General features: G+C 40.2%; 5 protein-coding genes across 6 annotated transcripts; 1 reads left to right on the forward strand and 4 right to left on the reverse strand.

Annotated features, from left to right (window-relative positions):
* Positions 1 to 62,616: 62,616 nt before the first annotated feature.
* Positions 62,617 to 64,395, reverse strand: lnc.lemp (lncRNA encoded micropeptide). The gene is made up of 2 exons (XM_086167086.1): positions 64,153 to 64,395; positions 62,617 to 62,924 (listed from the first exon to the last, which is right to left on the reverse strand). The coding sequence occupies exon 1, from the start codon at positions 64,324 to 64,326 to the stop codon at positions 64,156 to 64,158; it is 171 nt and encodes a 56-aa protein (XP_086023212.1). The 5' UTR covers positions 64,327 to 64,395; the 3' UTR covers positions 62,617 to 62,924; positions 64,153 to 64,155.
* Positions 64,396 to 64,828: 433 nt separating this feature from the next.
* On the reverse strand, positions 64,829 to 79,226 carry scml4 (Scm polycomb group protein like 4). The gene is made up of 7 exons (XM_086166914.1): positions 79,139 to 79,226; positions 75,856 to 76,132; positions 70,500 to 70,699; positions 69,828 to 69,951; positions 68,462 to 68,689; positions 66,867 to 67,006; positions 64,829 to 66,426 (listed from the first exon to the last, which is right to left on the reverse strand). The coding sequence occupies exons 2-7, from the start codon at positions 76,091 to 76,093 to the stop codon at positions 66,304 to 66,306; spliced, it is 1,053 nt and encodes a 350-aa protein (XP_086023040.1). The 5' UTR covers positions 76,094 to 76,132; positions 79,139 to 79,226; the 3' UTR covers positions 64,829 to 66,303.
* Positions 79,227 to 81,508: 2,282 nt separating this feature from the next.
* sec63 (SEC63 homolog, protein translocation regulator) lies at positions 81,509 to 95,127 on the reverse strand. Its single transcript, XM_086167476.1, has 20 exons — positions 94,847 to 95,127; positions 93,935 to 94,034; positions 92,187 to 92,301; positions 91,965 to 92,077; positions 91,790 to 91,851; positions 90,955 to 91,013; positions 90,209 to 90,259; positions 89,976 to 90,084; positions 89,660 to 89,754; positions 89,365 to 89,497; positions 88,075 to 88,167; positions 87,586 to 87,731; positions 87,315 to 87,462; positions 86,727 to 86,809; positions 86,500 to 86,568; positions 86,205 to 86,360; positions 85,934 to 86,101; positions 85,218 to 85,418; positions 84,312 to 84,416; positions 81,509 to 82,412 (listed from the first exon to the last, which is right to left on the reverse strand). The coding sequence occupies exons 1-20, from the start codon at positions 94,968 to 94,970 to the stop codon at positions 82,275 to 82,277; spliced, it is 2,268 nt and encodes a 755-aa protein (XP_086023602.1). The 5' UTR covers positions 94,971 to 95,127; the 3' UTR covers positions 81,509 to 82,274.
* A 486-nt stretch (positions 95,128 to 95,613) lies between these two features.
* On the reverse strand, positions 95,614 to 99,410 carry iyd (iodotyrosine deiodinase). 2 transcript variants are annotated; one of them, XM_086167479.1, is made up of 5 exons: positions 99,086 to 99,410; positions 97,203 to 97,400; positions 96,804 to 96,963; positions 96,135 to 96,291; positions 95,614 to 96,043 (listed from the first exon to the last, which is right to left on the reverse strand). In XM_086167479.1, exons 1-5 carry the CDS (start codon positions 99,276 to 99,278, stop codon positions 95,861 to 95,863), a joined length of 891 nt encoding a protein of 296 aa, XP_086023605.1. In that variant the 5' UTR covers positions 99,279 to 99,410; the 3' UTR covers positions 95,614 to 95,860. The 2 variants fall into 2 exon arrangements, with proteins under 2 accessions (XP_086023605.1, XP_086023604.1); XM_086167478.1 differs by having other exon boundaries at positions 97,203 to 97,403.
* A 782-nt stretch (positions 99,411 to 100,192) lies between these two features.
* ppp1r14c (protein phosphatase 1, regulatory (inhibitor) subunit 14C) lies at positions 100,193 to 121,221 on the forward strand. The gene is made up of 4 exons (XM_086167480.1): positions 100,193 to 100,598; positions 115,699 to 115,782; positions 116,966 to 116,998; positions 118,811 to 121,221. The coding sequence occupies exons 1-4, from the start codon at positions 100,365 to 100,367 to the stop codon at positions 118,883 to 118,885; spliced, it is 426 nt and encodes a 141-aa protein (XP_086023606.1). The 5' UTR covers positions 100,193 to 100,364; the 3' UTR covers positions 118,886 to 121,221.
* Positions 121,222 to 121,896: the final 675 nt, after the last annotated feature.

Raw genomic sequence — 121,896 nt, forward strand, 5'->3', positions numbered from 1 at the left:
TGTGTGTTTTAAGAAGGGATTCCCAACTTGTGGAAAAGGTTTCTTGGGTGATCGCAACACAGTCATGGAAGGTCACCATATCCAGTTATTAGAAATGAGATAAGATATAAAATAAGGAAACGTTTGCAGCAGGCATAAGATATACAAGTAGGAGCTTAAAGTTGTAGTTGCCAAATGAAAATATATTGACATCATTTTTGTCACCTCGAAAAATTAAACTGCCCTTTTCCAAAATCAAAAATATGCCCTAAAGGTCAACGGGAAAATTTGTTAATAGTAAATGGTTAAAAAGAAACTCAGGAAATATAAGCAATTATTGCATTCTGATCAGGAAGAATTCACTCAATGATAACTGAGAAAAAATCTGAATAAACCTGACATAGAGGACATTTCGCTTCTAATTCTCAGGTCAGGATGCGGGATAAAAAGATCATTCATGAGAAAATGAACAAAACCCTTCAAATAAACTTGTGCATTTTCTATTGCAGATTGAACTTTTTTTTTTATTAAGAATTTAAAACATATCCCTGGATTTGATTATAACTGAGCTGCTCCTCAAATGGAATTTGAGGCTGACGGAGAAATGAACATAGAGTACCATAAGAATTAGCTCCACTGGGTCCACAATCCTCACAGGTCCAATGGCACATATTTATTCAGGATGACTTTTGTGAAAAAATGACAATCATAGTGTCTAATATTTGCTCGCAGGTTTCAAATAATACGCCACCTTTCAGATCAGTGAATGAAAAACAAGCGTTTGTCTCTGCACTCTGGAAATGATCCCCCTCTCCATGACATGTTACTATCTAATAACCGCAGAGACCAGCCATGCAAATGATTCCTTTCTTCTTTCTTTTCTTCGTCTTCTTTTTTTTTTTTTCCCCACCCTGCTGCCTGAACTAGCATTATCAAAGGGTGACACCTTTCAATCCTTATCCTTTTATACACGGCTGAGTGATAAAACATTTTCCAGTGAAGTAACTATACTAAATTCAGGGGGTATCTGGTTGACACGTGGGACTTCACGCCTGGTTTTCTCTTTCAAGAAGGCAGCGAGAGATACTCCCCTTACGATGCAAGAGCCGCTGATTAATCTTTTATAATGGTTACTTTTTAAATCTGACTCTACCCGGTTGGCTCTGGGCCACGTTGGCGATGTGCGCGCTAATGTTTTCATCAGATTCCCCACCAATGGCTATGACTTAATAACATCTTGTTCGGTGCTCTGTCCAGGGCTTTTCACTTTTTCTATTAAAGAGCTTTAATTAGCTTTAACTTGAAGCCCTTTTCCGCCCTCACCCCTTCTCCATTTCTTACTGCCAGACTGAAATGACCGACTCTCTCCTTCCCTCACCTCTAACCCTCCAGTCCAGGGTGGTCAAACGCACGGCCGGCGGGCCACTATCGGCCCGCCAGGGGGGTCCAATCCGGCCCGTGAAATAAAGCTACAATTTGAAAAAATACATCCAAATCACAAACTACTTTTTTAAAATAAAAATGTCCGCTAGGGGTGTACTGTTTTAGTCAGAGTGAGCAACATGGCAAACACCATGTGACTCAGAACTTACAGCAGATGGCAGCAATGCGGCTTCCGGGTCTATAAATAGCATTTTTACTTATCGTTAGAAATGTACCCCCTTTTCCGTTGGCCAGGACAACCTCATCAGCAAGATGTCGTCAAAAAAGAGAAAAGTTGACATTGAGTGTAGGGTTTTCTGAGAAAAATTGACCACTTCTTATTTGTTTGTTGAGGTTAATAAGAAACCTGCATGCTTGGTGTGGATGCAGCAAGTTTCGGTGCCACGGCGAAAAAAACAACAAAATGCACGGAGAACTTGGAAGACAGAACTGAGGCACAGTGATGTTGAAATTCCATTTCAAAAGTAAAGTTCCCGAAAAAGGTCAGAACTGAGGGGTCCCTGCCCACCTTTAGCCGTGAGCTGAAAATATACCTCTTTACCAACCACTACCCTACTAATAGCACTTAGCCCCCAACCCCCCTGCAAAAAATAAAGATAAAATAAAAAAAAATTAAAAAGAGGATGAAATAAATGTATGTATGTACGTATATGGTTCTGAGATGGCTAGTTGGTTGAGTGGTCACTTCTGACTTCTGCCTACTGGTACTTCGGATCTTCGGTGACTGAAATGCACTTCTTGCAAGTTGCTTCGGATAAAAGCATCTGCCAAATGACTGTAATGTAATGTAATGTTATGTAATGTAATGTAACTGTTTTTTTAATGAATCTCAGGTTGTTTGTCATGTATTTTTAAAGGAACAGTTCATTACATCAAGATTTTTATAATTTACCTGTCCTTCTTAACACTAAAACAAAAGAATAATTTGTACTCCGTGTTACTTCCAGGTAATTACGCTATGATTTAACTAGTTTGGCCCCTAGGTCCCCATAATCCTTCAACAAAAATGAAGGATTATGCCGGATCTTTAAGTTTTCATTTGTTCCTTTTCATACATGTAACATTTGTGACACACATTTTACTAATTTACTGTTAATACCTGGGTAATGTGATTTTCTAATATCCCAGGTCATTTGAAACGCTTTTTTTTTTCAGGTACAGCAAAAATTTCATAGGTCATCTGAAATTTTCAAAGAAGTTTTAGGGAATTAAGAATGAATTTTAAATAATATATAACATGTTTTTTCAGCATTTTAAATGCATAGGTATAATACTCAAACACTCAGGTGGTTCACATAAATCACGTGACTTTTTCCCTTCGATGGCAGATGATTGAGACCCATTTAAAAGGCATTTAAAAGATTCTATTAGCATTTGAATGCAGTTTGCACTGTTTCAGATAAATGATGTGGTGCAGACATGGTGCATTATCACACTCAACAGGTTGGTGCAAAGCAATGCATCGGGGCGGACCCGAACAGAAACGTTACCCCTTAAAAATTTTGCATAGTGCATAGGTTTGCGTCGGGCCCCGTCCCATCGGCGAAGGTGGTTGCAACATTTTGTTATTTTTGTGGCGTGGGCAAGAGCAACCGCATGCGTTTTTCAGAATATGAGTGAGCGACACACCCATGAGTCTGCACTACAGAGGCTTATATACAGATGCGAAGCATCTGCCATGTGTCCAATAACCCTGTCGACTCCACCGCTGCAGTAATGAAAGGGGATATCAAAGCGTCCAATGTCCCGGGCCACTATGCTATGGGGTGATTAGGACAATTGTGGAATAAAAAACGAACAGCGTGGGCCCATGATCCTGCGCAAACAGAGTGATTACATCTGCTGAAAAACAATTACTCCCTATAGCCCACCCACTTCTTTCCGCCAAAGGAAGAATAGAGGAAAATTACCAGTCAGAGGGTGCATTCTGTAATCTTTCATTGCGGTAGATGTTTTTGTTCTCAATTGAAAGAATAGTGATTTAAAATGAGTCTTGCGGACACCATTTATTCCATTGGATTGTTGTGCCTAAAAAGACACTAATCAGGATCCAAGTGGGTTTTCTTTTGTTGGGATTTTTTTCCATTCATTTATTTGTGTTTGTTTTTTATTGTCCAGAACTGACTTGCAAAGATATTTAAACCCATAGAATAGACTCACTAATATTTTTAAAATCTGGTGTTTTAGGACCTGAGACTGAAGAAAATACAACACCGCCAGGGGGAGGGAAGGAAATGTGTGTGTGTCTGTGTGTGTGTTGGTACTCCTCATTCTTTAAATGACTATTAAAGGGCATGGACTTCTAATCACATAAAGTATTATTCAAAAAAAAAAGAAAAAAAAAAGAAAAAAAACAACCTTCATGAGCATAAATAACAAACTGCAGGTTTTGACATTCGTAGCATCTTTGCAAAACCATATCTTGCAGGGAAAATGGTTTTTTTACTTTACATTTCTCCTGCATGATGTTTTAAGGTGCTATATGCTATATGTCCGGTATTATTATCAACGCTCGGCGGAGCAGAAACTTTAAGTAAAGAAACCTTTTAGCATCTGTGTGGAGAAGAACAGACAGCTGCAAAAAAAAAAAAAAAAAAACATTTGCCCGGTTAATGGATGGAATTAATCTTGTTTTCTCTCACTGCAATGCCAGAGCCGACTGGGAGTAGATCAACAACTTGTCTGTTGAATTTAGAGAAGCTTCCATTGTTGTTATACACTCTTTTTTTTTTCCAGAGAATGTCTCCTCTTGTAAATAATGAATGCAGTAGTTGTCTCTACACTAAACTCTTTAGGAGCCCTTGCCATTGTTTTAAATCACTAACGCGCTGCTCATATTGATCAACACTAAAACAGATCCTGATATGCTGAACTACTCACGGTGCAGGCTGGATGCCAGGCAAGATGAATTCTAACATAATAAGGGTGTTTGGGGAAATCAGCTGCTGCACAAGAGTGGAGATTCCACTGGCACGCAATGTTTTTTTTTTTTTTTTTTTTTTCGGTTGCACCTCGGTTGTGAGATCGGAATTCATCTTCAGTATTGGGGAAATAAATGAAAAAAAAAAAACACCTGTGACTTGTTTTTGCTCTTTTAAAACACCGGTTTACTAAAAATGTGAAGGTCGTGTATTTCTCAAACTGGCGCCAATGTACAAGAATATTCTGAACAAACCCAATCATCTTAATGGTGTTTGAATTAACAGTCCATTTGTACACCATAAATGAACCTTACAATGGGGCCGCGTTCATTTCATTAACGATGCCTGAGTGAAGAAGCACAACCCAATATGACCTCTGAGCATTTAGACCGCCGCCGTTATCGTTGATCCACAAATCATCCAAGGAGAGAGCACAAAGGAAGGGCTGAAGGTTCTTCTCTTCTGTTTCGTCAAAACATGCCTCACATACACACATTTAATTGAAACATTCTTGATTCACTAAAGCTGCGCTTTTATTTTCTTTTTTTGATCTTTTTCACATCAACCTGCACATGCTCATTTTATGCCTGAATGATGTGTGTTTTTGGGTGCGGTAATATGAAATAATGCATATTATTTGTATGTTATTTTCATCCTAAAAAAACCATAATCTTAGTCCAGGATAAACAAGCAGTATTAGTGACACCAAATTATTTTAGGCGGACAGTAGGTTCACAGCGAACCCATTCCAGATTCACTGCATGAAAGCTGAATTAATTTGGGTTTTATAACCAAAGATGTTTTTTTGTTTCCTGCATGGGTGACTATTTAAAACTGTGATTTTCATTCCACATGTTCGATGGTTTGGCCTGCAAAGAAATCATGACTTTTCTGTGTCCTACGTGTGTGTCAGAGTACACTCACAGCTGGACGCATGTTGCATATGCACTTGAACGCAACACACATACACACACACACACACACACACAGAAAAACAGCCAGTGTCCCGTGGTATTATTATTATTCAAGAGGTTCTGTCATGGCTCTTATCTCCAGCCACAGCAGAGGGACGGCTTTAGAAGAGTTTTTTTTTTTTTTTGAGCGAGTGAGTGAGTGAGCGAGAGAGAGACAGAGAGAAAGAGTCAGAAAATGAGAGAGAGAGAGAATGGACTTAGTGTGAGGGACCTTTTTCTGCTTCAAAACTTTCACAGTGGAGACAGGCAACACAAAACAGGAAGAAAAGGCTTATATCAGCTAAAGATTTCTAAAAAATTGAAAATGAAAAGTGAGAAATATATTCTGATATGCCCAAATCCTTTGACTGGCCATCTATTTTCTGACTCTCATGAGATGGCTGGGTAGCTTATTTTATTTCTTTTCATGTCTCTGTATTAGCTCATCATCGGCCGGAGTCGCATCGCATCATTATTACACTTCTTTCATCACTTATTCGGCTCGCCCCTGACCTCACAAGAAGTTCGCCGCCTTGTCCGGCCGTTCTCCTCGTCTGCAGCAAAAAACGGTTTCAGCAACAGCCATTGTGACCTAATTCTAGACAATACCCCCTCCACACCCTAATCCGTACCCTCTCACACCCGCACACTCGCTCTCACATGTCTTTGCAGCTAAGTTGCGAGGAAGAAAGAAAGACTCACGGAGCCCCCCTGAGTATCCGCATGCCTGTAAGGTAACCTATTTAAAAGCGGGGAGAAAAAAGAAAAAAAATGGCGTGGTGAAATAACAATTACATTCAGACTGTACACATAATTATAAGACACCACAAAATAGACTTAAAATACTATATACGGTAGAATTACTTCCGCAAACAACCACCAACCCTTTGATATCTGTATGAAAAAAAATTACTTATAATCATTACAAATCGTAAATGATATTAATATTGATCAAATTATATTAAAATGTTTTAGTGGATCAGTTACAGTGCAAATCATAAATATTTTGGCCAAAATTAAAGTGCATCAGTAAGCACATGAGGTGGGAAGAAATATTTCGCTTATCAATGAATCATCGCTAACATTGCAAGCTAAAAATCTGGAATATTATCAGCAGCACCGTCATCTTGGAACCCAAAGCGTTGTCTTAGCCTTCCCCGTGCCAGCTCGTGATGCTAAACAAAAAATATAGTATTTTATTATCAGAGGTCTTTTCAATACCGAGTGCCTTTTTTCAACCGGCCAGCTCAGTGAGACTTGTGTTGCCGTGTCCTGGTGTTGCTTGCCATGTTAACAAAAGCTGAAAATATGGCATATAATTAACGTTATTTAATTTAAAAACTAAAAAAAGAGCGAAAAGCAAAGCAGAAACGAAAAGAAATATTGGCGGTAAATGGTCATTTACTTTTGGTGGAGTTGCTCACAGAGTGATCCTGTTGTTTTCAATTAAAATGCGGTGGACGGTGCATTAACTCAAATTAAAGTGTGTATTTGAATCTTTGTTCTATAAATGTTTTGCTTAAGATACATATTTCAAGTTTCATAACCAACTGAGTTATAAGAGGCTCTGCTGCAGTCAGCCCACAGTGTCATCACACCCAAGAGGAAAGAAGGCAGGGAGATTCACAAAGTCCACAGCAGACTTAGAAGAGAAAGATATTGAGCTGAAGGCACGGATAAAATAAATATCTGATATGAGAAATATTGTAGGTAAGGCAATTAATTTGCCCTGATACGATAACCATTTAGACCTGAATGATTTGTCCACTCCTGTGTCATGCCCAGAGATGTCCCAAAGTGAAGACATTTTCAAATTTGCAAGAGCAAAAGATTAGATCTAAGTACATATATATATATATATATATATATATATATATATATATATACATGTCAAGGCAAATAATATCACCGCATTCATCTTTTTACATATCCCCTTATGTGTAAATTTGGGCAAGTTTGGGCAGCGCACTCTCGACTACAGCTATGACATTGATGCTGTTTCAATATATAATTTGAAAATTGTTTACACATTGAGACAATATTGCAGTCTATAAACAAGAGAAATGGTGCCTGCTAATACATTCGGTTTATGTTTTTGCATCACTACGGCAAAAAGCAAGGTTCTTGTTTTATTTATGGCCAAATCAATACAAAAATATCCCTCATATTGAGTGTCCCTATACCAAAAGAACCACAGGAGCCATTTTCTCTTCCTTTTCTTCATATCTAATCAATGAATGCATATTTCATAATGGCAGAAACCTAAGATCCGAGGTCTAGATTTTCACAATTTCATTAACGATGTGGAAATTTCAATTCAATTTGAAAAATTTCACACCTATTGAATGTAGCACCTTCATACGTATACATATATCATCACCGTACACTAAATGGAACGAGAGAAGTTGGGGACTAGTGAGCGTCAGAGGCACTGTTTCGAAAAAAACGTAAGAAACAACCAAGTTCCATGAATACATTGTCCGCCCGAAAGAGGGATTTCAAAAGCGAATCCCTCAGGCAGGAGAAATGTGATGATGGGGAGGTGGACGATGAGCCGTCATGAGGTGGGGGGACAAACCCCTGCACAGCACCAACCACCAGAAGATAGAGGAGGTGGCTGATATCAAGAAATCTATTGGAGGCTTTGCAATGAAGGTTCCTGAAACTGTTCAACACATGATAGCAGGTTGTTAGATGCAGGCAGGAAAAGTCAAGAAAGGCATAGAATATACAGGAGTGCCTGCGCTGAGAATGAGAAAAGAAGCCTCCAAGGTCAGAATGCCGGACCTCCTGAGGTGATTGTAAATGGCCATGGGAAGATTCGTGTGATACTTCCAGATCCAGACTGACACACTGGTGGCGGCGGTTAACCAACCATAAATTGCAATGATCAACAAACAACAGAAGAAGGCGGCGGCGATGAGCGCTGCAATCCCGGGCGACAGCCACATCAAGGAGTAGCTGCACGAGAAGATTGGAAAATATCAAGGGCTGAAAGAGGAGCTGAAAAAAGGGGGAGGGAAGGCGGGGGGCAACAGGGGAACCACTGGTGATCAGAGCAATGGGAGCCCCGAACAGCCCCAGCAGGTAAAACCTCTGAAATCTCCGCCCAGATTATCACAGTTCCAGAGGCAACAACAATATTATTATTATTATTACTACTAGCATTATTATTATTATAGAAATATTTATTTATTATTGATAATAATAATAATAATAATAATAATAATAATGGTGATGGTAATAATAATAAAATTAATAATGATAACAATATTTATAATAATATTTTTGTTGTTGTTGTTGTTGTTGTTGTTGGTGGTGGTGCTGTTGTTATTTATAATAATAATAATATTGATGATATTAATAATGATATCAATAATATTAATAATACATACATACATGCATGCATGCATATATTTAAAAAGCTTTCATCACAGTGCTGGACAAACAAGAAGTAAGAGTAGGACACAATAAAATAGAATATCATTCATTCATTCATTCATTCATTCATTATCTACTGTGCTACAACCCTCAGAAATTAAGGCATCTGGTTTATGACCTGAGACTGGAAGATACAATACCCGAAGGAACTGTCTGTGTGTGTGTGTGTGTGTGTGTGTGTGTATGTATATGTTTGTGCGTGTATACATTTATGCTTGTATGTATGTTCATAGATCGATAAATGACCAAAATGTTGATGCAGTACATACAGTACATACATATATACAGTACATATAACGTATATACATACAACTCCACAAAAAAGAATGTTGAATTCATCATCATATTGATGTTATGCATATGTGCAGCTGGATGGAATTATTTTTAATTTTATTTGAGTGGACTGCAAGTCAATTATTTCAGTGAAGATCTTCACATTGTGGTAATATTGAAATGGAATTTCAATGTTTCATTAAAAGTTTGACGTTACTGAAAACATGAGTTATGTCATTCCAGCGGCAGAACTCTGGAGTTTTTGAGAAACAACGGTCAAAAAATTTGACTTAATGACTTGCAAAACTCTGTAACTGTTGCAGTAAAATTGTTTTATTGCACCGTGAAACTAATTCCAGTCTGCAATGGAGAAGATAAGACGCGGTGGCGTGTCTGGAGCCAGAGGGGCTCCCCCGTGTAGAATCTTATCATTTGCATCGTGTCATGACATACAGTCTGCACATCCATAACACTGGATCTCTACCCTGTACGACACGCTGACAGGCGTCAGCTGGGTCTTCCAGATGGCACAGATGGCAGACAAACATGTGACAGCATGGGCAATTTTTTTTTTTTTTTTCACTGAAATGCTAATAAAAATAAAACTTTCATTAAATGTGCAGACAACCTCTTAGCATATTTACAATGAGTTGTCATCCTGTAAGAGACGCCTTTTGTAGTTTGGCAGAAGTCGGCTGGTAAATGTGAAATAATAGAAGAAAAATACTATATTACCGATCTGATTTGGAGAAACGGGGGTAAAGTTTGTCTGCTTCGGGTTGATTATCTAATGACAAATGACTTAGAGGTTTATGTGAGAGGGAGCGGCGACCAATATTGATCAGAGCATAATGTACATCCAAGGGAGTGACCGGGAGATGCAGCGGGGTAACAAGCAGCCCCTTAGCAGCAAAGGAGCACAGAGAAAAAAACCATTTTCCTTCATTCTTGCATTAATACTTCCCGGCCCTGATGCGCAGGAGACTTTTGTAACGCTTTTACTTTGGAAACAGCGCATTCATTGTAATGGGATAGCGATTTAAGACAAACGCCTTTCCTATCCCCTTTCTTTTGAATTGATTCAGTCAGCAGTGTCCAGCGTAGTCAAGTGTGTTCAGCAAAAGGAAAACTTAATAAGATACAGTAAACATTAAACATTCATTTCCTTGAGGGCATCTGCTACATTCCATTATTCATCTAAGAGCATGCTGTATGTAAATGAACAAATTCTGCCTGACTGCGACATGAAACATGAACACTTGTAACCCTCTTGGCCATGTATATGGCTTAAATGAAGGCTTAGAAACGAGCATTCATTAATGGTGAGATTTGTTATTTATCTTTTTTCCTCAAGGACAGATACAAATGCTTATCATTATTTTCCATTTATATCCATTAAGATTTATGTTGCTTTTACTGTGTAGTGTAAGCATTAAAATGTTTCACTCTTTTTGGAAGGAAATTAAAAAAAAAGGGTTTTTGGTCCAGAGATCCCCTTATTTGTTCCTCTTTTTTTTAGTTCCTTGACCTTTATATTTTTACAAATCATATCAATCTGAAACCAAACATAACTATGTTATATTTGAATGCAGCAATTGTGGTTTCTTGCAAAACAATTTTTGGAAGAGACAGAAATGGATTTATCAACACAGAAAGAATTGTTTTATGCAAATGATCCACATTGACTCTGTCTACAAAATGTTCACCCAGTAAATTTTGGTTTTCTTATATTATCAACCCATGGAAATTAAAGAATTAAAAATTGATAGCTTTGAAAGCAGTGAAACTGAATAATGAAATTAACTTTTGCAGAATCTATCCGTGTCGCCATCTCTCCAGTGATATTTAACGTCATTTCTATGTTTTGGTCGTTTGAAGGTGTCAGTCTACTGAAGGACTTATAGGATTTCTTAGTTAGGATCATACATATAGTAAGAATATCACTGCTTTAATTGCTGTGTGCCAATAGTACATTCTTGAGTATTTTCGTGACTGTGGTAAAAAAAGACAATAGTTTATATCACAAATGTGAAATGAATTTGGTGGAAATTCATCCATCTTCTACTATGAATATCACTGCTTTAATTGCTGTGTGCCAATAGTACATTCTTGAGTATTTTCGTGACTGTGTTGAAAAAAAAACACTTGTTTATATAACAAACGTGAAATGAATTTGGTGGAAATTCATCCATCCATCTTCTACTGCTTATCTAGGTTTGGGTTGTGAGGGCAGCAGCCTAAGCAGAGGCCCAGACTCCCCTCTCGGGGGGGGAATCCCGAGGTATTACCCAGGCCAGACGAGAGACAAAGTCCTTCCAGCGTGTCCTGGATCTTCCTCATTCTTGTGGGATGTGCCAGGAACACCTCACCAGGGAGGTGTCAAGGAGGTATCTTAACCAAATGCCCGAGCCATCTCATCTGGCTCCACTCGATGCGGAGGAAGAGATGATCTACCCTGAGCCCCTCCCGTATCACATAGCTGCTCACTCTACCTCTAAGGGAGAGCCCAGACACCCTGCAGAGGAGTCTCATTTTGTCAGCTTGTGTCAGTCATCTTGTTCTTCTGGTCGCTACCCGGAGCTCTTGACTATAGGTGACGGTGGGAAAGCAGATCGACCGGGAAATGAAGAGTACCACTGCGGACGCTGCGCAAAACCCCAAGACGATGAACTCCAATTGGGGCAGGATCTCTGGCCACTTTTTTTCCAGCTGAGCACCATCGCCTGGGATTTGGTGGTGCTGATTTTCATCCCGGCCACTTCACATTCGGCCGCAGACTCCTTCAGTGAGAGCTGGAGATCACATTCGGATGAAACCAACAGAACCGCATCATCCGAGGAAAGCACAGCCCATATCCTGAGGCCACCAAACAAGATCCCCTCAATGTCCACACTGCCTAGAATTTCTATCCAGAAAGGTTGTGCACAGAATCACGACAAAGGGCAAGTCTGGCAAAGTCCAACCCTCACTGGAAACTAATTTGAATTTACTGCAAGGACAACAGAGCCTGTATGAAGGGGTCTGATATCCCATAATCCCTGAGCCTCACCCACAGGACTCCCCATGGAACTATTGGCTTCTCCAGGTCTACAAAGCACACCAAGACTGGTTGGGGAAACTCCCATGTACCCCTCAGGACCTGAAAGAGGTGGTAGGGCAGCTCCACTGTTCCACACTGCTACTTTTGAGTCCGAGGTACAGCTATTTGTCTTCTCCAAAACCGCTAAACAAATGTTGAACCGGAGGCTGAGGAGTGTGATCCCCTTGTAAACGGAAAACAGGCTCAGATCCACCGCCCCAGTTTGCAAATCCAGAGGTCCTTGATGTCCCAATGATGGTGTATAGGTATGTCAACCAATGATGTCCCAATGATGGTGTATAGGTATGTCAACCAACATGGCGCCACAACATCCAGAACCCTGTGGAGCTCAGGATAGATCTTTTCCGGGACCGGGGACCTGCTACCCAAGAGCTTGTTCACCACTTCGATAACTTCAACCTCAGAGATAGGAGACCCCGAGTCCTTGTCCTCTGTTCCCTCATTGGAAGATGCGTTGGTTGGGTTGAGACCTCTTCAATCCAACCAAGAGATCTCAAGTCATGGTTAGCAGCAACGTTTCCCCACAGACACAGCGGACCAGATTCTCCTGGAAGCCATCCAGAAGTCGTCAAACTCCCCGCTTGCCGGATTTTTTCACTGAGCCGGCTCTACCCGTCTGCCCCGCAGGCCAAAGAGGCCCAATAGAACTCCTTCTCAGACCTCTTGGATGGAAATAACATTTTTTATCTACCGCATGGGATCAAAATATTTATTGGGTACTACACAAATTAAGTCCAATGTGATTATTCTTCTTTAGCGGTGCTCATTGGTAAATTCTATGACTATATATGCCCTTTTTTCTCCCAGTCACAAGCAGCTGCCCAATCCAGCAGCATATTTTAATGGGCACACACTTTATAAACCACATCTTACTCTCAGCATGCCACTCTATAAGGTATGAGGAACTTAAGCATACAGATCCTGTGACTTTTCTCCCTGCTGGCGTCGTCTTATGACTTCTATATTAACCCGCATATGGTTCTAAGAATGTGACACTTTCACGATAAAACATCTTGGAACAAATGTCTCGCTTAATAAATGTCTCAACACCTCCGCTGGTGCAAAGAATTGATATTTCTATCTTCTCATATGGAGTTGATGCTGAAAGGACTAGCTCTGAATAAAAATAGATATTATGTAAATATCGACAAATATGTAAACTTCTCTCCTCCATTAATAGCGCTGGATAAACACTTTAATATAGACTGTCTGATATGGATTGCTATATGCAGATATGCAGTTAATCAGATGTTATGATGCATGACAATGGAATAATGAGAAACTGAAATATTAGACATTATGCTCGAATGAGGAAAAAACACTATAAAATTGTTTGTCGACAATGTTTGTGGATCTATTTCTTTTTTTATTATTAAAAATGTTATTTGGCCAAGCTGTGTTACATGAGATTTGATATCTAACATCTCCAAAATTTATTTTTTATTTTTGCAGAACTGAAAGTTTATTTACTGTTTTCTTGTCTTCAGTCCTACATTTATGTTTGTTACCTGTTTATTATTTTCAGTTATGATTATTGGTTCCAGGTCCGTTTGTTCCACATTTGTTTACAACACCATCAATCTTGAAAAAAATGTTTCTTTCACGACAATGGCAATAAAACAAGAATTTGGCTAAGATACATTGGTCCATCAGTGCAAAAATTCCACATGTGAGTGACTTCTCTGGTAGATAACAGGGCATGACACACACACACACACACACAAATAAACACACACTCAGACTTTACGGAACAAAAACATTCAGCAAATTATGAAAGCCTGCCGTAAAATCTGCCCGCTATCTCCAACCTCTCTCGCTGACAGGCAGCTAACCCCCCCAGCGATGGTACTCAGCAATTTAGAAAAGAGAAATGCCACTTATGCCTATGGCTCTTCATAATGAAGCTTTAATCTAAATCTGCCTGTGTCTTTACCAGCTGCAAACATTCATCCGCATGTACACAGACCTACTTAAGAGGCTCATTGCACACAGTAACATTGGGCACACATAACACCCCCCCCCCCCCCCCCCCGTTCGCCCGCCCCCCTGCCTTTGCTGCCATTCGGTCTCTGTCACTGTACCTGGCAGCGCATCCATTCAAACCATTTACATTTCAAAGTCGGGGACATTTGCACAAACACACATAGATGCCATCTGGTATTTTTGCTTTCTCCCACACCCACCCAATGGATTCCTGACTGTGTGATAGAGGGTAAGTTTGTGTGCATGTGCATGTGTGTGATTCTGCACGGTTATAAATTCTTGCCTATTGCATTGCACCACAGCAGCAGGGAGTAAACGACCCTTCGTGTATAACTTGAAGCTACCTTATTGTTTTTGTGCGCGTTGGAACTCGTGGCGATGTGTAATTGTGTGTGTTTAACCAGCTGGTAATGTAATGTCCAATCTACGCAGGTGTGTGTATCACTTCTGCTTTTCCGATCTACTCTGCGCGCATGTGGGTGTTGTGTGTAATAGTGTGTATCTCTGTACTCTGTGTGTGTGTGCGTGCGTGTTTACTGGCTTACGGTAGAGGCTGTGGCATTGACATGGCCTTATCTGTCGTGTTCAGAGCGGTAGCTCTCCCAGGATATAGAGCTCTCAGCTGGAAGCATGGGCGCCACTGAAAAGACTTCTGACACACACCTACAGCTTTGGCTCAGACAGTAAAAGGAAGAACCGTAGGGAGAATTGGTGGAAATAAGGAGAAACAAATTTCACTCAAAAGTAGGAGGGTGAGTGATCAAGGGGTGTTTATTTGAGTGTGAATCTGATTTAAATAATTTCCAATCTATAGTAGGAACATTTCTGCCTGCTTGAATACACGTTTCAATTCTGCTCTCGAGGGGCCGCACATATATTTACCCTGCAAATCGAAAGCCTGCGTCTATGTTTGTGATTATCTGAAGGCAACAGCACACCCATCTGCCTCTGGGATGTCTACGGGGCTGAATATGAGTTAGGGTTAATGGGCTCGACACTGGGCAGAGGAAGCAGATCTCACTCTCTATTAAATTGCCCTTCATGTGGGTGAAGATGAGCCTCGCGAGTCTCCTCTTAATGACTGGCGAGGAAAAAGTGAAACTGAATGAGGTGGGAAAAAAAAAAAGTTGAGTTGAGAAGGTTAAGCCCTGAAATGGAAAGAAATTGGGGAGAGGAGTGATGACTGGGGGCAGATATTAATGTTTGCTGTTATTGCCCTCCTCCTCTCTTCTTGCTCCTCTTCCTCTCCTTTGTTTTTAATGGCAGCTGCTCAAAGGAACTTCCTATGGGTGTCCTTTCTCCTTCATTTCATCATGTAGATATCATTGTGAGGGGAAACGGACTGCGAATGCATTAATGTCATCATCATCAGTAGACACGAGGCTTCATCCGTCATCATCCCGTGGCAGTCGGGGCAATTCCGTGCAGGGTAGGCTATTACTCTCCATTACCCACCTTGCACATGCACGCACGCCCGCGCATAAGCACCCCGGGACGGGTAATGATGGGGCGCATCAGTGGGCATCCCCGCCACCTAAAATCCAATACATCATGTTTTTTCATCGCCGTCTGGTTAAAAATATATCAATCAATTCCAATCCGAAATTACACCGCCGTCAACTCCAGGGTTATTGTTGTTGTTGTTGTTGTTGTTTTCTCTCCACCAACCCCTTTGCTTCAGATGATCCAGAATAAAATGAAATCACGGTTACTGTTATCAGTTGAAGATGGGAAAGAACACACCGCACATGTACACGCGAGCACAAACACACACACATACACACACACACATACACACACACTCGCACACACACGGTGGTGTAGAATGATGGAAGCGGAAAGTGCGGGGAGATAGATGGAAGGTTGAGGATGGCCAGGAACTTTGTATTTAACGTTATGATCGATATTACTTTATTTCCCATTCTATTCAGACGGATCAAAACCTATTTTCAGTCAACCCTCAGTCAGACAGGAATCTTTTGCTCTCAATTTGGCTTCATTTTCACTCTCCGCAGAGGTGACGGAGGTGAGACTGTTGCCTTCATAGTGACAGTTATTTCAAAAGATGAATTGAAGGTGAGTACAAATATTTATCAGGGTTAACAACGAGACACCGGTGTACTCTGTGGATGCCTGGAAGAAATGAGGAGCAAATGAATAATTCAATAATTCCAGTTTGAGACTAACAAGACGGAACACGGAGATAAATGGTAAAGCCCAGAAAAATTAAATAGATACATTTGAAAAAAAAAAAAAAAAATTCAGAGGGCTGGTTATACTAAAACTTTATGTCGCTCGGTAATTAGAAATGATTTTCCTCTTATTCCCATGATCGAATGCTTAGGCCTCACTGTGTGGAGTCATGGCTCGCAGATATACTAGGTGTCAGTTTACACATGCGGCACATCGATCAGCCGATAAAGATGGTCCAATAAGCATGGTTTGTGACAGCACAATTATAAGAAAGTCAATTCCGGTCCAGTATTCAGCCGTGACAGGTTTGACCTTGGAACTCGGAAGTAACCAGGTCATAAACAATGAGAATGTGATTTATCGTTTCTGCGAGACATTGGAAGACCAAATTGCGAAGGCGAATTCTACGGGTTCTGGGGTGTTGTTAAAAATGGCTGGGAAAAATAACACTTGGGACGGGGAAGTGAGGTGGATCTAAATAGTGGAAGGAAACTTGACCCTTGTCCTTTTTTTTTTTTTTTGACTGTCAGGCTAATAAATCCAGGAATTAGGAAGAATATGTCAGAGACATTTAAAGTATTGTCAAACATGTACAGTCCTGTTGGAGCCCTGCTACCTGTAACTAACAAACTCTTCACTTTGCCATATGTACTAATCTCTAGGTAACTAATCTATGTTTATTTAAAATTAACTTGTTCCATTGTCATGTTGACAAAGGTCATGTTCACACTGGGCCACTTCAGGAAATCTCTGAGAGCATTTGCAATAGCACTGCTCTTTCTGCATTTTCATCCTCAACATGTCCTCTTTTAGCCACTTGTATTTCATAAAAAACTAAAAATATATCTTATATTTTTTTCCTTCTCTTTTGGATTTTTTTTATTGAGGCAGTGACTCCTAGACAATAAGAACTTGTATAAAAAAAAAAGCCAATCAGGTATTCAAGTAGCTTTAACACAGTTGTAAATTAAAGGGTAAAAAATCCAATACTATTGATAAACTTGAATGCTGCTTTGTCTGAGAAAAATAGGAGCAGGAAGAATATTCTACTCCATATTTAGAGTTTTCTCTCCCCCTGGGTAGACTGGTATGAAAAGAAAAGGTATTTGGCTGGCAGCTGGTTGATAGAAATTTAAACTGAATCTCTCCGGGCGTCCAAGAGGTATTTGTGGTTGTTGGGATAAATGAGAGAGTTTCTGCAATATTTAAAGAACAACGCAAAAGGATGGAATGCCTCCAGGAACTGACATATGTACGAAGCAAACATTTTATGCTTCTCAAGTCTGCAAGTGCACAACAAGTGCGAGTGCCTTTGCTTTTCAAGCTAAATTTTAAGGCTTATGACCAAGTCAATTGTTTGGAAGTAGCTTGGGGTTTAAACTAATCTGTAACACATGGTTCTGGGCAGAACTCTTATTCAGAATCATTTCAACTGTATATAACATGCTTAGTCATTCCATATATGGAAGTCTGAAACTCAAGTATTACATTTTGCAAGGGTTTAAAAAAAACAAAAAATTGAATATAGCGTCCAGATTTTTCCAACAAGTCTATGTTGTCTTTCAGGCCATGTTTCTCGAGATGTTATTACAACCCGGATCTGTAGTTGTTGTTATTTGATAGTTGACCGCGAGTCGTTACGGCCCTTTGTCTTCCAGGAAGCTCGAGGCTGTTTTGAAGAATTCCATGTTTTATATTAAGAATTCAAATGAAAAACTTTCTTGTTTACTTATATTACAAACCTGGCAATACATATCCTGCCAAGTGGTCACCGGCCTACAAGCTGATGTTCCCTTAAAATCGACCGAGTTCTGGTGTACTGTGTTAAAAACATGTTCTTTGAAATCAGGCTCATTTTTAATTTCCAGATTTTATCAAGTCAAAACTGAAGGAGTGAATATTCTTTTGGCCTGGGTCTGAGCCTTAACACAAAAGTCGGTGTCCTTTTTTTAATATCAACCGGACTGCTACTGCCCAAATGAGTATTTATTTAATCAGAGCGAAGGCCTTCTCCAGCTCCTTTGCACAAAAGCATTGGCAGACAGCTGTCAAACTGCTGAAAGGCTTTGTAAAGCACTGATATTTTAAAAAAAGCATGCCAAACAAAATGCTTTTGACAATCTAATGTAAGGCTATAGAGAGGTCGATTTTCAAGCACGAAGCGTTACATTACAAACGTTATATGCCAAGTTTGCGGCACCCAGCATGCGTAACATGTTATTTTCTATGGTTACCTTGCGGCCGATCTTCCTTCTATCGCATCTCTTTGCCCTGAGGAGGTCGTGCCACGATACTTCAATATCAGAAAAATTCCAACACCCAAGGAAAAGATTTTCTAGTCCAATATGCCTCGATACCAAGACTCCTAATGGTGGTGCTTGTCCGCTACTCCAAGAGCAGGCTCATCGCTTTAAAAGTGATGCTTGGAGAAGTGCGTAGGACTTGCGGGTGCTGTGGTCAGACCTCCTTTCACATGCCTGTTTTCTTTCATTCGACCCGCTCGCTTTTGTTTGGTTTTGTTGCATCCATTCAGTGTTTTTTTTTTGAGAAGGCTTAAAGTCAGAACCGGGCGAGACCCCAGTTATGCTGCCATAGGCTCTCTCTGCTGAGAGATATCCCATGATGAACTTCTATCATTCCTCCCACTCCTCCTGTTCTATCTTCACTTGTATCCCTTCATCAGTGCATGATAGTAACCTCATATCTTCTCCCGAGTCCCTGGGCTCTCATTTTGCGAGTTCCCAGGGGGTGCGGCTTGATCTGTTCAGCGATCCTCCCAGTCGCCCACCATTATTTCTTTTATGAATGCTATTATTATTAACACCAAGTCAGCCAGAACCATGTAACTGATAGCGCTACTGTTATTATTAGTATGAGATCATTTTTGCCTGTCCCTCCCAACTCTCATAACCCTCCATCTCTATTGCAGAAGGCTGCCCACAATAAGCTTGGATCCGTCCGAGGTTTCTGCACTGGCAAAAAGGCAGTATGGGGTACCGTTCCCTGTATGATCGGTGTCGGCGCTTGGTCAGCATTGCCGGTTGTAAGTCCGGCTCTTTCCGCCGAGAGTTGGGTTCCGCCAGGGTAGCCCTTTGTCGCAGATTCTGCTCATAACTTTTATGGACAGAATTTCTAGGCGCGGCCGGGGCGTCGAGGGGATCCGGTTTTGTGGCCGCAGGATCGAGTCTCTGCTTTTTGCAGATGATGTGGTTCTGTTGGCTTCATCGGGCCATGATCTCCAGCTCTCACGGGAGCGGTTTGCAGCTGAGTGTCAAGCAGGCAAGATGAGGATCAGCACCACCAAATCTGAGATTGGTGCTCAACCAGACATGGGTGGAATGCCCACTTCCGGTCGGGGAAGAGGTCCTGCCCCAAGTGGAGGAGAACAAGTATCTTGGGGCCTTGTTCATGAGTGAGGGGAAGATATAGCGGGAGATCGACAGGTGGATTGGTGCGGCGTCTGCAGTGACGCAGACTCTATATCGGTCCGTCGTGGTGAAGAATGATTTGAGCCAAAAGGCAAAGCTCTCAATTTGCCGGTCACTCTACGTTCCCACCCTCAACTATGGCCAGGAGCCGTGGGTAGTGACTGAGAGAACGAGATCACTGATACAAGCAGCCGAAATTAGTTTCCTCCACAGGGTGGCCTTAGAGAAGTTCGGTCATCCAGGAAGAGCTCGGAGTAGCTCACCTCTGGACCATGTGGCAGGGAAGAGAGACCCTAACTATGTATCCAGTCCAGTATGTCTGACACCTGTCCAAGTGAATATTGTGTAATAAGATGCAAATGTGCAATTTTGTGCACAATTAATTCATGAGATTTAGCTACATACATGAGAACACACACTTCAATGCACACATAATAAAAAGGTGAACACAACTTTTAAGTATGTTTGGAAGTTATTTTACTCTTTGGTGTCCAAAAACCCTACAAAGTAAAAATAGAAAATTGTATGACTTCAGTCTTCAGTCAAATGTGATTCTAATAAATTTTCAAGACTTCCATTTCAAGGATATCAGCGCCATATTTGAACGGAGTGAGACGCCGGAACATTCAGCACATAAGAATGTGGAGCATCATCACAGCTCATATGGAGATTATCCTCTTGCTTCAGAAGTAGAATTTAAGGACTTCAGTGAAGTTAAAATACCATGGTAAAATGGGTATGTTTTTTGAAGAACACACATATGTTAGCCACTCATTTCTAGCACAAAGCATTCAAGAGTATGTCACTTCTTGGCTCGTTATGAAAAAGTACTTCAATTTCCTATAATGATTTCCCAAAGCCAATAGCACAAGTGCTGATTAGCACTTCAGAGTGTGGTTTGGTTGGTCATGGTGATTTTCCAGCAAAGAGCAGGCCATCACTGGGGGTGCAGGGGAGGGGATACAGCAAACGCATGTATGGTCCTTCCGATAATGCGCACGGCTCACATAACAACCGGGCAGAATCATAGAAAATAGCAGGAAACCCAGACATTATGTTCCCCTGCCCAAACTGAATGTGTAGGTTTCAGATCTTTGTGTAAGAGTGAAGATTCAAAGATGCGGGTTACAATTTGTATACATGAGGAGGCGAGGCGGGTCAAAGAAAAAGGGATAACTTGTAAGATCAATCGTCTATTCAACGTTATTTGTCATTAAGTAAATGTTAGTTTTCAGACCAGTGAAGCTGACCTAATCAATCTACTTAGAGAGCCTGCAGACTGAATGTGAGAAGGGGTATTAGTGTTTGGGAAAAAAAAGAGAAATTAATAAATACTGTGTGTTTATATGAGAAGGGAAAACTCAAGTGGTATCATATTTGCTGGAGAGATTTGTGCTGTATTGATCACATGACCTGATGGACAATTTGACATAGTGATAGTACATGACACTGTTGATGATTATTCTAATCCTTTTTTCCATTTTTCAATTTCATTTCAAATCAGTATCCATTGTCATACTTCAGTTGGTTCATTTCAGCAGCCGAAGTAAATCTGAAAACATGGGATCCGGATTTGATCGAAACTGCCCAAATTGCTTGATTTCGGAAGCGTGATAAAAAAATAAAAAAATTTAAAAAAAAGTTTTTGTCTCCCGTATATACATTTCATCATATATTCAAAATTGGCTTCGAAATGTAGGTCACATTTGTGCATTCATTACTAATTTGGCACGCATTCATGACAAATGCAGTTTTTCTACATCGCCATCACTGTCACCACTAAACCCTCTTGAACACAGAGGGTTAATATAGACAGCAAAACCCTTTGTATTAATAAAAATTCCTCCATAACGCTACATTCTGTGTATATACATGTAACACCAACCAGGAAACAGTATGAAACAATGTAGTTTTTGTCTTTGCATGTATGCTCAAAGGCAACAGTGCATGCATAAAAACAGAAGAAAGTGCTTGGAACAACAAGTGGTAGCCACAGAAATTTTGCTCTTTATCAAATGAATAATTTATCCTGTTTTCTATTTTCTCTACATTTGATTCATTTAAAATATTATCGCAGTCACATATTCTGGCCACTTTACTCTAAATTGCTTTGAAACGGGGAATGCCTTGCAGCGGTTCTGCATCTCGGTTCTCAGTTAATTTTCAATTCTGGACAAAAGAGACTGGTTGACGCTCCTCACGCCATTTCCAACAGACTCGTTCGAGCTGCAGCTACAGCACATGAGCTCACCGACACCAGCACTTTACTTGCAGTGATGTTAATATTAGCACAGCAGCTAGCAGGTTTTTGCACAACTCCAGCAACTCCCCAATCCGATCCCTGACATAACGCTGATGATGTATGTTCTTCATCATGCCTACGCTATCATGTTGTTGCGCCTGTTAGCCTATCAAGAATTCCTGGATTACAAAACCTGCAAATTGGAAATTGTTACAATTGACACTGAACAGCGGACAGCGAGGTTTCCCCCTGGTGGCGATTATTCTATGAGTGATATTGTGACTTAAAACCAAATTAATCTATTTTTCCCCTAAACTTTTCAACTTCTTAGATTACTTTGAATTTCTTTTTCAATATCTGATGTTTATTCAGAAAAAAAACAATTTTAAAGAAAGCCTCGAGGATCGCCTTAAGTTTAAGCTCCTCTCGTTTAGATCGGCTATTTCATTTACTTTCACCGAACTGCCTCACTCCTTAACCGGTACAATGACTTATGGGAGAAGTTCAGCGGCTTAAAGTGTATAAATGGACAGTCAGTTGTGCACAAGGATGCATGAATGAAGGTGTCTCGAAAATTGGATTTCTCTTGCTTCAGCCTCTTGTAGGAGTGAGACTAAAAACAATAGACAAATAGAGGGCAGTTTGGAGAGGGAGAGAGAGAAGTTATCAGCAGAGGTCCTGCCAGCGACGCGCTGAATCATGGCAAGGCTGTTTTTCTCCTGCCCAAATTTCACACCTCATTACTCGTTCATCGCTACATATGGCCTTAGCCACATAAAATGAGGGATGGCTTCGAGTGGTGAAGGAGGGGAAAGGATGACACGTACACAAACATGCCATTCACACGAGACAAGCTGTAACGGCAGTGCTGCGATGTCTAGATGAGGTTCCGGTCCAGCCGATGTGGGACGCAGACGTGACCGCTCAGGTGTGCCAGGGAGGGAAAGAGGGATTCAGCCAAGAAAGGTGCACAACTCATGATAAACACATCCATCATAATTATTGTATTAACCTGCCTGCAATGCACCAGCGTGACCATTCTTCCTATATCCTGTTTTGCCATCGGCCACTTCACCACCCTTCACGCACGCTCACCCGAACTCGGGAGGCAATAGATTTCAAATAGATGTATCAGAAGACAAAAATAAATCCCAAATTCAATTTCCATACACCGCCCTTCCATCTAATCGCAGAAGTGCACGACAAAATCACTTTTTCAATGTAATTTTTGTCGGGCAGGAGAGGTTCCACACCAACACTCCTGTTAGATTACGTGTAAATGTTTCCTGTGGCTTCAGCATTGTAAACTCATCACCTATTTCTGCTCAGTCCATTTGTCCATGAGAAAAGCTGAGGGAAGCACTGGTTGGATTAGTTTACCAGCCATGGGGCTTAAAGCTTGGAAACACACACACACACACACTCACACACACATGCACGCACACGCAGGCACAGATATGCAACATTCTGTAACTTCAACTTCCTCTCTGCTGCTCACAGAGATCAGCCCATCATGGAGATCTGGAGGTGTTCTCATGGCTTTGTATTTTATTCAACCTGCCAATTTTTTAACGGTAAATTACACATCTTGTCCGAACATTTTAAGAAGTCCTCTGGATGGCAATAACATTTCAGTCTCTTCAAATTGCCCTTGTGAAAGGATGGCGTGTTCACTCGCGTAACATGCATTCAGAAAAAATGAAAATGAATGTTTGTTTTGTTTTTTTCATTCTAAGGCCGTGAGTGTGGACTCGCTGTTTTGTTTCCCTAATGGGTTTTCATGGATAGTGGACTGTTGACAACAGGTGGGCGGCTTGCAGAAAGAGCCTTCAAAGATAGAATAGAATAAAATAGAATAATCATTTGATCACCCCACAGTGGGGAAATTTCAACCACTCACAGTAAAGCAAGAAAAATAGAAAAAATAAAAATAAACAATAAACAGTGTTACAATATATATGAACAAGAAGAGATTGTATTAACAAGCTGCACCTAAACGGTATAACAATATATAAACACTATAAACATGTGCAGAAGTTGCAACTTGCAGTGTTAGCAGCACAGTAGTAACACCTATGGTGTCCAGGTGAGTGGATGTGTCAGATAGTGAATGGACACTAGAGTAGATGAATGAAAGAGTGAATGAAAAATAAGTCTATTGAGCACAGCTGAGTGTTAAACAGTCATAAAGCAGCTGGCATGAAGGACCTGCGGAATCTCTCCTTCACACATTTGGAGTGAAGGAGTCTGTCGCTGAAGGAGCTGCTCAGTACCGTTATGATGTTTTGCATGGGAGACATTGTTCATCAGAGATGATAGCTTAGCTTCCACCCTCCTCACCACCTGCAGTGTGTCCACGGGACCACCCAAGACAGAACGAACCTTCCTCAGCAGTTTGTCAATCTTCTAACCGTAAGCCGCTGATAGGCTGCTGCCCCAGCGGACTACTCCAAAGAAAACGGCTGATGCCACTACAGCATAGGTGTCAAACTCTTGCACGCGGGCCAAATTTGGCCCGTACCGTAATCATATTTGGCCCGCAAAGCCATACCAAATGACTATTAGAGCTGTCCCGCCAGGATAGTCTACAGTGCATGAATCGCTAATTCTACAAATCTCAGAATTTTCTGCTGGTGTTTTGGCACGATAATCACAACAAGACCCATAAACTCCCTCTCTTCTGTGTACAGTAGTCATAGCGACCTTATGCTAATATTGGCACCCTGCTACTTGGGCAGAAAACAGGATTTTGCAGACTTCAGCCAGGTTTCCATTCTGTGTGTTTACATGTTCTCCTCATGTCTGTGTGCATTAGTTCTAGGTTCTCCAGTTTCCTCCCTCAGTCCAGAAACATAGGTTACATCGGAGACCCTAATTTGTCCAGACATGTGAGTGAAAGAATGAATGGTCGCACAGTATGTCTCCATATGTTGCCCTGCAATCGGCACTTGACAGATCCAGGTATAATGAACGTTTTGTTATAATTAATGAACAAACATATTTTTATTATTATTTTATTGTTTCTTTTATATCTCTATTTAGTGCCAAGTAGGGCGGCTTAGATAAAATGTATTATTATTATCCAACCATCCATCCTTTGCTGCTTATCCTGCCCTCGAAGGAGATGCTGGAGCCTATCTCAGCTGTCATTGGGGGAGAAGCGGGGCCCCCAGTCAACCGCAGGGCCACATAAACAGACAGACAACCATTCACTCAGTCATTTAGTGCAATTTTTCCCAATTTCCTTCTCATTAATCTGCTGCATGTTTTGGTAATATGGGAGGAAACCCAAAGGAAACCCACGCAGACACGAGGAGAACATGCAAACTCAACACAGAAAGGTCAGAATGGAACCAGCGTCCTTTGTGCTGCGAGGCCAAAGTGCTAACAACTGCGCTACTGTGTCGCTCTATTATTATTATACATATTAAAAAGCATATAAAAATATTGCTTTGCAAGTTTGTGAATATTTTTATTCAAGAAATTAAATCTTCATGGCATCATCACCCTATAGCATGTGTTTGTTTTATTCTTGTGTTTTCTCCATAAGGGGAAAATCTAATTTCTCGTGTCTTTCTGTTGTCTACCCTTTTCAGATTGTGTACAACTTCTGTTTGCGCATCAGATTCATGAGCAAGAGGCGAGACGGAGAAATAAATCCTTTATTTTTTTTCCCTGGCACATCTCTATCTCTTATGCTATCAATGACTCGAGTGATGTTCTTGTGCAGGAGCCTTCAGTAGGAGCTGGCCTATTGATGCCATCAATAGGAAGAGTCCAAAAAAAAAAAGAGAATGAGAATAATGAAAGCATACCGAGACCGCAAGGATGAATTAAAATCAAATAATTTATAAAGCACTTCAAAAACAGCAACAGCTGATTGTGGGATGGAGCTATATTTAATAAATAATTCATTAAACTTCCAAACAAGGAATTAAAGAAGAAAAAAAAAAAAATCAAAGAAAAGATACGCAAACAGCCAAACATGACACTCATCTGTAATATTCAGGCTGGCACTTAGATAAGCAGCCTAGAGTAAATTAACACATCATATCGACAAATTGCACATGCTCCGGGTGGCTAAAATGTCTGGTATGTTTTTCCAGCTGAGACTTGAAAGTGAAAGCAGACGGGACATGTGATCTCTTACCTCTGAGTTTCAGATAAGAGTGAGGGAAAGATGATTAGAAGGACCCTGAAGGTATCGTACGAGCGACAGAGAGCTGTCATATAAAAGGAGGGGACAGTAAAGCCTTCAATAAAACCCAGGATGTTGGTGAGAAGGGGCTGTCATGGATCCCGGGGGAGGAGAAAAACTTCTGACTTTCTTTCATTCAAGGGGAAAACTAGATAATTTTGACACATAGTTCTTCTAGTTTGTCTTCAAGGCATTTTCAAAGATTTCTTTTTTTACCCATAAAGGCCAATTATCATATTTATGTCACTTTGTTTACATCTAGTTAAGTGAATTTCAGTCTTGCCTGACAATTTACAGTGCATTAAAGGATGTAACGCCTCCTGCCTCTACGAACAGAAGCTCCTCCATCTAATACTACAGCAGCGTGTCTTGTATTTCACAGTTTGACCAACTCTTTGCAAAAAAGAATTTTATTTGATTTAAAATCATGCAATTCTTTTTTTTTTAACTAACTTTTGGTAACCTTCACTTGGCAAGCCACTTTTGCATGTCTCTCTGTAGCAAGTGATCTCTTCCACAAACCTACTAAAAATAACAAACAAACTGCACTCTTTAAATCGAATTTAATTTAATTTAGCTTTATTCTATTTTATTATTTCAGATGGGATCAAATGTTGCTCCGTTGTCTTGGACAAACACCATTGGCCTGTAAGTGGTGGATAAACAGTACAAATGCATCGGGCTGTGGTTTGTTAATTTACAAAGAAACAACTCCAGCAAGAAAGGAGAATTAAGTTAAAACTAAGAATCACAGCAAATTATCACTGCAACTTATGAGTCAATGAAATTAGAAGGTCTTTCAGACAAAAGAAAACACTCCACTCTGGAGGCTAATGGTGAAAGATCTTTGAAAGGTCTAAGAGTTTAACTTATTGTGTCACCTTATTTGTAATTCCTAACCCTCTCTTAGCAGGGGTAACACCAAAAAGCTCTTCTTTAAGCTTTTTATTTGCTGATAGAATTTTTGTTTCCAAACTGCTGAGCGCGCTCTTCCAATCACCAAGGTCGCCCATCCAATTATCCCACTGTAGAGACAGGCGGTGAATTTAGAAATTATTCGATTTTGTTTAAACGTCAAAGCGTATTGAGGCGTACGCAACTAGAAGGGTAGGCTATTTCTGAGATGCCACAAATTATCACGGTACCTGCTGATGGTGTCTTGGGCGTATCTCAATGAAATATTGATGATGGAACATGTGTCTGTTTGATAAGAGCACTGATTAATGTTCTCCTCCAGCCGGCATTTTTAGATTAGGCGCTGCTCACCTTGGTCGTGCAGATCTCTATCTGCTGTCCTTTTTCTGAACCGGGTTGAAGCAAACGGCTTGCGGTACAACACATTTCTTCATAATTCCAAAATAAACACAAAGGTAAAAATGGAATAAAAACAACAGGAACCAATAGGATACAATTCATCATATCTGTTTTTTTTTTTTTTCTTTGTGCCTGGAGTTAATTTCAGCCCAAACCGTATGACTCACCCTCCGTATCCCTGACGAAAAATAAAAATAATTTAAAAAAAATAAGATTAGCACATGCGTCTTTGTGTCCCCTGCAATCACGATGATAAGAGATGGAGCGCCGTGCCCGTGGGCGAGCAACGCTCCACATCACTGGGTAAATTCCCGAATGAACAGATGTGCCCAGGAATCCTGCTTACTTTGCAAAACAGATAGCAAAGATAGCGTCTCGGAAAAAAGGTAATAACTGAGTGTGTCAAACACATGTCTCAATTCAGAATCACTGTTGTGTGCTGGATTTGCTCGTCGTAGAGCACATTTTGTCTGTGGCAACATGTATAACCAAGTTTCAGGGGGCACATCAGTCATTTACACAGGGTAGTTGTGCCTTGGAGTGAAAATTGAATTTGCGTTTAATGGGACATGAAGAAGTCCAACATTGATACTGGATATATATCACTAGCTCTGCAATGGTTTTTTACTTTTTGCAGGAACACACATGACGGGGGTACACACAAGTTACGTGGGCACATAGACAATAGCCTCTGCTTTTCAATAATGCTTTTTGCATTAAAGGTGGAAAAAAAATCGGGTTCATGGCCTTTTTTTTTTTTTTTTTTTTTTTTAACAGCTCAGAATGAACTTTTACAGCCAATAGAATTTGATTGTGCGACGAACTGAAAAGCAGCAAATAAAAAAAGGTGCTTGAGCGTGAAAAATCCTTTGATCGCGGCTTCAGAGTTGATCACAATTTGATGTGCAGAGTGAATCTATGGCTCACAATGTTGTTTTTGTTATAGTATTTTATTCGCTGCACTGCGGTGTAATCTTTTCTCAAAGCTTTGTAGGAGATTTAACACTTCATTCCGACAGAAAATCGTACGTGGCACATAACGTAAAGATGGTATATTCAGTAAAACAGTCTTCTGTCATCCCTAAAAGCTGAATGTTAATTTGTCACAATTGTTCTCCTCTTACCTTTCGTACAAATTATAAATATATTACAGTGAAAAGTATACAGTATAGTGAACAAGTCTACATATATTTAGATGTCGAGATGTTTTTTTTTTCACTTTCACATTTTAGCAAAAGACCAATGTTACAATTTTTAACAATGACAATGGCCTGATTTAAAGCTTTTGTCTTAGTAAAGCATATTTTTATCAGAGAGCCTATACTTATTTCACTCTATGTTAATAAATGCCTTACTGTCTGCATTCTGCTGTTATAATTACATTTATTGAAAATCCCTTATGCAGTTTTCATCGGTCAAATGCACTAGCCTTTGTTTGGAAATAATTTGAATTATTTAACATTTTTAATCAACAATGGAATGAAGTTGCACACTTTGTGAAATTCTTAATAAAAGTGTTAAGAAAAATACTCCTAACATACTTTATAGGTTGTTATTATTAGTAGTAGTAGAAGTAGTTGCTGCAGAGAAGAGGGTTAAGATGGAAGAGGTTGATTCACCATGGCGGCCCCTGAAGGGAAAAGAAGAAGAAGATAATAATAATTATTATTATTTTATCGTTGTTGAGAAAGTTGATTCGCTGTGGTGACCCCTGAAGGGAAAAGCCAAAGGAGAGGAAGAAGATTATTTTATTGTTGTTGTTGTTTCATTATCATTATTATCATGAATATCTGACATGGTATTTTCTTTAATAGTCCTGCATGTGTTTACATTTTCACAGGTTCGTTGTCATCTGTTCAGTTAGCTCTTCTGTTCGTGGATATTTTTCTGTTGCAATTCAGGTGGGTACAGTACAAAATGATTTGACAACTTAAAGGATAATGGGCATCTTGGGAAATATTGATTTATCAGAAACTTGATAGTGACCGTGATGAATATAAGTTGTTTTGATGTGATATTTAGATAAACTCCACAGCATCACAGATGGCTTCCCTCTATATTTGACGTACATATGACATAACATATGTATTGTCAGAGCCAGCACAAGTAGTACAGCTTTTCTCTTATGTGTTTTCTTGTCTCTGCTCTGCTGTCCTTTAACTACGGGCCAGTGGACGGGGCGACGCCGAGTCCCTCCTATAGGTCGAGGGAAAGCGCAGAGAATTGTGACTGATTACATTTCAAACACAGCAAAGCGAGAGCGGTGCGCTGACCAAGTCTCGCCGTGGGAATTCACAACGCAGAGGAGTCAGGAAAGGATGGTTGGAATGGAAGAAGCTGCAGAAAAAGATAAATAAATGATTGTTCTGCAAAAATCTGGTGAGTCCCCCCCCCCCCCCCCCAACCCTGTTTTTGTTTTAATTAATTAACACGACACTCTTGTATATTTATGCTTATTTGGTAAAAAGAAAATGAGAAGGAATACCAATATTTACTATTTGGGTGAATGCAGCCTATGAGTAACTGCCTTCTTAAGAATAAGACATTTCATGTCGTGTGTGTGTGTGTGTGTGTGTGTGTGGAAAAAAACAAGACGAGCGTTTTCCATCACCTAAATTGGCTGAGACAGATTCAGCTGATCCGCATCAAAGTATTGAATCTCACCATCAGTGTGTTATAGCTCGGCCCTCTCCTCCTCATCCTCCATTCACCCGTTCCAATCTGCTGTCAGAACACGAGGACAAACTCAATCTGCTTCTAATGATTGCTTTATTGACGAGGCGGGGGTCTATTCACTCACGCAGGCTCGCAACAACTACCGGCCAAATCAGGTGGAGATGGCGACTGGGGGCGCGGGGGGGGGGGAATTTGAGTCATATTTACCCTGCGATAAGTCACAACAAATGTACTCAAGCTTCTATTCTTTGACTATCCATGACAAAATGCAACATCTCAAACCATCATGAAACTTGGTACGTCTTTAGCTACCAATAGATGAGAGCTCTTTTTGTGTGTTTTTCATATTTTTAAATATTTCCACCAAGAATTTCCACATGCTGGTTAGTAGCGTATGGAATATTAATTCCAATAACATAACTGTAACAAGCAAGTAGTCCAAAATAAAAGCCAATTCTCTCAGAAACGTTATCAGTTTGTGCACACATTTCAGGATAAATTTCATGACTTGAACATCAAAGTTTGAACTAGAACTTCTACTTCCTCTTCTTCTTTCAGCTTTTCTCTTTAGGGTTCGTCACAGCAAATCAACCCTCTCCATCTAACCCTATTCTCTGTATCCTCCTCTCTCACACCAACTACCTTCATATCCTCTCTCACTACGTCCATAAATCTTCTCTTTGGTCTTACTCGAGACCTCCTGCCTGGCAGCTCTAATATATTCACTATCCCTCCTCTGTACATGACTCAACCATCTCTGGCTTTCTCTGACCTTCTCTCCAAAACATCTAACATGTGCTGTTCCTCTGATAGACTCATTCCTGATCCCATCCATCCTGGTCACTCCCAAAGAGAACCTCAGCATCTTCATCTCTGCAACCTGCAGCTCTGCCTCCTGTCTTTTCGTCATTGGAACTGTTTCTAGGTCACACAGCATCGCTGGTCTCACCACTGTCTTGTGCACTTTTCCTTTCATTCTGGCCGATAGTCTTCTATCACATAGCGCCTCGACACTTTTCTCCACCCATTCCAACTTGCTTGAAACCAACTCTTCACCTCTTTTCCACACTCTCCGTTGCTCTGGACTGTTGACCCCAAGTACCTGAAAACCTCCAACTTCTGGATCTCCACTCCCTGTAGTCTCACCGTTCCACCCGAATTCTTTTCATTCACACACATATATTCTGTCTTGCTGCAGCTAAAGTTTGAACTGGAACACCAGTGTCAAAATGACAACAATCTGGGAGGCATTATTGTTTTTACTATGTTGATGCAAACAATACTATCACATACCAAGAATGTCGCCGTTGTTTGCTATTACAGTGCCAACACAGTACAGAAATCTGATTCAACCCGTAATCATTCCACTTTATCAGAAAAAAGCACTTTGATTTGTTTGTATTTTTCTATATCGGTGATAATTCTGGGCAGGGACTAAACCTGTGATTCAGAGGCCGGGGCCTTGCAACATTCCACTGGTTGTTATATGCATGATGAGAAAAGAACGTGATTTATAATCTCTATTTTACAGAATATCGCGTTTTCATTTCCTTTCGCCCTGTTATTAGAAGGTCAAGCATAGCAGCGGCAAGTGTTTCCCGGAACGAAAGGAGCAGCCATAATTTGTGATAGATTATAAACTGGCGCACAGTATGCAACTTGAAGGATCACAGTGTCATGCCAGATGTTATTATTGATGAACCCGTTGCCGCGAGTAACAGCTCTTGGGAGCGGTATTTAAGCCTACTTTTTGATCATGACCAATCCTGCTCCAGTCCCTGATCATTTAAGTGATGACAGTTTCCTCTGCTGCTCCATCCATGCATAAAATTATTACTAGCCTCCGAGATCAGAGGCTGCGGATGAAACATGCAGTTCACTCCTGCTGCCTTTTGATGACAACAGGTGTTTAATCAACAGTACAGCAAAAAAAAAAAAAAAATCAGATGTTACACAAGTTGTTGTGGGGAAACTCATTCATCAGTCTAATATGAGTATCGACCTCAGAACATAAGGTCACTGAGTCTAATTCGTATGTAATATGAACTGTGCCATTACTGAGAACTCTTCTTTAAAACTGGGTGGTCTTTCAGTTATGAAGCGAGTTTGCAATTAAGAGGTGGTGTGTGCTGGGTTCAAGGCCAAAACTATTTTGTTGACATATTGCAGAGCTTAGAGTAAATGGCAAATGCAAATCACGGGCAGTTTTAATTTTTTTTTTGCCCTTTTGCTTCTTAAGCAAGTCATGTGTGAAACGTCAAATAAAGTCACTGTTCGCGCAAGACAATACCAACAAGTATCTGTTACCTTTTCAATATGTGCTGTCATTACATATATATAACCCATACATAATGACTGAAAGCAAAACAAAACTTGAACTTAATTGCCGGATGGAAAAATACACTGATAAACTATTGAGACACACCAGAAAGAAGAATCCGTTCGGTAATATCATAAACACTTCCTTCGCATCTTCCCAGAGCATGGTGTCAAGGCCACTGCAGTTGTTAATAGAGAAAAAACAAAATAGTTTGGAACGTTGCAAAGACAGAAGCACACCGAGGTGGTAAAAAACTAGAATGGAAAATCGTGTACTTGGAAAACTGACACTGCATCGCCAGCCTTACATTGTGTTGTTTTGGTGCTCTGTATGACTCCTTGCAAGTAAAACCATTTTGAAGCTTTCTCCAGTCTCTGGTCTCTTATCTCGCAAACAGGATTCTTTCTTCCAACATCTTGGTCTTTGAAGCCGGATCCCACCAATCTCTCTCCACGATCGAGGATCTAGGATTCAGGAAGTTGAAAAACACAGGGCCCTGACATCCCCGTCTGATCAAAATCCTCCAGTTGAATCGTTGTAAACAGAGGCCAACTTTCTACTTGGTTGAGGAGGAGTGACTGGATGATCAAGAGAAATTGACCAAGAACGGGAGAATCGATGCAAAGGGGATAGGTGAGAATAATATGTATGGTGTATTGATGAACGTATTACTTGAGAAAAATACATAACGCCTACGCAGTGACACTTAAAAGTGCAAATGTATTGCCAATACTGATATATGTATATATATATATATATATGTGTGTGTGCATGTGTGTGTGTGTAGAGATTCAAGTTAGCAGTGCGTGTCGATGCAGCGGCCCCTCGCTCACTCAAACGTAAGGTGATTTATTATAGTTCTTATGTATTTCACGCTTTTCGCGTTCGTCCTGTTTGTCTTTTGCACCAGATTACAAGTAAAGTCGACAAGCTCTGCGAGACATCTACAGAAGCCAGCCTCACGACATCATGGATTCCTTTCAAACCGAGATAATCAAAGCTCCATCGTACTTGACCACATCCTCTCAACCGGAAAAGGAAGCGCTGCAAGAAGCGTGAGAGGAAGCAGAAGAGAGGGAAGCATGGAGGTATCTGTGCAAGGCTACCTGCCTAGGCTACCTACCTGGCCAGCCATACCATCCATCCTTCTGGCAAGCGTACAATCCTTGGACAATAATGGATCACAAAAGGCTTCTAAGGCCAGCAAATCAAAATGTGAGTAACTGCTATGTGCCTGTCTTCGCTGAAATGTGGCTAAATGACAACACTCCAGAATCTGCGGTACAAGTGGAGCTGCTAACATGCTACCAAGCGGACACAGCAGTTGTAAACGGAGGAAAGACTCGGGGCGGTGGAGTCGGTGTTTACATCGTGGTACTGGGGCGCTGTGGTGATATGCAAACACTGTCCACTACTGGCAGAGTTTATGATCATTAAGTGCTGTCCTTTCTACCTGCCAAGGGAACTCCCTGGGATTCTGCTAGTTGCAGTTTACCAGCATGTCGATCTCCCAACAAGAGGAGAAAACACCTTGGACTTGGTCTACACCACCCACAACGGAGCATACAAGGCCTCACTCACCCTGGACTCTCTGTCCACATCACTGTTATGCTAACGCAGGATTACATACCCAGGGTGAAAGTCACTAGACGGGTTCGGAGGCAGATAGGGTTGTGGCGAGATGGGGCCACCTCTGCTCTACAGGACTGCTTCGACAGGACCGACTGGGAAATGTTCCAGCAGGTGGCCACCTATAACGGCCACATGAACATTGAGGAGTATACAGACACTGTTGCTTCTTACATTGGCAAATGCCTTTATTATGTAATCCACATCAAAACCGTTATCATCTGAGCAAACCACAAGCCATGGTTAACAGGGGTTGTCCACTGGGCAGAGGGCCAGAGACAAAGCCTTCATAGCCAGGGGCTCACACTGGCCTAAAAACAGTGTGAGCCAACCTGTCATGTAGCATCAGGAAAGCCAAACGCAAATACACAAGCAAGATAACCCGCTAATTCAAGGACAGCAGAGAAGCGCGGGGCCTGTTGCAGGGCATCCAGGCCCTCAAAGACAACAAACTTGGGCCACAGCCCTGCAACGACAACATCTCTCTGCTCTCTGCTCTGCTCAACTGCTTCATCGCACAGCTTGAGGCTAAAAACAACATTCTTCCTTCCCCCCACGACCGAACCCTGATTATGTAGCACTGACCACCATCATCATGAAGTGCTTTGAACAACTTGTCACGGCACATATCAAATCCATGCGCCCTACCAGTTTGCATACCAGAGCCAAACACTCCACAGAGGATGCATTCTGCTCAGCTCTCCGACCAGCCCTCACCCACCTAGACACCAAAGACTATTATGTGAGAATGCTATTCCTGGACTTCAGCTCAGCGTTAAACACCATAATCCCAGAACAGCTGATCACCAAACTACAACAGCTGGGGCTCAACACCTCCCTTTGCAACTGGCTGCTGGACTTCCTCTGTGAGAGGCCACATACAGTACGAGTCGGCGACAACATCTCGAGCGGCATCACATTCAGCACAGGGCCCCCGCAGGGCTGCGTGTTCAGTCCCCTGCTCTTCACCCTGCTGACTCATGACTGCAAACCTACCTACAGTGCCAAACACATGGTGAAGTTTAGGGACGACACAACTCTGGTGGGTCTCATCACCGAGGACGACGAGAGCCACTATTGCTCTGCTGCTCAATACGTCATTCCCAATCTATCAGTCGATTGCGAAGGTAATACTGGTAGATCGTATGACATTAAAAAAAATAGACGTCAGCCTATCATCCATCATCCATCCCGTCACTTGATTGATATACAGGGCAGCCGGTCAGAGGACATCTGATTTTTTTCTGACACTGAGGTCACTGCACATGCACAAACAACGGTGCGAAGAGCAGCAAAACTCACAAGCTAGTCAGCAAGCTACCTCCAATTTTATAGCCCTCGTTTTTTCCTCTTAAACTTAAGAAAGGGTATAAAAATGAGTGGGGGAGCTGGACCAAGTCGGAAGACAAAAACTTATCGCTTTCATACGAAATGGGAGGAGGACTTTTTTTTCCACTATGACATTTTCCACGTGCGTTTGCCTCATCTGCCAGTCTGCCATCCCAATACCAAAGAAGGGTAATGTGGAGCGGCATTTTGGGACTGTTCGTGGAAAATACAACCCGGACGTCCCGCCGAAAAGCGAGCAGAGAAAGAGAAAGGTGAAGGAACTGAAATCTCAGTTGTCCCGACAGCAGTCACTTTTCACACAACATACTTCAAAAGCGAAAGCCGCGACCGAAACATCGTTCCAGGTGAGTCACGTCACGGTTAATAAGGCTGGCTGTAAGCAACTACTGCCCGGACTGTGCACCCATGGCTGATTCAATTCAGTGCAAGTCATCAGAATGAACGTGGGCAATGACAAAAGAATATGCATAATTATTTTGTGCAATATTGGCTCATGCGGTTATGCAAGGTACATCAACATAAATTGTACATATAAAGAATGTTATGCATTTTTGTTGTGGGTAGATCTTTTGATCATTTTATAAGAAGCTTGCATGCTGAAAACGTGTGAGCACCCCTTGCACTACAGGAAGGAGGTCCACCTTCTAACTACGAGGTGCAGAGAAAACAACCTCCTGCTGAACATCAGCAAGACCAAGGAGATTGTTGTTGACTTCTGGAGAGGCCACACCAAGCATCAACGGCGCTGCCTTGGAGAGAGTGAGCAGCACCAACTTCCTGGGAGTGCACATCAGTGAGGACCTCTCCTGGACCACTAACACCACATCATTGCCGAAGAAGGCACAGCAACTGAACCGAACTGCTCCGACGCACCCGGACGCTGATCTAGCTCCCCAGTCTATATTGGACTCTGATAAGGAACCTTTTTTCTTTTGCACTAATGCTACTTTGTACTGAGAAAAACATCATGTTGCTATTGTACCACATACCATTATGGTACTACTTGTTGACCATTGCACTAAACTGCACACAAAAAAGCCCTTCGCTACTCTTTCATTCACGATTCAGAGATTCACATTTATTTTCATATGTACAGTGTGGAAATGTATTTTGTCATACAATGAAATTCTTACTTTGTTGTCAAACATTAGTCTGTTTCTGCGTGAGTCTGATGTTTACTGTTTAATCTAACGGTGCACGTTACTACGAATTTGCACGCAATTATTATAATCATATCGTCAATTCTACTGCACCGTGGGATTATGAGAAACTTTCTCGATTCTTCCGTTTCTTCCGTATGTCCTGTACATGCGGGCGATAAAGCTGACCTAGATATATACAGACATATTAACTGTGTTCTGGGGCCAAAGTTTTAGAGAAGTCTATCTTCAATTTGTTGGACTGTTGTTTTTCCCCAGTGAGCATCCGTAGCTCCGTTAGTTTCTTTGCCCTTCCCAAAGTTCCAAATCTTCTGTCTCTAAGGTTTGCACTCAGTAAATTGAGCAGGTTAGCGAAGTGTTATCCCTTGCTGGTTTTGTACTTGGAGGACCCTATTGGGGCAAATTCAATAGGTTTTGTGCAATTGTGTCTGTTTGTATCCTCAGCGCATGTTTGAACATAGAACATCGGGTTGGCCCGTGGTTGTGTTTTTCCTGCATGTCAGCTTGTAAGATATGGGTGAATTTAATCCATGAACGGTTTTGAATCCTCCAGGTTTTGAGCCACTATTGGGAGACGTCTTTCTTTCTTCATCAATGAAGTCGACATCTGCAAATGCCATGTTCAGTGGCGTACCCAGGGAGGAAGCTGGTAGGAGCATCTGGATATTGACAGCAGCATGGCAGCAAGGTAAAGGGGCAACGTAATGGGGAAAGACTGTCTCCTTGTGGGAACGCAGCTGTTGTTTAAAAGTCAGCCGCATTTCACGTGAACGTTCAGCCTTGTTCGGCCAGCAATAGGCTTGTCAGTCGCCATTTATCATATTCGGAACCCGACAAATCCAGAACTTTGAAGACATTTGACCCCTTGATATTGTTACGTCAAGTCAGATCTTATTTACATGGTGCCGAATGATAATGCAGCTTTCCATGTGGAACAGGTCTGGACCGCACTCTTTGAAATAACTTACAAAAACCAAACATTACCTGATGAGCAAGGAAAGCAAGGAAACAATGCGCTTTACGGGACAGAAATATTTGACGGATCCAAGTTCAATGTGGGCGATCATCTGTCTCGATCGGTTGGGGTAAAAAGAGCGAAAACAATAAGGCAGGACAGAAAGGTAGAAAGAGAGTAATAGCAACAGGGGCTATTAGGTTTGGGAAGGACAGACTAACGTGAAGGTGGAAGGAAGCTGGGACATGTTTATGGCTATTTTATTAAAGTCCCAGTGTTTGGACAGAACTACCGGGACAAAGACCATACAATGTCCACATTGCTGCGTCCCCTCTCAAATCCACTCTCACAGGGCCCAGTGAAAGTCTTCGATTTTATCCCTTACGCAACGACGCAGGGACGGGATTATGCGGATTTATCTCAATTAACCGAACAAACTTGTACTACGGCTCGAGTTATTTCGGATACTCAAATGAGCCCTATGTCTGCGAAACATGTTAAATTTTCATTTTGTTCACTTCCTTCTCATATCCAATCAAAGTGAAGAGTAAAGTAATTGAAACAAAGTCAAGTCGGTTATTAATGTTCAGAGTCTGCACAGCAAGCGGCAGTGATTCACGGCACTTGTGAAGCATAGACAGAGCTGCCGCCACGGCGCCATACCTTTTCACACAGCTCAACATAAACACTTTTGCTCGGTTCCCCGTGAAACAACAGACAGACAAAGAAAATTACACAGGAGACTCGGGGAGCTGAGATGGAATCAGGGGGTAAATAAGACCTGTCATTGTGGTCATTTCACTCAAGCTTCAAGTTACTCTGTGTATCATACTTAAAAGCATTTTTGGGGGATTTTATATGGCGGACTGTTCCTCAGAGAAATCTGTCACCATCTCTTTGATTCCGTTGAGACGTTGCTATTCGAGCCACCTTCTGTACGGTGCGTCTCTTTTTTGACATCTTTATTTTTGCGATCCCCTGAGATCATTTCCGAGCCTGGACAATTTCTCACGAGGATTTCTTTTTATATATATGTATACGCGGTCTCGGTGTTAGCCGGCCGTGATTATCATATCTAAGAATACTTCATGACAGCTGGCTTCATCTCAAGGTGGCCCTGACAAGATTAACACTCCACGCGGTGCCAGTTGAATTGAACCAAAAACAAGATATAGCTACCAATGCTTCACTCGGATAAGGCTTAAGTGCTGTGTCTCCTTAAAAGCACAACAGTATCTTGACAGATCTGCGTATTCACATTTTGGGAAACATTACACCGTCTTTGCCATCAGGGCTTCCACACGCTCCAAACGGTGAGCCAGCAGGGAAGACAACTTTCTTTAAAATTGATTGAATGTAACTTTTGAAAGGAGCAAAATATTTCAAAGATAACATAAGTCTAGCACACAGAATATACAACATTAATGGTTATTAAAAAAAAAGTTGATCACAATGACACTGCTGGTACTACGAACGTTAATCACTAGTTCACGAATGTATCTTGAGACGTGTTCCAGGCTTTTTTACAAATCCACCGAGCAAACTGTGTTTGATTTTTAAGGTTTGAATAATAATGAAAACTGAAATGAAGCTCAAACAAAAAACAATTCCGAACCATTTGATCCCTGCGTTTCTAAAAAGCTCAAAGATCAGACATCAACCATCTGGTCTGAAATAAAGTGAGGGAAAAATAAACGTGTATTTATCTCTTAGTTGCTCCCCCATATGGAGAAAAATGCAAACGGAGGGGACCCGTGAATGAACTGCAGGTGGGAGACAAACTGCATTGCAGTTCATTAAAATGCATTTTGCAGTGCTACTCAAGTGGCAAAGGTCAAAATGCAGATAGAATCAACTAAATACTTAGTCACAGATCAAGAGATGCCGCTGAAGATATTTATGCCTCGGTTGTTTATGCAGCCATAGCTTGCGCTTTTGAAAAGTTACCAAAAAAAAAGCTGATTATAATCATTCTGTATTGTCTCTGAGTACCATTTTTCTGCAAATGACATGCTGCAATCATATTCAGGCTATTTAATGTCCCTTCCAGCTGAGACATGATGCCAAGACTGCATATTGTCTGCGAGGATCTGAGGGAAAAGCTACACCAGAGTGTGAGTGTGTGTGTGTGTGTGTGTGTGTGTGTGTGTGTGTGTGTGTGTGCGCGTGTCCTCCGCTGCAGACCTCAGAGGAGAGAAAGGATGGAGTTGCTGACTAGTTTTGCAGCAGGCTCTGTAAATACCCTTTCATTCCCTTCATCCACCCGCTACCTCCTCTTTGTCTCATTTCATATAAGTGTGACACTTCGAGAGGGGAACACCGATTAGGAGTGTATGCGCTGTATCAAACATCTGAATGCATTTGATTATGTCTGGAACGCAGTCTGAGAGAACACAGTTGTGAAATAAATGTTTTTGTGTGCTAGGTGTGTGTGTGCATGTCTGTGTGTGCGTGGAGCGTGCTATTCCTTGTGGCATTTCACTTGAGCAAATAAAGCCTCCATGCATGTTGTTGTGCTGCGTGGGTCTATTCGGTATTTTGTAAAAGCAAGGGGATAACATATTTCTCTCTAAAGCTTCCTTACCTCTCCTCCGTCGCGGTCCCATTTTAATGCCCAATGCCAGCGAAGCAAACATATTCTCTTTGTACCGTACGTCTTTGTGCAGAGACCCTCACTCTTTGCTCGCACATTACTTGTTAATTTCAGCGCTCTGCGTCAGACTCGTTTGTCCAAATTCAATAAATGAACCCTGTGTTTTTGTGCTATAAATGTCTGGCCGACATCAACCGCTGAAATTAAATTTAACAAAATGCATCATAAAATGGTGAAGAAAAGTGAGCCATCAATTTCTAAGAGAACAGCTTTTTACTGCCTCTTGGCAGATTTCACAAGGTCTATGGGCAGCACCGGAATAAACACCATTTCTTTTCAAATCATTCACTCTCAAATCGTGTTTTGATGAAGAACCCCCCGCTTCAAGTCCTCCGATGGGGTTTTTTTTAAACACCCGATGCAGTGATGGAAAACCACAGTACGGTTCGGATTACTTTTACCGTAGCTGACCTCAGCAAGCTTCCTGTTCTCACGTCATATTGTAAATCAGTTGGGACAGTATGTTATCGGAGGGTTCATGTATCCTTCATGTCCATGTTGAAGGGCGAAGTATTTCAGATAATGATTCCATTAATGCAGGTACACACCTTCTGGCACTCCGAGACCACCCAGAGATTCTTAATGGCCCACTGTCACCTCATCGAGGAACCATGTTGTCCCCGTATTAATCCGTCAGATACGGTCGCTCACAAGTACACAAGCAGACTCATAGAAACGAGCTCTTTTGTCATTTTTCAGGTGCTGAAGATTTTTCGCCCGATGAAAACAACATATTTGATCAAGCATCCAACTGGTGGTGGGCTGACATGCAGTTTAGTTGTGTAAGTGTTTTGATGTTAAAAGGCACGTGATTGAAAAGACCAACATCTTTCGGACAGGTCCCTTGAAACAGTGTTTGTCTGCGTTGAATGTTGGAAAACACTCAGTTAGTTTTTTTTTTTTTTTTTTTGTGCACTAAGAAACAATCTTCTGTCGAAGCGTTGAATCAATCAAATTTCATTATCTCATCCAAGGATGTTTTGTTTTCAACTACATTAGTTGGATTTATTGTCCGTCAACACAGGCTTCACTTTTAACTGAACTTAGTGGCGGAGATCAACATGGAACCACTTCAGGACAACACATGTTTTCAAGACAACGTGCTTGACTTAAGAAAAAGTCGCATTTTTTTCTTTACACGTGTATAGTGTTTTCAGATTCCCGCTGGTTTGGGTTTGTACGTAATGCATGACCCTGTAGTGAAAGTATTCCACTCATTTCTACAACTGCGAGACTGTTAAAGATGTTTAATAATGGAGAGTGAGATTAATTTTGAAATCTGCTAAGTTGCCGAGTGTGCATCCCTGGACATTTAGGAAGTGGTTTGCGTATGCGTGCAGTGTGTGTGCGTTTATTTATCACAGCTAACTAAACCTTCTTGATTATTGCTTCTAATGTCCAGAAAACAATTTGTCCAGAAATGGATACATCTTAAGGGATGATGAGGCACTCCCCTACCCTCCGGTGCATGAATAAGAAGGAGAGAGGGAAGTACTTGACGTATCCATCAAAACATTGGCTTTTGTTTTCATTTAGGTTTCTTCGGGGATGAAGAATGAACCGCACCAGGTTGGCTGAACACCAAAAGAAAAAAAAATGGGCCCTGGATTCGTGTGAGTACATGAAGACTAATGAGGTATCAGAGATATCCTGGTTGTGCACTGGCCATAAAGATTCTCTCTGCAGACTGTTTGTGTACCAACGGTTTGAAAGACATGAAACGTACATAAGTACGGTATGTTTCGTGTCAGTACAACGTAAGTACAACGTAAACAATGCTACCCCCCCCCCCCCCCGTGGTTTCTGATGCGCTTTATCGGATTGGCCTTGCTGCTGCATTGCTGAGGGGCGGACTTTGTTCAGAGGGAATGACAGCATGCACTTATCACAAGTCTCTGCAAATTAGCATGCTAGCGTGCATGGAGCTGCCAGTGTTTGCTCCAGGGGCACCTGAGTTGTTATTTTGCATTGAGTGAAGGCATTATCACTGGCCTGACTTGCCGCTCTGACACGGGCTGGGGCTAATCATCCCCTGCAGGGGAATCAATAACCAGGACAATTCACAGGGAAGGTGCGGGGAGAGAAGAAAGCAAAACGAGAGGAGGATGAAACGGGATTCGGCACCGAGGCGTTATTAATTTCACAAACTGATGGTTTTCAACCAGTCACTGCAAATTACATAATTACAGTAAAAAATAAAAAAAAAACAACCCTCATCTAAATAGCACATATCAAAAGAAAATAAGCAAATCATTCACAAAGAACACATAAAAAGGCATAAAAACACTTAAAGCATACAAGGACTGATAGAGCATCATAAAAAATTCAAAATGCTAGAACCCATAAAACAGAATATATAGTGTGTTCATGAGCAACTGGTAAGTGGGTGAGTGATGGTTTTCTGAGGTGGGAGAAAACAGGGCACGTCATTTGTATCCCTTTGGTGTTTTCTGTTAAAGAACATTGAAGAAAGAAAGAAAGAAAAAAAGAAAGGTATTATTCATCCAGTTTTTGGCTGCTTTATCACTCTATAATTCATCACAAATTTTGAAAAGCATATGAGATAATCTCTTCACTAATCTATATCTTTCTTTCAAATCAATATGGATCATTACCTTTGATTGGACTGTTATTATTTGTGATGCACAAGACAAGTGAAACACCAGCTGACCTTTGACCCCATCTGATGACTGCCGCTAACACCTCAAACACAACTGTCACCCGCCGACAGCCATGCCGTAAAACTGCAAACATTGCGACACCAGTCCACCAACAAGTTAGAAGCTCAGAAACTCAAAAATAATTCCAAAAAGCAGATTTTCATCATCGAACCGCTTAACAATGTTTCCCCATTGCAGAAGCGCGAGAACAAATTCCAGCTTTACTCCGTAGTGTGTCAATATGCAATAAATGTAATAAATTAATCCGTTGATGGGTAAAACAATGCGTAATCACGCGCGGTTATGTGTATACACGGGTAATTACAGAATGACAGAATTCACCACTGTGACCTTTAAAGTGAAAAACAAGCAAAAACAATATTTCAGATACGAGAGGGGAAAAAGGGCATCGAAACTCCTCGACTCTGCTTCTCCACTGATGTCTTTTCTCCTGCTGACGCGAGACGTACATTTGCACTGACAAGAGAAAAGAAAAGACATGACAACTCATAGATCACAGATATTAAGAGTGAAAATTCCCAGTGGAAAAAGTACAAGAAAGCTCTCTTTGAGTCATCGGTAACAGTTTTATATCCTTGTGTTTTTTTTTGTTTGTGATTGCATTATAATCTTTTTTTTTTTGCAGTTAGATCCGTATTTAAATGTGTAGTTTTTCGCACGGTGCTACATATCTGTCAGGATTGATAAAAAAAGAAAAGGCCAACAGCGGTAAATCAAACTGGATGGCCGCTCCGTGCTAATGTTCCCTCGACCACCGAGCATGTGAACAACCCCAAAAACGGGGGGGGATATATTGTACTTTTCGTGTTTATACACCTGTGCTGTCAGGGAGGCGACGGGGTCAAACGTTCTCGCTGAAAAATGTGGCGCCTCTACGACTCGGTGAGCGGGAGATTGAACGCGGGATTGCCTCCTCTCCCTGCACAGGTGCGCTGCATTAGTGGATAATTAGCAGTCATTAACGGCCTCCGTGTGCGATCCCATTTGACCCCCCCCCCCAACCAACGCGCACACACACACACACACACACACACACACACACACACACATGCATGCACGCAAAACAGTGCATCGCTCCGATCCGCCCATGCTGCAGTTAAATTATGTAATTTCTGGACTAGAAGCATCTACTTTTTTCACACGCTTTGAACACTGCGGCTTAAACAATTGTGTAGCTAATTTTTTGAATATATAGAGATGAATATAGATATTTATAGATATAACAAGCTCAATGCCGGCAAGACATTTAGCCTCGTCACATCGGACCGATGTAATTACCGTTAAACTCTGAGGTTGTTTAATTCCAACACCGAAAAAGACAACATTAATGGTGTTAGTGCCGACGAGGAAGGAGTAGGACAAAGCGGGGATTGAAAATGGACGGATGGATGGACTTTTCCTTGCATTATTTATTATAAATTTTTTTCATCAGCCATGTTACCAACACTGTTGTATTTGTGGATGTTACATGTATGTATTTCATTAAAAGTAAATTAAAATTCATTGCGACATCTTTCTTTGTGAATACCTCATATTACAACATTGACACCTGCGGCTTACAGACAAGTGCGGCCTATATATGTGCACTTATATGATTGATTGATTGATTTATTTTCAGCCGGCGTGCCTTAGATCCATGTGCGCTCAGTAGTCCAGAAATTACATTACATTTATTGCTTCAACTTACAATGAAAGAATGTTCACAACATTTAGCCATGACTGATTTCCAAGTACTGCTGCTACCAGTTGACACGGGACCTTCGCCCCAAACAAGGCTGACACGTCAGGACCAACGGTTATTTACGCTCACCAGGCTCCTGAACTCATCTGATTTAGATGTTTGGTCTGTAACATTCACTCTTTCATTCGCACGTCACAGAGATATACGACCGTTGGTGCGACTGCACATCTCTGGGAAATTTTCCGGTCTCCAGTAAACCCACAGCATGTTTTTGGACCGGCCCCTCTGTCTGAATTGAACCATATTAGGAAATGTGAGTAAAATAAAAGTGACAGAAATATCCAAAATTGTAACAGCTGTTTCTAGGAGTGAACTACTGATTGCTAACAGTCACTTTACAAAATCTCAACATTTTGAGATGGAGGCTTTAACTTGGATGACTTGAATTTGAATTGGATTTAAGCTTCATATAGTGTGTAATTTATATTCACTTGGCCTTTTGCTTTTACTTCTCGACAACAGGTTGGATCCCAAACATTTTCTGGAATGTTATCACTAGGCAATTTTTGTGTCTTAACTTTTTTTTTTTTTTTTTTTTTTTTTTTAACTATTAATGAAAACTTTTAAAACTATCTATCGGTCACTCCGTGGGTTTTTTTTTTTTTTTATCAGTGAATTATTGGGCCAGAATTAAAACGCAATGGGCTGGCTAAAGGAGGAACAGTCACATGGTGAGACACATGCCAAAAAAACACTGCAACACAGACAATTCGCTCCCTCTCCGTCTAACTGCACTTGGGCAGAGAGCCTGAACTAAAGCAAATTAATTAGGCAAACAAAGTGCATACCAGGGGAGAATTAGACCTCGGTTTCTGTGCAACATTCATCATCGACGCCTTTGTCTGTCTGCTCCGGGTACGGTTCTGTTGTTTGATGTTACAAGCAACAGCCTCACCTCAGGGGAACCCGGAAACAGTTCACTTACGTGGCGGCTATGCTTTGCTCGGGCCTCATCGGTGCGTCCCGGACATCTAAACGCGCAAAAACGTTTGTTGTGTCGCTCTCACCGGTGGGCCCCAGGAATCTGGCACCCGACACCTGTACCCAACCCCTAAAAAGATAACACGCGGACAAATACAGCTTGCCATTTTGCTTTTGTCTCACATGCGTCGGGTGCATTTTCCGCATGGATAATGGGAACGCCGCATTATCGGCGTGGGTAATGGATAGCTTAACACGGAAATAATGGGAGCAACACCATGAGATTGTTTCATTTCTCAAGAAATAATTGACTGTATTGAAAAGCACCCGGTGTATAGCGGACAAAAAAAATTGATAAACTAAAAAAGGCAAAGCTGTATCGATTGTACATGCACATTTAAATCTTTTTATAACGCCGTCTATGATTAAAATCGCCATATTAATGATGAGCCTTGCCGGTATGTGTATGTAAACGCGCGTTGGTGTTTTTGTTAGCATAATAGAGACTGGGATCATTTTAATGACCGGCTGTTTATTCCGGTAAACACGCTGGGAACCATAGCATTAAAATAAAAATGAAATTACAAAATATATATGAAAAATGAGGACAGAGATTATCATGGAGACAGACTGTTTTGACTCCTCGTAGAAGAACGGAGCTGCTGTTGTAGCAATAAAACTTATTCGGGCAGCCTCTTGTTCTGCCCCCCGTCACACATTTGACAACTGGATTTTAAATGGTCCCCATTTATATAGCAGTTTAATCACCTTGCAGTTCCAAAGCGCTTCGCACTCGATCATATTCACCCATTCACACACACAAACACACACACACTCGCACTCACACATCAATAAGCTGCCTTTTTTTTTTTTCCAAAACTAGCTAAACACAATGCAAATGTTTATTTTCGCTGCATCTACATATAAGCTCATGCTGTTTATCATAAACATGAGGTCATAGCCAAAAAATTATAGATAACCATTTGTATGCCATGACACTTTCTAGTTGTCTGTGATAATAATCTTATCATCAATGGTATCCTGTATCATACACCAAAAGCTTTTTTTTCCCTTCACCCTTCAACACACACCAATACACACACGTGCGTGTCGGTGGAAAAGGTGTGACAGAGCAAATAGCGAAAGCGAGGGCTTATAGAAAGCTCCCATATTTGAGTGAAGACATTTCGTTGATCCCAGTTCAGACCGGCAGCACTCAGGCAGACCGGGCAGCCTGAGTTCTCATGTCAATATTGGAATAGAATGTACAAAGGTGATAGGATGCATACGCAGTAATGTTATTACGCTGTATTATTCTAACCACAATTCTACCCAATGACATCTCTGTGAGTTCTGGTTTTTCTTTGAATCTGTGTGATATCTACAGTGCATGCTGGGCCGGTGAGTGATACCAGTCTTACACCCTTGACAATCGATCATCCACCGGCTCACGCCACAAATCCCGATCACGGTAAGATGAGTGAGTTAAGCCGAACGGCGCTTTACACGTCTGAAATGGCGGGACGCTAAATTTGCGTTGACTTTCCCCCGGACCTCTGTACGCCCAGATGCAAATGCAATCCAGACGGCCTTCGCGCTCAAATCCTGAGAGGCAATTAGAAGAGAAGCAAGACGCTCATGTTGGGTGATAAAAGAAATGGGGGGTGGGAAGGGTTGCTGCTTTTTGCCCAACACATTTAAGCACATATACAGCCGTTGCATGTCGTGTTCACCTATTTTCCAAGTTATTTCAGCTGCTTAATGAATGACCTACAACATCACCAAAAGACGTGGCAAGGATTTGGGCACCTTTAGTTGCAAAACTACTCACAAAATCCAAAATTCACAGGACTTTGCCAGCAAGGTCAGACAGATCGAGCTGGACCCGCATGAAAACATGGTGTCATTTGATGTGACCTCACTGTTCATGTGTATTCCCGCAACGAATACAATCACAGCAGTGAGGGAATACCTAACAGAGGACAACGAAACTTTCCACATACCACATCTGCACCTCTCTGGACCTGTGCCTACAAGCCACATACTCTCAGTACAACAGCGGTTTCTATCGCCAAAAAGATGGATGTGCCACGGGCTTGCCCGTATTCCCCACTGTGGCAAACTTATACATGGAGGAAGTGGAGAGAAAAGCCCTTGTTTCCTTCAGGGGCTCATTCATAGCAACTGGTCCAGTGATGTGGATGATACATGGGTCAAGATTAAGAAGAAAGAGGTGGAAGCATTAACCACGCACCTCAACATGATCGACACCCACATCAAATTCACTAAGGTCAACGTCACTGGTGACCAACTTCCTATCTGGCTGTTTAACCGGACAGGAACCTTGATACCGAGATTTAACAAACACATACTGGTCAATATTTGCTCTTCGACTCTCATCGCCCCCTTGAATACACACTAAGGGGTTGTCAAACTTCTCCACCACAATGCAAACAACATATTAGGAAAGTCCTTAAATCCTGTCATTACCCTAATTAGGCCTTTGCCAACCACAGAACCGGCGGAGGACGGTAACAAACATAAAGATGTCATACTGTATGTTGCTGGCGGAAAAACTGGGAAGGACTTTCAATAATTGCCAAAAGCCAGTACAGTTCATACTCCATGATACCCTGAGACAAACACTGGTGCACCCCAAGGGCAAAACACCCAGGCACAAGATCAAATATGTGTTGTATGCTCACACCTGCACTAGGGATCGTGACGGCGTCTACATCGGGGGGACAAAACAACCTTGACACAAACAGGCGGCCCGATACAGGAGAGCTACCAATCCAGGAGGGGACTCGTTAGTCCATCTACACTTGAAGGACAAGGGCCACTCCAATGAAGACACCAATGTCTGCATTCTGGCCAGAGACGACAGATGGTTCGAGAGAGGATTCAAAAAATCGTCTCTGAACAGAGGAGGGGGTCTTAGGCACAACCTTTCGCTCAATTACAACTCCGTACCGGGATAAATTACAAGACAGATTATCTTACACCGACCGGGCCTATATGCCCCCTCCAAACCACCCAGGATGATCCGACACCAGAACCTAACCCTAGTTATTACAACCTGAGCCTCATTCCATGTGATCCAACTGGTTTCTCTCCTATACATCACATTCTGAGAATTTTGGCTTCACCTTTTCAAATTTTAATCCAGGTAAGTCCCCAAAAGTTGTACCTTTGTTCCTACCTCACAGGACCCCCCATTAACATGACAACCTCCCTCAACATAGTTTCTACACAAGAACTCTCCCATCTACAAAACAAGCCATTGCAACAAGACCGGCTCTCAACCCCTTGGGGTCATATTCAGAAATTCTCCAGTCCGTTTGAACTAAAGGGGGGGTCAAACGTCTTCGAGGGAAGAAAATGAAGCCCAGTTGCCAGGAGAAGAAGATTTAGACAAGAATTAACCATGACCTGGATGACTGAGAACCTCCACAGACACACTTACACATAAGTCGCCAATGCACCTCCTTGTTTTAGCAACTTATTGCCCAGAATTTTTCCCCCAATCTCTGTACCCTCCTCTTAAGTCACCAAAAAAAAATAACACCGCGTTAAGCCAGTCCGGTATCATGTGATGGACACACTATGATCATGCAATTTTTTTCAGAATGTTAGATGCGTAACCAAAAATGCTGCTATTAAAAGGAGAGAATTTGTTTAACCTATAGTTTTGCATTCTGTTGCTGCATCGGAAATAAAGTTTAGATTTATTTACCGTGATAAAATCATCGTTTTGCGTCCCTACCTCCCGCCCGGATAGTAAACTTATCCGAGCTACCGGGGCTTTAACGTTCACACCTTTCTAAAGTTTTTGGCAGCAAAGTTTTTCCTCCTCGGGTGTAGAAAGATGTGACTCTCCCCCCATAAAACCAACTCATGTGCCGTGAATCTGTAAGATGCACATAAAAACATCACATCCATAGACTTCAAAACGATAATGTCAGAACAAAGTCTCGTTGCAGTCGAGAATCCAAGTCAGTACATTTATTTTTATTAGAGCCCCTTAAGCTAAAAAAAAAAAAAAATCAGTCCACTCTCTTTTACGTTGATTATATTCCATAAATGAATGTGTGTGTGCATGATAAAGGTGGTGATTTTAGACAGAAACCAGGGGTGTGTGGATTAGAGGTTCCTGAAGTTTGTACCATTAACGTTACAGCACACTCCGCGAAATTAAAAGACATTAAAACTAAAATACTGTTTCCATCCGGCCATTATCTATACTACTTCCTAATTTATCTAATATTCGCAGTATGGTGAAAATTGAGATTTTTATTCCATTTAGTGGGAGATAATCATTTCAAATGTTTCTTTACTGCAGAGAAGCGTCAGTGGTATTGCCAGTGGAGCATCTGAGCATTTCTCTTTCTCCAGACACTAAACATATTAAGTTACATGAAAAGCCACCCCTCATATACACACAGCGGCCTGCACGTCTCTATATTACCAGCGAGCATATGAATTATGAAACACTCAGCAGATGTAATGGGCCCATCCTGGCATTCATCATAATTAGAGTGGGATCAGTGGCAAAATTCACATAAAATATATAGCCACAAAATTAATTTAGATAATGTCGACGGGAAGAGCGAGGCTACCGATTAATGACGTAAACAGCAGGGAGACGCATGACTCTACATTACCGGAAAAAGAAAGAAAGAAAGAAAAATACACAGGTCTACTTATCTCAAAAGAACACCTTGAAGCCCCTTGAGTGAGGAGAAAAAAACAAAATGTCTGTAGCAAGTGGCAGCACTGATAGCCAGTTGTAAGCTCTTTTACTTCCTTGATAAAAAAAAAAAAAAAATAAAAAAAAAACAGGATGAGCTATAATAGCCTGCCATATTAAGCGCGGGGTGACAACTTTAACTTTGGGGAGCTTTTTGTGACAAACAGAGCAGAATTATAGGTAAATGTGAATTCACAAAATATCAAAGCAGAAACATCAGGAGGCTAATAACTTCTGTGTAATAACAGCCTCTGATGCCAAATTTGATGGCAAGCAGATGTTCTGCAGTTGATAGAGACTCTGTACTGAAGTTTTGCGTGCATTTTTTTTTTAATTTTATTTTTTCGTCGTCGTTACTCGCGCAGGCAATTTTCTACTAAAAGCCCAACGCTGCGCCTCCCTTGCTGGGGGTGTAAGTGCGACCGGCGGCAAAACGCCATCACGATGAGGCAAATGCAAGATCAAGAAGCAGGACAGAAGATGAAAGGGGCAATAAGACGGGCGGCCGTCGGATGTGTTCCTGTTTACTTTTCAGCACAACGGAGGCATTACCTTCTTTTTGACTTCACCGTCTTTCACTGGAGCCGCGGCGGCTTCTGTCTGATGTTTTTCAAAGACCAGAGTGGGTGCAAAAGTGTCTTCATTTCCTCCCGAACGCAGCACATGGAATAGCAAATTTTATTGTACTGCAAGTCAAATTTGTCAAATTTTCGGATAAATGTGCGGGGCTAATGAGGATCATTGTTTTATCTCACAAAACGGGCTGCCCTTAAGGTCCGTGTTGAGATTGTTTTAGATTCACAAATTGCCTGAATTAAGGAAGCTTATCTGAGTGACATCCTTTATGAATGCCAAGTAACCACAGGATACAGAATAGCTTCGGATTTTTGAAATTATTCATCTCTCGCTCTCTTTCTCTCTCTCAAAGGTGCTTCTACTCAAAACTTGCCTGATTCCCTTGTTAAGCAGAACCAAACGTGCTTTATTTTAAAACGATCAAGACACTCCAAACTCTGAAACAGGTCAGGCCACTTTTCTTAGAAAAAGATAAAATGAACGCTTACTTTACCATGAAGATACGACAAGAACGAGAGATGGCACGGTAATTTTATTTACAATGTACATATTTATCACTCACCTTGACGAATGTCAAAATGAAGTGGTCACGCAATAAAATTAAGATTCCTGATGAACAAATTTGATAATTACATCCGAAGTGACTAAGAGCAGTCGCTGCGGTAACCACTTTTTTACTGAGTGTTTTTTTTTTTTTTTTTAAGACAAGATTTAATTAGCAAAGCATGAATATAGTTTACCCTCCTCTGTTAGTCCTTATCACTTGCTTTGTGGGTTTATATTGTAAACAACGATCACTGTCAGCGCCGCAGATGCACTAATGATCCCGTATGTGTAGAAGGAAAAAAAAGAAAAACAAAGTTTGGATGTTGAAACAGACTGGAAAACCCTGAAATGAATTATGTCGCATGCCATTCATAAATGCAAAAGATGGCATGAAAAGTTTTCGTAGGGTATTTAGTCAGCCGCTGAGAAATTATGACACAGATTAATCTTAATTCCGGTTCGATACAATCAGTGATAATGGCTTGTAGCACACCTGGCATACATCTGCTGCAACATTTGCAGGTGTTGTCTTGTGAAGTTATTTCTATTTATATAAGAATTTATAGCTCTGTGCACAGAGATGCAAAAAAACCTGATGTTTTCCAATGTGGTTCATCTATAGACTAATTCTATCACTCTAATCAATTCTATCGTTGAGAGTAGTCTCATATTGCCATGGTATTGCGTATTATAAATAAAGCAAAAATTCCTTACTGTCTCTGTTCGACTTTGATCGCACCAACAGGAACATTTTCTTCTGGGTCTCATCTCCTCTTGCCTAAATAAAAATAAAAGAGGAAGAAAGAGTCCCTTAAGTAATGACAATCATAACACACAATCCGTTATTGATCCACGCTGGGAAAATTCTCTTTCAGCTAAACCCCTTGCCATGGGCTATCCTGCAGCCTGTAGTCGACGAAAAGTGAGGAGAATAAATGCAAAGGCGGAACATCGTATTCTCTCCCTACAAGGCCTTAGATGACACGGAGACGCTCAGTATTCAATCGGAGACACTCAGCAGGAAGGACCTGGAGATTATGTTTTGTTTTTTTTTTTGGTTTGGTGTTTTTTATTAGCCGTTTGGGTCCAAGTTTGAAGTAAAGTGAGGGTGACACGTGGCGATTGTTTCTTTCTTTGGGAGTACAAGTCGGTTCCTCCACAGAGCAACTTTATGAGAAATACAGTATAGAAATGCTGTTTGTTCTCTGTGTAATCGCAGTTCTCGGGGTGTTTAATATGATAGCAGCCATTTATTTTCAGGGTGGCACGCACCAACTGGGGGTGGCTTCATGCATTACTGTGTATATCAGCTTGCCTAAGTGCCTCTACTTGTGTGTGTATGAGCATTTTGTGAGGTATAATTAAGATGCACTTTAGATTCACTTAGATTTACAAATTGCCGCAAGGTGAGACTTGTGTGTTACTTTGGCGAGTTAGGTGTGAAAACCCATCCCGTCACTCAATTCATTTCCTTTTCACGAAGAGAATGGTGCAGAACTCAATAATGACAATATGCAAAAGCCCCGGAATCTAATTTCTACTCTATCCATCTGAATTACAATGCTGTCATTATTATTCCAATGTTGGAATTATACACTCCATCGGCTGGAATAAGCAGTTTCTACAATGAGCTGACTTTGTGTCTGCATAGTGCCCTTGTTGAAACTATGTGAGAATGTGATCATTTGTGGGTGTGGGTGTGTGTGTGTGTGTGTGCGTGTTTGTTTGTCGCACACGCATGCTTCTGTGCGTGCTTGCGTGTCATGTTTATGAGGCAAAACATAAACAGAGGCCTCCATGCACAGACACGTAAAACCACATTAAAAGGTTAATTTTTTGAGCGAGGCGGTTACTGCCTTTGTCAAAATGCAACTACCTCAAGAATCAGTAACTGTGACATTTTGTGCATGTGTGCGTGTGTGCGCGTGTGTGTGTGTGTGTGTGTACGTGCCATACAGTGATTACTGAACATCACAAATGTGATGGATTTCCCTTTGAAAGTGAGTGTTTGTTCATCACTTTCACATCCATCTACATTAACTTGAATCAACTCAAATTAAACTAAAGCTGGACGCCCCTCGGTTTCCATCTCCGGTCAACAAAGGGCATTGACTGACACAGTTGTATGGAAGGTTATGAAAAGGGTGTTTTTTTTCAGTAAAGCTGCTGATATAGGAATTGCTCCGGACATTGCTTTTAAAAGGCGCGTCCAAGGCACGTTAACATCACTGCTTAGAGATGCATTGAAATCATATTTCAGCGGACAGAAGTGACAAGTATTGTTGTCTCCAACTCTAATTGGCAGAAATGACGAACACAGCACTGCAGCTATTTCCGCCTAGTTTCCTGCAGCATTAATGCTTAGGATTCTATAATATCAACACACGATTTCCATACATCTTTTTTCATGCATTGCTCAGTAATTTAATATTGTAAACAGGCTACTTCTGTTTTCTTGTGAATTGATTTCTGTCGCCTTCCCGATGCTAATCTTAAAACACCAGGATAAGAGAATAGAATTAATTTAGAGTTTTTTCTTCTTTTTTTTTCCACCCATCAACAATGAAATATATACACAGGCTTATCATTTCCGAAGAAGGAAATGTGACTTTCTGCCGCAGTATTAGTTATGTGAGTGACATATTACAAAAATAGAGAATGCAAAACTGGCCATGTGTTAAATGCCTGGGATGGAGGTCCTTGAGCTGGGTGATAGCAGCTGGAGGCTGTTTATTCATTTATTATTTATTTTCTGTTGTGATTTGGGGGGAAAAAAAAAGAAAAAAGGAGATCTCTTTGGCAAGTCAGTACTGCATAAAGAATTATAATACTGGGGCTGTTCTAATGGCTAAAAAAGAAAACTGGAAAGGGAACAAAAAAAAAAGGAAAAATATAGCTGAATATTCTCAAACTCATAGCATACCATTGGTCGCGATTCAAGAATATTGTCCAAAATGTAAAAAATGTGACGCACATTCAGACAGACTGCAGAACAGATAGCCCGATAATTAAGTTTAAAAAAGAACTTGCATTTGGAATTTTTATTTTTTGATAAAAATCTGAAGTCCTATTGTACGCCTCCTGTATTTTCAAATCTCCTATGCATCAATTAATGTCTGTCATCTAACAGCTACAGTGACTGTTTTGAGCACCTCTGCGAAAGAGTTTCTCAGACATTAGTGCCAAAGCCAGCTGATAGTGTGTGAACACTATACAACTCACACAAAAGCAAACACAGAACCGTGATTACAGTGATCAAATCAGATGATAAATATGTTTACAGGTTCAAACTGCAGCCAGCTGGCAAAAATCCACTTTTGACTGCTAATGGCGGATTTGGTTTGGTATAGTCTATATATTCATAGGCTTTCAAAGGAAGGTGCAGATGGTGCTCTAGTGTGTGTGTGTGTGTGTGTGTGTGTGTGAGAGAGTGAGAGAGAGAGTCTGTAGTCACAGCAAATTGTCCTTTGCATTTTGTGTAGTACTTATCCACACATCTCCTGAATAGGCACTGTGCGTGATCAGGACCTTCAAGCGCAAGTTTAACATAAACCTTCCATGAGCCTTGGTTTCGGTCTGAGACGCTGCTGATCAAGTCTGACGTCCAGGAGCAATGAATCTGTACAGACCACAGACATGGCTGACAAAAGCATTTAAATATGTTGACAATGACAACATCAGAAATCGGAGCAGAGAGCCGGCAATCACATTCTGCTGACTCTCTGAAATACTGCATGGATAAGTGTCTTGTGTGTGCCTTTATTATTGTGGTCTCATATAGCAGACATCACGGGTGGAATGAGAAAAAGAAACCTAAAGACCAAATTAACTTATCCAGATATCATAATCTTAATTTCAGTTGTTTCAGTCTTGACTTTTTCTTCATATAGTACCATTGTGTTACAGTGCGTAAGACAGTATAACCATCATTCCATTGTCACAAAGGGCCATGCATCACAAGAAAAGTGATTAGTTTGTACAACTTGGTGTTGGTGTATTGACAAAAAAATCCAACGATTATGCAATAGTTTGGCATTAACAATAGTTTGTTAATGCCATCCAGTGCAACATCCTTTACTCGTGCTGGGATTGCACTTCCAATTTAAAATTTTTGTTTTTGTTTGTTTTTATCAATTTATACAACTGTTTTGGTTGACATATGAATCGGAGGAAATCGATGCTTTGCAAAGTTTTATTTAGGAAACCTTTGTGATAGTAAAAAAAAAAAAAATGTAATAAAATGAGAGGGTTGGCTGACTCATCTGTCCCTCGCTAGGCAGACTTTGGCAATCCGCAATAATGTCTAACAATTTTGCTCCCGGTGGTTTCAGAGTGAAGACACAGAAACTCTTCCTTGATTTTACTCAAAGCACGCAGATGCACACCAAGACTGATGTAAAATGTCCTTTCATCTTGTAGCACTGTCAAAGAAAACTGGTGGTAAAGACTTAAGGTTTGCAAAATTTTTTCATTTCTTGTTATCATCTAGCACATTTGCAGACTTTGAAATCTTAATCTTTCCCGGCCTTTTTTAAATGTAGTACCCAAATGTGAAACTTGGTCTTGACATCTTTATACCGAGGAGTGTGAACTTGTGATCCTTTGAGGATCTTCAGTATTTCCATAGTTGTTTATAATTTACAATGTCGCTAATGTCATTTTTTTTCTATTTATCTGGAAAACAGTGACAACGGTTTTCATCGAAAAAGAACAGTGAATGAGTAAATGGTGGTATGTCTCCAAATAATATAAGGTGAATGAGAGAGTGAATGGTTGGTTGTCTCTATATGTGGGCCTATTGGGGACAGACAACCGGTCCAGGGTGGACCCTGCCTCTCGCCCAGTGATAGCCGGGATGGCCTCCCTGCAACCCCAATGGCAGGATAAGCACTATAGATATTGAATGAATGAACCAATATGCGGTAGAGTTGGAGATTAAGCTTTTACACAATAATTGTAATCATAAGCAGTATAGAGAATGAATGAGTGAAATCAAATTTGCAGCGTAGCTGTTGTCCACACAGTGAGGCATTAAAAGATTAGGATCACCCAAATCAAATTCTTGTTATCTCACTTTCATGTGCGTCACAACAAGACACAGCATTTTGTGTACACCGAGCCGTGACAAGGTGTGTAAAGCGTGTTGGTGTTGAAGGACATTCTGTCTTTACGCAACACTAAAAGCATGTGGCTGTCCGAATGCTTTTACCTCATAACCGAAGAGTGTAAACAAAAAACAGTCGCTTGATTGTCCAGATTGTCCGTGTGTACTTAGAACCGAAGCCAATAGACGGGGAGGATGTGAGTGGGGCGGACAGCTTTTACCATTACTGTATCTAGCTTAATGCCACATCTGTCATTAATTTGGTGCTTTCATCCATTGGAACATCTTGAGTGCATCCTTTTAGTGGGAAATGAAGCTCTAACTTGACAGGTCAACCAATAGCGCACTGTGGCCATTTCAAAACCTCTGAACAGCAGAGTGACAAACAAAAGTTAATGCTACTTTGAGCAAATAAGTTTCTTTTGGCTTCTTCCTCCTGTATGTGCAACCAGCTGGACTAAACCATTTATAAAGCATTCGTAAGTTGTATCGAAAAACTAACTATCGTTGATTGGCTACAACACTGTGCTGAAAAGAGTAGTGAAACAATTCTGATGCCTTACCAATCGGCACTGCTTTTTGGATAACACTGGAACAGCAATATAATATTATACATTAACCACCCAAAAAGTTTTGACAGCTGATGTCCAGTTGGTTCACCATGTTTGTAGTTTATAGTTTTTACAATAATTATTAACTGTTGCTGAGTTACAAAGATACATTGATACATTTGAAATAAATCTAAGAGATTGAAATTCAGGACAACTGTCATAAAATAGGCAGCATCCTGGGCATCTTCTGGCATGTGATTGGCCAAGTAGAAGTTTGTTTGTTTGGTTTTTTTTTTAATGCAATACGTGTTATTCACCTGTGTCGTTTTTTGAGTTGCGATCTTCTTGTCAGATGGTAGTCTAGTTTAATAGTGGGCTTCGGACACTGTCCTGCGCATGGTATGCATTCAAAATAAAAAACTGATCAAAGCACTTGTCATCGCGACCAGAGGCTAACATCATAATCTAAAAATAAACTGAATACTCACAAAAAAAAATGCATTCACATTATACTTCTGGCCAGTGTAACCTGTCATTTTTGCTATTTTCCATTTGCATGAAATGATGTGGCATTAATTTTAGAGCAGCAGCAAGGTTATACATCAATGCTGCCTTTAAAACGAAATGTTCTGAAGGCCGTCGAAAAGCATCTCAGATGACGGCAAATAGATTTTCAATATCTTTCGAAGGTCCTTGATAAGCTCAGCACAGCTCAACTTGGGAAAGGTCCTGCATATTTACAAAAGCCGAGCAAATTAAGAAAAGAAATCATTATCACGTCGTCAAAACACAAAAGATTTAGAAAAGATGCAGAAATTTACACAACACAATTTAAGAAATATGAATGAATGAGATAAAATAACAGTTTTTGTATTTGCGGAAGAAAAGTGATGAACATGTCAAGGTCCTTTTTTTCATTTCTTGCATGTTTCATACTTTTCATGAAATTATTGTTTGTAACAATCTGTGGGGAAAAAAGGCCAGATGTGTTCATTACTATTCAGTAGCATCAGAACAACATTCCAGCCTCTTCTGATGGGAAGGGTAGAGATTCACACCTTTATCATGTTGTGTTGTCTGTCTTTATGCTGTGCTTTTATTTGCAACACATTTTCTTCATGCTGATTTATGGGTTGTAAAAATGATTGATATATTTTCTTAATTTCCTTTTTGTAAGTAACCACGTGCAATGTGCCATCATATTTATGGTTCCTTGCTGGAGAAACCATCGTAACGCAACATGTGGCTGCTGGAACAATTTCACATGCAAAATGAACACATAAATAGTTTACTGTTGATCCATAAAGCACTATGATATTGATTTTTTTTTTTTTTGTTTACAAAAGCATTTCAGAAGATTCAGCTCTTTGCTTCTAAAGCAAATTGTTCATAACTCAAAAAGAAATAGTTAAAAGTCACAATTGGATGTGCCTACAGTTGTGAGCATGATGATAATGAAATCTCACAAAATTTCGCTGGATGCAAAGGTGTTGCTGCTGAATCCCTTGAGATAAACACTCCCTGGGAAACAGGCTTGGATCAAAAAAAAACATGAAACCCAGTCACATAATGATTTAAATGTAAATCTTTGCAGCGTATTAGTCCAGACCAGGGGGCTGAACACTCTGAGATGTGATCCCAGCCATCCATAAACACTCAATTGTGGTTGAGTTGTATTGGATTGAAACTGGAGTGGTTGGATGATGGTGTGTGTGTGTGTGTGTGTGTGTGTGTGTGTGTGTGTGTGTGTGTGTGTGTGTGTGTGTGTGTGTGTGTGTCCAGGTTTGTTTATTCTCATATAATATTTATGTCTGTTTGAGTATGAAAAGCATTAGGGATAGGTATGTTTTTCTGCTCTATTACCCATTAATGCGCACTCAGCTCTATCCTGTGTAGGAACAAGCTGACTGAATATTAGCCAGGCTAGAGATCGGCATTGCGCTTGTTTTGGAGTTTTTTGCAAACATTTCTGGTGCCTTATTATTCGTTGCACTGGCGTTCTGGCACCAGATTTTCAAAAGGACTATTTGTAAAGCACAGTAATTGGCAGACGCTGTTCATTTTCTCTCTCCTCCCACTGTCCTCTGTAAATCTCTTTCACATCTTTGTTCACCTCTGTTTCTCGATTCATCCTGCTGTTTTCAGTCACTCAATAGCCGGAGGGCAGGATCACACATCCAGAAACCCAATCAGGGTGCTTATTAAACATAACACCTACTGAGCACACTCAATGAAGGAGAAGGACATTGGCTCTGAGGTCTATGTGCCAATTAGCAATATCAGATCAATCATAGCAGGTAACATGAACTCTTTCCTGCCTTCCGCTGCCGTCGCTGTTTGCCTCCTTTTCAAATCACCTTCCGTAGTTCCTACTCTTCTCGCCTGCTTTGAAAAATGTTTCACAGCTTTTTCCCCGCTGCTGTTACACACAGTCACCCGCAGCTTGTTACAAAATAAACAGGGAAATAGACAGCTGCCATCCATGTGCATGCACACACACGCACACACACACATTACACAAAGCCAGCTATTCATCAGAATTTAGCAACAGCATTAGACAGTGTGTCAGTACAGCACATTCCCCAGAACACCAGCCGGATACACAAACAACTGCACACTCCCCCTACCATGATCGTTTCCTCTCCATTTGTCATCACACACTTGGTCTTTTTAATTCACGCTAAGCTGTCTGTCATCCCATTTTTTTTTCCCCCACCTCTTTAAAAAAACTAGGCTACGCCATTCAAGGGAATTTTACAGATGAAGTCAGTGAAAGGGATAGGTCTAAAAATTATAGTTCATGTAAAGTGTGACTATATTATGAAATAAAGCTGCAATACATGTATAGACTTCAATGTATTTATGTTTGTATGTCTTTTTTCTTCCATTTTCATTATTTTCAGACAAGCTCTCTCAATTGATGCCAAATTATATGGAGCCTCATATATTTATAAACAAGCCTACAGGCAATAGCATGACTTTCTTCTTCCTCCATGCATCAAGTTCCTTCGCCGTCCCTAAAAGATTACTTGTGAATGTTTATCAGGTAAGTGTGAGTGCAATACGCAAACAGGATGTTTGCTGCAAAAAAAGGCTGACCTGACTTTGTCGAAGCACTTTTCCATTACTTTGATAAAAGCAAGATCTAGAACTATCTTGCAATGACTTGAAAGAATTGCTCAAATATAGATAAATAAACCCCTGCTTAAAAGTTGAGTTTTTCTTGTGAAGCACGACAGGCTGATAAAGCTATTGGAATACTGAAAGAAAAAGCATTCTTTGGTTTTGCTGTGCACTTATACCTTATACAGCTGAAAATGCTCAGTTCTGTGAACTATAATGGAGATTAAGCTCAGATAAAGACTTAAACTTATTTATTCTCCTCCTGAACCTTTGGCAAGGTCTTTCTCTTCCAGCCACCGCTGGAGTGACACGGGGAAAGGGACTTCTCGAGGCTTTGCCAAATGCCTATTGAGGGATAATAAAAGGTCTTTTGGTCAAGTGACGATAAGAGATGAGGAATCTGCTTACAATGACTAATTTGAAAGCCAGCAACAATGCCTGATGTACTGAAGTACACCAGCACCACCCACAGATAGCTAGTTGTAAGTACAGCTACAAGTCAATCCAGGAAAAGCGAACACAACAAAACTCAGTTGAAGTTCCAATAAGACTGCATTTACCAGGGTGATCATGCTCAGGGAACTTGACTTGACCACACGACGGCTTCGAAAGTTGCGCGCTCTGAAGCTTGACACTTATTTAAATAAACGTCCTTCTTGATCTAACATTATCACTTCATCTTTAAAATCTGCATGAGAGCTCTGTGTCTGATAAGAACTGAAGATGGAGTTGAATCATTAAACTTGTCTAAAAATCCATAGTTTCTATTAGATATTTTGTTTTTTTTTTTACTAGACTGTATTCTCACTTACATCCAGCAGGTGTTAACTCATTGAAAGAAAAGCAGCAATTTCCACCTTGAGGTGTTTAGGTCTAACAGCTGCATCCACTGCTTTTTTTTTCATTCTTTTAACTGACACTCATAATAAACCTACAGAGGCACAATACGCATATTTCAAAAGCCTTACGTGTTTGTTCTCATTTGATAGGCTGACCAGAATTAATATCAGACATCGATAACTTTGCTTCTACGGTTCACATTTTGGCAACTGTATATCATTTGGTACAGCAGGTGTCGCTTCCTCTAAAAATATTCAAAGATGACATTGAGTTTCTATATAGCAGAAACTATAATTATTACATTTGCTAGTCTTCCTCTTTCATCTGTTAATATTACACTGTCAGGAAAATGTGTGCAGTGTACAGTGTCTTGATTACTATGCAGCTCTTCAACGTCAATCACCTGCCAACTGTGGTGTACAAATGATATGGTCTGTTTTTCCCCATGCTGTGATGAAGGCCACTAGGCTGGAACATTTGGTGTTTGTTGACAAGACCTGGAATAATTCACGAGAACAGTCATCACAGTGTGAAGGGCTGTGTGTGTGTGTGTGTGTGTGTGTGTAGTTGTGCATTGGTTGCTCAACATGAAACCAATTCCTCAGCCCTGGGGAGACTTATCCTCTTAAACATCTGATATTCTGTAGTATAGTATTTATCCTGAGCTCATTTGAATTCATATCCTCTGAGCTTTTTAAACATACACATATATTTTGAAAATCATGAAATAAATAAACAGATTCATGATGGAGGTATAACAAATTCTGTAAAAGTATGACTGGCAGATGATGTCACTCGAGAAGCCGTCAAACTCAGATATAAATTAATGTCACAAGCAATCCAGTTCGGGATTTAACACTCTAGAGGCTAACTGAGCAAAGATTATTATACAGTCAGTAATATAATGGTACAGATGAACATTATGGAACATTTCCTACTCAAATGCAAATTTAAAAACACCGGAATCAAGCGGGAAAAAATCTATAAATTGCTATTCGCAAAGTTATAATGTGAAATGCATGAGAGAAAAAAAAAAAATCAATGTATGAGACTCTTGTTATTCATTTAGTTATAAAAGAAATGATTGAATGAAGACCAGAGTAGCCTAATATGGTGTCAGAATAAACGAAGACCAGAAACAAAAAGAGGTTTTAAGGGGAACTGGGCAGGATAAATTATCTATCTCTTCGTTCTCTGGGTTGAACATGGCTATTTGTAGGGTTTGCCGAGTTGCATTTTGAAAGAGTGAAACAAAGCAGATGAACAGTCCTAGCAAACCAGTTACGCCGCAATTTAAGCTTACACATACAGCTCTCATACAACTAAGAAGAGGGACACAAATGGTGACAGCCAGGGCATTTGTAGCACTTTCCAAAATACAGTTAATGGATATTCCCACTGAAAGGACAGAGGAGTGCGGTGCCATCAGGTACTTGGGGTTTATAACACGGATAGAAGAGCTTTCAGAAAGTCCTCTAGTCCTCCTTGTTGATGTTTGAGTCACCTCGGACATGTGGAAACTTGTAAGGATCGAGAGTAATGATTTTCTGAACAATAATTTGGCGAGAAACATGAAAAACCCAATAATTTATTTGACCACATGAGAAACAAATATAACCTGAGACATGATAAGGTCTGAATGCTATTTTGGCCAGAACACCAACTATAATCTTGGTGTTTAAAACATCTGGCTGGAGACTGACGTTCCACAGATCGAAGATAATATCACATGGACCGAAGACAACACCGAGGAAGGTGCAATAGGACAGAGTGCACACACACGCAGACGTCCACCCCCCACTCCACTGTGGCTGACAAAGAAAGTCCAGCATCCAACCTCAGAGCAGGCCGAGGCGATTCCCAAGCAGTCCATCCCAGACCTGGCAGAAAAGAAACCAAGACACAAGGAGAGTTAGCCTCCGCGGTCACAACAGCTTACACATTGGGGTCACAACTGATGTCAGGTTGAGAAAACTTCAATCAAAGACAACCAATGTTAATCTGTGACAGTGTCCTATTTACAACAACTGCAATATAATTTGCAACGGGTTTTCAAATGCAGTTTCCTAGACTTTAATGTAAAAATACATTTACAACCAGGGCACATTTAAGCAGCAAGAAAAAGAAAATCATTTTACTATTTGACATAATAGTTATTAAAGAGGTGAGAGTCTAGCTCTAGTATTTTTTGTTTGTTAGAAGTAGTAGTTTTTATCACTTTTAGAATATCTACTTGTCAGTTTTATGTTAATCATTTTTTCAAAAACAGTATATCTGACTATGATACAATTCATTTGTATATCCTAAGCCTCCTGGCAAAAAAAGTTGTTTGCATGTTAAGCATGGAAACATATTCTGGAAGACAGTAAGGTTGTTGGGTGGGACAGAGGGGTAACAAAAGAGTGCAATTGTGTGGAAGATAAAATACAATTTTGGAAGACTTCTGTTCTTTGACTGAAAAAACAGGGGGAAAGGGAAGCTGGGGGGAAAAGGGCAACAGGCAACAAAAAGAATTGGACAAAAGCAGGACAGGGAAATTACAGAAATTCTTACACCAGTGCAGGTGATATTGGCACTGGATAATTTTTTTAATAAAATACAATTTTTGGGTCATATTTTAGGGGGCCTAAAGAAAGATTAAGACAAGGGATTCTCATAACAAACCTTGCTTGATTCATTAAAAGAAAAAACACGTTGATTGAAATTCAAATACAAAAGGGCTCACCATAATATTTATATATCCATCTTATTTTGTATATATGTGGATAGATAGATGGATAGATGGATAGATAGATAGATAGATAGATAGATAGATCTATTTGCTACCTTTTATAATCTGTGAATGCACCTGGTTGCTAATCATCAGTAATCAGACAGGGGTTTGAAATCTAGTATTCAACTTTGTATGTATGTAACACAAAATAGTTAAGGATTATTTTCTAAATATCCCACTTCAAATACTTCCACTGAAGCAGAATCCCTTTCTATACTAAAGTTTATGTAACCCTTTAAGAGTGTTCACCGCATGCTGGTGAATCTGGTGGATTGTTAGCTAAAAATTTGAGTCACTGTCAATAACTATCCGCGCCAACATGTCAGTCAAGTTACCGTTCAAGCCAAGTCCAGCTTCTTCTGAGTTTCAGACAGTTTGTCCTGGAGACGTTTCTTCCTCCAGTCGAGAAACTTCCTCCTCATTCTGTTGGCCTGCCAACCCGCGACGAATCCGGCCGCGAAGGACACGATGACGGCCACCTGAACCGATCTGTCCGCTAGGTCTGCCATGTTCACCTCTGCCTGCCAGATGTCTGTGTATGTCCGCCCCCCGACCTCGGGTCGCGTGCGCTCCTTAGACTGGCTCAAACAGGAAGTGAATCCCACGTATTCCCGCGATACTTCAGCGTCTCTCTTCTCGCGGGTTTCAGAGTAAGAGTTGAGACGTTTTCGAAGACTATTTTAATGTTGATGTAAACCAATAGATTTATCTACTGAAAGTGACAAATAATAGTTATTTGAGCTTTTTTTTTTTCAAACCTTGCTGAAAATTATGTCAATGCATTTACATGAATTATTGCTATTTTTTTTCTTTCTGTCAAGGCATGTGTTCAAATCTTTAGAGCTTAAATAAATAAATTCACAAATATCCTGAAGATTGGTATTGTTGCATTTGTTTTTTGCACTTTGCACAGTGGATAGATAAAAGTGTAAGACTTAACATACAGAGGAAAAAAAACATAATCAATATAGAATGTGAGAATGTGTAAAAAAAATAAACCATTCAATCATATATTATCTGGTTGTTTTATTAAATGAACCACATACTGTCAGCAGTAAATCATTACTGAATTTAAAAAGAGTTATTGGAAAACATTGCAAACGGTATGAAGGTTGCATGGCCACAGTTTTGGGAATACAAGCTGGAAATGTGTTTCAAAGAAAAAACACTGATAAATAATGCTCAATACATCTTATCAGACATTTTGACAGTTTTTACAATTCAAGGCTGCTGCTTCATTATTTGACCAAAAAAAAGAAATGGAAGATTTCAAAGTTTTGAGGAGGTACCGATAACTGTCAAATATTGTCAAAAAAGTGACAGGGTTATGGATAAAGTATGAGCAAGCCATATTCCATGGACTTGCTACATATTGCATGCACTTACACCAGTGTGTCAGACTTGCAAAATTGTCTGCAAACAAAATGCGTTGTTTTAGATGACATCCCATACAATTCATGGTATACCAATGTAAAAAAATAAGTCTCTATGTCCTGTTATGTATGATCATTATCTGATATTAACCTAAGACAAACAAAAAAAGGAAATACTCCTGAGGAAAAGAATAATCATCTGCAGCTCCACATGGGCAATATCAAACAAAATCCATTGAAATCTAGGGTAAGGGATGAGATTCATACGTGTGTGCAGTTACAATGACTGTTTGGGTTATCTTTTTCCTTAACATAGGGAGTAACATTTCATTTTCACATTTATTCAGATTTCTTTTCAATTAAACTAACCCTTTAAATAATAAGGAGGCAAGGTATGATGTAGGATTTTGTTTTTTGTTTTTTTTTTCAAATGAAAGCTTCAGATATTTTTCATTCTTGTTTCCTGGTCATTGTCCTCTGATTGTTTGTAAATGATAAAAGTACTTGGTGATTTTCTTTATGCTAAATGTCCCCGTAATAAAAAAAAAATAGTTAAATAAACATTACGCATTTCCCTCATTGATGTCATTCCCAGTAATCACAATATATACATGTGCACACACATGTATTGTATGTGTACGTATGTATTCATGTAATACCCAAACCAGGCATTGGTTTCCCTTTTTATACCTGGATCCAATTTGTAGTTTACAAAAAATGAAGTCTTTGAAAAATGTGCCATGACGTGTTCAAGTCACAACTTCATTAGATTAAAATAATAAACAAATAATTATAATATAAATATGAGGTATAGCACCATAAATTATAGTAATAGGGTCCAAGGTTCAGATCCTCACCAGAGAGTTGGATCCTATCAATCATGTGCAGAAAGTCAACTTTCATTTTATGCAGTAGCTGCCAAAGCTGTGCTGTTTATAGTCTGCGGGAACCCCAGGGGGGTACTTTCGATGCAGTCGTGAAAGTACACAAACCTGATCCAATGCATCATTATCATTGCTGATAGCTGAGAACTGACGTGTTAGCGAACTTCAGTGAGATCTTTTGTTAAAGCAGATCGAGCAAGCCAAGGTTCGAAGCCCCTGAAGCAAATCATTATCGATTTTGTTTGAGCCTGTCTATGTAGTAACAAAGTTTGAGTGCTGGTCCGAGCTTCAGTCCCAGATATTTCATCATCATCTCGCATTTCAGCAGAAGCAGCGCGTCTCCATCTATCTCCTGGAATATAACATTCAAACAGAAAAATTACAAGTAATATTAAAAATACACATTGGCTAAAAGGTCAAGCACTACTACATGAAAACCTGGCAAATAGTTAGGCTACTATTCAGAGACTGGAACAATTGTTTTTATGATTATTAATGATAATCACATTCTGAAATCAGATGGATTTCATAACAAATGTAATAATTGTTATTTTTATGGCTAATTTTTCAGAAAAAAGGAAATTGAAATCAATCTTGTTACAGAAATGCTTGTTTTTTTTGTGAAAATAAACAATTTCACAACAAGCGATGACACTAGATTACTTATCTCTGTAAGTGTACAGTAGATAATGGTCAAACGTCTACTTTCTGTGATCCCCAGGTGGTTTAGTGAGCTCCCTATACTTGTAAATACTCCACATAAAGCTCCGATATAATGTCAGCCCGACTCACATGCTTTCTGAAGGCCTCAGCATGAGGTCCGAGGGCCTGGGGATCTGCATCTTTGATGAACCAGACCACCTCCTCCACTCCCCAGCTGGATGGATCTTTACCAGCGGGACGCTTGCAGTTGCCATCTACTGGGCCGTAAGCTTGGAAACAAACAGAGAAAGAGACACAGGAATATGTTGAATACCCAATTCTGACACAGCAGGCAACACTTGCAAGAAAATGTTTATTCCCAATATCATAACTTGTCCTTAGTGCCACATTAACCTCTTTCATTGTGGCAAATTGGACTTCGTGGTGTGTGTGGTGTTGTGTTGACCAGATTTGACGTGAATGATGAGGAATATTGCATCAGCAGCAGCAGGCTGTCTGCCTTCTCTATAAAGCTTTTATTCTTATTTATATCTCCTGAGTTTTTCACATATTGTCTGGTTTCACAACCAGCTGTTTTTCCCCATATTAACGCCTGTCCTTAGCACCCCCGCCCCTCAGTATAACTATCAATATTAAAATAATCACATTCTCTATTCCTTATACATATCCCATTGTCTTCTTTGCATAACATTTTAACTGGTCTCTCAATGTGTCATGGCCATTATGTCCATGATTTATGACTGATTGTATTTCTCCCTGTGTTCCCTCGTATCTTTTACTATCTTCCTGTGTTTCATGTACAAGCTGCAAAAACAAATTGCATCTGGAGGGATTCATAAAGTTCTTATTTATTGTTCTTGTGTAAAGTTCTTGTAGAATGTTAATTATCAAAGGGTTTGATTTCAATGATTACAGCCATTTGAAGAAATTTCTTGATATTTCTAGTTAACTTTGCATTTCTTAACTTGATAATAAGGATCCAGAGAGTATTTTCATTTGGTTGTTTGTTTGTTTTGTTTTGTTTTTCATTGCAATGTAACTGACTGGAAATCTGCCCAGACTGAGAAGAACTGATTGGAATTCAATAACAGCAGACCATTTTCTGAGCATCCCCATAAGAACTGTAAAGTATTAGTCAATCAAGAACAAAATGGTCTCATTAGTTTAATAAGTTAAAACACTGCTATGGGACCAGATTTGGGGCTTTTAAACAATATGATGTAGTGTTTTGGTGGTTTAAAAGCTGAAGCTGTTTTTCTAAAACTGCCTGAAAATGGGAGGCTTGCAGAGCATACACCTCTTCAAAAACCATGTCTTACAAAAGATTTTTATCCAATTTAGCATACACACATATTGCCTGCATGTCGTTTTACTGTTTGGTATTCATTCTCATTGTGTGGGCTTTACATTTCATTTCTTGATTTCGTTAAGTCTTTTGGTTATTTTCCTATATTAATCTTATCGTGAAAAGCGGTGCTCAAGTAAATGCTTATTATTTCTATTGTGATCATTATAATTATTATAATTAACATTCACAGCCTCCCTGACAGAGGATGTCATACTGCAAAGAGGTTGAAAGCCCTAAAAGAGGAAATTTCATTTTTTGATTGAAACTTGACTCGACCTGGAGAATAATAAAACCATAGAATTGTAGCATTTGTTTACTGTTAGTGTGTTTGCACCACAGGTGTGTGAGAACAACCATTAATAAACTGCAACCTCACCATTCCTGTTTCCTTCTGGGAAACTCCCTGTACTCAGCGCTTGTCTGCACAAGCCCATTGGGATCAAGCTGCTGCTGCTGCTGCTGCTGCTGCCACGGTAACTGTAGGACAGTTTTCTCGGGATCTGCGATGCCTTGACACCAAAGGCAGAGTCACTGGGGTTGACAGCGTAACGCTTGGAGTCCACAAAAGAGTCACATGGGAAGTCACCGGGCATCGATGTTTCTGCTGCAGAGGAAATGTGAAAATATTGTCCGATTTTCTTTAATATCGATACAGAAAGACCGTGAGGGTTCAGCTAGTGTCTGCTGCGGTTTAATTCTCCTTACAGAAATGAACTGATATGTGAAATTGAACAACTGATCATTGACTAGACATCCAAAGAGAACATTTTATGGCCTTAGCATGTCAAAATACTAATTTATTTACAAATTTCCCATCTCAGTGTAACAGCATGATATACACACACCTATATTTATCAGTATGCACCCACTTTACCAGCTATTCCATTCATTCATGCATTGCATTTACTAATTTCTGAACTGCAATACTATTATCTATCATCTATCTATCATTATATCATAATACAATACTAGTACATTCAGTCTACAAGATTAAATGGAATCATTCAATTTTCCAGACAGACTGTGTACACTGTAACTTCAACCATATCTGGTGATTTGCCAGAACAATAGAGTAACCGCTGATCCTTGGCCCTTCCACCTAACAACCCACTGGAGGTTATCTTCACATATTTGCTTATTCAGAGTGAGAAAGACAGGAAGCGAAAAAAAAAAGAAAAGAAACAAACAAATACACTCATATACTGTATACTAAAAACGCTGTGGCATAAGAGCGGGACGGAATACCAACACCTTGGGAAAGACTCTGAACTGAAGTGAAAGGCTAAGAATATTCCACATTTAATGCATCCAAACATCCATCACCACAGACATTAGTGTTGATTTCATTCAACATGTATAAATGTCTAATATTTGACATCTAAAAGCATTTCTCCCCACAAAGAACCAGTCTTTTGTTACTTACACAGCAAGAAAGATAAGAGTCGCTGTCAGTGCAAGATAACAAGGGGAGAAAAAAAAATTAAAAAATATCACAACAAAAGACAGGAAGGAAAGGCACTATATACCAAAGATGCAAAAATATATCACAAATGTCCCTTAGAGTACTAAAGGTCCATCATAAAAAAAGTTTCATTGGGCCAATTTCTCAATTTCCGCCATTCATTTTGAAACATGTCTATGCCGTTACATCAAAATATGTGTGTGTGTGTGTATGTGTGTGTGCATGCAAGCAAGCGGGAGAAAGAGGAAGTGCATGTCTGTATGTATGTCTTTCCTGCTACCTGTGAGGATCTGGGATGTAGCCGGGTGTGGAACAGCAGCATCTTGTGGGATGGAGCCCATCTCAGGTTCTGGTGTATTCGCAGGTGAGTTTGCCAGTGGGCATGTCACCATCCTGGGCTTCAGCTACACACACACACAAAGAAAACACACACGCACTCATGCAAGTAAGTTACCATAAGGGTAAAAGAATTGCGTTAGCTTTCCCATTTTCTCCCGGGGGATGAGATTACATCAGGAACAGGAAGAAGTAATGGGGATGTCGCGTATTCCTATTTGAAAATTGGATGGATTCGGCTGATGTAACATACACATGAAATGTATCATCTTTTGTATTTTTAAGGCAAGAATATATACCGTTTTATCATATAATTTGCATTTGCATATATATTTTTTAGATAGATAGATAGATAGATAGATAGATAGATAGATAGATAGATAGATAGATAGATAGATAGATAGATAGATAGATAGATAGATAGATAGATAGATAGATAGATACTGTTATCGTCTAATAAGGAAGTGATCTAAATCTGTTGCACTACAAATTACACTTGTTTTGATAAATGTATTTAAAAGATTCAATGAAGCGATAATCCAGGGTAATTATCAAAACTGTGTAAATTAGTTATTTTAGGAAATGCTTTTTCCCATGAAATAATTGGGAGACTGACCTTGACACCTGGTTTTCTGCCTCTCCTTTTGGGGATCTTGAGTGGTGACAAAGTTTCAGTGTAATCCTGAAACTTAAACTTCCGTATCGGAGGGCGTCCTCTCTTCCTGCCAGGTAGCTTTCCCGTGGGTCCTGCCGTGAACTGGGGGCCAAGAACCGGCGTCTGCATCTCGGAGGCGACAGACGGGGTACTCATCAGATCTGAGAGAGACGGAGACATTTTGATTACAGACAAAACAGGAAGTGGAAGTTTCAAACTGCCCCACCTAAATGAAATGGAAAATAACATGTGAGAGACAACCCCCAAACACCCCTTCCCCCCTCCACATGCATTTATTCAAACACATAAAAAACTATAGGAAATACTGGAAACAAAAGCCGCATGATGCTTTGTACTTTACAACACCCTCCCCCCTCATCTCCTGCAGCAAAGATTGCAATAAATATCATTAGAGCACGGAGAGAGACACAAAGACTCATATGCACACACACATTCGACTCGCACAGAGGAAGTGAGAGCAGAGCCAATTTACCCAAAACACCCACGCAGTTAAGCAATCAATCAGGTGAGCGTTCACACACAAAAACACACAAACACAGGCAGCGCTTTCCGGTTCTGTTGATATCATTCATCCAGTTTGCCACGACTCTACACGGCTCTCTAAGATAAAACCTCCAACATCTAATTTAGGCAACACAGTCTATTACTTGACATGGCCATTCCATCAAAAGTTAATTCAATCTGCACTAAAAAACTGTGCTGTATAAACGTCTGACTCCTAAACCTGTTAGTTAAAGCCATACTTTATAGGGCTGTTCAATATATCCATTTTATTAAGTAGCAAAAAATGTGGTCTGTATACAGTTCACTCCTTCAAAGTTAATTCACTGCCATAAATTCAAATAAATCGTTTTGGCAAAACAGAGCAAAAAAATCCAAATTGGAAAAAGTTATGCTAAAATCTTCAAGAAATAATCTAAAATATGCACAAATCAGCACCAGCTGAGAATCTCATTAAAGTCAGCAGAACATTACCTGTATCTGCAAAGATATCTATTGGAACAATGAACCAATTTTAAATGTGTATTATAATGAAATTAGAAAAGCTAAGATAGTTTCAGACACTCAATGACAAATAAAAGTGGAGTAAAAACTCCCCCAAAAGTGTGTTTTCTTTTCTTTTTCTCCCCTTTACGCCCAACAACTGATGAAGAGCAACAAATTTTCTGTAATAAGAAACTACCGCAGAAAAGTCGAACCCGCGCAGAGAGACGACATAAATATTCATTCCACCTCCTTGCTCTTAAGTAAAAGCTTCAAAAACAATGTTCTTAGCATTGCCTACCGAACACCCGGTCGTCTGGTAATTGCTGTCTGCGTGACGCCTCCCACCCTCTTCCTCCACCCCTCCCTCCGGATCGGCTCCCCCAGTATTCCGGTAAAAGGCCTACTGGCTGTCTCTCCGGCCGTCTGTCTGCACTGTCAAGACAGCAGCCGCTGAGTGTGTCTCGATCCCCGGCCACCTCTCTCTCTGAAACAACCCTGATCTTTCCTCCTCCGTTTTTCTCTTCAGCACTAACTCACTCCCTCTGTGCCGTCCCCCCCCCCCCAGGTTGCCATAGCAACAGGCCTCTAACATCCCGTGGATGTTAGAGGCGAGCCGACAAGCCGACAGATGTGCTGCTGTGCTCAAAGTGATGTGTGTGTGTGTGTGTGTTTGTGTGTGTGTGTGTGTGTGTGGAAGGGGGACTGTAATGTAATTACAGTTGCCACAGCTTGGGGTTTCTTTCTTTTCTTTCTTCAAAAGGGGCTCGGAGCGTGCGACTTGGGATTCAAACTGTGCAGCATTGAATTGTGACACGCGCCAAGGTTAGAAATCATAATCTTGATTTAAATATTAAACGGAATTTCTACATGGACAAAAAAGCTTCATCAAAGGCAGAGATAAATGGGACAAAAAAACAAATCAAATTCCACTTTTTCAGTCATTTCTCAATTACTTTCTTATTTTTTCAATTAATTTCTTAAGAAGTGTCAGATTCTTGTTCATTTTCTCAGGAAGCAAAAAATGAGAGAAAAAATGTTTTATTAGTTATATCACAACTAGCAAAGATAAAATATGATTTACATATTTTTTTTAATTATTATATATTGCATACATATTATTGTTATTTATACAAATGACTTGAGTGTGTCTTAATGTGGACACTCAAGTTGGATGTCACTTGATTTGCTCCAAAAAAATGACATTGCGCTATTGTTAATCTTGATACTATCATTTATATCAGTTTATAATTTTTCTTATTTACTTTGAGTTGCAATGCATCATCTGTAATCTAATTATTATCAAAATTCCACAAACATTGGTTGAGGACAATATCATTATTACTACCACATTGTTTCTGATTCTGATCAACTGTTAGACAATATTTCAGTTCTCAGCCCTACAAGTAACAGTCAAAATAAAACATCATTTTCTCAGAAACATAAAATTGATATTTCTGTTTAATGAAAATCTTAATGCTGTTTGACTAAGATTTTCCAAATCAGTCTTTTATTTCAATTTTCAATAAAAAGTAAATAAATAAATAAATAAAGTCAGATGTGAAAAACCATAGTGTTGCTAAAAAGATTTTTGGCCCCCATGAATGAATGAATGAATATCTTTATTCTGTCCTTACAGTGGCATCATTCAGAGTGGAAAAATAATACAGCTCTAAAAAATAAAACTATAAAAAATTAGAGGAGAAAAAAAAAATGTAAAGCTCAACCGTCAGAGATATCTTTTAGGCAAAGCTTTGAGTCAGACTTATTTTTGCCTTGGTCCCTATTCATGTACGGAACAACTGTTTGGGATTTAATAAGTGACAAAATTTGGAGGAAAGAAAAATTAGCACAAAGAGAAGGTTGTGGAGCAGACATGAAAATCCCTGAAATCTTGATTCTCCGTTATGGGTTACAAGTGTATCTTACAGTTTAAGCTTTGCCCCCTTCAACTCCATGTATCGATTAGTCACACTCGGGTCGCGGGGCTGGTTCCCATTTGCAATCAAAGAAACCGCATTGCTGGGTGGGATTTAAGGTTCAATCAAAATCACGTTAACCTTTCAACAGTGGGATCAAAACACCGGCGTGCCCTTGCTCAGAAGTACAGCCGCCTTCCTGCATGTCAAGAGATTTGTCCTGACTCGTCTCTTCAGGAGCCTTTTTAATTCTGGATGTGACAGGCAGGACAAAAGGTGATGCGTTACTTCCACGAAATCAGGCAAAGTTATTTAAAACGGGACAATAAACAGGGCAATATAGCTACAATACCTTGATTGCTGTATGTTCACATACTTGTTTTTTTTTATGCATGATGATATTCTGTGTGTGCATGTGTGTGTGTAAAAAAAAAAAACCAACACATATATCTTGAAAGTAATTACAACGAGAGATCAATCCTGATGTCTCTTCTCAATCGGTCCTGTTCAATTTACAAGCGCATCACATTACTGCTCCAGACTTAATGAGAGAAGAGATAAGCATCTTTTTATTTTAAAAGAGAAATCACCGGCTGTCTTTAGCACTGAGTAAACACTGGTTTTGCAGGCAAGGCAAAGGTTTGCATCATTCCACCGGATCCAGAAGCGATGGTTTGGGACCACAGTCGAATATGTTTATGGGTAATTAGTAGTAACTAATAGTGACTACTAGATTGCCTAAGTAGTCAGTCCTTTTACTTTTTTGAAGGGATGGCATTTCTGTATGGAAGTCCGATGTTAAAAGAGAAGCGTTTGATAGCTGTTAGAGCCTGCTGTTACGGCAAAGGCAGCGCGGCAATGATCAGCAACGATTAGCATAACTTAATCAGTGGCTTCAGGGGATGAAGATTTATATCTGCTTTCACATCAGCAGTGGTAACTGAAACGAAGTGAGTCATCGAAACACCCCCGACAAAGTGCTCACCTGAACACATATCTCAATGCATGTGTGCACACCCACAAATGCGTGCACTGAATTGAATTTTCACCAAAAACAATATGCTTTGCACTGAGATTAGTGTGTGTGTGTGTGTGTGTGTGTGTGTGTGTGTGTGTGTGTGTGTGTGTGTGTGTGTGTGCAGGCATGCGTGTCTGGGTGCTGTGAATCAATGTAGCAAGGTAACAAACCAACTGAATTTATTTACAGCTCAGGCAGGGCATCACCATGGTAACAGACAGTGAAATCGGATCCCGGGCCAGAGTCATGCGATATGGTGGGAATAAATAAATGGATAAACAACAACGTGCACACACACACGGTCACATCTACATAGTCAGAAGAATATGACCACAGACAAACTGCCCCTGCTTATCTCCTTTGAGCTCATTCAAAGCACAGTATAATGCAGAGGCGAGGGATGAGTCCTCACCAGCAGAGGGTCAGGGGGTAGATTTGATAAGTGACAGTCAGGAATACATTCAATACTGAGGCCATATAATAGCATTTTCAGAGTATATCTATGGAAGGTATTTCACTAAATTATTCTCATCTTACTCTACTCATAAATTCCTATTCATTTCATGGGGGACACGCTTTACTGCATTTATCTGCCTGGTGCTTTTTCTTTTTTTTTTTTTTTTGCACAAAAATTCAATAATGGCATATAGAAAACATTTTTGAAATGAGACTACAAACTGTACAGGTTTCCCATGCAGCCTGTTCACTTCATTCATCATGCAAACATGAAAAACATTAGCACACACATTTGATCAGATGATCTTTTGACACTTGGTGCCTAAAAACAACAACTGTGGCCCGTGTGGTTTAAACAATGTATGTTTATATGTATGTATGTATGTATGTATGTATGTATATACGTACATGTGTATTTATTTATTTTGCAATTGTTGCCCCAGACTCTTTCATGCTTTATCATGTTTTATCTGTCTTCCTATTAAGTTATGGCTCCCCTGCCTTTGCCTTTTCCTATCTGTTGAGCTGTAAAGAGCTTTAATTTAACCTTAGGGATATTTCCAAAAATCTCTGACTTTGGACTAAAAATAAATCCTTTTTTTTTTCTTTTTTTTTTTTTTTACTTTTCCTTGACATTTTCAATTATGCTTTCTGAAAATGTAAATCAAAATAACAGGGGAGTGAAGCAGAAAAAGAAATCAGGCAGAATGTTTCATTGAGTTTTCTGACCCATTGGTCACTCTTATTTTCATGAAAATCAGTTATTTTTATACAATGATATAATGAGTAATAACATAATGATGGGGAAGTTTTTTAAGCATTTCTGCATGATGCATACACACAGAAAGCCCTTCTAAAATGTAACAATCAGTCAAATTCTAGCAGGTGCAGATTTGAGATCTATTTAAATCAGTCTTACCCCGAGGACAGGAATCAGACCCCCGATTCTTCAGTGTCTGCCCAACCAGTTGGGTCTCTGTCTCCAAGTCCACCAGGTGCCAGCAGTCACGCCCTTGGTTGTCACGGCGATCCAGACGCAAACGCAGGCGCACGCCCTTGCTGAGGACACCAGGTATCGGTAACCAGGCTACATGAGGGGTCTTGGTTGCGTCATGCTGTGAGTCAGGGTTGAAATCCCGGCCTCCTCGCAGTCTCATTCCCACACTGCCCAACAGGGAAGGATGGGCTGCATTACACTCAATCCACAAAAAAAAAAAAATTACATTAAAATTGAAAATACACTGAAATATACATTTATCTGCACCTTAAAAAACAGTTTGTACTTGTGATTCATACTAAGCCTTATTTGCTCATGATCCAGTGCTCAACCACAATTCTGTGGGTAAATATTAATCACATTCTCGTCAAATTAATTTCAGAGCTTTCAACCCTCACAGGGAATTAAGTGTGGAAATTACAAAAAAAAGAAAGAAAAAAAAAGCTGTCAGAGTGAAGGAAGATAGGAGCCGTTTTAAAGCAGGGAATAGATTCATGTACACCGCCGCATAATTACTTCAGTGTGCTAGGGGTCAAAGAAATAATCTGGAGGCTAATAAGACAATGTGCCTCTGCCAACGCGTGAGGGGAAGAGGAAAGTGTGTCGTTTGTGATGTAAAATTAAAGTGAGAGAAAAAATTGGCCTCCGGTACGATAAGGGAAGACAAGCGGTTTCGATTTATATTTCTAATTATTAGTCCCTTCGGTAATTGCCACTAATTGCACCCCCATCATTATTTACCAGCATTAGATGGAGAGCAGGGCTTCCTCTCCTTCTTCTTCTGTTTTTTTTTCCTTTCGACTGCTGCATTCAGAGGTCGCCACAGTGAATCGACCTCCTCCGTCTGACAACATTCTCTGTATCCACTTCTCTCACATCAACTAACTTCAATTCCTCCTTCACTCTATCCATAAATCTTCTCTTTGGTCTTCCTCCTGCCTGACAATTCCAACCACAGCATACTTCTACCAATATATTCACTATACCTCCTCTGAAAATGACCAAACCATCTCTGTCTGGCTTCTCCGACCATGTCAGCCGTCGCTCCTCCGCATAGAGAGGAGTCAGACCAGGTGGTTCGGGCAGGATGGTGCAGAAGGGCAGGATGAGCGGTAGAAGACAAATGGATGTGGCTGTATTTTATTGCAGAACTGCTGGAAGTTCGTTGTCTATTTTTGCGGAAACAAATTTGATAATTTGTCAAATTTTAATAAATACACACACACACGTTCATGATGCATTGGCCCATACAATATGCCACAATATTTCTATATCCCAAGCTGGATGGTCAAAGTGGACCACAGAACTTCCCTTCAGAGGTCGCCACAGCGAATCAACCTTCTCCATCTAAACCAGACATGGGCATTTTACGGCCCGTGGGCTGCCAAACTATTTTCTTTGAATATTTTAAAAAGTATTTTCAATCAATATTAAATTTAGAATCTCCTTATTTTTTCCTTTTGTTTAATTTTGTATTGATGATTACATACAAATAATGTCGGCACATTTATATGATCATTAATTATTTCAAAGTTGAAATAAAATACCAAAAAATTAAATATTTAAATTTGATTTTTTTTTTTTTATTTCCTTCAATTTACATGATGCTTAGTGTGCCCGCACATAAAACTTAAATACAAAATGTGGCCCGCCAGCTAAAATAATTGCCAGACCCTGGATCTAACCCTATTCTCTGTATCCTCCTCACTCACACCAACTACTTTCATATCTTCTCTCACTACATCCATGAATCTTCTCCTTGGTCTTCCTCTAGACCTCCTGCTTGGCAGCTCCAATTCCAGGATCCGTCGACCACTATCACTATCCCTCCTATGTACATGATCACACCATCTCAGTCTGGCTCCTCTGACCTTCTCTCCAAAACATCTTACATGTGCTGTCCATCCTCGTCACTCCCAAAGAGAACCTCAACATCTTCATCTCTGCTGCCTCCAGCTGTGCTTCCTGCCTTTTCCTCATTACCATTGTCTCCAAACCATAAATACAACATTGTTGGTCTGACCACTGTCTTTAGCAGTGAGGTGTGGTGAGGTTCATGGCTGGTGAGGCACTGACTTCAACGAGGCAGGGGACCTTTGTGGTTCACTTAGTGACTCTTCACAACTGTTTTACGATCGCTCAGCACAAAAAACTAGTAACACACATGTAGTTGTTGACAAAAAAACACTTTGCATTGGAAATGCAGTTTAGATAGCAAAAGCGTTTCAACATTTTTATAGCGACATACAGAGAGACAGCAATACGGTCTTTGTGCAGAGCATGCCAGCAGTCAGTTGTCATTGCACAATCTACATTGAGGCTCAACAGTCTGCAGCCTCACCGCACATCTCTTGTTAGTCTTTGAACAGTAAATGTGAAAATGCAGTGATTTTGAATTACAAAAAATCTAAAACAGGTGAAGTTAAATGAAAAATACCTTTCTAGTGCAAATCATTGATAAATATAACCATTTGATTATTTTTTTCATTTTACATTTTTTTCTTTCCAACTTTGGTAAGTGAGGCACAGCCTCTCCTGCCTCGTCTGACTCCACGTCACTGGTCTTGTGCACTTTTCCTTTCATTCTTGCTGCTACTCTTTCATCACACATTACCTCTGACACTTTTCTCCAACCCTCCCAACCTGCTTGAAAACACTTTTACCTTTTTCCCCACTCTGTCGTCACAGCCAGTGGCTCAATCACGCCACACCTTTGCACGCATGACTTTTCCACTTCACTAGATTTGCTCAGGACTAATCTAGATCTGAAGAATAATAAAAAAAAAAATCAATTTTTTTTTTTTTTTTTGCTCTCGTGCGTGTACGTACACATGTTACATCATTGACATTATGCACATCAATGCCAAATCTGTGGAGCCTCTTGAGATGCTTCGGTTGAAGTGATCAGAAGTTGATGTCAGCAAAAAAAGGGATGTTCAGTGGATGTCAGTCACTTCTTTACCAACAGTCGTGAACTGGCTTGAAATCCACGCGAAATTCGTGTAAAATAGAAAAATGATGTCTTACAGCGGTGGCTCCTGGATGTCCGGGGCCGCCTGTCTGTCACCTGTCTCCCGGCGGAGGCTGCAGCCTTTCGGCTGGAGTTTGCGGTCAAAACTCTTGGGGGATTATTATGCAAATATTTTCTTATTAAATCTAAAAAAAAAAAAAAAAAAAAAACATCGTCCGCGCCACGTAGCTCTACCTGTCTGCGATGGGGGTGAGGTAACGGAGGCGATCCATCCCGGAGCGGAGACGCGAATCAGCGGCGTCTCGGCGTGGATCCGCCTGGGTTCCGCCCCTGTGAATGCGGCAGGGGGAAGGAGCGGCGGGCGGCGGGCGGCGGCCGGTGCGGAGCCTGCCGGCCGCCGCTTCCACCTGGACCGCTCGGATCCTGGAGATGTGACATCCTCGGAAATATAAAATCGAAGATCAGTGGTATTTTAATGCGAATATTTTTTTATATATATTAAAAGTATTTTTTTTATATATTTGTTTTGAAGTTGCTTTGAAAGAAGGGAACAAATAAGATAGCACCAGCAAGTGTCAGAGATGGGGTGCTGCTTATTTGTGATTTAATTCACCTATTCATAATTCATTTAGGCGTGTAATCCGCAATGGACAGGAATAATCCGAGAAGGAAACTCTAGAAAAAATAAATAAATATATAAAAATAGACCTGTAGACTGTGAATTCCTCCTGTTACCAGCCCAATTTAAAATGTGCATAATGTGAAATCCAAGAAAATATATTGCCTGGAAACCAAGAAAACATACTAACTTTGGGGAAATAAGATGCAACACCTCAACATTTCCTCTTAGGTGTACCTTGAACAAAATGAAATAATAATAATAAATGGACTAATCTGGCATTGGATCTTTCCCATCAAACAACATAGTTCAAGAACCCCATGTACTGTCCGTAGTATATACAGTGTATATGCGCTACAGAAACACAAACTAATTTAAAACTTTTTTTATTTGAAATGATTTTAAATACAAATAATATATTTTTTAATTCCATTTACAATGACAGTTCCTTTGTAAACAAATGTGGCAGATAGTCATTGGGTAGTTTGTCCAAACTGAGGCGGCCTGCTGGCCAATTGCCTGGAAGAGGTCTGTCGTGGGAGAGATGGTTTAGTATTTAACCTCACTGCAGTTTGTTTTTTTTTTTCCTTTTTTTTTGTACTGTTTTTCCACACAGCATAAATCACTGACGCTACATTCTATTGCAGAGCGATATATACTCAAGAGTACAAGATTACCTGTTAGCATACACCTGCTTTGACATTATGTGAGAGAGTGCACGCAAGTGAGCTTGTACGTGGGCATGAGTGAGAATGTGGTGTGAGGAGAGCATGCCCACCTAAAACCGAACCTTGTTCTCTCCCACACAGATGTTACACACTCGCATATAAACAGTTAACTTGAGTGTGTGAATAGTATGATGCGAGAATATTTGTTTCAAAAAAAAAAAAAAAATTTAAAGACATGTCAAAGACATAGTGTCAGCCCAAAAAAACGTACATGGAAGCTCTAATTTCCTTTATTCCCCCCAGCACGTAAATTGTAAATTCAATGGTTAGAATGTACTAAAACACAATTAGGCATAATGTGTTACATTTATTATAACTACAGTTTAACCGAAAAAAAAAAGAACTCATTTTTAAAGAGGTTCTTATGGTTGGGCAGATCTCTTCGGTATTCATAGGACAGAATAAATACAGGAGGGAAAAAAAAACTGAGAGGAACCTTTCATTTTGAATGGCAGTCAGAATTAGAAAAATAAGCTTGCTTTGCTCAGAAGACTAAAGAGTAAAGGTGCTGGACAGAATTTTAAGTCATTCACTCAAAATTACTCTCACCATATTGTTGTTCAAAGACAGTTTCACAATTTCTGTGTGAGTCTGTGAACTTAAACACTAATCACTTTAACACTGGCTCACTGGGCTAAAACCATCAACCACCAATCAGTCACACTCCACATTTGACTGATCCCTACCTAGGCAGAAAACTGCTTTTTTTTTTTTTTTTTTAGAGGCTTTGTCCTGGCAGGATCAGTGATATGTATCCCGAGACCGAGTTATAGGTTACTATTAAAGAGACCAAACCTTAAGTGAAACAAAAGAAAAAAAAAAAAAATTTTTTTACAAATAAAACACCTATTTTCAGTTTTCCCCCCCAAATCACTGGTGCATAGCACCGAAGGACTATTATATTGTGGTATTTCAGTTGTATTCATAAGGCCTTTTTTGGACAATGAGTAGAGATTGGAATGTGCTACAGCTCTTATAAATGGATGAAAAGGAACTTTTTTTAAAAAAAATCATGTACATATTCTTTATATATATACTGTATATAAGTATTTGAGCCCCTTGAAGACTGAAAAACTCACAACCTTGTTGGAGAATATGGAAAAAAAAAAAAAGAATAATCATGCATGTTGTTGATATTTCTCCCCCATTATACTGTGGGTCAAAATTCATTTTAAGATCTGTTTGCTTTTGACTTAAGTTTGCCCTTCAGAAAAAAAATTAACATGGATTAATAAGTCAGAACAGACATTAACTAACTGGGATAAGCAGCTGTGAATTTACTACATCCTTCAGCGCACAGTGAGTACAAGAAATGACTGGCAGGTTCGGCAGTTGGGGAAAACAAAACAAAACAAACAAAAAAAAAAAAAAATCAAAAATAACGACGCCCCCTGAATGTGCCCTCAGGATCCAAGAAGAGTCAGCGTTCCAATGGTTCTGAACTGACGAGGGAGGCCGAAGATGACACGTCTGCAGTTTAAGAGTACAATAGAAAGTATCATAGGCGAGGAAAACATTGGTGGGGACTGATTCTGAAATTTGAAACAAGAGTAGAGTTAAGATTTCCGTGTGGAGGTCGTGTTTGTGTTAATTTTGCAAACTGAATCGACGGTTCTACTTCCCCTCCCCTCTTGAGAGACGAAGAAAAAAAAGCCCAGGTAATAGGTCCTCCAGTCCATAGTGTGTCAAACGTTCATACCTGTACAAACACTTGCAAGGTAACACACACACACATTTTACACTCACACTGTAGTGCGCACACTCACACGCAAACATACACACATATGGGCCTGGGTGTGTATTCACAGAATTTTCTTCCACAAGCAGTGGAACATGAATGAAGAAGTCTTTGTAGAAAAGGGGAAATGAACGGGCGAGGAAGAGTGTAAAAACTGTCCTGTGGTCTTTCGTGCATTTGATGGGCACGGCTTCACTGCTCCTCCTCCGCTACTCTTGAGTGCTGTTGTGAGGGGGTGGGTGACCTGTCCATGGGGGTGGCTGACCGCGTGTGTGAGTTTGTAATTCAGTCGTTGTCCTCGTCATCTTCTTCGCTCTCCTCTATGCCGTCGCTGTCCTCCTGCTCTTCGTCCTCCTCCTCCGTGTCAGGGATGTCCCACTGTGGGTGGTTATCTAGCATGGCTTTGGCCTCATGAACCTCCAGCTAGAAAAACACACAATGCCCAGAGTGGTAAAGCACAGAGCTGTAGGTTTTCAGTGGCAGGGGAAGATTTTTTTAATTCAGTTGTAGGTATGGATGCTGCTCTCATCCCAAACTGATTTCTTGGACGACTGTGGAGGCCTGAACCCAGTGGTTTGTGAGTAGAGGACTAACAATTATGAAACTCCAACTGTTACTTTTTTATGCTAATACATGGCATACATGAAGTTGAGCATTGTCGTCATCTTCTTCTTTCAGCTTTTCCCTTCTGGGGTCGCCACAGCGAATCAACTCTCTCCATCTGACCCTATAGTCTGTATTCTCCTCTCTTCATCTCTGCAACCTCTAGTTCTGCCTCCTGTCTTTTCGTCACTGTGACTGTGTCTAGGCCATACAGCATCACTGGTCTCACCACTGTCTTGTACACCGTTCCTTCTGTTCTGGCCGACAGTCTTCTATCACAAAGTACCCTTGACACTTTTCTCCACCCATCCCAGCCTGCTTGGACCCGTCTCTTCACCTCTTTTCCACACTCTCCGGTGCTCTGGACTGTTAACCCCAAGTACCTGAACTCCAACTTCTTGGTCTCCACTCCCTGTAGCCTCAGCGTTCCCCCCCGAGTTCCTCTCATTCCCACACATATATTCTGTCTTGCTGCGACTGACTTTCATTCCTCTCCTTTCCAGTGCATACCTCCACCTCTCTAGATCTTCCTCTACTTGTTTTCTGCTCTCACTACAGATCACAATGTCATCTGCAAACACCATGGTCCATGGAGATTCCTGTCTAGCCTCATCTGTCAGCCTGTCCATCACCACTGCAGACAAGAAGGGGCTCAGAGCTGATCCCTGTTGGAGTCACACCTCTCTGTTACCCCCACAGCACACCGTACCACTGTCTCACAGCTAGCATACATGTCCTGCACCAGTTTAACATACTTCTCTGCCACTCCAGACTTCCTAATACAATACCAGAGCTCCTCTCTTGGCACCCTATCATATGCTTTTTCTAGGTCTACAAACACACAATGCAGCTCCCTCTGGCCTTCTCTGTATCCCTCTATTGGCATTCTCAACGCAAATACTGCATCTGTAGTACTCTTTCTAGGCATGAAGCCATTCTGCTATTTACAAATGCTGACTTCTGCTCTCAGTCTAGTTTCCACTACTCTTTCCCATAACTTCATTGTAAGGCTCATCAACTTTATCCCTCTATAGTTGCCGCAATTCTGAACATCCCCTTTATTCTTAAGAATAGGCACCATCACACTTCGTCTCCATTCTTCAGGCATCTTCTCACTCTCTAAGATCCTGTTGAATAATCTAGTCAGAAAATCTACCGCTGCCTCTCCTAGACACTTCCACACCTCGACGGGTATATCATCAGGACCAACTGCTTTTCCACTCTTCATCCTCTTCAATGCCTTCCTCACTTCACTTTCACTAATTTGTGCTAATTTGTGGTCTACTATAATCACGTCTTCTACCCTTGCCTCTCTTTCATTTTCCACATTCATCAGCTCTTCAAACTACTCTTGATCTTCCACCTTCCTTTTCTGCATCATGTCAACCAACTCTACCTTTTCCTGTCATAGTCCCGATATTCAAAGTCCCTACTCTCAGTCCCAGGGTCTCTCCTTTCCTCTTCCCTCTCTGCTTCCGAATACACCTTCCTCCTCTCCTTCTTTGACGTGGGCTTGAGCATTGTGATATTTTCAAATTGAAATGTATGTTTCCTGGCCCCAACATGATTGGTGTTTAAACTGTAAATGGTCTCTCAGAGATAATATACCTAAAATGCAACTACTATATCAATTTCAATCTGTATGTGTACAGTATCTGACAGCATTGGCAAGAATGTTGACTTTGAAAATTAAACATATTATATAAGTTTTAGCGTTACCTTGAGTGGTTTGATCTGGTCTAGTCCCAGGTAGGAATCAGAGCGCAGGATAACAGAATATTGGTAGTTCCCTGTTTTGGAAGGAGCTGGAAACTTCAACTCTACCTGGAGATCAAAAGACACAGAAGACCATCAATACATCTGGCCAAAGTTGCACCATTCTATGGTAAAGACTCGTGTTTTGGAAATTAGTGGTATGATTTCTGGATAATTTAACATCAAATAAAGTAATACACTAACACATACACTAACATATTGCAGGAAACATGAATACTGTGGATGCCAAAGTAACAGCTGCCACCATAAATATCACAGGGCTCCCTTCAATGTCTGTCAAAAATTCAACACTGTAGGCAGTGGTTTATTCTGTTGCTGTCAAAATCCAAGTATATGTATTGGACCAGCAACCCTTATGGCGTGATAAACAATGCATAATTACACATGGAAAACATCTAATTATCGGAAAAATTAAGCAAATATTATTCAGTGTGTAAATGGTGAATGGACTGTGAACGCTGAGGCAATTAAGGCTTCGCCTTGTTTATGAAAGCAGCTTTTCATATCTCCCCAAAAGCCATGTCTGTCTCACACAGCAGCTACAAAACACTAACCACGAAAGGAGCTATTTATTTAACAAACGAATAGATTGCTGGTCACTGAAATAGAACACGTACGTATGTTTATACACACACACATATATATATATATATACACACACACACATATATATAGACATATCCACCCACCCACACACACACACACACACATATATATATATATATATATATATAAAATAATTATAAGATGCCATGGAGTTTTCATCAGTATTTTCATTTCATCAAAGAAATTGTTTGATGAAATCAATGAAGAAAAATAATAAAACAAAATCTGGTGATGATATCTCACCTCCTCTGTGTCTTTGAGTGTGCAGACATGGTAGGGCATGGAGACCAGAGTTTGGTCTCGTCGATCAGCAATGTAGAGCCACCACCACTCCTGTTTCTCCTCTGGAAAGTAGAGGCTATAGACCGGGTGGGTGACCTTTGACTTGGTCTCCAGCAAGGCCCGTTCTCTTCGCTGGATGCTTTGTTGCAACGCCTCCCACTCCTGTGTGCAAAAAAGGATTACAGGACTGGTGATGACGGAAAACTGTCACGACAGGAAGTCCTCGGTTTACAACGTCCTTGACCTACAGCGTTTTGTAGTTACATTATGTCCAATTTATTCATTGAGAAGGTCTTGTTGGTCGTAATGAGATATTAAGATATGTCTCCAGGCAGTGCTTCACAAGGCTTTGTTTACATTTACACGTGGTACTTCCATTTTTGTTTGTGTTAATTGTTTTTTTTTTTTTCGACTTTTATGGCGAAAACCGCGGCACATTGCTCCACAGGAAAGGACGGCCGATGTAAGTTGTGGGCCTCCTGTATTTGTTTTTTTAAAATGTACATACAGTGGAAAATAAATAGAATTGTTATCATGTTCTTTGGTTGTGACTGAAACAAGTGAACACACTGATTGAAAACTGCATCGAACTCTAAGGCTGAAACTTATTTCATGAGAGGACAACAGTTAGCATGCCATTTCTAAATGATACTAACAGAAATAGTGAAATCACTCACCTCCTCATCGTCACCAGCCATCTCATCTACTTCTGTGTCACTCTGTTTGTCGCTGTCCTCATCCCTCTCGCTGGGAGAATCTTTGTTGGCCTCGCCCTCATCAGACTCACTACCTTTGTCTGAGGCCTCTTCCTCTTCCTCCTTCGATACTGCTGCCGTTACAACCTCCTTTGAGAGTGTTGAGATTAAATCAGTGATTTTTTTTCCTAACACATAAACCCAGCTGAATAGTTATGAAAATCATTAAAGAGAAGCTCAGCTTGATCCTTACATTTCCTGCCACATTGCCATTAGCCTGCTTGGCTTTGACAGGTGCCGGTGTGGCTTTCTTTTTGGTTAATTTTTTCTTCTTGGACTTTGCTGTCTTCTTAGCCCCTTTACTCTTGTTTTGCCACACTTTAGTCTTGACTTTACTTGAATCTGTTTGCTTTAGATATAAACGACAAATATGTTTAGATGGACTCTACACAACATCACCGATCAACTGGCATGTTCTGTCAAAAAGCTGTGTGCACGGTGTATGATGGGTATTCGGAGGACACAAGAACAGGAATTGTTTTCCTTACTGCCTCCTCTGTGTTGGCAGCCTCATCTCCAGGACAAGGTGTGGACTCCTGCTCTTTTTCAAACACCTCCTACACATACAGTACAGTTTGTTTTCATTTCAGTGGTCAATCATTGAATTATTGTAAAAAGGACACACTCTAGTGGTCATTAGTAAAATTGCTTGTCCAAAGAAGTATTTCTCTTTGGATTTTGCGTCATTGTTTTTCTGAACACCACAATGCCTTACCGCCATCCGTTTTCTGGTTAATGTGACTGTGACTGTAACAATAGAGCCCGCTGTGATGTTATTGCTGTCTTCATCATCAAGTACTATGAAAATAAGAGAAGAATCTACATTGACTATCCAAGCTAATCGTGTGAAACAGAAATATATCAAATTTGAAATGATATTGAAATGCAATTATTTTCAAAATATGTGACAGAATCTTGTGAAATTCATTGTTAAATATCAAAGTAATTGAAAGCTGAAATATTGAATAGTGATCTCTATTCATTGACAATATGTTCTAAGTTTGAAATGTTCCCAGTTTTCTTTCCTTTAAATGACTAAACTTTTGTCCTCCATCAGAAATGTTAGCAAGAGGGAGGACACAGATTTGACTCTTTATCTGGTTTTAGACATCAGGTTAGAATAAGTTAAAGGTCATTATATCAAACATGGTAATTTATGATTTCATTTAAGATAAGATAAACTTTATTGATCTCGATAGGGGAAATTCCTTTGTCACAGCAGTGTAACAATTATTATGTAAGAGGAAAAAAAAAGGAAATAAATATGAGTATAAATAATTTTTGTATACATTTCAGGACTGACCTTGCAGTTTGGTATCCATGGTGATGTGAGGAAAGCTGCCAAGCACAGCCATGACCTCATCGTACTTTTCCTCCCCTAAGAAACGCAGCATGCTGCGCCTGTCCGAGTCTTTGAGACTCACCAGGTCCTGCAGGCTCCGGACCTTGTACTACACAAGAGAGTGGGTGTAGAAGAAAGACCAGCTAAGTATAATCATTTTCTGTGTTTTTCTACCTTTTCAGTTCCTTGATAGGGTATCCCAGATGTGTGCTTATACAGACAAAACAGCTACCTTCTTTGAGATGCAGTAGCGGAGATGCTCTTCCTCAAAGTGGGGCAGTTGCAGCAATGGTGACTTTGACTCCTGCAAACCCTGCACTATCATCTGGGTCAGCTTCATACAATTTTCTATGGTTACCAGCCGTGGCGCATGGAAACCTGGACAAAGGTACAGCAGTTTGCACGCATCAGCATTCTTTGTAACAATATCAAGGTACAATGATTTCTGTTCAAAAATAATGCTCAAGAGAACTGATGTTCCAGAAATGTGTGAGTGTGTGCGTGTGTGTGTACACAATTTAAATAGACAATTTTCCTCTTTTTATACATTCAATATCTAACATGGCATACTTATTTTCTATAAAAATATTTTTTTGAAGCCCAAATCCTTTATGTGTAAAATTGCTTACATTTTATGAAAAGCTATTCTCCTGCACACAATACAGTTTGGCAGGAAACAACTGGGCACAGGATCAAATCTGGTCTAAGTGTGTATGTTCACCTCCTCTGCTGTTGGCCATCATGGTAAGCTGACAGCCCACATTGATCATTTCTTGAAGTAGAGCTGGACTTTTCCTCACCACAAACCTCTGATCTGGGGAGAAAAAAAAAATTAACCATTCTTTTGCGGCTTTAAAGTAAGTCTCTGAATTTGAAATTCGATTACGAAATGGCATTATTTTGAATATCGATATATAGCATTTCAATGAAAATTTACTTACAAGTCATCCAATCATAAATTTCAAAAAGTCAAACACAGGATTAATTCAAAGGATAGCACTCCATGATTCACAAAAAATACTATAAATATTGGATGTCTTCATTTTCAGTCTTATCTTTGTTTCCCAAAGGCCAGATGGCAGCTGAGAAAAAGAAAAACTTTGCTCTAACAGGGGCTTTTTAGTACTGTTAAGTCAAATTACATTTTAAACCATGACTTCCTCAGTCCCATGCCAGATAAAAACACTGGGGAGGTTTGTGTTTGGCTCCCACTCACCAAATCCCAGGTGGCCAGAAATATATTGGTTCCCCCCCCAACAGTTACAAGAAAAAAGACGTCAACAGACCAAACAGTTTGCCCTATGTGTGTATATACATCGCTTAAGTGTGGGAGAGGCGATATACAGATGGGAAAGTGTTGAAGGTTCTGAAAACCTTGTGTTTAACAGCCACTAGAGCAGCTTTAGTTGATCTGACGCAGGCTGTTGAGCCGCTACAGTTACATTGCCATTTCCCCATATGTTCACATCCAGGAAAAAAAGTAGATTTAAAAAAATTGTGAAAATTACACGCACTTGGAACTCAATCCAAATTAATTAATACTCATGACTTTTCAAAACATATTTTAATTTTTTTTTTTTTTTTGCTATAAAGTGACAAAAAATAAATTCTGATCATATCTCTGGAAATGTAAAGCATATTTGTGTCGTAAAATCGGAAAACAATTCCACTTTATTGGTTGAGCCAAGTATTATTTCAGTACACTGATATGAATGAGGACTGATTCACTATATGGAGAAAAATTGAGTATTAAAAAAATCTACATTGATTAAGATCACTTGAAGAAAATTAGTTCATAGAAAACTACTTCATTTGCAGAAATGGTCCTGAAAAATGTAGGCAATACTTTAACAATATATTTCAATGTTTTAGACAGCCTTACACATCTCAATTTTCAACAAACATACAAAAAACAAATTCCAGTATTATGCCTCTAAGATATATATAAAATATTCCAAGCACAAATCATTTATAGTTGGTGTTAATAATTTACACATTAGAGAAGTTTTACCTTCCTCTAACTCTTCAGACACATCCATGCGCGCCAGGTGAGAAAGCACGAGTACCCTGGCCTTTAAACTGTAGGGGTAGCAGAACGGGGGCTCTTTCTTCTTCACGTTGATATTTCCCAACTCGCGGATCAACTGCAAGAGGCCAAGAAGACATCTTTCAAGTTTCATCTACAAATTTTGTGTCCAAACTCACAGATTAGAATCTAAACATTCATGAGAACACATTTATACATTTCCTCCCAAATGGGGCGGATCTCATTTATTTAATCTTTTAGTAATAATGCTTGTAGTGACCTGCGGAACTTCAATGTTGTCTGTTGGTCGTATGGTGGCTTCTTTATTGCTGCGAGGATCAAATTCGAATGCTGCTGTCAACACCATGGCTAGGCCTGGAAGACAGAATCCATTGGTTATGTTTTAATTGAGAGGAGATTCGTCAGGGAAAGAAAAAAAAAACATTCCACAAGCTGTCAGTATCTTGATAAAGCTGCTTGAAAAATTAAACAGATCCGTCTCTCAACATGAAACTCCTGAAAAGTGAACATTATATTGTACAATCATTATACATTCTAACAACAAGGGTTACTGTAGTTTCAGAAGGTAAACTCACGTTTCATGTTCATGTTGGGTGTCTTATACATGAAATGCATGAAAAGCTGGGTTGTGTTGATGAGGATCTGATCTCCACTGTACCTAATGGACCGGTACCACCAAGTGCCCTAAGTTAAAAGAAACAATATTAAACCAGGGTACAAGAGAGAGAATAGTTAGACATAAAGCTAATAATAAAAAGGAGACAGAGACAGTGTTTAAAGCAGTGTTTAGAACAGACTGACTGCTTACCACAACAACAGGAAGGATGACCATAAAGGCTAGTCCATATACCAACAGCACCTACAGAGGAAAAGAAAAAAATATACAGCATAAACATAAAATATGTTTGAATCTTGAGGCAATTCTAAGTGAATTATGTTCTCAAGACATTTTTTCCCCATTCTTCAACACCAAGATTCCTGCTTAGTTATGGTTCACTAGTCACTCTTCTATATATTCACTTGGCTATAGTTAATGCTAGTATTTTAAGGAAAGTCTTTCTGTTACTCATTCATTCATTATCTACACCACTTATCCTGCAGTTGGAGGTCAAGGTGGGGCTGTTGCCAGTCAACCACAGGACCGGATATGGAGACATACAACCATTCACTCATTCACACATCTAACCAATTTAGGGTCTTCAATGAGTCTACTGCATGTGGGAGGAAACCGGAGAACCTGGAGGAAGCCTACCCGGGCCCCCAGTGGGAATTGAATAGGGACCTTCTTACTGTGAGACTAACCACTGCACCACTGTGCCATCCGTTTTCTGCGGTGTGTGATGAAAATTTCTCAAATAAGCATTGCATACTTTCACAATTGAAAAAAAAAACAATTAAAAAGATGAACAAAGAAATGAGGTCGAAGGTGACTAGGAATTTATATTGTTATTTCAGATATCAAAAAATTCCACAATGCCATATCAAACTGATTTCTTATAAAAAAAAGGTATGTTGAACAACACTACAACAAATGCAAGTGCAATAGATACATACCAACATTGAGTTTTTCTGGTCAACGATCCAGGCAGGCAGGGCAATACCGAAGCTGGTTGCTACATGACAAGAGAAGCAGAAGATTCAAATAACAAAATGTATTTTCACAAACCAGGTAAGCTTGCAACATGAGACAAAGCATGGTGATTTCATGGTTCTGACTCTTTTCTTCAAATTATTTGACACAACTTTTCAGGGACATTCGAGCTGCTGAAATTGAGCATTTGAGCTGCATTTGAGCTCTGAAAAGCCACCAAATCTAGCAACATAATCAATTGGAAACACTGCTCTGAGGAAGCAAACAAATTTGATTATCAAAACTAGTCAGATTTTTATTTATATAGCGCCAAGTCAAAACACAGTTGTCTCATGACACTTAACATGAAGAGCAGGTCTGGAATACACACTATAAAACTATTTGCAGAAACAACCTTTCACCATGTGCAAGCACTAAGGTAGTAGCATCACTCGACCACTACAAAGCAGGGAAGCGCTGTACCTAAATGTTGCCCATTGACGACAGTGACAACATGACATGCATGCACTTAATTTTTAACCCATTGTGTTCACTCACAAAGCAGAAGGAGGAGAAAATTATCCAGTCCAATTTTAGCTTTTCAAGAACATCAAGAACCTCTTTTTCATATGTGTTTTCTGTGACTGGAAAATTGATCAATCATTTTCCACGTTTTTCAAGGACACCTAGGAACCCTGAAGACCTATGAATCACCAAAAAGCATGGGACCCAGACAATATTCTAGTGCTAGGTTAATTTAATTAATCATTTTGAGTGAAACAGTTCAGTGAATTCAGTGAATTCAGTTAAAAAGCTCACCTCCAGGGCCATCTGGGTTCCCGTAGAGTTCCCAGTTCTGCCGCGATTGTTCATTGGTGAGACTGTGGACAGAGAGGAGGAAAGGTCAGGTAGATTCTGTGGCAGTCATGGGACAGGACCATCCTTAATACTATGATCATCATGCAGTTGTGAAAATACATTTCATTTCACTTACGCAGCATAGGCTTTGGCAATTCTCATAAATGTTGCCTCATCTCCACCTTTGTCAGGGTGAAACTTTAGTGATAGGACACGGTATTGCTTCTTGATTTCAGACAATGATGCGCCCTGGAGATGGAAATATAATTATAGTAATCCTTTAACACACAGCAGTGTACAAACTAGAGACTCAATTAAGTCTGGTGTGCAAATATGTGCATCATATGTGTGTATTTACTGGGTCTAAATTGAGGACTTCATAAGGATTATACTCCTGGTACTCTCTGTCCAACTTGGACACCTTGTACGCAAGCAACAAGAACACAGCCCATCCAAATAACAAGGCTGCTTTCCTGAAAAATGAAAAAACACAAATATTAAAAGCATGCATACACTCTGAATAATTGCCCGGCAGTTCTTATTTCAACAGCAACTGAAAGTCCAATGTGTCAGTGTGACATCACATCATATTTTTTATGTAATGAAATACGTTATTTTAATGTTGATATCCAGACGCTGATTACTGTCTGGGTGTAGATAGTAAAATCGTGTATAAATCCAATTTACTTGTTTTGAAAAAAAAAGTGTAATGTGTAAATATTTTGCTAATTTGTTAAGCTAATGTAAAGATTTTCTAAATCCTATGAAACTTTTGCAAGTAAGAGCCAATTAGTCAAATGTAAAAAGCCAGTAGGAAATCAACTACAAATCAAGGCCAAGACCATCCAAAACATCACATTTTCAGGTCAAAAAATTACTACCCCTACTGTATAAGTGCACACTGACATAGATGCAATAAAATATCACATTTGAAAATATCGTACCATTCATTTGCATTTAATTATGTTTGCCTCGCAATTAATCAATTCAGCCATGCAAACTTAACATACTTATTTTAGCTGAAAATACAGATCTTGTTAGTAGTAGCAGGTGCATTTCGAAAGTCTGCATGCAAGAAGAAATGCAGAACAGGTTGTTGTTACTGTTGTCTGGCATTTATGCATGTATGTTTAACTTGTTTCCATGACAATGGCAAGCCCTGGTGGTCTGCTCAGCAGCATCTGTTGCCATGACAACCCCTCACCAGCCTGAGGTGTCACAGTCTCTCAACCAAATGAAAAAAAAAAAAAAGATTCCTATAATAAAAGAGTTGTGATGATACTCTCATGACACTACTGGGGCTGTGAAGAGCAAACACACACAATTCTGAGCAACAGGCTTGGCCCCATCATTCACCATAAGAAACACATTTCTTACTAATGAGCAAAATGATAATTCGCTCAGCATGCAGTTTGAAGGATGTAAAAGGAAAGTGGAAGTGAGATGTCAAATGGAGATGAGAAAGCAGAGTCGAGACAAAGAAACTGGGAAAAGTGAGAGAAAATAGCAATCATGCTGAAGAGCACTTAAAGGAACACATATACTGATGTAAAGAGAGAAGAGTTCCAAGATAAACAGTGCGACACAGTGTTTACGTAAACAGCTGGTTTGTACATGAAAGCAAAAACATTACTGCTTAAAATACACCAAGAGACAAACTTGCAACACTGAGTACAAGATGTCATATGCCTAATTTTTATACCGTAGCTTCAAACTCCCTGTCCATCTGGAAATAGACACAGGACTGATAACAGAGTGACACAGGATTCCTAAATGCAAGCAGCTGAAACAAGTCACACCCAAACAAGAACTGCGTAACGAAATGACAAAACCTCTTATGTCCTCCCATCCACCTCAAACTACGCAATCTACGGAATAAATAAATCCAGATCATAAACAAACAGAAATAGGTTGTCTAATTCCGAAGAAACTACCAGAAGAACAATCAACTTTCAGAGTTGATAGCACATGTAATGAAATTGTTTCTTCACACACGGTATTAGGTCATCTAATCACTTGCAGGTCAAAAATCAATCAATCAACCAGATATTGGATTTTTGTACAACTTTTTTATTTTAGTAAGACATGTAAAATCAGAGGACTTACTTAAGTGTTGGGACAATGCTCTGCTGTGACTTCATAAGCCGGAGTCGGTACCATAGACACCTGCCATGTACCCTCCGTAGACTTTTCAGTCGCAGTTGTTCTGAGGGAAGAATAAGAGAGGTTATTTTCAAGAATAGCCGAATGAGTCACAAGCATTAGCACTGATATGAAGTTGTTATGAACTGGACTATGAATCAATCAAGTGCAAGTCAACACTTTATCTCTTCAATTAGAGTGAATATACCAGCAAAGTTTGTCAATAGTGGAACGCCGTTGCAACATTTTAACCGGTCAGTACCAGATCATACACGCATCCTGATCCCACATCTCTGGTAAGTTGTATGTATTCCACTCTCACAAATGTTGGGAAAGGTTAGTGACGTTTACTGGGTAATGTAACATAAATAATTTTGCTGTTGTTTTCGGAACGATAACCACGTTAGGATGAGGACTTTACAGCGTAAGGTCGATGAAGTCATTGATACAAGGCTGAGCTCCTTGGAGAGTGACGCTGACTTTCAGTCCTGGAGCTTTAGCTTGACGAGTTAGCAAGTATATTCAAGTTTACTCACACGAACAACCGTTATTTTAAAAGGAATAAATGCCAAATTGATTGTCGCTTTGCAAACCTGGCAGGAAATCTGTCATATCAGTGGTTAACACTGACTTCTGATACGCTTGTACACTAAACGTTAATGTATTTTTTCCCACAAACGTCTGTTAGCCCATTACATTTAACGGCTAATGTTAAGTTTAATGTGCCATTAACTTGGGCTACACAAGCCGAATCCTCCAACAAGCGGGGCAGCCAAACGTGTAAAGTGTTATCAAATCAAAATACTGACTGAACACTTCACGTTACTCAAGCTTGGGTAGGCTAAGTTAGCACTGAGCCAGACATCGGGGCCTTACCAGCATTCTGATCCCGGGGCCAGAGGTAATATGTGGCTGGGATCACAATAAGTCCAACGAAGGAGGTGAGGAAATAGAAAAATGTATTGCCACTGTCATCGTACTGGAACTGTTGGCCGGCCATTTCGTAGCCGCGCTTGGGTCGCGCTTCTTCTCCACCGCCGCGCTTCCCCCTTCTGACCCAATGTGTGCGACTTGACAGAGCGTTAGCTAGCTAGCTAGCATCCGGCCAAGACAGCGCCGATCATCGGTGTACGTGGTGTACGCCTGCGCAATGTGACACTTCTTCTTCTTCAACTTCCAAGTTGTCACATCGGCTATACTGACTACTCCAGTTTTCCAAGGGAAATGGAAAAGCCGAGTGGAAATCTAATTTCTAAACAACATAAATCTGAAATATATGTCAAGAAAGGCTGACGATTGAACGCTTTTTAGACTATAGTCTTATATGTTTTTAACATCCACAAATTATTTGCAGTTTTTTTGAATTTGAGTATGCACAGTGGTTGGTAGGGCAGCCTTCTGAAATAACATACTCAGGTGAGTTTACATCTACTAAGGTGGACAAAAAAATATCAGCAATATTTGTGATTTTAAAAAAGAAAAAAATCCATTACTATAAACATTTTCTATAAAATTATAATTCAAGAATGTTTACGTGAAATGTTAATATTTTAAGACAGACATATCCTGTGACATACAATATATTAAAAACACAATGTCGTTGTTTGCATTTTGGGGCTTTCAATAATGACGAGTGATGTCACCTCAGGATCAAAATGACTGTTTATTGGATTCACCAGCTGCTGCAGTCGAATACAACAATAGAATGTTTGAACCTGTTTAAATATGAATATATCAGAATATGATTCAAATGTTCTACTATTTTTGTCTGACTGGTTTTTCAATAAAGCCAACTACAATATAATTTGATATATTAGTTGAATAACTGGCTTACAATAAACAGATCATTTGGGTGTTCTTGCAAATTATTTTCCCTGCATACTGACTGTCTCACATGTGCAGCATGATATCCTCTAGGGGTTTACGTTTCAAGTCAGGCACAGTTGCATCCGATGCAGGATAACCTACAGGAAGAAGCAGTAGCAGCTTCTCATTGGCAGGCCGTTTGAGCAGCAGCCTGAGCTGAGGGCCACAGTTGAGGGGTGTTGATGTCACTGTAACAAGACCCACATTCTGGGGAGAAAATTGAAAGAAAGGAATTACATTTCTTCATACGCCTTTATTCATTCCCCGTCATATTTACAGCCGTGCTCTCATCCTTTACCTGCAGTGCAGCCAACAGAATCCCACAGGATATAGAAACACTGATTTCATTGTAGTAGTGTGTCTTTTTCTTGCCGTTTGTCAGTATCCCATAGGTCTGCTTGAAGATGAGGATCAAGTATGGAGCTATATCCAGGTACTCCTTAATCCAGTTTGTTCTGCAGGAGAAAAACATTGAAAAAGAGGTATGTACGTGGGAAAATAAAGCTGTAGTTTTTTATTTTGTTTTTTTTGAAGCGATTGACATCGATGTGAAAATCAAAGAGTAGGATTTCAAAATGTTGGATGAAAAATTAGACAGAAATTGCCAAGCAAAGTCAGAAAAAATGAAACATGTAAAATGGGAAAGATATTACTAAAAATTAGCTTTGATAACTTGGAAAATGATGATAAAAATCCTTTGAAAAACTTAAATGCTCTTAAAATTAAGTTTGCTAATGTGATCTTGGTATCAAAACGGTAACAAGAAAACTATGAATGAAGAAGACAAAAAAGAAAGATACATATAAAAACAAATTTAAGTTAAAAGCATTCCGTAATACGAGGAGATATTTATCTACGTATTGCCAATCTCATAAGTCAAACTATAACTATATTGCGTACAGTGTAATTACTTGTTACAGCATGAGAACTGTTGAGTGTGTGTGCTTGTAAGAAAGGTACTGCACACCTTAATTTGGCCAAATCATTGACCCACTTGTCTCCCATCCTTTGTCGGTAGTTGACCTCCTCTTCCTCCTCCACTATTAGTCTGATTTGATGCTTCAGCTTCAGATCTGACACCACGACAAATGTCCAGGGCTCCGTGTGCGCTCCACTGGGAGCAGTACCTAGCCACAAGAATGTGCACACAGAAAAAAAAGGATTCCAGGGCATGCAACCCAAAGCCAAAGATATTCAGAACTAATGTTAAAAGGAGATCTGACAGCTCATACAGTACTTTTAAGTTCAGTACCTTGAACCGTTGATACTTTCACTTCCATTTATGCCAGTGTTAACACTAGGATGGCACAGCCTGGTGTCAATAAACCTAACATTTCTTTTTCATTGCTGAACTCTATTTCCATACCTGCAGTCCGGATGACATTATCAATAACCTCTCGTGGAACTGGATCCGGGCTGATCATTCGGACGCTCCTCCGCTGGTCCATCAGAGTGTAGAAATCCTTAGATCTTTGGAGCATCTTCTCCTCAGGGTAACGTGTAGGTGAGTAGGTCACGTGCGAACACTCTTCCTCCTCCTCATCATTGTCCTCCCAGTCACCATCTTCTAAACGGATGGCAAAACAACCCAAAAGGCCAGCAAGCAGTTTACATGATAGTGAATGATATTCTAAGGATTATTCTAGAGAGTACAACCTGATTGTAAGTGCTGGACTGAAAGCATCTCCTACGCCACTAAAAAGTCTATTCAAAGAATTTGTGACCCTGGAGCATTTGAAGGCTTCCATGAGATATCAGCTAAATATTTAATATTTATATCCTCTCAGAGGATAAAATCAGATATTCAAAAGAGCACAGATAAAATTCACATGGTCATAAAGTATTGTAGCGTTTTAGTCGGATGGTAAAACATCTGTCAAATGAGCAACAGCGGTTGTTGGCCACAGCCACGCCACACAAGCCTGCGGTACAATTAACTGGTCCTGCTCAATTTCAGGTAAAAAAAAAAAAAACAGAATTTATTGCACCCCAAACCACACCCATAAAATTCCCAGCAAACCCAAAATCACACTGAAAACAAGCATCAACATAAACCCCAACATTCGTGACTCGCTACAATATTGTTAAAACAGCCATAAAATATAAAACTCTTCACAAACAAAGAGACTCAATTTTTGACTGTAATAACATTAAATAGACATTATGATTTTGGGGAGACTTACAGATAAGGTTACATTGATTTAACACCGCAGATTGGTTCAAGGATAAGCAGAGGTTCAAAGCACTCGGAAAGCAAACACACAATGCAGCTGTGTAATAACAAAAAAACAGAAAAACTTCAAAAAAACCCCAACATTTTTCTTTGTACTGTAACTAAAGTGTTGTCATATTTTTCACTGCTCATTTCAGTATTTCATTGAAACTATTTCATAAAGATGGAAAGCAGGCCAGAAGCTGAACTCGCCAATGGTGACTTACAATCAAATTCATGACTGTTGAGACACTCATAGTTTTGACTCTCCTAGATTTACAAATATATACAGTGAATCAAACATAGTCGCTTCTTCCCCATTCAACAGGCAGCGTGGCATTGTTTTATATATCAGATCAATGTGTGGCCAAGAAACAACCTTACATTTCCAACTGTTCGTGGGGAGACTATGGTCTCTGCACTTTACATGTGTCCTACACCTTTACCACTCAAAGAGCCATTTGGACCTGATTCCTCACATTAAAGAAAACACCGGGAGCCACACAACCCTTTTGATTTTTTTTTTAATCAATCAATTGCCTCTCGGGAACATATAAAACAAAAAAAAATTTGTTGCGAAAAAAGACGTTGGGTTGAGGGTAACTTTCAAGCAAAATACTAAGTGCCTATTGAGTCCTTCGTGTATTTACGAAGAAGAAAAAAAACAACCGGATTTAAATTTACCACCGGGAGCAAACCAAAAATGTCGTCCTCTCTCTGTGTGCTGTCATTCCACAAAAATATTTGAACATGTTTTATTTAGATGTAACAAGATCGCCATGATAATCATATTTAAAATCACATTTTAAAAATGAACGAACTAAAATAAAAATACATTTTAATTAAATACTTGTTAATTATTTTCAAAAGCCACAGGGAGCCGCATCAGAGGGCCCCAGAGCCACGGGTTGCCGACCCCTGATCTACATTCTCCAAGTTCCATCACTATTTATTTATTTGGTTTTCATGATGGCAGGTGAGGCAACTTCCCCCTGACCTTCGATCAAATATCAATCGATCGGACGATCGAGTCTCACCGTCCTTCTTTGCCGGGATGTCCGTGTTGTCCTGAAGATCCTGGTCCACCCAAGGTCTGTTTTCCTCTTCGGATCGGGTCTTCACCCTCCCCGGGGGCCCGGGCTCCTGGTCCCGGGCTCTCCCCCAAACCAGGACTATAACCAGGCACAGGACCGCCAGCAGGACGGGCGTGAATTCGGACAGGAACACCATGACTCCAGGAACGCGTAAGAGTGTGTGACCGAGTCTGTTTGTGTGCGTGTTCGTGTGCGTGTGCTCACCGGTCCACTCGATAAGAGCATCACATTTTTCAACCCAGTTCTCCTTTTGTGAAAACTGGACATAGTGTTGCGCTGCGTCAAATGGATCACTATCTTATCTTCTTTTATGTTACATAAATTTTTCCCGATGATAAGATAAAGACAGATAAACACACACAGTCATCAGCTCGGTATGAACGGAAAGTCAAAGTTGCAAGTGCAGTGGGAGTTTCCAACACGAGTGGGGTGTAGTGGGTATCAAGCTGAAAACAACGTTGGACTTTTGGACATCTTAGGCGTTTACAGTTTCACTTTGCAGATCAGTTTGTTTTGCAAAACTGAAAAAAAAAAACAGTTTAACCAACAGGGGGCGCATTCCATGTGACGTTTTAGGTCTGGAAACCCAGACACAGCTTTCTGTGCGCGTCTGTGCACCGAATCTTTGCACGCAAGACAGCCAGGCAGGGCTCATATTTCAAATAAATAAATGTGAATATCTCTGAGGGCGGTGGGTGAAGGGCCGCAGCTGAGGCTGCATGTTCGCGCACCTGCTTTGCTCCTCGATGCGCGCTCTCGCACAGATAAGCACCATTGAGGGAATTTTGGCGAGCACGCTGCAAAAAGTGCAGGCGTTTTTTTTTTTTTTTTTTTTTTTTTTTTTTAATTTTGGCCGGTGGGCAACATAACAATCTTTGGTTTACATGCACTTCACTTCACACCGAAGTTCGTGCCGGTTATTTTTTTCCCAGCACTGCTCAACGTCACACGCATAATCGGATATCTTGTTTTAATCTACCATGGTGTGAATATATATTTTAATTTTTGCACTCAAAAGCGGCTGGGCTGCTCTTTTTTTTTTTCTTGCAGCGTTCGCTCCTCCTCCTCCGCCGTCTGCAGCGCTGCGCTTTAAATAGCAGCTGTTTAAAAGCCCGGGCCAGTCTCCCGAAGCTCCCCGCACCGCAAAGCACCGCACCGCACCGCATCGCAACGCACCGCCAACACGCACCTGCCTCCTGTCACACGTCGTCCCCATCCCGCGATGTCCGCCGCCAGCACCGAGACAAGCGCGCCGCTGCCAACCGCCGGCAGCCGGGTCTTCTTCCAGTCCGCGCCCGGCGTGGGTTGCGTGGGCTCCGGTCCCATCGCCGGTGACGACCCGGTGCAGAAGAAACAGGGCAAAGTGACGGTGAAGTACGACCGGAAAGAGCTGCGGAAAAGACTCGTCTTGGAGGAGTGGATCATCGAGCAGCTCAGCGAGCTGTACGACTGCGAGGTAAGAGTGGAGCCGCACCTGTTTAAACTCACCTGGGTGCGGGTTCGAGGGGTTTCTCTGCACTGTGGGAATCATCTTAATCCACGCAAGCCTCCCCCCTTTCCTTAAAAATCGAGCAGGGTGCATTGATCCGCAGAAAGTCTGTGTTGCAGTCGTGGGGGCCACGCATCGCACTGAGGGCCGGCGGCAGGAGGGGGGGGGGGGTCTCTCTTTGTCCTCCCGACAGCTCTCTTTCTGCAGTGGATGATGGACCGGGAGCACCTGGTACCGCTTTGTACCTCGATAACTCGGCCTGTCAGTCGAAAATGCACCGACTGGAGACACAGTGCGTGGCGGGGGAGGTTCTGAAAGGGCAGACACCGCACCCGGTGCGCCTTTTTTACGCGCCTCGGTCCACTTCCCGGGACGCACCGCGAGTTTCAATTTCGGTGCATGTCATTTAATTCTTTTGGTCGGTTTTGGATTTATCTGCGTTTACCTAGTGTTAGATAATCCTGACCATTTTTAAGGCCCCCCTTTCACCTGTCGTGGGGGATTTGTCACCAGACTGTTTGGACAGCTGGTTCCTTTTGCGCCCTCACGGTCAGAAGCAGCATTTCCATTCAACATTCAAGACAGAAGGGGGGATTTGCGTGCATCCATGTGTATATGTGTGTGTGTATGTGTGTGTGTGTGGGTGTGTGGGTGGGTGCCCCCTTGCCCACGGCCGTGCAGGGGGAGGGGATGGAGAGGAGGAAAGAAGGGCAGTAGGTTAAGGATGTGCTGATGCTGTGACTCCCTTCGCCAGCCAATCAACTCCTCTGACTCTGACCCCCTTCCGCACAACCAGAGGGTTTGCACAAACACGCATATGCAACGGGAGCGCGCGCGTACACACACACACACACACACACACACACACACACACACACACACACACACACACACACACACACACACACAAAATGGATCCTGTCATCTCAGCCAATCATATGTGCAAGATGCTGCGAGCGTGGCAGACTGACGCGTGCACGTCCGCATGAACCCGCCACGGTGCTTCGTGGGGATGAGCTGGAAAATGCCCGTGCGCAAATTGCCATCTCTCACGCAGTGACTGGAGATCGCGCGCTGTGTGCGCGTTTTTTCGCAATGGCAGGCAAACGAGCCAAATCACAGCTAGATCCTGAATGTCAGCGTCAAAGCATTATTGTCTTTGGGTTTGTCCAACTGTGTACAAAGCTTTTGCAATATAAATAATTCCTCCTCAAAAGAATAAATAAATGGGCTTTCAGTACTACGAGTATAGTTTTCTGTCAATCCAAAACTGCAGGCCTATAGGCCTTGAATATAATAAAATTTAATGGTTCCAGAGCCAAGCTACTATTTTTTTTTCTCCCCTTTTTGTGACCGCTGTCTTGTTTGCAAGCCACCTCTCTCTTTATAGTCCTGCTGTGGAGTTGAAAAGCACAGTACTTCCTGTCTGAGAAGTGGTTTACATTTCAAAGCTGGCTGAGCTCTAGGCTGGGTGTCTTTCTGTTGTCAGCATGTGGGCTCCAGCTTTATGCTGCGAAATGCTTTCACGCAGATAGATTGTTTGATGTATCCGGGGTTTGCTCACGTGAACCGACCCAAGACGGTCTCGCCTCTCTTTTCCACGGGACGACGTTTGTATTTCACCTCTGATTTGTGCAATGCGAAGATTATGCACAAATGAAGTAGCCTTTCGCAAATGACGGATGACCGCCCCCTAGAAATAACTTGTATGTATCGTTATCACCCTGCAGTTTGGCATTTATTTTCATTTACCTTTGTAGAAAAAGGAATATCGGCTATTCAGTGGATTTTATATTCTCAGCGTTGCCGCTTTCCCGCTGGGACTTAAAGTGTTTACTGACAACTGGCTGGAATCTGTCAGGAGTTCAGCTTTTGCTAAGGATGGCAGGCGATGAAACTAGCATGTCATTACTCTGACACCTTGTCACTCTGTAGTATATTGCTAAGGCTTACCCTCATCTGTGCGTCGGTCTGTTCACCTAGGAATAGCTGGATGATGACAGATTGAGCAGGTGGACTTTACTGATGTTTGATCACGAGGCTGTAAACAGGAAGTCGCACTGCCATCATGGCTGTTTGCACTTCAATAGCCAGTCCTAAGTTAGCAAAATGTGTGTGTGTGTGTTTTCTGAAACAATCTCAAAGGGCAACTTTTAGTTTTTCTGTCACATTAAAGGGTTAAAGCTCATTTTCACTTTAGTATTTAAATGATTAGCAACAGTGGAATAAATTTGCATTTTTTTCAAATTAATAAATCAATCTTCCTGCTCACCCAGTCATATAGAGTCCTTTTTGTTCTTGACTTTCAGCAGAAGAATATACGAATAAAAGATGAGCCATTCTTTTTAGAACAATACCGTTGTGTTTAAGAACATAAATTAGGGTCTGGGTTAGTTATATAACATTTAAATATTCAAATGTGCACAACCAACATTTGGAAGTTATATCATGAACCACATAACATGATGCCTATCATGTGATAATTTACGGCACATGTTTATTCTCAGCTGTCATTCAGTGAGGGTAAAGTCTGGATGTCATAGATGTGATGGTGAGGTTCAAGACAGGGGGCTAATAAATCTCCTATCAATGAATTTCTCTGCTGTGTTAGCTGTACAAATGTGTGTGAGTGGGTGTAGTAGGGGTTTCGGCAGGCTACTGATTTAGCCGCCTGGTCCGGTTTAAAGGTCAGACTCTGTATCAGTTTCAAACGACAACCCGATAGTAGAGAACATCATGACGTGTGTTTGAGTGTGAAGTGGCGAGCAGCAACTTATGATGGAGATGGAGATTAAAAAAAAAGGTTTGAATTTGATGCCAGTAATTTGATCATCAGTTCATACAATCATCAATCGATTTTTAAAACCATTCTATGATTGATCAGTTTGGTCTGATGACTTTGGAAACAGCAGAGGTGACATCGAATTTAATAATTATATCCCCCATTCAAGCTAGATAGGGGAGCTTAGCTGGGGGAAGTATCCCTTCCACATGCTCTATTATTGGCCGCACAATGTCGAAGCTTCATGTCTCACTGAGCAGACCAATAAAAAATGAATGGGACCCCCTTTCGAATCTTATTTTCCAGCACTCCTAATACACCCTTGTGAAGAACGCAGCAACAAACGACATGGCAGCCATTCAGTCTTACAAGCATTGTAAGATGTCGAAAAAGCTCGATATGGTTTTTAAATGAGCTAGAAACTCTTGAATTTGTAAGGACGACGGGTATCTGTCAAAGTAAGGCACATTTTACTGTTTACTTTTTACGATTAGCCGGGCAACCCTTTGCCCGACAAACTGGCCGCTGTTGATATTTGATCAGTCTTGTGCTCATCAAGAAATGAAAACAAACAAGATATTTGAATTAAACCAACTCAATCAATCTTCCATTGAGAAGGTGGTTTAGCAGTCTTCATCATTTAGCAGTCTCCATCCCCCACCCCACCCCCTCCGCTCAAGGCTATAGGATAACAGAAGGTGAATTCTATCAGACCCCCCCCCTCGCTCTCACGGGAGATGCTACCTCTGTTCATATTGCTTTGCAGGACAAGAGAGGAGAGAGCAGAGGAAGCAAAAAGGAGGGGGTTACCGAATGAGGGTAAGGAATGAGGAAAGACAGCAAAAAAAAACACGTATCTAAAACGCAGCGCTTCTTGCAGCAAAGGACCACATTATCCAACCTCAATTTGTCATTTTCTTCTGTCACTGCCCTCGGTCATAAACAAGAATGTTTTTCCTGTGTTTGTTTCACAACCCAAATTAAGGTAATACTTAGCAAAAGCTTTTATATTGACGCGTGTTTTCGCTATCAGTCACGACAAGTGTGAAACAACAGCAATCCCACATATGTCTCAGGGCTGGAATTGACAATTATTATCTTGCCGAGGAGACACAAACATCTGTTTTCTTTTGTTTTTCCATGTTGCTGAATTACACACAAAAGGCTTAGAGGGTGACTTAGCACAGACAAGGGAACAAGCCAGTAATAATTTACATAACAAATACCATTTTATCACAGTAACATAGTGGATATATGCAACTTCCAAATATCATCTTTGTATCATATTATTGATCAAGGTGATGATGAAATACTGATATATTTTATAATGCCCAAGGAGATCACTGAACTGCAAATTTTGTCTAGAGAACTTTCCAGGACAGCAACAGCAACTAAAGATATTTGATTAACTTTGGAAAAAACACAATTTAATATTTCTATCTGCACTTCAGGAAATGTTTTTACATTCATGTTCTGCCTAAATCTGATGATATCAGAACTCTGCTTGTCAACTCTAATCCTGACTTTTATTGTCCAAATGAAACACAGCTGCAAAATAATTTAAACGAGCAAAAGTGATGAATACAAACCATGAATGGACAGCTATCATCATCATCCACTATCAGTAAGTGCATGTCTAATGTTTCTGAATGCGCGTACAAATACAACAGCTAACTATAGACGACTACAGCAGTAAATTTTCTCTCTGCAACAGTCACTGCTCAGGCAGTTCCTTTTTCGAACTTTGAGTATTTTAGTCTGAGATTTCTTCTCCTGTTTGACCACCTTTTAGAGACTACATATCATCAACCAGTTTTTCTCATGGCACTCTAAGCCTAGAGCGCGCTCTGTCTGCTTTGACTGAAATACACACAATGTCAACTCCACCTGACATCAGCGTGAGCCTTTGGTAAAAGGCACGTAAACTCATCCCTTTCATGCCGCTGTAGGAATTGATCGTAAAAAAAAAAAAAAACAACCTCACCGGGCAAATACTTGGAAATGAATGGCTCAAAATACGATGTGATCGACTGCAGTCATTTTAGTCCCTGTCGTTCATTGTTGCTCCTGCACTTTTGGAGAAACAGATAGCTGGTAGAAATACCATAATTTCTCTTTAGGCATTGCTGGACTGTGCTCTGGAGAGATCTGGTGGTGCCTTCCACCACCCATCTCCTCCTTTATGATGTTGTACACACCATCCCTTCCTCCATCTCCATGCTCCCTTTGTCTACTCTGACCTTGTAAATACCATTTCTCCCCACTCAGCTTTCATTTTTTTTCCTCAAAGAGGAGAGCAACTATGCGTCATGTGAACCTCACATGGTAGCGCGGGATGGTGAAACAGTGCAATTCAAGCCAAGTCATTAGCACTGGTCAATAGACTTTGGAAGAGCGAGCTGGACCTTATTACACAGGAACTGACAGAGGAATAGGCACAATATTACCAAAATGTTGACTGGAAGCGTTGTGGATACAGTTACTCATTATTTTGGGGTCTAGTTGCTCTTATGCTGTAGGTTTGTTTATGTCTTGGTTATTTTGTAAATAAAGTATGGGTTCAGCCTCCCCTGACATTTAACCTGCTCCATAATGAAAAATATTTACCTCGTCTTATTGAACATGATTCAGTCCGGCTGAAGAAAATTGGCTAAGCTTGATAACCTCCTCATTTTGAGAATGATTGCTATCAGTTTCAGTTCTGAGTCCATGATGCTGCAATCTAATATGTTTTAGAAAAAAAAATAACGGTGGGTTACGCAGGATGACAACCGTATCAAACCGCTTGAGCTTCTCCAAGGGATGAGAAAGTCCAACCTAATTTACTGTGGGCTCAGCCCAGTCAACTGCGCCTTCATCTACAGTTTAAATAAGAGGGAATATGCTCTCATTATTTATAGAATAATGAATAACAAAGAAAAATATTCATTTGTTTTCCACCTCATTTAGTTGCTCCTTGTAACCTTCATTTACACCTCTGTATCTTCCATTTTATGGAGCCTTGCAGTGTAATGATACAGCCCTCTCATAAATCACTTTGAATGCAATGAAAAGTTTTTAGGGTTCTATATAATTATGATACACATATATGAAGAAATAACAAAAACAAATGCAGCTCCTTAGTTTTAATATATGGATGTCAGTGAGTGTTTCCCTTTTAACGCAAACAATAAACCGCGGGGTCGGGAACATTACGGATGGGTAAAAGTGAGAACGCAAAGCATCCTGTTTGTGTTCCAAGAATTGTGATGCAATTAAACTTTGTGGCAGTTCTTCAGCGTCACCATGCAACTTGTCACAAGTGACTAAATATTAGTGACACCCATTAACCTAAAGCGGATCTCTTCATAAATCTTACGGGGAAGGTCATTGTTGTATTGCCCCTTGGAAAGAAAGATATGTATGTAGTTGTCATTAAAACTGCAGCAACACCAACTTGCATAGTTTTCTCTCTTTCTATTTCTCGCCGTTTGTGCGTATATGAGCATCGGTTGAAATATTTCATCAGGCACCTGCAGAAATGTGCATCTGCTGCAATAACAAATCAGGGGTGCTGACACAAAGGCCTTTTAGTGAGCAGATAACCAACAGCTGTTGAAACAGTTATAAAGCCACTCCACAGAAAGGTGTCAAATATCTATCTCAAATGCAAAGCCAAGTGCAAAGGTTACAGTGTGTGTGTTCCTCTTTTTGTCATCTCTCTATCCTGCTCTCCTTCATTTCCGTCCACGTCACTGCTGATACATCGGGTCATATACTGTACCTATCCGGTTTTTATTTCTCCTATTTCTGGATTCTTTTTTGAGGATCTGTATCCTGCTGGAATCAGTTTTTTTCTTTTTTGGATGAAACACTAAGAGGTCACAAATTTTATAAATGTTATTAATATACGGCTGCTTAGGTTTCTGATTTTTTATTTACTTTTACATAAAAAAAACATAACTGATACGTTAATCATATGAGGTGTGATTGTTTGAATTACTGCATTCATGAATGTGATTAATGATGTCATTATTGCAAAATACTTACCTTTAAGGTGTTCAACATATCATTATCTTCAAAAATGATCAAAATTCAACTAAGAGTTTTAAGAAACTGAGCCATCATCAGATCAAATACGTTCATCTCGACAAACAAACGCTTGAGATGATATTGACTGCTACCTTTGCGAGCTGAGTTGTTTTTAACTCTATCGTCCACATTGAGTAACTTAGCAATAAACACGTAATATTTTGGTGTTGTTGAAGATGTATCCAGCAGACATATTTCAACATGGATAGTGCAAAAAGAGAAGAGAGCAAGCAAAAGATGCGCGTCATTAACCCAAATTAGGTTTTGCAAACGCAACCCACATATTCTTTCCCTGTCCAAAAGTCAAAATGCCACGGCTTTCTATTTCCATGGTTTGAATTTCTCTCAAATCAATTTATGATTTTGATATAATTACACCAATATAATTTATCCTTTATTAATCCCCGTGGGGAAATTCATTCTCTGTAATTAACCCATCATGGATGAACCGTGAGCAGTAGGCTACCGTCCACAGGCGGCAGGGGAGCAGTTAGGGGTTCGGCGTCTTGCTCAACAACACTTCGACACACGAGGAGGAGCCGGCGATCGAACGAGGAATGTTCGGTTCCAAAGACGATTGCTCTACCTCCTGCGCCACGCCGCCCCAATTTAGACTTGCTGCTTAAATGTACATTCATTTTCTCATTCAGAATTAATTTGCATTAATCTTGTGAATTGGTCAAATAGGCTTGAGCCTATCGGACACAAGTGACTGAAGATTGATTGTAAAGGGGGAGAAGCAGCTGCATGAGCATATAATTGGAGTTGGAGCAAGCCTTGAAAGGCACGGAGATACTAAAAGGAAGTAATGTTGACTTTTCACACCAAGACACTGACTTCCTTGTGCCTCCAATGACATCTCCTCCCATCTAGAGATGATCCAGTTAATCAGTGGTTTCACTGTCAGTGGCCCCGCACAAGTTATCCACAGGCTGCGTAAAAACACTGACTCGCTGTGTTTTGGTTGAGTCCACTGTCAGAAAATGAAAAACACTGTCGTTATTCACACGTGTCTGAGTATGAACGAGGAGACAGCCAAGAGACTCTACTTTCAAAGTCAGCAGAGTATGTTCACACGCATATTTATATTCATATGTGCTAAATGAATACACATTAACTTATTGGATCTTTGTGGTAAGAAAACTCACTAATAGTTTTTTGTTTTGGGTGACTGAAATGGTGTTACATCATTAATTATCCCAGATTTTGTGACGGCAAAGAGCTTCTAATTAACTTGAATTTAAATAAACCCATTAAGATCGGCTGTGCTGACAACAGGTAACCCTGATGCTATTGATGTTTTCAATTCAGTCTGGCTGGAGGCTTTGCTTTGCAATGAGGGCAAAGGTCCAGTTGGGCCCCTGCTGTCGATACTTAGTGCCTCAGGGAGGATCTGCCTGCATAGTAAATACAGAAAAAAAGAATCGTTTGCTCCTCAACCATGAAACTGTAAAATACAGTCAAAAGACAGATGGTAGTATTTTCAAGGATGAATGAACAACAATAATTATTCTAAGCTGTAAACCAGGGCTGAGAAAACAAAGCCTGCCCTTCATGTGAGTTAGAGATCAACACATCCTCAGAAATCCTCCACGCTGTAGGTCATTTGTATACAATCATGACTGAAACAATCCAGTTATAGGAATGACCCCCAGTGTTGCTTACTGTGCCTCAAGTTACTAATCTGAATTTAACTAGTAAATGAATGTAAGTTTTTGTCATTTGGCTTAGCTGTTGCCCACAGGATCTATTCATAGCTGACTGGTTGTCCAATTGGAGAAAATGTGACCTCTCTAGAGTGGCATCTCTAGCCCTTTTCACTATGTGAATGAAGTTCCAATTGGAATAAGCTTCTTAATTTGATGTGCATAAACATGATTCTGACTGATCGTCATCAGAGAATATTAGCTTCTTTCTCAGCATGTTCTTCTCTGTTATATGCAATGTCCTTTGGAGAGCGGCTGAATCAGCATAGTAAAAAGGTTCTGCTGCCGCAGCTACCTTTTTCCTGTAAATTCACAATGTTAGGTTTCAGCAAATTGCATCACTGGAGGGACCTGAATGAGGTAGTTTTTTTTTTTGTTTGTGTGTTTGTTTTGTTTTCACACCCCCTATCTGACCAACCGTCGTGGGAAATCCTCACGGGTTCAATCCTCAGTCTTATACTTTCCCTTTGTTCTTTCAGCTTCTGCCTTTGTCCTCTTACTCACCTTCACCGGCTTCCCAGCTGTTTTTATTGCCCTGTATTCATTCTATAATCTTTGCTGTGCATTGGATTTTCTCTCTGTTCCCCCTTCCCCCCCTCTCTCGTGTCAGTAGATTCATAAGATGAATATATCCCACCTTGAGCTCCTCCTCACTTTGATGCGACACTGCACGGCACTGTAGCGAGAGGAAAACTGCGGAGCTGTGAAGGCTTGTCTGTTGAACAGTCCTCCTATTCGTTCCTCTGTCTCATCATCATAGTGACCCACTTATCTGCACACTTCCTATTTCCCTGGATCTTACTTTTATACGGTCATGCAGTCTTAGTACAGCAGTAAGCGTAAGCACAAAACGTTTATTTACGTTTACCAAAAAGGTTTGGTTTTAGATGACCATGGTGTCAGACAGGAAACTAACTAAATGCAAAAATGATTTTTTTGAATTGCATGGGAATAGCAGTCGTTAGCAGTCGTTCTATGGGTTTATTCAACAGATCTAGAATGCCCATGTTAAGGCCTTTGACAGTGTCAGTACGTCTTTGTGTGTATCACTGAGTCAATGCCTTCAGCAATACATCAGAATATTATGAATGTACTCACACAATCGCATGTCCATAAAAATTCCACATGATGAAAAATATTCATCCCCCGATGTCACCATCTGACTTGACAGCAGTAATGATTTCCCAGGCAATTTTCATTTTAGACTCAAGCTTGTTATTTGAACTACCAGGGTCACAGTAACAGTATAAATAATATGAGAAAGTTCACACTTGATGTGTTCTCAAATGTCCATAGTATAGAAATCTCATATGTATGTCAATATATTCCTCACATTATAATCCGCATTATGTTTCTGATGGATCTGCAAAGAAAAACGTCGTTTTTTTATACATTGTGATGAACACAGTGGACATCCATGCAGCCAGCTTGTATGGAAAATTTCCAGAACAGCATCTGCTAAATTAGCGTCAAGTTTGGTCTGTGATTGCCAGTAATTTAGTGTTTACTTTTTCATAGGTGTAATTTTCTTTCTTCACAGACGTCTTTTGTAGACCATCTGGTCCGAAACTGTCTGAACTAGCAATCAGTCAACTAAACCACTTCTGAAACGTTGCCAATATTTATTTTTGGTGAGTGACTTCAACAGAACTTTTGTTTGACACAGATGTTGTATTTAGTTTCCCCAACAGTATGATATCATACATTCAGATTAAACTTACTTTTAAATCTTAAACGGTAAAAATTTGACAGTGATTATTTTCTAGCACCATAGGTAAAATGTGATCACAGCTAGAAAGCCCTTGTTGTTTTAGCCCTAGTTTGTTAAGACATGCTCCATAGATGTTATTACACAACATAGATTATAGAGATTAGGGGGAAAAAACTGAATCCAAATTATTTTGACCTCAATAGCAGTACTTGCAATTTTTCATAAGCACTTAATAAAATTACTATTTGTTTAAAACTGTTGAAATAACAACCCTTTGACCTTTGATAGCGAGGACTATTTCACGTTACTGTCCAGTCACAGTCAACCTCTTTGAAATGCACCTGATGATAAAAATCAGAGATAGACTCAAATCGGATATAATACACTATTAACATTTTCACAGTTTATGCAAAGTTTCACTGTTAGATTATTGTTCCATAAGTCACCCAGGCAATTGTCATGTTTTTACCATTTTTTTTACCTGAGCAATAACAATTCAAGCTTTTACGATGTAACCCCTTAGCAGTTTCAGTGCGACCCGCAGTCTAATGGGATGTAAATGGGTGAAATCATCAAGCACGTGACCAAGTGAGGAGAATCTCAATGACAAGGAGTTTGACTCTTTGTTCATGGAAAGTGAGTCAGAGGGCCGGGCCTTTGCACTCCATCAGACAAACCAGACGGAAAACGCTGCCGGCTGCTTGGCTGTCTGTGGAAGGATGTCCGATACACAAACCCACAGTCTCTCAACAAAACAAACATGGCTGCCGGCTGTTTTGTCCCCTTTCTCTCTCCAACTCTCCTTATCTTCCTTTCAGTCAAACACATCACATTTAACACAGAGGTCCCTTCATTTTATAAATGCACCCCTTTGTTTTCTCCCCAGCACAGGATCAACGCATTAGGCAATCTCTTATCTTCGTATTCTTTCACTGCTCTGGCTCGTAAATAAGTGTTAATCCAATAAATACACAGGAGTTGTCCAATGAAATTCTTTACCTTGTACATAATATGTTTTTATAGTACATCAAGAATTAATCTTACAGTCTTCAATTGAATGTGACTCTTAAAGTATTTATCTTTTTCTGTTATATTTTTCCAATTGTGTCCAATTGAAATTATGCAAAAGTTTGATTTGCTTACCAGTACACTCGTATGTGCACTTCATTTATTTATTGATTTTGCTGTGCGATCATTGGAAAATACATTACTGCCTCGGAACATTTACTTTGTCAGTCACTCCTCTAAACTATAAAACATGAACATTCTCTATACACATTCATTGTATTGGTCGGATGAACCACTGTAAAATATCTCCACATTACTTTAATTTACTCCATCTAACTGATGTAACATACTGTGAAAAATATCCTTTCCATTCCAAAGGAGTTTTGCCTGTGGCAGTGCTCAACAGCTTCCTGTGCAGTCTTAGACTACTATTTTAGAGTGATGAATTTCAATTAATTTCCTGTATGTAATGTCAGTCAGAGATAACACATATAGCAGAGCAAAGAGGAGCAGTAGCTGTCATGTTAATGGTATCATATAGGTGCGTTATTTAACATACTGACACCGATACAGATTTTCAACCAGTATTAGAGGGAACTCTGCTCAAAACAGGCAGATGTTGTACGTAGTTGGGAGCTGACTGGCTTAGTCTCCATCTGGTTCACTCCCCTGCTGTAAAAAATATTGAGGTTGTCTTTTTCTGCCCAGTTTGGTGTTCCTTGTGCTGACTGAGATCACATTCGCATCACGGTCATTATAGCATCTCTTGCAAAATAGCTCTTTTAGGAGCGATATTTTCAACTTATGCTTTTATCCACTGCCATAAACAATCAGCAGTTTGCATGGCAGCTTTGTCATTTTGTCAGCCTTTCCCTGTTGGCAAGATGAAAGTGGTTTTCCCAGTAGTCAAGCAGCCGCTGGCATTCAGTCACCAGCACAACAACAACTCCAATGTTTATCTGTATGTTGAGTGTTTTTCATTATTGTCTCTGCATACAGTATATTTTACACACATGGGTACTTTCCCATGAGCTCAGCTGGGACCCAAACTCCTGTGGTGAGCGTTTCTCCACAGACAATTAAACCATTGAATTGTGTGTGCTTGTGTCTGGGTGGTGGCCTGCAGTCAGGCTTCAAATATGGATCATGTTTTCCATAGTCATCACCCATCACTGTGACAGAGAGAAGGACGGCATGCTGACAGCTGTAATACTCTGGGATACACATGGATAGATAGATAGATAGATAGATAGATAGATAGATAGATAGATAGATAGATAGATAGATAGATAGATAGATAGATAGATAGATAGATAGATAGATAGATAGATAGATAGATAGATAGATAGATAATTGTTGAGAACTGAGTTTTTATATTTAGGTCAATGCCATAAAGTATTTGTTTCAAAGGCAGAGGAATGAAAACGTTTTTCCAAAGACAGGGTGTATAGAAATAGAAGACAAAGACATGCTCACCTACCATGATTTAACATCATTAAATTATGTGAATTATGTGAGTTGGATGAGCTCTGCTGGCATGGATGCTTTCACTACTTTGTGTATGCTAATTTTGGAAAGCATAAGCAAGAAGTTGAATTAAAAACAAAAGAGTTTTCAACCACTAGAAATAAGGTAATTTATGTGTTTTGCTTTTCATCATCCTATGTGGTCTCAACTTTAAAAAGGAGCTTGAATTAATCATCTTTGTCCTTTGGCATTCGGTTTTATTTAAACTACTTGATCATTAACATGTATGTACCCCTCGCTTTCCTTCTACAGTCTTTATCCCTCTCCTCAGTTTGAAAAAGCTTATCTCCTGCAAAGTCTGCATTTGCATACATCCTCTCAGGTGCACATACAGTATCACACTAATAAATGACAGACTTTGATATGCTCCGCCACATTCCCTCAACTCGCCGTCTCTCTTTTCTGTTTCATTAACAAGGGATATTTCAGAGTCATGCCCACTCACTAAAGAGCAGAGAGACTTCTATGAAACAGGTAGAGGGGATGCTTGTTTTAGAGGCTGAAATGCTTAAAATGCTGCCTGTGTAAATGCTTCTTAACAGCTCAGGGATGTGAATGAAGTCAGTGAGGGCCTGTGATGAGATGTAAAAAAAAACACGTAGAAGCTAAATGTGAATAATAAATGTAAATATAAATGTAAATATTCACTGTATTATGGATCTTGCTGCATCTAGATTCACCTATGCAGTCATTGTTTTTTGTTAAACCCCAGGAACAGCAACTCAAATAATTGCACATAGACCACATCATTTTGAACAATTAGAGCTCTATTTTTTTGTTTTTGTTATTTTGAAATTGTGGGCTAATTCCAACATTCCACCCACACATAAAGTCAAATGACAGAGCCTGAGCTTCAAGACTGGGAGCAAAAATCAGAGCTGTCCTTCTATTCTCGCTGTTGCTGCATCTTAATACCAGTGTATGCTTCAGGCAAACACACAGGAGTCTTAAGAGAGACTGACATTCACACACACACACACACATTTGTGTTTCCATCACTTCAGAAGACATCACATTTATGTACATGTATTTCATGAACATCCTCACCATTTTCTTGAATCACAATGAACTAGCTCAGTGGAGCACTTTTCGTACAGATACTTTCAACTATCCACCCTTGAGATTAGACTCACTGAAATTTAAACTGATGACAGAAAATCTGAAGAAACACTGATGGCAGGACACATAAAAAATACAAAATAAATAAAAATGGTTGAATCAGAGGTTATACAACAGGAAGGAATGTAGAAATAAAGGTTTAATGATATTTAAATTTCTACATAAAAAGAAAGAAGACGAAAATGACTACACAAAGGACAAGAGGCAAGACCTTAATTTTGCTTTTAGTGATAATGTACATAATGGTAAAACATTGCCCAAAAATGTTATATTTGTATATTTATGTTACATTTTCTACAATATTCAGAAAATGTAAATCTGGAAATGCCTTTTGCATTGTTTTTCATCTTAATGCAAAATATAAATATTTTATATGATAACTTATATGGTAGTTGCTATTTAGAAATGAGAAAGTCAGCTCATGTACATAGTTTTAATGAGTTACGGCTTTTTAGATGATCGATAAGAAGTAAATACAGTATACGCATTAAAAGCTATCGACTTAAAACTGGTCAGAATTAGCAAAAAAAGTTATTTTTTGCTACAATGACAAGGATTAGGAAACAGAACAGCGGTAGAACAACTTTTAAATGAAGAAGCAGCACTTGTACATGACTAGTATGGATTTAGTTCTCTGAACAAAGTTTTGATGATACATCAGGCAAAAGCAGGAGCCCAGGGCTTGCTCCTCTCTGCATGCCTCATTTGCAGGAGCCTTGTGGGGAAATAAAATGAAGCTGAGGAAAACAGGACCTTTTGAAGTGGCGCTGAGCAGAATGCAGCCTCTAACCACTTTGCCAGAAAGCAGCCCAACCCTGACAACGACATTTCCATATGATGTCTTTTCCTCATAGGCAAATACTGTGCATTGTGGCTGCTCGAGGCACAGAGGACAAAATGGGAAGTGATTTGAATAGAGATAAGGGATTTTGTTTCAAGAGATGAACTGAAGTTGGAGTTGACGACCATGTGTCAGATTATGAAAGCGAAGAAATGTAATGAGTTTTAATGCTTTAAGAAAATGACACTAATGAACAATTGCTCCTATACTGATATATTCCCTTTACATCCATTCTCCATTTGAGTGTTTGACCTACAACAGCTGCATTCATACACTAATCACTACTGTGTTTGTGTTTTAAGGAGGAAGAGATGCCGGAGGTGGAGATAGACATTGATGACCTGCTGGAGGTCAACAGTGATGACGAAAGAGCTAGCAAACTGCAGGTATGTGACTGTGTGTGTGTGTCTAAGCTTGAAGTAAGAAATCTATTTTAAACACCCACTGTTGTGTGTGCTATAAACTGATCATTGGTAGTTGATTTAAAGGGGAGTTGAAAGACATCTGCAGCATTCTGTGATGCTCTGTACTTTTGTGTAATAGCACTGGATCAAGGCTACACCCTAAAAATAAAATATGTCATCCCCCGATGTGATACATTTTTTGACTCAAGTTTTTATTGAAATTTTGCTTTAAATAAACAGCATAACATTTCAGTATGAGCAAATATAACCGTTAGCATATAAACATAGCACAGCCAGCCAACCAGCTGATACTGGAGGACTTATCCCATAAGTCCTGCTGAAGGGTTGTACACAGAGTGAACCCCCTCTCCTCGTATTGCAGACCTCCATTCCTGCAAAGTTTGGAGTTCAAAAAGTTGTCCTCCAAATTGGTCAATATTTCCTTTTATACTCATTAGGTCCGAGCCATTATCAACTGATTGCAGGCATTGTCAGACAACGACTTAACCCAATCTGTGTGTTTTGGCTGGTCCCACACTTCTAACGGCAAAGAATAATTCTCGCTATGTTACCAAAGCCAGAAGCTTCGCAACCAAATTGAACTTCAGATATTGCAATTGGAAACGTTGGAAACGTTGATCTATCTCCTATTATCCTGTGTGTCTTCCATCTATTTCCTGGAACGGTCATAATTTGTCATAAAGTCCCACGTCCCATAAAGTTACCCCATGGATAATTTACCAGCATTCTTTAAGAGGTTGACAATTATATGACCAGAGATGTTCACTTTGTCCACATGGATACTCTAAATTACAAAATAATTTCCCCGTGTCCAACAGATACGATTTACTAAAAACTGGCATTGCTATATTTACCACATTCAGCATACTATATACTATATATCAGTGTATTGGAGCAGTTTTATTTGCTACTATGAGGAAAAAGAAACGTCAACATTGTATTATTTATTCATTTAATTATTGTATCATTTAATTTAATTTAGTGAAAAAATAATTAAATGGTTTCCAAATGGTTTTAACAATAAGAAGGAATATTTAATCAATAACTTTTTTATTCACTCTTGATTCATTCTCTCATGCTGTATATTGTCCATCCCTTCCACGAATAAGTCTGTTTTCTGGTCTCTCTCCTGCCCTTCACACAGGAATCATTAATAGACTGCTACAAACCAACAGAGGTAAGTGTCTTTCATACTCTTTCAGTGACCCAGACGCTTGTAAGTAGATAGACATTATTGATCCTCACACCAACTATTCGATTTGTAGAGTACTGGCAGTTGTACTTTTTCCATGTCCTAGATTTATTTTATTTTCTGATGACAAGCACACACACACGCACACACAGTCAGTCAGTTTGTAAATCAAGACAATAGTAAAGAAAGAATTGTGTGTGTGTGTGTGTGTGTGTGTGTGTGTGTGTGTGTGTGTGTGTGTGTGTGTGTATGTGTGTGTGTGTGCGTGTGTGTGTGTGTGTATCTCTGTAGAGGTGTTAAGTCTTTGGGTTTGGTTGAGTTGGGGTTAAGCCATTTTGGTGATTAAAGGTTGTACAGGCCAATCACATTACCTCTTCATACAGCAATCTCAACCAGCCTAAACATCCCATCTGTCATCTTGTATGTGTGTGTGTGTGTGTTGTCAAGAGTGTGGCATTAGGTCAGTCTATCACAACAAATGCAAGGTCACTGATGACTCAAACCGCAGTGTCCAGCCAGGTTGACAGCAGCTGATGTGTGTAAAACCAATACACACACACACACAAACAAATGCGCCGTAATCCCCTGAGAATGGAGAAGCACAGATGCCACTTTGAACACAATCCCAACAAAGAAGGCAGACAGTGGACAGAATAGATGAACAAGAGAATAAGTGAGATGGGATGAGAGAAAGCAGGATGCAAAAAGCATGGAGGGAGGATGAAAGGGAAAATAAGCACAGTTGTGCAACACTTTGGGAAAGTGGCAGGACTGAGAAAGTGAAGGCGAAAGGCCTTTACAAGAGAATGTTAAAAGCTTCATGCACAGGAGTTAAATGAGGGAAACAGGACAGGTACAGCGAGGAGAGAGGACGCTTAGCTTGCAGTAATTAGGTCATGAGAAGTGTCACCGTGGTATATTAATGAGGGGGATTATTTTCCTGCATACTCCTCAGGCACCATCCCAGACCCTTTTCTCAGCCCCCACCTTAAACTGAAGATTAAGAATCACTACTTCCTACTTCCTTTCCACTATTTCTAATTTCACTGAAAGTCAAAGAGACGTATTATACTACAACGGCCTTTACACGAGCGTCACGTTCACTTAGGGTACAACTTAGGTTGTGGTACAAAAATACGCACACTGTTTGTGAACTGGGAGGACATTTTCAGCATTTTCAACGCATCTTGTCTGCCCCTAATAATATACTAATAAAATGTTATATGGTTTTACTTCATACACATGTACATATACAACAGTCTTTTAACAGTCTTTGTGTTTTTTCTCATTTTAAAAGAATGTCTGGTAATATAAACTGAATTATAACATTTAGTTATACAGCACATGATTAATCCTATATCTGCATTCATGAGACCATGTGTTTTTCTTAAAAAGTGGTCATTTTTTTGACCATCCGGTTCATGCTAATTCAAACAAACTTGAGCCACAAATATCAGCAAGAAGCATGACTTCCAAAGGACTGCACTCCTGAAACTGCGGTCAACTTGTTTGAAGCGACCAAATATAGCTGTGAATGATTATTGAGTGCTTTCTCACAAAATGCTGTAGTTTCTCACTAAAAGAATACCGCTGCGTTGATATTATTAACGTTCAACACGAAAAGAACCAAGCTGCTTTACTCAGATTGCTTAAATCTTTCACCAGAGGTAATCTCCTTTGGAAATAGCATGATATGAAGGAAGACTTGGAAAACCTTTGGTCTTTGAGATGTATTTTCACAGAATGAGCTTTTTTGCTTGCAGCTGTCTGATGACTTCTCCTCTCTTCCCTTTCCAGGACTTTGTCCGTGAGTTGCTGGGAAGGATAAGGGGAATGAGAAAACTAAGTGCACCATCCAAGAAGGGTCTATAATGTCATGTCAACATCCCCTCAGCTTCATCAAGTTAAACCGCTGAACATGGACTCATCACAAGGAATAACTCATTCAAAGATACAAGTGTTAATAACTCTAAAAACCCACACCGTGACATGCATACATAAAGCACTCTAGTCATTATGTCACTGTCACATACAATATCAAGGTGTATTACAATACTTGACTGTTGGAATTTTCATAAATAAACTTAAAAACAAAGGCGCTAATGTTTAAATAGCATACGGCCACAATAATGTCAAGACCTAAACTGAAACTGTGCTTTCGCACCTGTACTATCTAATTCCACATGTCCGAGCCATGTTTGAACTTTTCAAGATGCTACCATATTCTCAAAAGCCCTTTAGGCTACCACACCGACAAATCTCAAAAAGGGAGATGGTTAAAAATATTTATACTGCGGTATGTGTGAAATTAGTTGTAGCACTATGTAAACACAGTGCTTCATGATTTTTTACTGAGGTGTTTTACTGTTACTTCTTTGAAAAAAATAACTCAAGTGTTGCCATTTATTGTTAATGTGGTTGAAGTGTGGTCCTAGACGGTTTTTGTTTTTGTCCTGCTTTAAAGTCAACCCCATTTTCCTTATACCTTACTCTGCTTGTAAATGAGCTCTGTAGTTTTATTTCAGAGTCAATTTATAACCACAGAGTGTTGATATGTCAATCCTGTCATAATCTGGTGTGTTAACACTGGAAAGAGTGTGGGTCGATTTCATAAAACAGGCCAAAATTGTATGATTATTTCCACCATCCACCCGCTCCTCTGGTATGCGTTTCAGCAAGGCATGATGGGTGTTGCAGTTCTCTGCGTGAGACTACAAAACCTGAATGATTGGCAGCCTGTCACTTTCATGCTGTGTTTTCATTGCTCTTCTTTGAACTACACTCTCTAAATACATATCAGTTGGTTGTTTTGGTTTAAGCACAAAGCCCCGATATTGCAGTTGTCTCTCACACCCGGGTTCACTTAACTCCACTCAGTCACCTTTATAATAATGGCTGATGTTGCCTTTAAGGACATTCAGGATAAGTTCACCTACTGTATATCTCAGCACTAAACCTTAAGTACTGACAGCCTAAAAGCAAATGAGGTTTAGTCATAACCTGAAAGCAACTTGAAACTAGGGACACTTAAATTTTTCGGGTCCTTTGAGAGAGGGTTTGTCAAAGCTGGGCATGTTATATATGTAATGTCATACATCATGAAGGCATTAGTGTGACGCAGCAATTTCAGTATTTAACCTTGTTACATATATTCAGGTGGTTACATAATTCTAGCTTAAAATTGTAACTTTCCAGGTCGCAGAAATGACTCGCAGATTTCCATCTTTAAGAGTTGGATTAAGTTATTTATTGTTGTGCATCAACATATTCACAAACCTGTAAGCTGCGGTACAATCATGTCTCTGTTATGCGGTTGGGCCCAGTTTCACTTCAGTGCGTTCAATCCTGAACCAGCTGGAATAAAGTGGACCCAAATCTGCCATGTGATAAATCCTCAGCTGCCAAAGACAGAAGCAGGGCAATGTTTAATTTCAACATAACACTTGCAAAGCACCACTCCTGCATGCAGAGAAAAAGAGTATAGATTTAATGAACTTATTATTAAGCAAAAAAAAAAATAGTTTTTTGACTTAGGTACCATGTATGATTTTTTTTAGAACTTTTATTTTAAAACAACGTGGTAACACGTTGGAGAAAATCCAGGATAATCTAATAATGGTGCTGTTTATGATGCCCTACCCAGGTTTTTGTTGCATAAAGGTATTTGTAAGAAATGCCTCTGGAGTGTGCGTACGTCTAAAGTGGCATCCTCTTTGCAACTGTACTGGTTGGGTGTCACCTGACGTTTGATATGGTATATTGAAAAAGATCACGTGTTTGTGGATCAATGAACTGGAAGAAAAAGTTCCATAGTAAGCCATTACAAGCAACCGAAGACTTGTGTTGCAGTATAGGATTTTCTCTTCCAAGAAACAGTTCAGGGGCAATAGGTTGATATTTTATAATTTATGGGACTTCAAGCGGAGAGTATTTTGAAAGTGTCCATTCTAGAACGCTTTTCGTTTGCATGTATTTTTAAAATTAGCATGTTGAGGGAACCTTTTGTCGGCCCAAAGGTTTTTATTTCACTAAATATACACTTTCCTTTTTATACCTTTATTAAAACTAGAAATTCTGTTTTTTTTTTCAGCTGCAGTTCTGTTTTTCTGTACATCCACAATAATCAATCTTGTTTTTAAAATGTAATGTGGTGTGTGTTTGTTTTTGCTGATAATAAAAATGCAGAATGACTCTGTACTGTTTAAACAGATGACTCCTATGTCTCTTTTTCTACTATGTCTATCAGTGTGCTGTTATTCAGACTTTGTGTGTGTGTGTGTGTGTTCCATTAGAGCATTATGGTCACCAATGTGTTCCCACTCAGCACCATACACAGAGCAGCAGTAGTTTAGTGGGACAGTCCTGTCTGATTCTGATGGGAGTTCATCAGGGTATGACATTATTGCTCAATATGCGCATGAGTAGTCTTTCTCCGTTGCATGTCTAGCCCCATATGGGCTACCCTACTGGCCTACTGTACATTGTTGCTAGGTAGAGAATGTTCATTAGTGTTTGCAAATCATGAAGTGCCAATTGCATGGGTGCTAAGAAAGAACAATCTCAGTCAAGATACATGATCATAGATCTGAGAGGAAACAAGTCAAAGATAATACATTTGTATTCGTAAAAGGAAGTAATGTGGAACGTTATAGACCGGTTTACAGTCAGTGATCGTGCCCGTTCTTTTATCCCCACAGAGGATGCGATAATGAATGTCCTCTGATTCACTGACACATATTCCCCAACACCCTTGTAGATTTCACTGCGGGAAACTGAATTGCACATCAACTGATGCTGCGTGTTGGCAAGGGAGAAAAAAAGCAGGGAACAGTACAATGCAACCACACAGTGTGTGTGCCTTTAAATTCCATGACCCACTTTTT

This window comes from Fistularia commersonii, chromosome 20 (genome assembly GCF_037954325.1).
Source record: "Fistularia commersonii isolate RoL2024-O1a breed Wild chromosome 20, RoL_Fcom_v1.0, whole genome shotgun sequence".
Lineage (NCBI taxonomy): Eukaryota > Metazoa > Chordata > Actinopteri > Syngnathiformes > Fistulariidae > Fistularia > Fistularia commersonii.

Bases quoted from the DNA above. Each gene is read 5' to 3' on its own strand.
- lnc.lemp (XM_086167086.1), bottom strand. From the start codon at position 64,326: ATGGCAGACCTAGCGGACAGATCGGTTCAGGTGGCCGTCATCGTGTCC.
- scml4 (XM_086166914.1), bottom strand. From the start codon at position 76,093: ATGAGACTGCGAGGAGGCCGGGATTTCAACCCTGACTCACAGCATGAC. The intron at 70,700-75,855 runs GTAAGACTGATT...CGTCTCTCTCAG, and splicing joins GTCTGATTCCTGTCCTCGGG to ATCTGATGAGTACCCCGTCT. The intron at 69,952-70,499 runs GTCAGTCTCCCA...GTGTGTGTGTAG, and splicing joins GCAGAAAACCAGGTGTCAAG to CTGAAGCCCAGGATGGTGAC.
- sec63 (XM_086167476.1), bottom strand. From the start codon at position 94,970: ATGGCCGGCCAACAGTTCCAGTACGATGACAGTGGCAATACATTTTTC. The intron at 89,755-89,975 runs GTGAGTTTACCT...TCTGTCTTCCAG, and splicing joins ACCCAACATGAACATGAAAC to GCCTAGCCATGGTGTTGACA. The intron at 86,361-86,499 runs GTAAGGAAAACA...TTATATCTAAAG, and splicing joins CTGCCAACACAGAGGAGGCA to CAAACAGATTCAAGTAAAGT.
- iyd (XM_086167478.1), bottom strand. From the start codon at position 99,278: ATGGTGTTCCTGTCCGAATTCACGCCCGTCCTGCTGGCGGTCCTGTGC. The intron at 97,404-99,085 runs GTGAGACTCGAT...CCATCCGTTTAG, and splicing joins CATCCCGGCAAAGAAGGACG to AAGATGGTGACTGGGAGGAC. The intron at 96,292-96,803 runs GTGTGCAGTACC...TTTCTCCTGCAG, and splicing joins AATGATTTGGCCAAATTAAG to AACAAACTGGATTAAGGAGT.
- ppp1r14c (XM_086167480.1), top strand. From the start codon at position 100,365: ATGTCCGCCGCCAGCACCGAGACAAGCGCGCCGCTGCCAACCGCCGGC. The intron at 100,599-115,698 runs GTAAGAGTGGAG...TTGTGTTTTAAG, and splicing joins GCGAGCTGTACGACTGCGAG to GAGGAAGAGATGCCGGAGGT. The intron at 116,999-118,810 runs GTAAGTGTCTTT...TTCCCTTTCCAG, and splicing joins ACTGCTACAAACCAACAGAG to GACTTTGTCCGTGAGTTGCT.